General features: G+C 33.9%; 2 protein-coding genes across 3 annotated transcripts; both read left to right on the forward strand.

Annotated features, from left to right (window-relative positions):
- The first annotated feature begins 247 nt into the window (after positions 1–247).
- On the forward strand, positions 248–18,602 carry LOC143912910 (apolipophorins-like). The gene is made up of 60 exons (XM_077432363.1): positions 248–567; positions 2,717–2,743; positions 2,829–3,028; positions 3,116–3,280; positions 3,351–3,500; positions 3,680–3,872; positions 3,960–4,212; positions 4,296–4,461; positions 4,546–4,734; positions 4,820–4,972; positions 5,060–5,207; positions 5,286–5,406; positions 5,691–5,853; positions 5,944–6,147; positions 6,228–6,407; positions 6,483–6,670; positions 6,750–6,861; positions 6,940–7,091; positions 7,187–7,452; positions 7,531–7,818; positions 7,893–8,176; positions 8,269–8,401; positions 8,502–8,665; positions 8,747–8,952; positions 9,032–9,257; positions 9,341–9,495; positions 9,579–9,756; positions 9,840–10,046; positions 10,199–10,383; positions 10,510–10,621; positions 10,753–10,912; positions 10,981–11,156; positions 11,262–11,407; positions 11,555–11,818; positions 11,910–12,051; positions 12,132–12,276; positions 12,385–12,576; positions 12,653–12,903; positions 12,985–13,167; positions 13,251–13,400; positions 13,473–13,641; positions 13,734–13,912; positions 13,985–14,205; positions 14,296–14,597; positions 14,678–14,796; positions 14,876–15,004; positions 15,089–15,232; positions 15,310–15,466; positions 15,550–15,752; positions 15,836–15,964; positions 16,049–16,153; positions 16,261–16,454; positions 16,541–16,775; positions 16,948–17,098; positions 17,197–17,340; positions 17,430–17,548; positions 17,629–17,749; positions 17,830–17,945; positions 18,032–18,223; positions 18,390–18,602. Exons 1-60 carry the CDS (start codon positions 501–503, stop codon positions 18,411–18,413), a joined length of 10,197 nt encoding a protein of 3,398 aa, XP_077288489.1. The 5' UTR covers positions 248–500; the 3' UTR covers positions 18,414–18,602.
- Positions 18,603–28,713: 10,111 nt separating this feature from the next.
- On the forward strand, positions 28,714–114,018 carry LOC143912915 (uncharacterized). 2 transcript variants are annotated; one of them, XR_013260667.1, is made up of 5 exons: positions 28,714–28,963; positions 82,007–82,068; positions 92,311–92,413; positions 111,210–111,315; positions 113,198–114,018. XR_013260667.1 is itself a non-coding variant. In XM_077432371.1 (4 exons), the coding sequence occupies exons 1-4, from the start codon at positions 28,845–28,847 to the stop codon at positions 111,238–111,240; spliced, it is 315 nt and encodes a 104-aa protein (XP_077288497.1). In that variant the 5' UTR covers positions 28,714–28,844; the 3' UTR covers positions 111,241–112,178. The 2 variants fall into 2 exon arrangements, 1 of the variants encoding a protein (XP_077288497.1); XM_077432371.1 differs by lacking the exon at positions 113,198–114,018 and having other exon boundaries at positions 111,210–112,178.
- Positions 114,019–137,408: the final 23,390 nt, after the last annotated feature.

Below are 137,408 nucleotides of genomic sequence, written 5' to 3' on the forward strand. Positions count from 1 at the left end.
GATGGACAAGGCGCTGGTGTCCAGCCCTCTTAATATTGTTATTATTATTTTTATCATGTTATTATTATTGAATGACTGGCCACAGTGACGCGTTAGAGCTCTCTGTAATGTCACGGTGGCTAATATGTTAAAATAAAAAAATATATATAATTTTACTTTAATATTCTATCAATTTTAAGCAAAAAAAAAACTCATAAAATACATATGTATGTATATACATATATTGAATGTCTAGTATAGCTTCTGCACGTTTGATAGTGATTTTCCAAGCTCGTACATGTGTTCGTCTGGCGGTTGAATATGATAATACACAATATAAATAAATTAGTAGAGGTGTCGGCGCACGGGTCCCTCCCACCCACTTGTATATAAAGGCTGTTGGAGGGCCGGCAGACCATTTAGCAGTTGGGAGGTTCGCAAGAGCAGCGACCGCCCCTACAGCACTTGCAGCTCAACCAACTACCAAACCATCAACGGCCTACACGCCGGAGCACCCGAACATGGCCAACAACGGCCATATTGTGTTGCTCTTTTGCGTCTTCCTGCTGGTAGGATCCACTCACGCTGGTAAGTTCCATACTAAAATTATCCAAGTGTATTGCTTCAGTGTGAAAATATTAGTGTTAATTTTACTTTTGGATTTATATATCAAATTCAGAATGATTTTTCGAAGTTGAAAACTTCTTATGTGCTTGGAGCTAAAATTAATAATTTAGTGTACTTACGTACTTTAAACTAAAAGTAGCAGTTGGAATCAATTAATTCAATATGATAATTCTGAATTGTTGAAATATGTTAAAAAGCAGTTAAATTTAGCTTCTTTAGTTTTAAATTGCTGTAATTTAGCCTTACTTTTGAATAATATGTGTACATATATACTACATGGAATTCTTTCAATTTAATGATTTATAATATTAAATGTTATATTATTTTTAATTTTAAAATTATTTTAATTTTAAATAGAAATTATACGATTTAAGGTATGTTCATACCTATCCAGCACGACCCGTATCCTGCAGGTGTCCTGCAAGTATTCTTTGGTACATTATATGGACGTATTCATACTCCATTCGCGCATGCGCATTTACGCATTCATGCGCGTCCATATATAATGTACTAAAGAATACTGTCCGTACTTGCAGGATACTTGCAGGATTCGGGTCGTGCTGGATAGGTATGAACAGACCTTTAATTTATGTAAGAATATCAACTAAATTTACAACGCATTTTAACTTTATATGCATAAATGCATTGTTGCGTTAAAAAACATAATTATCATAATTTTTGTTTTTATTTCGGTAAGCTAGTGATTTATTAAATATTTCAATTTTCACATTGTAAGTTTTATGAAAATTATGTTTTATATAAAAATCTACAAAATCAATAAATGAAAAATTATCTCATTTATGGTTATTACATAACAGTTTTTGAACAATAGTAAATACTTACATATAATTTATCATTATCACAAAATTATAAATTTCTCTTATGCACTCGTGAACTTGAACCAAAGGTTAAAGTCCCACAAAACTCAGAAAGTACTTATCTAATATTCCCCATTCATTGCTTGCAGTGTTTATCAAATAAAATTGCACACATTTTTATATATGTATATCCTTTTTCGATATACTTTTTGAAATTCTCTCGAAGGTATTGAGTTTCCACACTGGATAATGTTTTATTTCTGAAGAAATCATAAATTTCATTTGGAAAATTCAAGTTGTTTTTATTATTATAAATTGTTATCATTTCAACCATCAACATCCAGTGTCCCATGACAGTAGAGTGAGCATCGGTCCTTCGTCAATTGATGCATTTTTATGGCTAACTGCTTGATTGTTAATCTTCGTTCCCCATCAAACAAATTACCATCAACTTCCCGTGCCTTCATGAGCACCGGCTCATGGTTTGACAATAACGGACTTTCAACTATTTATAATAATATTACATAAATATTTCATTTTCTATTTTAAACATTCGATCATTCCTATTTATTATTTTCATCTTAACGGCTGTATTGAAAATGATTAAATTATCACTATATACATATATTAGACAATAAAGAAACACATTTAATAAATAATCTTAATCTCATTGAGAAGCAATATTTAAATTTTTTCTATGCATGAATATAGATAAGTCGCAGTTTCATATCTAATGAATATTTAATTTGTATTGTCTCCAAAATATTTACACTTTGGAGATGATTTATTTCGTTGACTGTTTCATTGGAAGATTATACATATATGTAATACAATATGTTCATATATTTTTTTATTTAAACAAGTGGGACACTCTGTTGTCTTTGTTTCAATTGAACAATTCTACTGATCATAAATAATTGACCAATCTTTCTATTAGTAAATCGGTTTGTTTTTAATCTATATTTAAATTGTATATTTTGATTTTTTAGTCTCGTCTATATGCTTTTTAGCATTTATTTAAATACATTAGTAATAAAAATATTACATATACATAATGTGAAATAGCCGTATACATACATACTTTCAAATTAATCATATCTTGACACGTTGACCCTGGGTATGATATGCATACATATGTACATATGTATGCAAGTAAAATTAATAAGATAAGATGACACTATATTAAACAAATTATTATTTGACTCGTTAATATATACATTATCAGTGCAGTTATCAAAATTTTATTTATAAGTAATACAAATGCTAATATATATTTTTAATCATTCTTTCAGATAAATGTAGCGCTGGTTGCCATGGAAGTAAGTAAATTTTTATCTTTGTTTCGTTAAAATTAATTTTAAAATTAACTTAACGATTTATTTTGTTTTTTATTTATATTTATAGCATCACCGCCCGTTGGAGGATTTTTATTAGGCACAGCTTACACATACTCAATTGAGGGAAACGCAAAGGTGCAATTATCGGGTACCGATCGTCAAGAAACCAGCGTTAAATTGGCAGCTGAGGCTGTAGTATCTGGTCTTGGAAACTGTGCTAATCTTCTAAAAATTACAAATTTGAAAATTACCAGTCCTGATGGCACCGTATGTACATTTTCAAAATTTACAATATGTTTTTACTATTTTCCTACTACGTTCAGAAATATTCTAATTGTTCAAAATGTTTTATAGGTGTATCAAAAGCCCAAAAACGTGGAGAAACCCGTTCGGTTTACTCTGCAAGATGGAGTTCTTGGATCTGACATCTGTGCCGAACAAGGCGATACTTTTGCATCGCTTAACATCAAGAGGGCCATTCTGTCCATGCTACAAACTGCCAACAAATACAACACTGAGGTAAATTCAATCACTATTTTGGTTCAAACCAGTTGATTGGAGTTATATGAACATTTTAAATACTTTATAGGTTGATGTTTTCGGAGTGTGTCCGACATCATTTAAAGTGCGCAAGGATGCTGGTGCTGTGGTGGTGAGCAAATATAGAGATCTCAATTCTTGTGCTCACAGAGAACAAGGAAAGCATGATTTAATCAATACCATCTACAATCCAAATGCCGTAAGTACTATTTCTATCAACTCAATTATTAAAAAAAAAAAAAAAATCACACTACTGTAAATATCGTTATTAACAATATTTTGTTGAACTTCAATAGTTAATAGCCGACAATTTTATCCCAATTACATATTTTTATAATACACTATGTACACGACTTTCAAGTATTGAAACTATTTTAGGAAATCAAATCCACCAATGTTTTGGATTCAAATCTGAGAGTTGAAACTTTCATCAAAAATGGAGTCGTAGAAAAATCTGAAGCTATTGAAGATTACTTGTACATGCCATTTTCTACCGGTTCTTCTGGTGCTAAAGCACAAGTTACAACAAAATTGCAACTGAAAGATAGCAAACACGGTTACAACATTCAAGGTAATATGATGTCTAGTACATATATTTCATATAATATGTACATTTTGTTGATATTAGATTGCTAATTAATTTTTATGTCAATTACAGCCAGTTGTGTGCAGCCTTATACTATCATTTTTGAAAATCCTCACCCCACAAACACCGATTATAGCAACATCAATAACATCCAGTTGGCTTTGAAGACAGCATCTCAATCGTTGGGAAACAAAGTTGGTAGCAAGTCTGCTTCCATATTTGTTGGATTAATAAGGATTCTGAGAACATCCAGCAAGAGCGATATCCAGAGCGTTTACAATCAAATTAAAGGCGGATCATCTGTAAAGGATAACAACCTTACTAGGTAAGAAATAATGTAGAAAAAATAACAATAAATGAGAAAAAAGGACTTTTATATCCATCATAAAACTCTATAATTTTCAATAGGAGGGTATTTTTGGATGCTCTATTCCGAGCTGGAACTGGTGACGCAATTGAAGTATCTATCGATCTACTGAACAGCAAGGAGCTCAATATCTTAGAACAAAGATTAGCTTTAATTTCTTTGGCAACCGTGAGACACGCTACCTCTAGCTCTATCAAAGCTACAATTGTAAGAAAATTAACTACAAACGATTTGAGGATATTCTTATTTTAATATTGAAATGGTATTTAACAAATAAAAAATAATATTTAGAAACTTTTGGACGTTCCGAATCTTCCGGATACTGTGTATTTGGGTGTTGGAGCTCTAGCCGGAGCTTATTGCAGAGATCATACCTGCCACGGAGAAACATCACAAGATGAAAATATTGCTGCATTATCCAACAAGCTAGCAAGCAAACTTGGCAACTGCAAAGCTAATACCAAAAAAGCTGAAAATTCGGTATGTGGCTTTGAAACATAGATCTAGTCTATATGTATAATATATAAATCATGAAATATTCTGTAATATTTTATAAAAATTTCAGATAGTATATGCTCTGAAAGGTATTAAGAACATTCACCATTTGGAAGACTCTATTGTTGCAAAACTAGCATCGTGTGCTTCTGATATATCTGTCAAACCTAGAGTGCGAGTAGCTGCTTTGGAAACCTTCTCTGCTGACCCTTGTATTAAACAAGTAAATAATATTTATATACAAATATGTATGCATTCACGAATACTGATACAAATATTTTATTTATAATTCACACATTTCCAATTTCAGCTGAAAGCTACAGCTTTGGCCATTCTTAAAGACAGACAACAAGATTCTGAAATAAGAATCAAAGCATACTTGGCTTTGTTAGATTGCCCCTGTGCTAGAGTCGCTGGAGAATTGAAAACCTTACTCAACGATGAACCAATATATCAAGGTAAATCTTATTAATTGAATATTTTATGTTTAAATTAAATATTCACGTTTTTAATGTAATATTTACGTTTTTAAACAGTCGGAGCTTTCATTTCATCATCACTTCGAAATATCAGAGCATCTGCAAATCCATCGAGAGCAGCTGCTAAACAACATTTTGGACTTATCTATCCTAAAAAACAATATCCATTTGATGTCAGGTGAGCATTTGCAATTTAATCACTTTATTCAGAGATACGGTAAAATTATTTTAAATATTCCATAATTGTTACCATCATAATTATTGATTTATAATGCAAGTACATATATAGGATTTTCCTGTATATTATCTGACATTGTTTAAAATATTCACATTTATATAATATGTATATTATATAAAAGAGATAAAAAAGTCCATTCAATTGCCAATTACATGCAAATAATAGTCTTATTTATAACGAAACTTTAAATTTTATTAAATTCATGCATTTTATTTTACTTATAGGAGGTACTCCCAGAATTTCGAATTCAGCTATGAATATGACATGCTCGGAATTGGTTCAGTCGTCGATGCAAATGTAATCTATTCGCAAAACTCATTTTTACCACGATCTGGAAATTTAAACTTGACTACTGAATTGTTTGGCAGGAATGTAAATCTAATTGAGGTAAAACTAATTAATATTATGAAATAACGTTTTTATACAAATTCATAATAAAATGTGTACATACAACTGATGTTTATTTCTATTAAATAGTTGGGATATCGCCAAGGTAATCTGGATAGAGTGTTTGAAGAATACTTTGGACCTCAAGGTGAAATTAATACACATACACCTCAAGAAATTTACAAGGGTGTGAAAAAATCTACTTTAAGTATTTTCGATAAAATAAAGCAAAGAATGCAGGGTACAAGAGGTAAACGAAGCGTACTTCAAGCTACCAACGTTTTCGGAAAACAGGTTCGTATATATTTTTAAATTTACTGTCTATCGATTTATGTTTTGATTTTCTATAAAATTTATTTTATTTATTTTTTTAGTTGAAGACTGATATTGAAGGTTATAATGGCAATGTTGATTTGGACATATTTGTAAAGTCGTTTGGTTCTGAAGTACTCTTCTTGTCTTTCGGAGACGAAAAAACAAATTCGATTGAATCTCTCATTGATAGATTCTTTGATTTTGTTGATAGTGGTGTAACTGATGCTAAGCAATTCAATGTAAATATAATTTAAGACATGATATAACATACAATGAAGAAACAATCAGGATGCTTAACATTGTTTTATTTTTAGCATGAAATCCGCAATAACATGTTGTTGATGGACTCCGAGTTAGCTTTCCCCACATCAACAGGTTTCGCTTTGAAATTGAACTCTGAAATTGCTTCCACCAGTAGATTGCAGTTTGACGGAATTGTTGATTTAAGACAAATAATGAATGATCCTAAAAACTCAAAAATTGATTTTACATTTGTACCTAGGTATGTAAATATCATAAAATATATTAAATGAATCTATTATTTATTTCAACAAATTCACTGCATTTTGACTATTTTTCAGCGCTAATGTTGAAGCTACTGGCACCCTCATGATTGACGCTGAAGTCATATCTACTGGACTAAAAGTGACTTCATCCCTTCACACTTCCACTGGAACCCATATTATTGCCAAGGTAAATATTTTCCAGATTTTTTATGATTCTAAACTAAATAATCATTCATATTAACTCTCATAATTATTTTCATTGCAGTTACAAGACAATGGTAAAGGTTTTGACATACAACTTGGTTTACCAGTTGATAAGCAGGAATTGATCACTGCAGATCATGAGATTGTATTCGTTACTAGAGTCAAAGGACATCAAGAAAGTTTGAAAGATATCAAATTTGACACTTCAAACAGGTAAATATATTGTTGAAAGAAGATTTGTATGTTCATATGTATATTGATGGTGTAAAATCAATAAAATTACGATTTTTTTTAAATAATATTTACAGGTATCAGTTTTCTGGTTGCTTTGATCAGCTCGCCAGCGCCACTGGACTGACGTTTTGCAGTGATATTTTCATTCCATGGAACCCATCCAATGATACGAAAACTAACAAAAAGAACATCGACACAATTGCACGTGGACCTCTCAGTGGTCCTGTCAAATTCGCTGTTCGTTTGGAGAAAGAAGACTTGAATGGCTTCCACATTGTTGGAGCGTACAACGACAAAAAAGAATCAGAAAAAGCATTTGATATCACCCTAGAAGCTAAAGGTAATTTTGGTAATATTAAACTATTTTATTAATAGTTGATGAATGTCAGACGTTTCACTCTTTCGAATTGTATTTCAGGTTCCAAAAAGAACCGAAAAGTTTCATTTTCGGTCAATTCTATAAACAAAGAAGAAATCCGTTCCCTTAAATTGGCTTTGACTTCACCTGGTAAGCGAATGGAAGCAGAAGCAACTATGATGAATTCTGAAGTTGAAAAGTCTATCATGGCCAAATTTACTGATAGCGAAGTAGAATATTTGGCTAAACTTGGAGTAGCCATATCTGGAAATTCAGCCAAGCAAATTTACAAACCTTTGCTTCAGTATAAACTCCCAGAAAGTGCAGAACCAGTAATTTCTGCTGAAGGTAAATATCAGAATACATATGTACGTACATATATAAATGCAATATATAAATTCCAATTTAATTATACCACACAGGTTCCATCGTAAAGTCTGTTACTGGAAAAGCTGTCAGGTTGACTTCTAACAATCTTTGCTTGGTTGCTAACGGCAAAAGAATCTCAATCGATGGTTGGTGGCAATCTGAAGGTCAAAACGGTCAAACTGATTTGAAATTTTTATTTGATCAATCCAAAGTCACTGTTGCTGGAAAATATCAAAGTAATGAAAATTCACAGAAGAGCAACTGGGAGGTTCACAACACTTTCAACCCTAATCTTGATTTCAAGCTTGACATTGCATCTGTTTTTAAAGATGGCACGGTAATTTGAAAGATAAACAATTATATTTATTTTTTATTTTATTTATATATAATACATAAGTACATGTACTTAATAATTAAATATGTTTATAGAGAGTATGTGACATCGTTTTGGTTCATGGACCAGCTGAGAAATCTAAAATTAACAAAATCGTTTATCACAGTAGTATCAAAGCCGAAAGTATGGATGATTTAGATCAAATTGATTTCCATTTCAAAAATCAGTGTAAGTTTACATTCTATTTAATAATGTTTCATAAAAAGAGTGAGTTAAGTTTCACTTAAAATTGTACGAATTAGTGCGATAACGTTGACTTCTTTTTTAGTCAATTATCCTCTGTGGCAAATCGAATTTAAAACTGATACTGAAATCAAACCTAAAAAGTTCAAAACTGACAATTCTGCTAAATACGAAACATCATCAGCTGTTTTTGAATTGGACCTCCAAAAAGACATGAAAACTGCAAATGACTTCTATGGAAAATTTGAGGTAAATCAAGTTAACTAGTTAAAAATAAAAATATTTCAAAACTAAAATATAATAAATTTATGATTACATTTATCTTTTCAGACCAAAGTGAACGAAAAGGGAATGGGAGCCGAGCTTAAATTCGAAGTGACTGGAGAAGACAAAGGCAAATTTGTGAGCAAACTCAATTTATATCCAGGTGGAAAGCACGAAGCCTCTGGTACTGTTAATTACCACATGGTCACCGATGACACAAATATTGGATGCACTCTTAAATATAAACACTCGAATAAACCCGAAGAGTTCAAGTTGGTGGATTAAATAACAAAAATATATTTTTTTATCGTTTGAATTTTGATAAAATGATTTATATTTTGTTCATTTCAGATTTGATACAGCTTTGGTGATGAATCCAAAATTATTCCAAACTTATACAAAAATTTCGATTGGATCTACTGATTTTCTAGACGTCTTATTGAAAACAACCAAGGAACCAGTACCATCAGGCAATTTGAGACTTATACTGAAAGACTTTGTTAAAAGTGAAGGACAGTTCAAAGTGAACGATCAAGACAAAAAAGGAAACGGAGTGTTGCTTATCCATTTCCTTAAGGTTAATTTGAGTTTTAGCTTAACTTAATTTGTTAAGTAAAATTCCACGAGCAGTTAAATTTATTACATATATTTTTGTTATAGGCCAACAGAAAAATTAAATTTGATAATAACTTCCTGATTTTTAAGCCTCAATACAATGTAAATGTTGATATTTATTATGATTACGAAAAAGATAATTCCAAGAAAATGACTTTCACCACCATTAATAAATGTCATGACAACACTGTTGACTCTAAGTAAATAAACCAAGAACATTTGTATTTTCAATCAATTATTCAATATAAAAGATATTTTTGAATAATTCTTTTTTTCATTTCAGATCCTCATTTTCATATGAAGATCAGAAAATTGATTTTGCCATCAAAGGTGACATCGCTTTTACAGATGGAGCATTTTTCAGCGGCAAACAAAATTTCCTCAGTACTTTAAGTCATTCCAATGGACAATCAATTTCATGGAAACTTGATAGGCAAATGGACTGTAATGACGATTTCACAGTAAATATAATTTTATATTTTAAAATTATAGTTTGAGAAATTTATAAGAAATTTTTTTTCATGCATCTTTTTCATTTGCACAGATTGGTCAAATCGATTCTCAAATGACTTATATTCCAAATAAAAATAGTAAACCATTCAAATTAAATCAACAAGGAAAAATTACCACCCAAAATAAAATTGATTTTGAAGAGCATTTGACATTTACGAAACCTTCCGGAGAAGACTTACACTTCAAAGCAGCTATTCAACGTAACGAAAAGGACAAAAGGTCTTTGTATGATCACCAGGTACTATTCGTAATTTTATATTTTTTCTAGAGCTATCTTTATTACATATAAATAAATATTTTTTTGTTTATAATTTTAATATTATATGATTTATGGAACGAATGCATATACAGATTTTATAATACATGTATGTATATGTTTAATACTTTTAGATTGAATTGTCAGGAGCTTTGGTACCACACACTATGACCTCATCTGGTTCATTAGATATGAGCGATGATGACAATGATCAAATCATTGATATGAAATACAGGATTAAATCTACTTACGGTCCTAAATGTGCTCTTGATGGTTCTGGAAAATTAAACTTTGACTTCAGAGACGGTGTTGATAATGTGTAAGTATTCATTTTTTTTATGATATATATATATATATATATATATATATATATATATATATATATATATATATATATATATATTCTTATTTATAAACGTCTAAATTTTATAATATTAATCTTTAGATATGAGAATGAAGTTGACGCCACACTTACTTTACCATTTGAAAAATTCCAAAATATCAAGTTTGTTTTGTGTGACAAATATTCGGAACCTAAAGAGAAAACTCATTTGGAAGTAAGTTCATAATTATATCAAAATATTTATAAGTGAATTAATTACAAATTAATAAAACAACAAGCAATAAATATTTTCTCAAAATTTTAATTTTTTAAATTAATATAAAAATTTTCTGATGCTCATTTTAGGGAGAAACTACTCTCACGGCTCATGTCAATGCTGATTCTTATAAATACGATGTAAATTGGTTAATAGGAGACAATATTGGAAAAGGAAAACTTTTTATTCAAGTACCAGGCCACGATAAATTCTTGATTCAAACTAATTTTAAGAAAGAGGACGAAGAAGGTAAACATATTTATTCATTTAAACAATGTTCAGTCAAATATGATTTTAATTTAAATTTCGTTGTTCAGGAAAACCATTGAAATACAACAATGAATTGAGCGCCGAATATGGAGGTAACCAAAAGTTTGCTTATACTGTGGTCGGGCAACACCAACCTAAAGAAAGTGGAAATGTTATCATTAACTTGGAATTACCCTCCAATTTCAAAAACGCTAAGACTGTCAAGTATGATATGAAATATAAGGTACATAATATTTAATGATTTTGTGTTGGTATTAAAATCATAGATTGCTTTAATGATGATTATATTTTCATATTATAAATTAATCTAAAAATGGATAAATTGCAGAGAACTGGCAGCGATTTCATGGCGGCAGATTATATTGTTGATGTAGATGGAAAGAAATATACGCTGAATAGTATTGTTGATATGACAAATCCTAATACACCATTGATTGAATTCAAGGGAACATCACCGACAGCAAAACCATATAGGTAATAGACTTTTTCTATTAATAATTTTTTAACTACATATGTACATCTACATAAAATGAATGATTATTTATTTGTTTATCTATTGTGCAAATCTATAGTTTACAATTTAGAACCACTAGCTTAACTCAAATTGGATTTGTTTCACAGATTCTATGTTAAAGCAGACGCTTTAGACAAAAATGCAGTAAATGCTGATGCTAAAATGGAGAATATTGGAAAATTCAATTTGGACATGCGTATCAATGCTATGTTGCAATCAGCTGATGAATTTAGAGTCAAAGTTGACATAGATTGCGAAACGTTGAATTTGAAGAAGATTCAATTTGAGGCCATCAACGAAGGAGAAAGCAAGGGTGCAAAGAAAATCCGTTTCTCGGCAAAGGAAAATAATAAGGAGGTTTTGTCTGGAAGGTACCACAACTCCAATGATTTTTCAATCACAATTTATTTAAGTGTTTTATCACAATGTTTATATGATACATTGAAACATTTGTTTTATTAGCACAACTTATCAAAATAGACAAGAAGGTGGAAAATTCATCATGGAAGGATCTGGATCGTACAAACTTCGCGATCAACAAAAATCTACTAGCTTCAAATACATTAGAGACAAACTTTCTGAAGGAAACGAGAAAGGAGTTGAGGTATTTAAAAGTTTTTTGAAGGATAAATATCCATTTTGATTTCAATAACAAATGCTTACTGCTTTTTTTATGACTCACAGGTATTCTTTAATGTCGCTTTGGGTGAAAAGAGCACGGTTATTGAGTATAAAAATACCAATCTCGCATATAAATTTTCATCAGCATATTGTGAAGAAAAGAAACAGTGCGCTCACATTGACATCAATAATAAATTAGATACATCAGGTAAAACGATGAATGATTTCTCAATTATTTTTATGAATATATTTATATTTCATAACATTACACTGTCTATTTCCAATCAATTATAATTATTTGTATGTAATTTTTTAGCGGTAGATCGTTTTATGCATAATCTTCAAGTTTCGGTCGATTTGAGAAAATTAGGATTCGTTCCTGAATTTGGTCTCCAAACTGCAACTGATTGGGAGAGGACTCGTCTTCCAACTCACACGTTCGATGTGCATCTTAATTTGGATAAATCAAAATATCATACACAAGCTTATGCCAAGCCTGTTAAAGGAAGTAAGTTTTAAGTGAGAACAGTCGTCAAAATAATGTCCATTTCAATTTTTCTTTAATCATTTTATTATTATTTTAGATTACATGACAGCTTACACTATGACTCTTCCACATCGCATAATATCTTTGGAATCATCAACCACATACTCGGATGTTGATTCCAAAAAACTTCCTTTCCCATTCCAACATGAAATTGCTCTTTATTTGAACAAAAATGTTGACCCACAATCGAAAAGCATGCTGAAAGTTAACGCTGATATTCAACGCACACCTCAGAAATACACCAGTGCCAACGCTGAAATCATATTCTCTAATCCCATTCTTGGAAAGGTAATTAATATAGTATAATTTGACATTTTAAAATTATATCCACTGTACATTCATTTCATTTATCTATTTTAAACATTTTAGAATCTTAAAATTGCTGGAAAATCTACATATGATGTTCCAACCCATGGTGTTACCGGAGATTTAGTCTTGGATATTTTCAAAAAAGAATCTCAGAAAATTGTTGTATCTGGTAAATTTTTGCCAGTTTTTGCAGAGGCAGAAAAGCTTGTTAAGTTCGACAGTGAACTCAAAATTAATGGAAAGGTAGAAAACTTTAAAATGCAAATATTGAAACATATAATCAATAATAAAAAATAGAAATTTCAAATATATTTATTTTATTGAAGGGTCTTGGTTTTGAAGCGGCATTCGTCGATAAAGTTCATATCTCTACCGAAAGCTTTATTGTAGATACAAAAGCGATGATGAATTTGGAAAAACAACAAAAAGAAGCTGCCTTCTCAATAAACTTGAATAAACATCAACAAAAAATACAGGTAAATTATCTACTTAATTATGCATTTTGTTGGTAAAAAATGGAATTACATTGCACATTTTTTTTATTATAGATGAAAGCACCGACAGCTCAAATTTTCACTTTTGAGAGTAATACGAAATGCTCTGAAGAATCGGCCGAATTTGACGGCACCCTGTGCTTCTTCCAACAGCAACCTATTGCTTTCAATCTTCAGGCACGAATTAAGCCTCAAGTCAGTGTGGTGATGTCAACTTCTCAAGGTTAATGCCTCTTGCTACCTCATATGTAAAATTTAAAAATAAACTTTGTATTGCTAATTATATAATATTAATGTTCATTAAAAAATTTGTAGGCAATTCTGGAAAATTGATTGTAAGTGGTGTCATTGACCCTGCGAAAAGATCTGATTTCAAAATAGAAGTAGTTGAAGGTAAGAAACAAAAAAATCTGGCACACGTTGGTTTCAGAGTAGAAAACAAACTCTTGAAATCTGATAGTGGCATCAATCAAGACAATATCAAACAATTCACGGTACGCACTTTATTCAAATATATTAAACAGCTGAAATTACATTCATTTTCATAATATAAAATTATACTACAGACTGCAGTGAACGCCAACATACAAAGCCTACTCAAAAATGTCCAAGAAGTCAACAAGAACATACAGGAACATGCTACCAAAGATATTCAAAAAACAATGAACTTGCTACGGGGTGCTTCCGCCGATCTTCCAGCTATTTCAAATTACATGCAAGAAGAATTCAAAAAAATTAGCAATGAATTAGAAAGTGACAAATCGCTGCAACAATTCATGAAATCAATGTGAGTGGATTTTGGGAAATATGATTGAAGTTTATTTTTTACTGTATGATACTATGATACTATGTTTCTATATTCATTTTGACATTACAGGAATGATATTATCAAAGCAACCCTTACAGCAATCAGTGAATTTATGGAGAAAGCCACTGGTGTGATGCAACAGACATTTAAATTTACATCTGAGACTTTTGATAATATCATGATATTCCTCAACGAGAAAGTAATGCCAGAGCTTACAAACTTTTACAAAAAAATTTCTGCTACTTGTATAAGCGTCCTTCAAAGCGTATTTGATTTAGCAACCCACTACGTTGCATTATTATCTGATTTCATTGAAAAACATTCTGCAGAACTAAAACCATTGCTTGATAGTTTCAATGCCATATTCAATGGTAAGCCATTTTAATGTCAAAGTATTTGTTTTTAAAAGTATGCATCGATGAAATATTAAACATTTATAATTTTTTTGCAGATTTAAATCAAATGTTTGTTACGAGAATGCAAGAAATGAACACTGCTTTGAACGAATTCTATTCAACTATTGTAGAACAAATAAAAAATATGCCAATATTATCTTCTTTGGAAGAGAAGGTAATGACTAGAACTTTAACATGTTTTATTTTATGACACTTTTAACATTAATTTTTATTTATAATTTTAAATATTACAGCTGAAAGAATTAGAAATACCAGAAAAGGTTGCCGAAATTATGAAAGGATGCATTAGCACTCTTGCACCATTGATGCCCACTGAAGAATTGAAAACATGTCTCGACCAGATATCTTCTTACGTAGAAAAGGTACGTTTATAGAAAAATTGAACGCGTTTTATTATATGTCAAAAATTATTTTGTACAAAAATTACAATTTTCCCTTCTCAATAGAAATTGGCAAAGGAGGAGTGCAATGATGTAGAGGAATTAAAAACAATTTTCAAGAGTTGTGTAGCAGCAGCAGATAGCTTAGTAGTTTTCTTTAAATCACAGATTGGAAGTCAAGACTACTCTGTTGATGGATTTGTAACTCCAGTGAGTGCTATTCTGTATGAATTATTTGAAATTATTGAAATAAAATTATTTTCATATTTTTTATTCTTTAATTATAGAATTGGTGGAAATGGTTCAGGACAACAAAACCTGGTACACCATCAGTCAGTGCAATAAACTATCTTGAAAAAGAAAGATTGCCTACTTTTGTAGATTTCGTAAAGAATTTCAGACCAAAAAGCTGGCATCCCATACATCTGCTACCCCCAAATAGACGTAATTTGATTTTTCATTTTCTAAATCTTTCACTTCTCATCATGCTATTTATTAAAACATATTTACAAATCTTTCATTATTAGTGCAAGGTTCAATTGCTGGTGGCCAACACATTTTCACCTTTGATGGCCGTCATATGACATTCCCCGGTAGCTGCAAGTACGTCGTGAGTCAAGATGCCGTAGATGGAAACTTCTCAATCGTAATTACATTGGAAAATGGCAAAGCTAAAGCGATCAACGTTGTTGATAAATCAGGAAACGACGCAGAAGTTACCAGTAAACAAGTAAATAAAGAGTTTCAATTTTTCTCCCCGAAATCCCGAAAAAAATCTATTCATTTAATTATATTTTAATTTTGAATTTGCAGCTGTTGTACAATGGATCACCATACGGATTCCCACTTATAAAAGCTAATATGCTCGCCTTCAGAGATGCCGACACAATTACCATTAAAACTCAATACGGAGCTCGTGTTGAGTGTACTTTCAGCCTTGATGTAAGTCATAACTGTAAATCTTATTGAAATAAATATTTAAAATTTTAGTATACATTGTCACTAATCGAAATTGTTCTCTTTTAGTTGTGCTACTTCGAAGTTTCTGGATTTTACAGTGGTAAACTTCGTGGATTGTTGGGAGATGGAAACAACGAGCCCCATGATGACTTCAGACTACCTAACGGAAAGGTAAAACACCCTTTTTCAATGACAACATTGTTGTTTATAATTTGTATCGTTTTAGTTTGACTTTTTTAAAGATTCGTGTTCACAAATATATTGATTTGATTTGACAGATTTCAAGCTCCGAATCAGAGTTTGGAAATGCATACGCTGTTATACCCGGATGCAGTCCAGTTAAGACTGTTGATCATTCTCATCACCATGGACATGAAGGCGGTCACAGTTCACCTGGAATTTGCAACAAAGTCTTCGCAGAAGATTCAAACTTTGCCTTATGCTATTTTGCTCTCGATGTTGATAACTATAAGTGAGTAGTTTTTCTATGAATTATAATTATATTCTTATTATTACATATGTATGTATATAATTAATATATTTACTATTTTTTTTTAGACAAGCTTGTCAACATGCTACCCAAGGTCTTTCTGAAGAGAAAGCCAAAAAAGAAGGTTGCTTGATAGCTAGAGCTTATGCATTGGCTTGCAACAATATAGCTGTTCCAACTATGTTGCCTGACGAATGTGCTCAATGCGAAGTTGGTGGTGAAACTTATGAAAATGATTTCGAATTTGATACAAAATTACCCCAGAAACAAGCTGATATCGTTTTAGCAGTTGAAACTACAAAAGTAAGATTTATACAAATATGTATACATGGATATATAAAAATATATTATATTATACATACATTCATACTTTTATTATACACATTTTATGTATGAATATATGCATACACACATACATATATGTGATAAGCAAATAATAGATATAATAAATATGCACTTAATTATTTTTTTCTAGGCAAATGAAAAAACTTACAAAGAATTAGTTGTTCCATTAATGTCTCAAATTGTCAATGAATTGAAGAAGAACAAAGTGGATGATGTAAAAGTATATTTGGTTGGATTAACTCCTAGATTGCCATATCCTGTGTATTACGATATCAATAACAGTGAGTAGTCTCAATATACACTATACATTTTATAATTACATAATCCATTTATTATTATAATATGTGAGTATATTAACGGAAAATTTATAACTTTTTAGATAAACTGCAAGGAGCTAAAATCGATTTCAAAAATGAACAACGATCAAAATCCTGGCAGTCCCCAATTACAACTGAAAATGAAGAGGTAGACAGGTTACTCAACAACTTTGCTGTATTACTTCAGCAAGCAGAAGTTGAACTAGGTAAAAAAAGTTTTTGCTTAACTTTTACTAAAATCTAGATTTTGAAAATTGTCTATGATGAAATATAACATAAATGTTGAAAATTTTAGGATTAAATGCTATTCATTTGGCTTATGCAAGACTTGGCAGGCTTCAATTGAGACCTAAAGCTGTAAAAAGCATAATAATGGTACATTCTGAGCCATGCGCAGAAGGTATCTTCCCAGTGGTGAGTTAGATAATTAAACTTTTGATTATTTTTTTTATTTATTTGAATCTATATATAATCATCTATATATGTATGTGCAGGCTCAATTAATTGGATCTACAATTTCTGAACTCGCTCTGACAAATCAAGGTGTGGTGGCTCACTTAATCACACCTTTGACAGATTTGAAGGTAGATAATGTCAAAGCAGATCAAGTTGTCGGTAAGATTAAAAATCAATACAATTGAAATAATCAAATATTATATCGTATAGATTACTAATATAACATTTTTGCATTGCAGGTTTCAGCGAAAATCATGTTTTCGTTTTGGGCGATCAAAAGAGAGGTTTGTCTCATTCTAATCTGAGAGAAGGTGTGGTAGCTGACGACGATGCCTGCATGTCCCACGCCTTGGAGGTAAGATTTTGAATCTGTTTTCAGTTTCTACTTCGTGAAGTAAACTGGAGTTTTAAAAATTAATGAAATAATCAATTCTTCAACAGAGTTTCGGAAACGTGTATTCATCAAAGAACTTTGGCACATGCAACAATAAGAAGAACTATATCAATCTGATGTCTCAAACCATTGTTGATTCACTTGTACAAGTCACAATGGAACGCGAATGCGAATGTTCTGTGAACTTGTTGACCATGAGGCCTAAATTAACCTGTGAAGTGGAAAACCGATCTGATAAGGTAAATTTCTGAAAATTTACTTTTCCTTTCAAGATTTGGGTAAATTGTAAATACATAGTGTAAAAAACTTTCAGTACTTATCATCGTGTGTACTGTATAGTAACACTAATGTGATATATGTATATTTTTTATAATAATACGATTTTTTTTATATTTTTGTTCACAGCGAAAGGCATCATCAAAGAAGTAATTGTATTATTTTTGCAGACATTTTTTAATTAAGGAAAATTTCATGAGGCTGTTTATGTACTTCTTGCATATATACATACATACATACATACCGATAAATATATGTGAATGTGTGCTTGTGTGGATGAATGTGTGCGTATAATGTATGTATGTATGTAAGCACTGTAACCTTATTTTTAGTATTCGAATTTTTTAAATCGATTGAACCAATAAACATCACAAGTGTCTTCCATAAATTTCTTGACAATTATTACACGCCTAAAACTATCGATATTACTCTTTCAATTTAATGATGTAATTGTTTTTTTTTTTATTTTATATATGTATATAACATCTTTATTATATATTAAGTGTAATATTAAAACCACAATCGTATGTTTTATGAGTGTGTTTGTAGTTTGTGCAATTAATTAACTTACAATCTGTTTAAATATACCGATGCACACATAAGTATAATAATGTTTTGTGTGTTGAGAATGGGAGTACATATAAGTATAATATCTATGTACATTCATATTTCACGAGTATTTGAATGAACGTGTGCGTCAAAAGTTGTAGCGAAACTCGGCAATCGACGTTTGTCAATGCAAGTTGCTGTTATTGGGGAAAATAACATTTAAAATGTATATATGTATGTGACATCGCATGTATAATAACTTACATGGCCATATATTGAATATACCAATTACAAAATTAAATCAAGTGTTTCAATTTCTGAATATTTTCTCTGCTATCCAATTATCTTATATAAACCTTACACCTTTGTAAATCAATTGAATGTAGTGCTGCAAACTACATATTTATGTATGTAGATCTGATTCAAAAGTTACTGAAAGGAAGAAACAGTCATAAAAATATATCAAAATTACTATATTTACATAAGATATGCGATATCTCTTTAGAAAAGTAAATATTATATTATGATCCAATTTTATAAATTTGATATTTATTGTATTTAAAAATAAATACATCATGTAGGTTGATTATGGTTTACAAAATGTGTTAATACATGTATTTATTATAGCACACTCGATTTTAAGCGTTGTTGTTTTCCGACAGGTAATTTTATAATGATTCTCCACAGCACTATAGTAGGGACATCAAATTACTGAAAAGAATGATGAAAAAATTAAACATTTAATAAATATTGTTGGAAAATGACAAATCCGGTGAGTGGCGCTCGTAGACCGATGGTTTACTAGCGCAGATCACCTGATCTCTCGTTCGCGCCAAAATGTCCTCTTCCTATGATTGAGCCGTATGCAACGGCCAATGGGATCGTCTCACTCATAGAACAATAGTTTATGTATGTGTGTTGTGCCCCACGGGTATAAATATGGGGCGCTCTCGGTCTGGAAACCATTCCGACCTGGAGCGCCGACGAGAGCACACGAATAAACACCTTCTACAACTCTCCTGCGTCTTTCTCTCCGATTCTGGAAGCCCCCTCTTCACATCCACGCAACAATACTTATTTTAAAAACAATAATTTTTTAAACTTATATAAAGATTTTAAATTTGATCCTTTTAAATTTGATCAGGTTGATTTCGATTTTTTGTCTGACAAAATTTGTTTGAACTTCATATATGTTCTTATATTCGATTCATCATTACAGTTCACTGGTTCTTATGGGACTGGTTCTTTTATGGTTTTCCATTTCCTTTTAAACAGAAAAAATTGAAAGAAAAGCATAATGATTAAAATCAATATTTAATGATATCATAATTACAATAAAAAGTTTGAATTCTCAAATATGCAATCAGCTAATCGATATAATTGAGAAATCGAATAAATATTTCAACTTTCAAATATAATTTGAGCATCGATTTCTAATGTAACTATAATTATGTAAATTATGATCAGCCTATCTAAAACAATATTATTTTTTTTTGGAACTAGCATCCTTTTATAGTTGAAAACATCCTCAAAGTGCAAAATATCGGTTTGTTTTTGCCTCATCAACTTCACAGTGCCTCCTCTTGTGTCGCACTGCTAACAAGACAGAAGTAAAGCCATTTTCAAGCACACTCCAGTGCTCCTAGCAGTACTACGTATGTAGCATAACCTTTGTTGCACCCATTCCCTTGCAGACACACATTTTCATCTGGGGCATTTTATATAAGTTTCAGCATCAATTTGTTTACTAAGGCGAAAACTTCATTAAAAAAACTCCATTAATTAATTATTTTCGCAGTCACGTTGAGCTATTGTTAAAGCGCACGTGCACGTGGAATGAACTGTTGGGTCAAAGTGGTAACCGGTAACGCACTTGTATGTTTAAATCATTCTAATTTTAACTCCCCACTCAATTGTCGAATAAACGTGCACAAATTGTTTTACAATGAGATTTATGAACGTAATAAATCACACGAAAGATTATGAAAACTCAATTAAATAATTACATTAAACTTTCAGCTACTTGAAAGTAAAGCTTATTCCTCGATTGATAAACCGATTTCACCGTTTTTCTATAGGCGATAAATAGTTTTGATGCTATTTGCAATATAATGTAATTTTTCATATTATTTTTTCAAAAAGTAAAAGCGTTAAAGTAACAGCATTGAAATTTGGCTTTGATACATGGGAAATCTCTTCCGTTTACAAAGCAAGCAAAGAATGGATACGTTGAAATAATAAACACTGGCGTTCAAGCTCACCCAGTGAATATTTTAAAAGCGGAGAACGGGTTATTGGCATCTTACTCCTCTGAAGCAATTCCTGGATGAGTTATTGGTTTCCGTTCGGAAAATATAAACGCGCTCCAGAAATAAATCCTGACTTCAGGCCGCGGTGATTGCAGGACGTAAACTCAATATGCAATATTACAAACAAGAGCGGCCGTATGTATACCACGTGTCCCAGAACTGGTCGAGTTCAAAACCAGACACAACGTGGATACATGTTTTTCTACTAAAAACTTTGAATCAATATATGTAGTTTGAATTTGCTACGTACTATGTAGTGCTTCCAATCCCGGAAGGTTACTTCAGCACCGGGATTGCGGTGCTGGGAATTTCCGATCCCGGGATCCCAGTGCTAGCATCGGGATTAAATGTATAAGAAAAAAAAGTTCAATTGCATGTTTTCATATTTCAAAAACGTTCAATTGCATTTTGCAAACTCTCCCGATGTTTCACGCAAAAAATACTCCCATATTGGTGTTCTTATTTTGAGAGTTTGGCTACATTCTTTAAATTTTCAGTTCGAATCCATACATTTCTAAGATTAAATAAAACGCAATCAATAAATTAAAAAAAAACATAACTTTAGATAGATTGTACCATCTAGCAATTATTCATCGAAACAATCCACTGACATAAAATACAAAATACACTGACATACAATACACAGTTTTCTAGATCGTGAAAACGTAATCGGTGATCGATTCTGAGTTCGAATCAGACAAATTATGCATCAAATATCATTGCGGTTGAGTACAATATCTGCGACACAATTATTTTTCACCATCGTAATGGCGGATGACACTTCCACTCATATTGATGACCAAACCGACCAAAATTGCGAAGTATGAAAACGATCGAATAAGAGCCAAAAATTTTCTTGAATAGTGATCGTAAGTGAAAGTAAATCGGGTACAACACTAGTTTTAATGATAATAATGAAAGAATTGATATATTTGTGATTGATAATTGCATACCTTGCAAAATAAATGTACCGAGTTAAAATGTCAAAAAACGTTGACGGTGTAACGTATTTTTCGAACATCGTATAAAGAAAATAGACGACTGGGGCTGGCGTATTCTGCCCCAAAGAAACCTTTACGCAGCCAACTAAAATCGATCTTCTATAGGTGGAAATACGGATCTCTTTTCTCTGCCTCGACTTTCTACACTCAACACAGTACCACTCACAAGTCAGAGAGTAGCAGATAAACTGAAGCTGGCGACTACGGGACCACGGCATATAAGCGATTGCCCCGAACTGAATTACAAACCGGTTCTGCTCACGAAGTGATGAACGATATAAAGAAATTCAAGTTTACTCTTGACGATTATATATTACACCAACAATATGTATACAAAATTTTCTTATGTATGAGAAATGTGGGTGGGGCAGTGCCTAGGTTGCCCTTAAAGAAAAGCCGCACAAAGTTATATGTATATATCGTATTAGTTAGATCATGACATGAAAGGAATTCCCGTGGTCTTCTGCATCATCTTGAGTACCATTCAAATGCTTTCTTTGTGCAACACTGGCTATTTTTTATTGACAATATTTCTCGCCATTATTTTTCTGTTTTTAAGCACTATTTCAAGCATAAAATGTTGCAATGCTGTGTCGTACCCAGACGGAGAGGTGCTAGAAGACCCTGCCCCCCCCCCCCCCCCCCCACAAATAAAAAACAACGGAAGAAATTGAAAATGGAAATTTTCTTATAATAAGAAAATAAAGAAATTTTAAATTATCTTATATATGTATATATACATAAATACAAATGTAATCTGCATATTTATTTTAAAATGTGTATATTATACATTATTTATGTATTATGTAGATATTCAGTAGGGTACATTCCTACCCTTTAGTACAGTGATAACCTTTTGATTTCTCACACCGTTTACTTCGTACATCGGAAAAGTGGTGTATTCATTGGCCTCCCTATTGTGAAAATGTCAAAATTTGTCCTTTATTTCAATTGGTTGACTATAAGGTCACAACCGTTAGCCGTACTATAATAAAGCCATGTTATATTGTCGTTAAAATTTCTTTAAATTTAACAAACATATTAATTAAAAGTGCGCTTGTGATCAATTTGGACTCATGTCATATTTTCTAATAAAATAAATATGCCAGCATATGATCAAAACTTAATAACCCAGTTGCGATAAAGGTAATAAAAAAAATTATTGAGGATCATGGTTTGATAATATGATGCTCAATAATTTTCCTTTGCAAAAATTGCAAAAATTGAAAGTATCCAACAGAAACGCGACAGTTTCGTATGGCAGTACTGCCGATCAATGTTCTGGAAAAGCCGAGCTGCGAATCGATTGTGCTGAAAAGTTTACCCGTAAATCGCCTGTTCGATATTGGAAACTCAATTTCCTATAAGGCGGGATGATATAAATGAGGGTAAGGATCTCAGGTCAGCCCACACACACTGCTAAATTTGCAATTAATACCACAATGTGGTATGGTTACAACGGCCAATCGAATCGAATTTAATTTTTAGCCCTCTCTGTTGATAATGTTTAACGTCCAATGGATTTTCCATACATTCTGAATAACCATTGTAGCATATGATATATGTATGTATGTACATTCAATAAGGGTACCATTTATCGGCCCGGCAAAATAGCCCTATTTCCCGACATTATATGCGAATGCCCATCTCTAAAACATTTCGCCCTGCAAATAAAAATAATGCCCCTTTCTAAATGAACGACAGATTCGGCGTTCGCTCTGCAAATCAAACGTCAAATGGGTTGCCGGTAACAAAAATAAAATTTGACAAAAATTAATACCGACCCTAATAACTTATATTAAATGGAAAAAAGGTGCCAACTCTAACTTAACCTAACCTAACCCTTAAATAAATAAGTGTTGGCTAAATAAAGATATTACGATGTGTGGACCATGAGAAGAGTGGGAATGGACAGTAGCGGGGCGACGCGCTATCTTTCAACTGTAAAAAAAATATAATTTCACTGATAGGGGCTAGTGAAAATGTAATTGGATATGATTTCACTGAAACGTCAAATTTTATTTTTGTTACTGGCAACCCGTTTGACGTTTGATTTGCAGAGCGAACGCCAATTCTGTCGTGCGAGATATTTTAGAGATGTTAGTTTGACATTAAATGTCATTTTAAAATTTGTCGTTTAATTTATTTTACAGCCATGCCAAAAATATTATCCCATTCAATAAATGCTCCACACACGAACAAATGGTAGTCTGTCAAAAAAAGTACAACAAAAACACTCGAAATTAATCAAATAAACATGATTAATAAGTTAGTAAAAAACAAAAATTAATCCAAATGCGATCACCAAATAATAACTAAGAATTCATTGTTCAAATTAGCGAGTTTCAAACTATTATACATACATACATATAAAGTAGGATATTTGTATGCAAATCTACAGTTTTCAATTTGAATCTACCACATTTGTTATGCTATTTCACGGTGATGTAACCTACATAGACTGTTAACATGACATTTGACCTTCATGATATAATCTGAAAAATAATTTTTTCAACTCTCATCCATCATAGCAATGTTGAATAATTCGCCATTGATTTACTAAACTTCATTATGTTGCGCCCAATTCGAGAAATTGTTTAGTTCATGAACGCTACAAGCCGAATGCTTTTTTCGAGAAATTGTCAGTTACATATGTATGTATATACCTATAATATTCCTATAAAAAACCATTAACTGTCACTAACATTTCGGAAAATTAATGTCAAATTTAACTTGCATTAACAATTGTACGAATTGGAAAGTACAGTTTATTATTTAAATTAACATTTATTCGTTCATAGTTTGGATTGCCATAAATGACAAACATCGATATGGAATATCATCATCATCATCATCTACAGACATTCACCATCCACTGGTGGATTAAGGGCTCTCCAACACGCGTCCACTCGTATCTGTTTTGTGCAACTCGTATCCATATCACCCAACACATTTTCCTAATTTTGTCTACCCATCTTCCCTGCAGTCTTATTTTTACCCCTTTGCATTCTCTCGGGTACCGTCCTAGCATTTATTTTGTCCATCTTTCGTCCATTCTTCTAGTCACGTGGCTCATTTTTCTAGTCATTGCCATTGCAATTTCAATATCTATACGGGACATACATATGCATATGTGTTAGATAAATAAAACATGAAAAAAGTATTGGTTAAATAGCGATATAGTGTCCTAGCGAGTGCTGTCAACCTAAAACCATGCAATAATAAAGGACTCTTAATCCCTATTTTACCCAAAAGTATAGAAATCCTCGTGCTGTGTAACTGAAAAAAATTTCAACTATTTTATTTTTATTTTAGTAGTTTTTAATTTCCCGACGATGTCATTACGGGTTTGCCCCTGATCGACATCTATGGTATTAAACTAGTACATATATACATTTCTTTTACAAATTATAAATTTTGAAAGCATATTCAAATTGTGGTGACATACGAATTTTTGCCAATGTGATGGAGGAACCGTTACAACAATGAAATCATATAAATTGGCAAACTCTGATAGGAAACAATCGACTCAGAGTCACATACATATATCCAAGTGACTCTGAACTTCATATATCAAGAAATAGAACGGGAAACATAAATGCATTTTTTTATTACAAGGATCTTCTATATTTCACTTCGTTCATTGGTCTGACAACATATGGATACTATTTATATCCTACATACATTCTTCCGATCGTTTTGAAACTTTGCCATTTTGCGCGGTTTGGTTAACAATAGATATTCAAAGCAATTCCGCCGGTGAAAAATAATCGTAATAGACACGTTTAAAATATGCTACAATTTTGACCATCTTAACGTCTTATGGTAAGTAGCCTAATTTATTTCCCTTTCCGCCACCCTCTCGTTTTGTCAAATTTTAATTGTTTAAACGCCTAGTTCTTTTTCTTTTTCACACGACATCTTATAAAATTTGCATTATTGCCATGTTCAGGGCATATGAACAAAAACGGGGCACATAATAATATGCGATGCGGTGCAAACGATCGACAAGCACCATACAGACTGAACCACAGATTAACGACACGTGTACCTTATGAGTGCGCACTGCTCGCACTTACACTAAGCGAAATCTACCCGAAGTCCCGACATACCTACCCTGTATACGTTCTGTGCTTCTGATACTTTAGTTCCGAATTTTGCCTTATTAAACTCGCCAGAAAGATCCAACTCAATTTTAACAATTGCACCTGTGCACATCGAAAGGTTACTCGTCATCTGATGTGCAATCTATCATTCGTGAAGTCGAGAATTGCGTTTAAAGCAGCCATCCAATTAATTTGTGGTTCAGTCTGTCTGGCGCTTGTCGATCGTTTGCACCAAACCATTGATGTATAATACACATAGATGGGCCCTGACGTGTGATTTTGGTCGGAGATCTTGTCTTCACTAACTGAGGGGTGCGGGGGGTTTAACTAGCGGGGAAGTTGGGAAAAAAAATGGTTTTTTCTCTACGGCGCAGCGGTACCTACCTACCTACTAAGAGAAACTGTGCATGCGCCAAAAGGGAGACCAGTATAAGACGTGAGGGCGGATCTAGTGTATTATACATCAATGCACTAAACCCAATAATATGGGACTGGATAGTGTAATACGGTGACAATCTCGTTATATGGGTTTTTCGGAATTTTTTGGCAACAGAAGATTAAATGGTCATCTCAATGGTTAAAATACAGATTGTTTTTTTTTATATAGTGAAATGTCACTTCAAAAAAATTACATGACGCGTCACTATACATGAATAGAGCAGTGAATTCCTGCATATTTCATGAAAGAATATATTGTATTCGTGAACAAATGAATAATAAAAACTGAATAAAAGCTTCTAATATATCTTATAATTTTCGTACATGCATACATGTATATATGTATGTATACAACTAGAAAAATGTAAATAATATTACAAACTGTATACTTTCGCATAGACAAAATTGTTTTGATATATGTATGTCAGTTGCGAGTGTGGGTGTGCATGTGCGCGCCCCTTTTGAGCCACTCGTGTTTTGGTTGTGTGCGTGCATTTGGATTCGTCGGTGTGAGCGCGCGTACGCGTTTGCGTGTGTAGGTGTGAATGAGTCAGGCTTACGTGCTTTATGGGTACTGAAAAGGGAAAGAGACGGCGATAGTATCATCCGGTAGAGAGAGAGCGAGATGAAAATACGTAACATCGCTATACGCGTTCCTCCAGTTTCAATATTTAAATTTCGAATAGTTTCATAACAATGATCTAAATTACGACCAGTGCCAGCGTTACCAAAGGCTAGTCTGAAAAAATATTGTTTTGTACTGATAACATTCGTAATATGAAAATGTCGTTTTTTTAATTTGTTTAAAATCAATTCTTATTGGATTCTTGTATGTATATTTGTATTATTTGTATGTCGCTTAGAGTTCATTCAGATTTGAAGTGGTTTAAAATGTACACCCTTCTTATGGAAGTTATATGTATTTTATAAAACTTAGTTGTGCTTCGTGAACGCGCATGTGCATTCGGTACTTCTTTCTTAATCCAGCTCCTCTCAAACTTCTTGACGTTTTGTAATATTAATTTCAATTTAACTCTACCAGCCAGTTTGACTTTATATCTAATATAATAATACGGTCATAGTTACTTATTTTTGAAAGAGTAGACATTTATTATTATCTAACAAGATTCCGACAAGAATATTAATGTACAAAAAAAAATCAAACATAATCGATTCAGTCAGAGCCGCCGAGAATTAATTCCGGGCCCTATGACAAACTTAAACATAGATCTTACAGATATATTTTTAATACGCGAAAAGTCTATCAAAACTATTAGAAAAATACATATAAGTTGCTTTTTATTTTTTTTTAAATAATTGAATATGTATGATATAAAAGATACCATTTCACATGGACACAAAGAATGCGCGGATCGTTAAATAGCATTAAATAAATATATATTTGTATGTAGAATAATATAAAATATCAATACTGGTCAGTCTAACGTCCCAACACGGGGCCCCTCGAATAGTCGGGGCCCTGGAACTTTACCCCAACTCCCCCCCCCCCTCTCGTAGGCCCTGAATACAGTGGATGTAGTTATGCCCAATAGAACCAACTAATGCAAATGGTTTTTTGATATATGTAACTAACTATATATTTGTTTGGCATATACAATTAAATTCAAAGTAATTAAAAAAATAGTTATATTTTTATTCATCATTATTGGTTATGTTGGGCAATGCTATGTACGTTAAAGTATAATTAAATGGTATAATAATCTAGAATTTAAAACTTGCAATCGTATGACATTCGAAAAGCGACAAAACAAAAAGGCTAAACGAGGCGACGTGCAATGTGTAATTGCCGCATCAATTTAAATTTGGTCCTAATTGCGCGAACCCCACCCAGACGCGGCGAGTCAAAATAAAATAATAAATGACATATAATACGATAGCGACAAGTTTGTGGGGGTTCCGCACGTGCCACATGTTGAGATTTCAGGTTTGGGGCAATGTATATATATGTTTTTTTTTTTTTTGTTTCCTGCTTCACTTCTTCCCACAAGCATTCACTCGGGTTCGTTCCGCGGGCGGGTGCGCTCGTGCGAACCGGCGCGCCTCTCTCGCAAACAACGCAACAAAGCGACTCGCGAACACGTCGAGTAAACCGAACGAATTTTACTTTAAAATGTTTCGAACTGAACGCGTCGCTGAAACTTTATTATTACTGAAAAAAAAATGATCGCAGAACGGGGGGACTGCATGGCCATGGTCTCGCGCGCTAAGACCACAACTGACAGTTGGGAGGGCGACCGGCTTCCGGTGCGGCCGCCGATTCAACCCTCACCGCAAACAAGGTAAGAACGAATGGTTTCACCTCGTCTTTGTCACTCTGTGTGTGTGTGTATGTGTTTGTGTATATGTGTGTATGTTCTCGGCTGCAGGACTTCCCGAGAACAAAGTGGTCCTTAAAAATAATAAAAAAAAAATGAAAAGAACGAAGGGACGTAAAAAGTTGAAACGTGGGCATCTATTTACACGATCGTCCCTTTTCAAATATTCCCCGTGTATTGTATGTTTGACAATTCATATTGTCGGGGACAAATTTTCAAACGTTCAGTTTGAAAATTTTAGCCCGCATTTCATTTGTTTCTTCCGTAGTATTTAAATATTCGAATGAAACTAAACATGTATGTAATTAATTACCTTACATGAAAATCTTTTAGTCTTAATAAGCCAATTTTGATGAGTCGGGGATTTGGATCTAAGATCCAAAACTCATGCAAACTTCCCAAAAGATTTTTTTATATTTATCAGTGACACTTATTACAGTAACGATACGGAACTGCACACATTAAAATATCAATATAGCAAACTTTTAAGGATGTATTAATAAATATTCATTATAATGAAATTTCGTTGTTTCAGTATTCGACATTCGAGTTTTCCTTTTTTTTATTGTTAAATTAGGACTTATTGTAATACCCAGACTACGACATTGGATCTACTGATTTTAATTATAATATTGGAATTTGTCCATTTTGTAATATGTATATGTAGATGTATCAGATAAGGACGATTTTTCAACTTTTTAAAGCTACTTGAAATTTAAAAAATGATCTATCATCATCATTAGAGATCGGCGTCGAGAATGCTTTTATGCACAAAAAATGGTTCACTATTGCCAGTTTCTATTGCCAACCTTTTTTTGCTCTCTTGCTTTGTAGGACAATAATAATTGACAATAGTTAACTATTTTTTGTGCTTAACTTCTGATCATCACCATCAAAGATCAATTGATTAGAGATCAATCAAATTGACAATATTGAATCATGTTTTGGGCGAAAAGCATCCATCCAACGCCGATCTTTGATCATCATTTACAGCCATCCGCCATCCTCTCACAGACCTCTCCAACACGCTTACATATTTTGTCTTTGTTTTGGGCAACTCACATCCATCTAATCCCACACCTTATTTATTTTTCTAATCTCATCCACCCCTGTGGTATTCCTTGCACCATTTTATATTCTCTCGGGTACCATTCGACCACTTTTTTCGTCCATCTATCGTCTGTTTTCTAAATTGATTGTGAATATTTACGAATTTCGGTGGCTTTTTATTATCTTTTTTTTGTCTAATTCTTTAATCAATCATTATGTATGTACGTTTATAATTGAGTTTGATTAAATTTGAATTTTTTTTCGTTGATGAAATTTGCAAATGGCCGCGTTTTATAAAATGTTTCAAATTGCTTTTTGTGCTATTCGTTGGAAATAATTTTGTATACCTAATTGAAATTCTCATTGTTAGTTAGCTCGCATAGCCCGCAGTGGTAACAAATGATGCAATTTTTATTCTATATTATTATTTTTTATATGAACTTGTATTATCATGGTAAGGATTTGACCTCATCTCCGCGTTGTCTCTCATTATGTCATAGTTTTTTTTGTTTATATTTTGGTTTGGAACATCTGTTACAACTCAAATTACAATACGTATTTTAAAAACCAAACACGCGCATTTTTACGTGCCTATACGTAGGTATGTACGTATGTACTAAGGCTTCCAATCCCAGGATCCCGGGAACTTTGAACACGTCCTAACGAACTGAAACTTAGTAAATCTCTTTTTTACTAGCCTCTTTTCAGCTTGCTTTCGATTTTTTCGTCTGACAATATTTGGGTTCTTATCCACACTCTTTTGTGTCGATGAATAATTACTGGACGTTACAAACTATTTGTAAAAAACGAATCAATGAATCAAAGTGATGTTTTTTTACTTTATTTGATTACATTAAAGGATGTCGTTTATTTACTCTTAGAAATCTAAAAATGGATGCGAACCTAAAATTTAAAGAATGTAGCCAAACTCTCAAAACAAGAACGCCAATATGAGGAGTATTTTTTGCGTGAAACATCGGGAGAGTTTGCAAAATGCAATTGAACGGTTTTGAAATAGGAAAATATGCAATTGAACAATTTTTTCCTTTTTTTGTTATACATTTGATTCCCGGTGCTAGCACCGGGATCCCGGGATTGGAAATTTCTAGCATCGCAATCCCGGTGCTGAAGTAATCTTCCGGGATTGGAAGCACTAGTATGTACGCTTTGGAGAAGACTCGTTTTTTTTTTTTTGTAATTATTTTTATATTCTAAAAATAATGTCTTAAATATGTAGATGTTTTTCCAATGTGATTAGCTGTGAAATTATAATTTCATTAGTACGTTTTATATGCATTGACTTCCTTGAGTATACACTATAATTGCGGTCGTTTCGCTCACACTTTATGGTCAATTCGATTTTTATTCCGCTAAAATACCACATATAAACTTGAAACGGAATCGATTATTTTATTACCAATTTTGATGACTATGATTTTATTTTTATTTTTTTGGCGTTGATAATTTTGAATTATGAACATATTAGATACTATGCGGGTGATATACGAGTGTATAAATTAGCCGAAGGAAATTAATGGCATTTTATGAAGAAAAACTGGGCTTATGTTATTTTTCAGAGGGTCGACAACGGTAGGAATAATGCGCCGGTCATATTTTATTAAACCAGATAAATCAAAAGAAATTTACTTTTTTCCCCATACGCACACCACGTGTGTATATGGTATCACGTGATATCACGTTTATAGAGAGATACGTAATTTATTTCGGGAGAAAAAGGGGGAGGGAGAAATTCGACCCAACGGGAATAAACGAAAATTTATTCGAAATAAAAGACCGATTACTACCGGCTTGACTGTATGGTTTCCAAACATTTTATATTACATATGCGTATTTTTAGTTCTTTAGGATCGCTTTCGTTGAATATATGATATCTGATTCCCCCCCCCCCCCCCTCTCAACCTCCTTCAACCATTTCTATTTTGTGAATAATATACTATGTATGTATATATGTATGTACATACTCGAAAATAGTTTTACAATTTCATTCCCGAAGTAATGCGATTTAATGTATCTTCGATTCGACGGAAGCAATATATAAAGTTTTCTGGGGTTTTCAGGGATTGTAGGACAAATGCATTATCTGTTTGAAGTTGGATCAAAAGCTTTTCAGTACTTCCAACTCATCCGGATGAGAAATCGGTTTGTACTTTTGGTTTGGAAGTACATATGTATTCGAGTATCGGCGAGTCTACTGGAAAGTTCAGCTGAAAGCTACAACAGAAGTTCTAACAGTAAGACAAGAGTTTATTTGAAATGCGATTTTATTTGATCACCACATTGTTCAACCGCGATCAGAAGAGCGTCTGATTAAAGATCCAATAATATCTTAATTAAAAAAACGTATTTAAATTATTTTGAATCAGTATGTACCTACATACACATGTACCTTGTATACGTACTGTCAACTTTGATAGAAATAACAATTTAGTCCGTTCGAATGGAGAAGACGCGGATCCTACTGAGAGACGGAAATGAAAAGTGATAGATAATTTACTAAATAGTCTTTAATAAACATGCAAATATGGTGCAGCTTATGTGACACGCCAGTTCAAAAATAAAGACGTCAAAAATAGGTTTTCACAAAGTGTATCTAATAATCTATCATTGAATTAAAAATATATGTATATGAGATATATTGAGACCCTATAATACAAATTTTATAAGATATATATTTGAAAATTATCGAGTCATAGGCGTTTAAATTTATTAAAATCTGATAAAACGAGTGGGGGGGGGGGGGAAGTCAAATAAACAAGGCTATTGGCAATGGTTGGGTTGTCACCTTGTCTTTTTAAGTCTTAAACGTATTTATTACGATTATATTTCACCATCGAACTAGCGGAAGCAATTGTAATCTCTATCGGCGCAAACCTCGCAAAATGGCAAAGTTTCAAAGCGATCGGAAGAATGTAGGAAGTTTTTCAGACCAATTGGTGGAGTGAAACTAATAGAAGCCTTCTAAAAATGACACAAGATAAATATCTAATATGTACATATATATTCTTATTAAAAAAATAGACCATTAAATCATATATACGTACGCAGTTAATTCAAGTAACTGATTTAGAAAAGACCCCATCCCAAGAGTACGCATGTGTATCGCCACGGAGCAAAATCGATAAATGTAAAAAAATGTAAACAGCTTGCAATCTAATAAAGTGTTCCGAGTTTAGGTAAGGAGCTTCGAAGGGCACCCAATACATATTATATTTAAAGTTTCAAAAATGATTCTTCTGCAGGAAAAAGTTTCTTCTTTCCTCCTTCCTCGACCTTCAGATGGGTGGTGCACGCGCAATTAATTGCCACCCATCCATCTTCATTAACACCAAACTGACAGTTTTAGGTCTACTCTCTTCAATATGTAAAATAAGCGAGCCGGGGGGTAATCTTACCTCTTGTTTATATATAATATAATATAATATAATACATTGAACGCGTACACGGTGGGCTTGGCCGTCACACGTTTCGTGTCAACTTGTTTTTCTTGCGAGATAAGCAATTTTATTCGAAAAAAAAACTGTGCATACTTCACTTTCATATTGTGTATGTATGTATATTATATTTCGTTCATCCAAGGAACTCGATATACCAAGTATGAGCTAGAGTCTTGACTAGAATAATGGATCGGCTATCGTAGTTTGTTATCTTTTTATTGCTGTCATTTCCTTTGCAATATCAAGTTGCCTAGTTAAAAACTCGTATCGCACAATACTCATTCAGTATATTGCACTCGACTGGAAAATGTTGCGCAGTGTGAATTTTTTTTGAGAACAATCCACTTCACTCTTACAATCGCATCTAAAATGCTTTCAATAGTAAGAGAATCCCCTTTTTTTTATTTGTGGTACAGTTAATCATTGATATGCTTCGTGAAGTAGTCACATTCTGGTTCTGTTGAATAGTGGCTAGAAAAAAAAAGAGGAATATTAAAAAAGTGACTACATACATACATATGTATGTATATAATTGGCAGTAAAAAGTAAACTTTGTCTCGCTTTCTGTTGATGAGAGCATCTTATAGTGCTTTTCCGTCTGGTTGACGGACTATTGGCCGACGGACGCTTAGCCGAACGGACATTAGAACGACAGACATTTGGCCGAATGAAATTTTTAATTGTTAAAATTTATCAAAAATATCTAATTTGAATGATAAGTCGAGGCGATTTCTGAATGATGTATCTATTTTTAGTGCGTTTTCCAGTCATTTTGATACAAAATTGGCCGGATTTTCGTTCGGCCAAGCGTCCATTTAACCAAAAGTCCAAAAGTGTGTGTGTGTGTAGATAACGCTATATAATACATACTTAATTTAAAGACGATTTCCAAATTCTTAATTTGCTCAGCGGTAGAGCGTGCGAGCTGTCAGTAGGAGACTCGCGGGTTCGAACCCACCCAGGGTGACATTTTTTCTTCTATTCTTTCTGCATAGAAGAAAAAATGTACATATATGAATATATGTACATTAAAAAATTTAATTCTAATGCACCCGATGTTATTTCATCGAGCCTATTACTTACCTAATTGATAAAATAATAACAAGGCGTAGAAATGAAAAATCGTCATTCCATATATGGAGAAACGATATTGCGCTGCAGAATATTTATACGGACTTATGTATGTAAATCAACACGATTGAATTGGCAATTCGATGTTATACTAAACTGATCATTTTGAAGCCAAGTAGAGCTGGGTACTTTCGTTACTTTCCTATGCGACTCGATGTGTGTATAACAATATGCCAGCCCCCTCTTTCAATTCCATCGTAATTTCAACACTCCCCCTCCTAAACGAATACGTTTCCGAAACACATAAACTTATTAATTCAGTCAACACATTTCCTTGTTGCCAACTTGATTAGTTGTTTTTATTTACGCGTACGACATATCATGCAACTCAACCCTTCTGCAGTGTTGGATTTCCGAAACGCTAATTAAGGGGCTCACTTTACACATCAAAAGAATTGGGTTTCTGGACCAAGTATTATTATTGTATCTTACATTGTTTCTGCCGCATTATTACCTTCCAACGTTTCAAAATCTTGCAAAGTCAACACGTTATTAATGTGCGTTTGGTTTCTTTTTGCATTTCTTTATTTTTAGATACATATAATATGTGGATGCATGTACATATGTATGTATTATGATCAGTTTCTTCTTTTCCATCTTTTCTTTGCCTCCTCCTCTTGTTACTTCACGCCCTGTGCGTTATGAATCGCACAAAATGTAAACCGTTAGTAAGTCGGTGTGTATTTGGTGTAGGCACAGAAATGTACGTGGCATGTGTTTTTTTTAAGGCTTGTTTTAGCTTAAAAACGCTAGCACGCCTAATCAATATAGTCGCGATCTTTGACAAAAATCACCCTCTGGAGTGTTTTTGACATACATGTGTTTTGACAGTGATCGATAACAATGACATTAAGATACGCCCATCACCACGAGCACGTTCCGTGCCACACTTTTGGGTGTGTTCTCATCACGACCGTAGCTAGAATTTTTTTTATGGAAGGGGTTGAAACACGTCGAAAACTTAACTTTTTATAAAAAATATTGAATAGATGTGTAAATTAAATTTTATGTTTTTTTTTTTCTGAATATATTCTTCAACGTGTACCTTTTATTAAATTGTATATGAGAAAAAATCCATTTAATCTAATTCTTTGAAAAAAATCTTATGTTCCCACTTATCTTCATGTTTAACAACAAAATTCGCATTCACAATATGATATTTACGAAAATTAAATTTTCAAAAACCGAAATAACAAATAAATGCCATGTATTATATTATTAAAAAATAAATGCCATTGAAAGCAGAAAGAAGACTGAGTTTTCTTCGGGATTTAAAAAACAATAAAATTTACCGAAAATATAACATTCTTTTTTACATTTTGTTTCGAAAAGTGCCAGAAAATTATATTATTTTTTTGAAAACGATTGGAACATTGATAAACTAAGCCAAATCTCATAAATATAATACTATTTTTTTACTTTAGCCCCCCTCCCTGACTACGTCTTTGGTTCTCACCATTATACTTTCTGTGCTGGAATTTAATCCGTTTATAAAGTTTGGACCACTTTTTTTGTACACCGAAGTGTTTCTCTACATATGACCGATCTGGGGTAGGTAATACAGGTAGTCCTCGACTTACGACGGTTCGCACTTACGACCGAAAAAAAAAATTATTAATTAATTATTTTTTAAAAATTGATTGATAAATCTCAAGCGGATGTGAGTTATGAAAACGGGGAATTCTCTTTCGGAAGAAATGAAACATCGCAGTAGTTTTAAAAATTAAGTTATGACTCATTCCTTTGGGATTCGTCACCAGTCGCAAACTCATACGGTCGTTACCGTTTGTTACATAACTGTTCGTTATTGTTTTAGGATGTTTATTTTCTCAATTTCGTGTTGATTAGTGCTCAAATGTTTATTTATAAGAACATTTATAATGTGTGATAAAGAAACGGGATAATGACTGATAAAGAAACTCTTGTTAAAAAAAAGAGAAAGGTGATAGACTTAGAAATGAAACTTTAAGTGATAAAACAATATGATAGTGGTAAAAAAGTGATGGACTTTAATATATATAATTTGAAATTGTCACATTTAACGGTCTCCACTGTTTTAAAAGATAAAGAAAAAAATCGTAAAGCCGTAAAAGGGTCCTTGTCAATTAAATCTAAAATAATAAATAAAAAAAGACTCGGACCCATTCAACAAATGGAAAAATTACTAGTGATTTGGATGGATGACAAGATTGAAAAGCGAATTCCATTGCGTCTCTTAAAGCTCATTATTTAAAAATTATATTTGCGCAAGGCATTGAAGCAATAGAAGAAGGAAAAACTTTTCAAGAATTTTGGAAAAATTATAATATCCTTCATGCTATAAGAAATATAGATAAGGGATGGACCCTTTAACGGCTTAAGAAGTTACTTCAGCATGTACATATGTACGGAATATAGAAAAAAATCACCAATCGATTTGAACCCGTTTCTCTTTCCATATACGAAAAAGAAAAAAATGACGAGGATATTACTAACCTAATCGTACAATTTAGTGAACGTCTACAATTTGACGTAGATAACGAAGACATCAACCAACTTCTTGAAAATGATTCAGAAGATCTAACTAATGCAGAATTATTAGATCTTGAAACTCAAATGGTTGAAGAAGAGGATATTGATGAAAATGAATCAATCACATCTGCGGAACCGCAGAAAAAAATGTATTGAAAGAAATGGCTGCTGCTTTTAATTTAATTAATCAAGGAATACAAAAGTTTGAAATGATGGACCCAGACAGTGAATGATTTCCAAATGTGAACCACAGGATTCAAGACAATCTCGCATGCTACCATGAAATATATAGAGAAAAAAAACAGGATACTGTTCAAACAAAATTAGACACATTTTTCAAAAAAACTCATACCACTGTATCTCAAACTGAAGACGAAGAAATGGGTTGTACTTATGTGATAAATGATGAGGATGTATAATTTATAATTAATAAGTACGGATGATGTAGATGTTTAATTTTTTTTAAATTTAAATATGAATTAATTTGAATTACCGTATTAATAAAAGTAAGTAAAATCACCGAAAAAAAATATAAATATATTCCTCGACTTACGACCGAGGTTCAGGAACGTATCTCCGTCGTAAGTCGAGGAATACCTGTATACCCATACTGGAGCTCTCCGACACGTTTCCGTATAGCACAATCAATATATTGATGTTCGTTTACGTATCAAACGAGCTTAGCCCACACACTCCACCCACGGACATCCGGTGAACAATTCACCTTTTTTGCTGCACAATAACCTGACTAATTAACTCTCAAACTCGTCGATGCTGAAATACCTCTCAATTCATCTAAGATCAAATTGAAAGTGTGTATGTTGTTGTTGTTGTTTTTCTTTTCAACGCCATTTTAATTGTATTGGTTTTTTTTCGGTATCAATTTTTAACGAGATGAGCCGTACACTTCCCGCTCTCGCTTAATTAGACACAATGATCTTGATTAAGTTCATGATTCCCCCAGCATTGCGAACACCAGACAATTGAACCAAATTAAATTGATAATAAGGAGAGCGAAACGCACCAGACGTAGACGCTTTAGCGTTATTTAGCACACCGCTGCTGACACACCTTCCGAAATAGTGGTTAATTAAAACCCAAATCCAATTTATTACTCAGTATGTATATAATTCCATATCCGTTACAATACAAGTTCTACATATATGTACATGTGTACATACATACATATACATATATTGTATAATGTTAAGGAGTATTTAAATTTTTTTTGTAATATCATATAAATTTTTTTTCAACGCATTCCAAACTCATGCGAAGAAATGAAAGACAATGAAGAACGTCATTTGAATTTAAATGTACTGATGTGAAAATTCCATATGGCTATTGAATTGTTTTTAAACGGTCGCAACATCTAAATAATTCCCGTTCATATGTGCGTTCATAAAATAATCTAAATATGTATGTGCGGAATGCTACTGTCCAAATTTGTTTATTCTTCTCTATAGATATGTTTATTTATTTTTAATGAATCGGCTGGATGCCTTGGATATCTTGACTCGATACTTACATAGTCCTCTCCCGTGTAATTGCTTCACATTTTTAAATGTAGATGAGTCAGACAGACGTCTTGTGTTTGGTCGACCGTCATACATGTACATATAGTATAATATGATGTGTACACTTCTCAATCTTGTCAAACCGATTTATATACATATGCAAACTCAGAGCTGTTCCTATATCTTACGATTTTACCGTATCTTTGTACATCCTCTTAATTATTGCCTAAAATCATAATGGAATGAGTCTTAATCTTGGGAAATTTCATTTAGGGGTTAAATTATCTTTCTTTGCGGTAACATTTCGATGCATTAGCAGTAGATCAACTCAACAAAGGTACATCTCGATTCTGGGATGCGTATTTTTCTTCGTACTGTCAAGTTCAATGAAATGAGGCATAGTAGATTCGTATACATTTTATTTCCTTCGGATATGTCACCTGTGGCTCAATTGAGAAAAAGCGATCAGAAATGGAAGATCAATCACTCTTCGTCATCTCCTTCTTTTGTGTCACTTTGACACACTTTGAAATATTGTAGACATAATATGCTGTAGCGTGGAAGTGTAGAGGGATTTTCGAGATAGAAAAAGGCGCAGCAACGGTGATAGAGGTAGTTTATTGTTGTTGATCCGTCAGCCTGCCGGCTCAGAATAAAGCACGGACCAAAACCGCCCAATGTTTATACCCACCGGGTACTCTCCGCACAGAGAGATCATGGGCCGCGAGACCCTATTGGTTGTTGTATCTGGCTCGTTTATACGCCGAGGTATTTTTGGCGCGAACGCGTGATCAGGTGATCAGCGATAAGTAAACCAGTGGTCGACGAGCACCAATCACCTAATGTCTACGTTACAATACTTTATGCATTATCTATTAACATACATATGAATTGATAAATTAAACTAGAGGACCGTCTTCACAGAAGGAATATTATCTGACAGGTGTATCAGTGATTTGCCAGGACCAAAACGATGCTTGCTGATGTATCAGCGACTTTCCGCAGAGCAAGTCGCTTTCAAACATGGCACTAACGTCTCACCGGTATCTATCGCTGTCATCCCCCTGTCATAAAGGTAGAACCGCGATTTTGAAAAGCTCGAATTTCCAATTTTAAGCCGTAGAACGAATCTTCCTCTGGTTCTCTCCACGCCCAACACCCAAGAAGAATCGCTCCAGATTTTAAAGCATACACAACTCAAAGCAGTCACTATTGAGTATTGATCCAGCGTCCGATAATTCCCACATGCTTTTCGACCGCTCTTTTTTCCAGTCGATGTAGAATGCAACCAAAACCACAACTCTTCTTCACCAGACGAATGCGACGTTGCATAACATTCGACCTGATCTTCGAACGCACTACGGCCTTTGTAACACCTCTGCGAAGAGGCACAACGGACCGAGACAGTTATTGTCAACCACCAGTGCAGTATTGATGTATTTGCGCGTCCATCATCATTCACCAGCTCTACGCTATATACGGAGTTTGCGGTTGCGGGCTGTCAATTACATTCGAGTCACACACAAGGACAATCGCCGTTAAATCCGCGGACGCACGTGTTCGTACGTACGTACGTTTGCAATCGATCTCCAAACGGGTGGCCATTTTGAAAAATGGTGGCTGTCGTAGCAGTTTTTGTTGAGTCTGTAAACAACAGGGATTTTGTCGTGGAGTTGATCGCCCATTGTCTTGATCCTTGGTCGCCAATGGTCTGTAAATTCATTGTTTTTATTTCTTATGATCTGTTGTATTGTATTTATATATTTCTTCCTTCCATTCTGTGTAATAACGAAACAATCGAATTGCATACATTGGGGTATATTACACTATCAATATTATCACACGACTTACGCCTATCGAGATCTGTGTTGATTTGTTATTATCGTGATTATCCGCGATACTAGAAGCACGATCAGTATTGATAGTGTGATACCCCTCATTGACTGGTTTCTGAGATGCAGGTTTAAGGTGCAGATACACAGAAGGGCGAAATCACACAGGGAAGAACGGCACATCGTGTGGTTGACTCCCCGCTTTGGGAGTTCTCCTACATTTCTTCAAATATGGGATACACCGTTATCGATCACTGTCAAGCAAGGATAAATACAAGGGTAAAATTTTACCGAAAACACTCCAGGGGGTGATTTTGGGGACGGTGTGTGCTGGGCGTGCAAGGAATGCCACATTTTTCACTGATTGAAATGTTCAAATTGGAAAATGTTGCCATAAAAATGGTGCTTCTATATTTGCATACATGTGTTTGTATTTGCTGTGGAAGGCATTTCCTTCGATGTATCTGCTCTAAATCGTACCGTTCCAAAAGCAACATTGGAAAAATTTACGTTGGTTAATTCACTAATACGACCTTCGAAAGCGAATAGCGTTTGTTTTTGGGAACCTTCGATTCTGGTGCATTATGGATATAGTTCGAGTTGAATCGTTGCATGTGTTGCGCGACGCATTATGACCGTCCTAATACACATATTCATCGTGAATCCTATGTGTATTTTTGTGACAAATCTTGTATGTATGTATGTACGAGATGGCGTCGGCATACATAATTCAGGAGGCTGGAAAAATTACAATTTTACATTTGAACTGAAAGGCGACAATTGTAATTCAAATTTGAGCCTTCGGAGCGGCGTTAGCAGGCGAGCGCAACAAGTCGACGGAACGCGCTAGAATTCATAGAATTTATATTGTACTCTCGGGTCGTAAATATTGAAAATTTCGAAGGCATGTAGTGTTGTTTTTAAATATAAATGTTTAAAATAGTTCTCGGCGTGGTCACATAGGTTAGATATTATATATTCTTTGGAATTGTTCTTATCGTACATCGCGTGTTGAAAATGTGCCGCATCTACATTGTATGCACGTGTAAGAATTAGAAACAATGTTTTTTTTTATTTAAAGTTACAAATTTTTAAATTGAAAAAACTATGTACATATATGCAAAATGAAATAAATCTATGTCAACATGAAACAGTTTTTTCAGGCAGTGTAGCGAGTAAACAGTCTTTATTAATGTTTTGCGCGACTTGGCGCAAGGTCGTTATAGGGTTGGTTTCATTTTCATTTGTGTTTCATTTTCAATTCATTTGTTTCATTAAGATTTAGGACGTAGACACTTGGGTTTGTGATTTCCCGGTACACGGGACGGAGTTCGGGATCCCGGAACATGATATAAATATGTATTTTTTCAATTTTATCTATTTTTAATTAATTAAATATAAAGTTCATTTACTTACAAAATATTTAAAAAAAAAGTAAAAAACATATCTGAAAAATAAATTATTTATAAAGGTAAATTTATTTGAAATGGCTCCTTAAGAATACTAAAATATTTAAATAATATTCCGAAAGCCTATTCCTAGATTTGGCACAAATATTTAATGCAATGTATGTAATTAACTATTTTACTTTCGGTTGAAGTTGGTTTTATAGTTAACTGTCTGAACCCGGCATGCGCTGCAATGCCACAATAACGCATGCAATTCCCGTGCCTGTTGCCGTTCCCGTTTCTCGATGTGTTTCGATAAGTGAATGTTTCAGTTTCAAATTAATATTTAATAATCAAATTAAATTACAGTGATGATAATTTGTCGGAAAAACGCAGGCGGCGAACACATTTGAAATTATTCAATTGGTTGTTTATTTTACCCTAACAACTCAGGTGGAGACGCGAAAACATTTGAAATTATTGCGTTGCAATGCCACTAATTCCCGTTCCTGTTTTTGGGTGATTTTTTTATAGAAACCATCGCGGACATTTTTCATTTTTCCCGGGATTCGAGTTACATTTACATTTTTCCCGGGATTCGAGATGAGAATTTCCGGGACATAAAAAATTCCGTTAATTCTAGGGAATTTCTGCCCCATTAAAACCCTAGCAGACACACAGAAAGTCGCGGCACGCGTTTTCGTTTTTTAGATAGTTTTGCACATGTTAAAAACTGCTAGCACGGATTATCTATGCCAGGGCACCCATGCTTAAATCTTTGTATTGACATATATTTAACAGTGATCGATAACGACGATTCTCCTATTTAAAAAAATGTAGGTGAAAATTGTCGAAAAAAAACAACACATAGATTTTTCACCACGGGAGGCCAAGAACGTGCCCGTGTCATTTGATTCATTGTGTTTTCGTCTTAATTTTTGCCTGTTTGCCTTAGTTCTGTGGTGTCATTACGAGATTGCAAACCAAGACAACACCTATAGCCAACTGTAAATACGTACTATATATATTTAACATTTAATTAAAATATTGGTGACAAATGAGGGTAGGTGGCCAATTTGGCAGGATCCGCTTAAACAGTAAAATCAGATAAATTGGCAAACTCTGAAAGGAAACGATCGACCTGGAGTCACATACATCCAAAGTCTGGCTAGTAACACTGGATCAGGGTTCGAACCCGTGACCCCTCAGTTGCAAGCATTATACGCTTTCCACTTAGCTATGTTTCTGGTTATATGTACATACATACATACCCGATTATTGAAATAGAAACTTGAATCTCGTCTAAATATTACATCCATGCATTCAGATCTAAAACGGATTATTTTGTTTTCATTTTATCCAAACTTTCTCGAAACGATCAAAGTCTGATTTCGCCTTATAAATAATTTCTATCGTCGTGTTATGTTCTGTTGATCATTCCATTCCTACACTTGGAATTGATGATGGAAACAGACGCCTTGGAGATTTCAACGCTTCGGCTATGTTTAGGTCTCCCATGTTTGAATGTTTATAAATTGGGTATGTTTACGTTTCGAATTATGGACTAAAGCAAACGCTATGCTCCATTTTTTATATACATACATATGTATGCATGCATGAACATACATACACCAACATGGCCGCTAATGGGAACTTTGAATTCAAAACCGGTAACATTGAACAAGAAGCTCATTAAAAAAAAATAGTATCCTTCCCTAATGAAATTTCATCTACACATATACATACATACATATGTATATACTAAATACGAATGCGAGATAATTCAGTCACATCCTCCCGGTTCATTAAAATTTTACCACGAACAAATTATCAATCTACACTGTATTCTGGATATATTGCGGATGTCGCTAACTTCTATCGACCCACTTCAAACGGCGCTATTTCCTTTATACAAGATATAATTATATATCGTATATTTACTTGGTACATGTCGTTGAAGACTAAGGTGCTTTAAATCGTGCGATTTGTCCGGGATCACGATTTGAATAATTCATTTTGGTATTACGGCGATTTTGTGAATATCAGTTTAAACAATTAAACACGTTTTAAGTTCGATATCGTCATTTTGGTAATAATAAGAATTCGCAATCGCAAATTACGGTTAAGGGATGAATAGAAGGCAATGATTAATTGATAAGCGGTATTGAGTTGTATTGAAAATTAGTTCTCCCTCCCCTCCTTATCCTTGTGTTTCAGGTTATAATCAATTACCTCTATATTTCTGAGTCTACAATGTGTATACAGTGTCAGTCACGCTATCGCATGCTGTCAACATTAGCGTGGAAGTCAAGGTTTCTTGTTCTTGCCAAGCCCAGATCGAAATTTATAAACGTCAATGCGTCAAAAGTTAACAATCGTATATAATATATGCGGTTTTTGAGCTAAATCTATTTGAAGATGATATGAAATATTTATTGTAAAACTTATCTTACTTGGCAGACTAAATTAGAGCGATGTTTAACTTACATACATACATAAAAAGAGTGTAAAAATATTATTTTAGCGTCTTTACTTTTTCTTTTAACAATTTTCGAACAAATGTTTACTCTTAGCACTTGCTATTGGGAAGAGTAAATGTAAAAGCACGGAATCGCTTGGGTTAAAAAGTACTTAATTAAAATAAAATCATGTTTATTTTTTGACTACTTCACATCGGACTCAAATGTGATGTATATATGTATACGAGTATATTTAAGTTATATACAACTTTAAATCAATTGAGATTGATCTTATCGAAACAGAAAAATTTACGTCTCCAAAATCTCTTAGTAAAGCAATGGGAATCCACGTGAGAAAACTTTAATAACCAGCAAACATAGCTCAGTGGTTAGCTTATGTGTTAGCTTATAATGTCTTAATATGCTTTCATTGTTGAAACGGTTCCAAATAAATACATAGGCAACCTATCCTTACTTGTCACCATTATTTGAATATATGTAATTTCAAATTTATAATAATAATGTTTTAAATTTATATAATGTACATATGTATGTACAAATTTGACCATAGGCATCGCCATGGGGCAAAAACCGGTATAATAAAATATAAATTAAAAAAAGTGACACGATGAAATGGTTTCGTGACAAAAATTATTACTTATACACATTTTTTTTTAAATTTTTTATCATTTTACCTAGATATATAACGATACATGGAGTTTCGCTGAAGCGTGTGTATCTTTTTTTGTACATTTTTCTAATATCATTATTATTTTTAAATTTGGTGAACATGTCTCATGTAGGTCGTATTCTTTTTGTTTAATCAACGTTTATAAATATGTAGTTGACTTTTTTTAACGATTACTATAATTTGATTAAAGTCTGGACTACTTCAGATACAATCATCTGCACGCAACGCAAAAATGCAACGGTATTTTTCGCCGTTATTGATGTTTTCACGTATGATTGAAGTTAAGCTGTCGCTATATCTAAAATAGATATTTATAAAAAAAAACTAAATCGGACTCATACTTCCAGCCGATCCATATGATGATTGCAATAAATAACGCATACATATATGCAGTATGTAATACACTCTTGTCTCTGTGACGTATTCTAATCTGACAGTTGTAAAAGTCTAACATCGCGACAGCGGCGAGTAAGCTTTGTCACGCAATTTATAGATTAAAATCATACTTCTGTAACATTTTCCGACGCGAATATGATAATTTTCCTCAAGTCGGCTGTTAAAATGTTTAACGTTTGTGTCGTTCGTAATTTTCCACTGTGTCAGCCGAATTGAGAGATTTCCTTCGATTGAATTTTCCACTTTTAGTACTGGAATGCACATCCGTCATCCTCACAAGGTCGTCCTTGCGAATAATGCGAACAGAACGGCCCCTCCCCAATTACTAAGAGGGGTTAGTTATGGGGGGGTGGTAGTGGTTGGGGATGGTTTTGGCACCAGATCACTTGGCGCCACACTTACGACGCCTACGCTATTTTCGCATTCGGCCGACGACTGGCTCCTTTCATCTTCGAAAACCGTCTACTATCGATTCGCGGAATGATTTTCGTGGATTTTTCCTTTTTCGTTCCCGCTTTTCGAATGTTTGCTCTGGCGAGCGCAATTCGACGCTCTTCGATCTCTGTCCACAAACATGAGAAGATCACATAGTTCATATATTTTCATATTATTATTCTCTTACGTATGTGTATGTATGTACGTATCTATGTATATCCCTGGCCCGATTTTCCCAGCATCGAAATAATATGCGACTCCATATATTATCACTTTATGACATGCTCGCGTATCGACGATGGATAATCGGCAAATAGCGCACAATTTCGCAATAGTCAAATGCGCATGCGCGCTGTGGAAAATTCACACTGACTTACATATATACATATGTTACAGTCGAAGTGTATTTTCAGTTGTAATATATTATATTTTGACCATTTCGAATATAATTCGCCATATTAATCAACTTACGTGAGTTAGACGGAATATATTCCAACTAGTCAAAATATATTACAACTGAAAATACATTTCAACTATCAACTTATTACGTGGGTTAGACGGAATATATTTCAACTAATCAAAATATATTACAACTGGAAGATACACTTCAACTGTAACATATATGTAAATATTTATATATTATATTTCAAAGCACGTTGGTGTAAAAAGTCAGTAGTTACTCTTCGACTATATTATAATACATTTCATTATTATTTTGCTTAACGGAACTAACTCGTACAAGTTATTTTGATGCCCGTATGTTAATAAACGACTACTATTACCTAAATTACTCATGTGGGTTGTGTCCCAAAAGAAAAACCAATTGTGCAATGTTCAATTGTAGCTCCATTAAAGTTTTTGCTGTCAAATTTGGGACAAACACCAAATCCAAATCTATGAAATATTGTGTGAAATTTTGATTTGAGAAATGTGAAAAGTAGAACAGTATTGCATTGTGAGCTGTATTGCCAAATAGTCCCGAGACAGTAGCTATTATGACACGGGGGTATGCGGTGCATGCAAACACTTGGGGTCGGCCCTCTGGGAGGATCTCGAAATATCAATGTGACGATGTCTATAAACCAGTTTCTAGATTTGTTACTATCGAAATACAATTACATGAATTATTTTGTCTATGAATATGATATTTTTTGTAATTTTTAATGTGCATTCTATACTTTGCTAATTACTGTTACTAGTATAGAATGCACATTTAATAAGTTCAGTCGAAAAATCCAGACTTATTTAACTTGAAGAAGCTTAGAAAATGCCTTTGTAAGATGTGATTGCAGAATTTTCAAATTTAAATGCAAGGAAGGACATATTAAATTTCCATGTTCATTTATTAAATAAAAAATAGGGGAGCATTTTTGGTAACTTTTGCATGCGGGCAAAATTTTTCTAGTTACGCAACTAACTCTAGACTACTTAGTTTAAGCTTAATATTTTGTAGGCTTTGCACTGATTTTAAAATCCAACTTTGGAAACATTTTTGTATCATTCAATTTTTAATCATTTCCCTGCTTCAGACTAATACGCATTTTACACATGGATAAAAAATGAAGTTCTTCTCCAATTTCTGGCGATACATTTCTGATTGAAATAGCAGTGGCGTGCGGTGAAAATATTCCTGTTTTTGCCGCACAGCCTATGAGCAGCCAACGGTATGACGTCACCTAGTCCCCTTGTGTCCTGCTTGCGCGCACGTAACTAAGGCTGTGCGACAAAACAGGAAGAATTTCACGGCACGCCACTGCTACATACATACATATATGTATTAGCTTGAACTTAAAATCCACTTCTCTGTAAAATTGTATATCCATGTACAGATATGTACATTTCAACGTTGATTCTTCATTTGAGGTGTACGCTCGAGGCATACGACCATTTTTTCTGTAAAATTGCAATTACACTTACTCATTTGCACTTTCAACCACACTCGGCTAACGCAATTCTGGTTTACATTGCTCGTACGTTGGTTCATGATGTTTATTATAATTCGACATTGCATCATCTCGCACAAAATTACCCTAACAATTTTTCCACGAGTTTGAAAGGTCAGTTTTTTTGTTCCCAAAAATTTGTACTGAACTGTTGTGCAACACACTGCTCTAAGGCACTTTCATACAAAAGGATCAATATGAACGTTCACTCGCATGACTTTTTTCGTTCTTTCAAAATAAAAAATTGTATATTTTATACGGTGGCAGTCTTCACCTGGACTGGTATCGCTCACTCAGCAAAATTACAACACAATCTACCCACAAGCAGCCGAATTGCTTTCAATCCAATCTACCGGTCCACATTGCTCTGATCCATCTCGTTTGTGGACGGCCACGCTCTCTCTCGCACCTCTCCCGTTTCTTCTGTTGCTCTCTCCCCGTGTATCCAACAAGTGCCCGGCTCTGGAATGGGGTAACTACCCTTTCCAGCGGGAACCTACATACACGTGCACAAGTATACGACCGTATCAGGTCGGACTTACCCTTGCTTTGCGCCCGCGTTGAATCTTGACCCCCCTCCCAGCATCGGCGAGATTTAATACGACCCAACTTTTTATGCCCATAAATATTTTATAAGATGCGACCTGAAAGTGTTATCGGAGACGCATTTATTTAAATGTATAATGATCCGCGACCCAGACGTGCAGCGATTGTGCAATAGCGCATGTGGTAGGTACAACATACATAAGTAGACGAAGCTTTCTGTGAACGAGGGCTTTTCTGTGAAAATCTAGGAACTTAGATTCGTCTGAGTGTTTATTCGTCCTGAATAATTGAATTCCCCTTTTTATACAGTTGTTTTGTGAAATTGTGAGCACTCTTCACTATTGTTTAGCTCAGAACTCGTGGCTAGTTGAGCGTGATTTTTTTTAATTTCCTCCTTTTCTTTCTAAAATAAAAGTGTTTAATCTAGATCGGTGGTTTTCAAAGTTCGAACGGACGTTAACCTCTAATAAATCTACTGTATCTATAGGGGCCGCTGAAAAGATCGGATTTAACCCATTGATTTTCATTGAAATTTTGACCCTTTCATTAACAACTAGCGGAAGTATTCGGCTCCGTTTGGGGTAAAATTTTTATAATAAAACTTTATAATTATAATACATTGAAAGTTATTTGGTATTACAATGAATTGGATGGATGAAAAGTGTTATATAATACTTCCGTAGGTACAATCAATTCTCCTATAATAATACGCTGAAAGATGTAAGGAAAAAAATAAAATTAAGAAATAAATGAAAATATAAAAGGGCGTTATATCCTTTCATGCTTTCATAGAATTTCATTAATTTTTGGGGAACATATTTTGTATGGAAAAGTCTTTGTATTTCTGCATCCGTCGACTGGAATGGCGATTGACGTGTGAGATCTAGCCTCTTTGATTATATAAGACTGTTTGTCTTAAACGGAATTGGATTATTTCATTTCATTGTTGAAACGGTTCCTCACTAAATTGTCAAAACCATTCAACCATTCTACCTACTAACTGTCACCACTATTTAAATATGATTTCAAATTTACAATATAGAAATTTATATATTTACAAGTTTAATACGATATATGTCGCTTAGAGGCATATATCCTAGGATTTACGTAGGAAGGAAAAATATAAAATTTTAAATGAAACTGAAAAATAATACAAGACATTAAATTTGCATATAAGATGGTTGCGCTTGCGTCAAAATGAGTCTACTTATTTTAACCCGAGAGGAGCCAGACAGCTCCTTCGTCAGTTAATTGTATCTTGTGTATCAAATTATATAGATAATTCATTAAATTGTATGTTCATTTATGTATGTAAATAATTTGAATTTAAATTACAAACCTTTAAATCAATAGTCAATACTGTGGCTGGAACTGTGACAATAACAAGTTCATTTTTTATTCAACAGCATTACATAAGAGTAAAATTCTATTTCCGATTGTCTGATTTTATCTTGCCATTCGTGTTATTGGGAATTCGTGTTATTGAAATCATATAATCATATAATCAATCAATCAATCAATCAATCAATCAATCATATAATATAGCCAGCAGCATAGCTCGGACGTTAAGCTTCTGCTTACCGTCAAGAAGGTGCCGGGTTCTATCCCTGAATGAAAATGAATTTTTCAGAGTATGCTGTTGGTCAGACCTGGATTTGTGACTCCAGGTTGATCGTTTCCTATCAGAGTTTGCCAATTTTCTCTGATTTCATTGTTGAAACGGTTCCCGGAAAAAAAAAATTGGCTAAAAATCCTTCCTACCTACTATGTCACCACTATTTGAAATTTGATGGATGTACAATAAAAATTTATGTACAATTCATAGATGTCTCGTTAATTTGCGAGTTTTTTCAGTGTCTCGCAATTCAACGACTTATAATAAAAAAATGCTGCATTTGTATTTGTAATTGGCCAGGAAGGCGCATTGGGATTTACCTGTAAGGCCTTCCTGGTATATATGTAAAATAAAATAAAAAATAAAATAAAATATAATATGTACATATGTACATTTTATATGATTTCAAATATTTTCAAAAAAAGGTCAATTCTTTACTACGAGCGTATTCTTAATTGGTACATTTATTTACCTTTATACGTAACAGAGTCGTAATTTGCTTCACGGTTTGATTTTCATGTGGGCGTAGGTCGTGTGCAATACAATAATGCAGTGCATTCACTCGCGACCAGACCCAACGCTATTCAGCTGGACGTTTCGTTCCCATTGTTCGGCCAGCTCTCTCAGAGTAATTTATATATAAGGAGATCAGTTTTATCTGCGATCGAGTTGAAAGGAGGAGAAAAAGCCGGTCGTATTGCATCCGACTTGCATCAGGGTGAACGGTTTTCAGCGGTGGCCACCGACCGTGCGGGTGTGTATGTAGGCCAACGGGGACAATCGATACCGAGCATCAAGGGGTTTCCACCTCTTTTTGCCGCCCTCTTCCGCCCACTCCCCCCCCCCCATCTCCCACCCACCCATTTCCACTCGCATTTCTGCTTCGAGTCCTGCTGTGCTTCTCCACCTCCGGTCGCACCCCCATCCCCGTGGCCTCAAACCGCCGCTGGGTTCAATCTGCTCCTCTTCTCTAGCCCGCCCTAGGTCCTCTCTTTCCCTCGGGGTGATCTCATCACGTGTTGCTCCAGCGGGAGTTGCATAAGACCTTTCTCCGTGCTAGCGGGGTGAATCCCATGACCAGGACCAGCAACAGTCTGGATGCACCATATGGTTGTAACGTATGCAATGTTACGTATTTGTATGAACATAAATATGTATGTATATATATTTCATTTTATAGACCGGGTCGATTTGCATCGTGTGATAGTTGCATACTCTCGTCTGGTGATTTATTGCAGGAAATGTGACTGCAAATTGAAGTAAAATTGGTTTTAAAAAAGCGCAGTGAATCATTCATATGTCGGGAAAAATATGATTGAATTGAATGAATTGAGAATACTTTTTATTTATATTTGGAGAGAATTTGAACTATCTTGAGATGTATAACATTTTAAGGCGAGTCGATCTGTGAGGTACCATTGTTGGTGTTTCTAAAACTAAATTTAATAAAATGTTAGTGAGTTGATGACAAACTGGTATGCTAAGTTTTTTCCTAAAACGTGTCGTTATTTTCAACAATTATAATTAACAAAAAGTAATAAGTTTAAAAATATTATATTACAAAATTGCACTTTCCTTTTCTTCTTTTATATACATACATAAATGGATATTTTATTTATTTTTTACTTTACTTCGAATATTTTACAAAAATTCTGTTTGACTTAGTACACAAATTGCTATCACTTCAATCCAATGTGTCCAGAATCTGGGAACAGTAGAATAAACGTATTACTGGCCACCAGTAAAAACAGTTTTCAAAAATTGTTAAACGCAAAACATATTTAATGTTTTGCGAGATATTTCTCGAAATGAAGAAAAGTGGATTTACGACACTTTCAATTTCAATGGCTCATATGTACACATAAGAAATTTATTTGATGAAATTTATTTGATGATATTTATAAAGATTTTATTGATACTCTCAGTTTTTTTTTAATTAAGCCCTTTATCAATGTTATAATCGACTTCAAGCGTCTTCATTGTGACGAAATATATTCTACAATATGCTGTGTAAAAAAAAGTATATCGAGGAAATTTTCCGATATATCGGAAAATAGTATCAGATAATATGTACATAAGTATTTAGATGTTTTCCATTTTAAACCACAAATTAAATTCTTCGTTTAATATATGTACATATAACCAGAAGCAGAGATCAATAATGAGCGTGTAATGCTTTTAATCGTGTGGTCACGGGTTCAATCCCTGGCTGTGCTGCTGACTAGAGTTTATCAGATTATCTGATAAACTCTAGTCAGCAGTTTCTATCAGAGTTTGCCAATTTATCTGATTTATATACACATGTATGTAAATAAAATATTTACGTGTGTAATATGTATGTATGTATGTATCATACTTACAAATACGATATATATAATATATTTACATATACTAGAGGCAGAAATCTAGCTTTTTTATAGTAAGAGTTCACATAATCTTCAATAATAAAAATAAAATTCGAAGAAATATGTACTGGTACATAAAAAATCGAGTATGAAAATACATGTGTTTTTACATCGGAAGCCGATAAGAATTTTCCAGAATTCTTTTTCCGCTTCGGGCTATTTGGATTTACTTGCGTACGTAAATACATACATACATGTATGTATATACATAATGTGCCATACATATGTATATACGAGCATTTACTATTATTTACATGTCGTTTTCATTCACGTTATTCAGTATTATTATTAAAAATCCGCTGTTCGATTTATGGCACTAGACACGCATCATAATAAGTTTTTTTTGTGTATGTGTCGTTCATCCAGTCACGTTCTGCGGAACATTTATAACGCGAAGAAATTGTAGCCTGTCAAACTAGCTTTAGCTTTACGTAGGTCATTAAGTTCGGTTGTGCACAAATAATAATAAATTAATGCTATTTATCAATCAGATGTGTGCATCGCACTGGCGAAATTTTCGATTAATTTTTTTCTGCTCGTGAATAGCTTTCTAAACACTTCAATGTGCAAGTGATTACGTTTGATATCGAAACTATGTACATATGTGTATTTCATGGGGTGGCTGCAAGCTACAATTAATCGCGCACCATTGTTTTAAAAGTGAATCTAAAAGATCGATTTTATAAAAGTCTAGCTTTGTATCGAATATGAACTTATGTATGTAATTAAGTTCCAAATTCCGGTTTGAAGAATGTATGTATGATTATGAGTACGTACCTACATAAATCTATCGCTGCTGATAAGATCTGGATGTTCATAAAAAACACGATTGATCATCTTCTGTCATAGTTTACCGATTATATCTCATTATTATTGTCGAGACAGTTCCTTATCCGACTAAAATCATCCGTTCTCATTTTTCATTATTTCCGTTCTCATTTTCCATTATTTCCGTTCTAGAAGTGGTAAAAGTGTTTAACACGGTGAAGTCTACTACATCTGTTTTTTTTTAAATATATATATTCATGTGGCTGTGCTTAAAACACGTCTGCTGGCGTGCACGCTTCGCGCCCCTCTGTTATCGTCGGTCATATCTCTACCAGAGCACGCGCCGTGTCTTATGCTGTCTCGCTCGCTCTGCCGTTTATTTCGCAAAGCTCCATGATAATTACGAAAGTGGTCTAAGTCAAGAAAAAACATTTTTTTAAATCAATTATAGGGCTGGGCCCCAGCGACTTGTCCGTACAAGCGTATTAGACTTCTCCCTTCCTCTATTATGGCACCAGAGAAATTATTTTTAATATGCTATTTATATCCACCATGGTTTATATTTAATATGCTATTTATATCCACCATGGTTTATATTTAATATGCTATTTATATCCACCATAATATGCTATTTATATCCACCAGGCATGGTTCTATGTTGTTGATTAATCTAAAATTCAAAAATCAAAAATCAAAAAAATAGAACCAAGCCTATGGTGGATATCCATAGCATATTAAATAATAATTTGTCTAGTGCCACAATTGAGGAAGGGAGAAGTCTAATACGTTTGTATGGACAAGGCGCTGGGGTCCAGCTCTCTTAAACAATAAAATCGACTACAAAAATTTTTTTTCCTGGCTTAGACCACTCACAATCATGGGCACATATGCGAAACGCGCTTTTATTTCAAGTATAAAATAGTATTATTATGTATATCCGTCACGAACGGACGGACAAACGGCTTAGCTTTTTATATCTACATATGTACATGTATGTAAGTAACTTATGAGCCGTCATATTTGAAAGTGGCATGTCCAATTTTCTTAATTTCGAGAAATATTTCGCACAACATAAATTTTTTGCGCTTAACAATATTTAAAAAGCTTTTTCAGTAACAATATTTAAATCGCCGCATTGCCGCATCCAATTAAAATAAGTGATAGCAATTTATGAACTAAGTCAAACAAAAATAGTGTTTTTTGAACTGAAAATTTGACAGCTATAACAAGTATAATTTTTACTTTCTTCTAAAACAAATGGGAAATCTATCGGATGTTAATTTCATTCAAAACTTGTTTCTGTACACGATTTATCAAGTAGATTTGAAATTTAGCGCACATACACAAGTTATTACGCATTAGTTCCTAACTTTATTATTCGCTTTTTTTCATCATCATATGAAAAACGCTAAAAATTTTGTAAATATTTGAATTTAATTGTACTACGTCATGTTTTGAATATAAGAATATAGCTTCCGTACATGCGCAAAAAGCTGATGCAACGAAACATATTGTAGAGAAATAGCACGCGGGCGTTGTCCTTTCAATTGACTTTTTAACTAGCACACCCACAATACGGTGCACGTGTACACGGGGCGAGTAACTGGCACCTACACGTGTGCGTATTTTGAAATCCAACATCATCATACCAAATACACGTATTCGAGTCGTATTTTATCGAAATTTTCTCTTGTAGGTTATGATTTATGTGTACGCGCGCCGTTTTAGCGCCAGTGTTGCCAACAGCATATGTACATAGGTGCGTTATCTGCTTCGGACACACTCACTATGATTTATGTAAGATGGCGGCCACACCAACCCCCCCCCCTCCCCTCCAACCCCAATCGGAATGCACGAGAGCAACAGAGGCAGCCGGGGGGGGGATGAAACGAGGGAGGGCAACGGATCGATAGGGCAACTTGTTGCGCGCAGACTAACACCACCACCTCATCCCCTATTCGGATACCTACCCCATGCTCCCTCCCCCCCCAACTCCCACTACAGCGCCGTCTCTCGATGTGCGTCCGCACGAACGACGTTCGGTCGGATTATGTAAAAGGATTCGAAATTTAATGCGATTCTGTTTCAATTATTCGAGATGTACGCGAAGAGGAAGGGGGGGGGGGTTGGGGTAGCAGGACGCGCAACAGCACTGTTTCGGCCAAAGCCGAGTGATGAAAATGCGCGCGCAACAACTACACCTTCATTGACAGTTTTAGGTTAACTAACGACCCGGTTTAACGCGTCACCTTGGCGACACTGTGTGCGTGGGTTACAGCGTTACGCGATTCGTAACCTGTGCTCGACCATGCGTGAGATTCGCATCCACTCACTTATGCGTGAATATTGTTTATGAATGAAACTGTGCCGATCAGAGCTACCAACTGTTTCCATATTGGATGAAATTTTTCGCTTTTGCACTCGAGTACATTTACTTTCTACTAAGTTGAATGCAAAAAACTTGACCACTTCGGAGATTTCATGAGAGGCCCGAAGTTTTGTACCTGTTGCAGACTATTCATTGTAAAGGGAAAAATTGAGGGCCGTCTCAGAGTGGGTTATAAATGCCTGTCTTGGTTACAGAACATCAAAAACTGAACATACATACATATGTATGTAATCTCAGTGGAAGGATATTTTACGCTGAAAAAATCTGGAAAGAATTCCAACAGTTTGTCTAAAAATTGAAAGAGGCTGACGTCAGAATTGGGCTTGCTATAAAAAGTCTTTCTAAACATTTTTTCTTCTAAATTGCAGTAATTTTAATCTATTATTCTATCAACCACGTAGATCCTATTTTTAAAAGGTTTTATTATATTATATTTCAATATGGAGGTAGGTATTCCAAACTCAACTTTGTGTGAAATATTTAAAAACGATAACTGTTAAAATAAAATTGAAAAATCGGGTTTTAAACTAATAGAAATGATTGTGCATTGTAAATAAATTGTTCTACTTTCGTACTAAAAATGTAATTTTGGATTTACGAGGTTTACAAGTTAATGTAACGGTGTGCTTAATCTCTCGCAATTAACACAATTAGCTTTTATTATAATTATAATTCCTTTCATAAATACAATGTAATAGAAAGTTTTATGTATTCCATATTGATGTTTAGATGTTTGGGATTATTAATTTTAATTTTAATTGATATTTTATACAAAAAAGTCTTTAGTTCTTGAGACGACTACACTTTTGAAATAACAATAAAATCAATTTTTTCTCATAAAAACGGCCATTCGAATAATGTTCATTTTTTTAATATAATACATTCTTTATACCTAGTTAATGATTGAATTCACTGCAATACTAGGAATACTTTAATACTAGCTTTATTGCTATTACAATGACTGTTCGACGTCAATTATTCGGCAGAGGCAGTACCGCTATTGCTGATTTATATATACAATATAATTGGACTGTATTGAGCTTCAAATGCTATTTTATGGATTCTAGTCTTATAATATGCTATAATATTTTATTAACATTTCGATTTAACGGACCACTCTTCTCTCTTCTTCCTAAAAGTATAAAACCGACGTTTTACCGTAACTAACTTACTTTTTCATTGATTTAAGTGGAGATTGAAATATAATTACGATGATCTATAAATTTTCCAACTGAGCAGTACCTAGGTAACAATTTTTTGTTGGTACTTACGATAGTACACTTTTTCAATATGAAAGTACACGGTAAGTACTAAAACCAATTGACATTATTATCAAACCGCTACACTGATGATTAGATTGCGAACATGTCGATGCTAAAACCAAAGTCAATCAATAACCAAAACCAGCATTTTCATACATTTAATAGGTATGTACATATATAGATGTAGTTGTAGAAACGAAGCCTCAATTTTTTCAACGCAATCTAGCAAAAACGGTAGATGCTGTTCCTTTTTCCGACCGCTTACTTCGTGATGCTTTGAGACGCAAAAACAATATTCAATGTCTGAAGTGTACAGATGGTTTTCTCATATGTATTGACCTGGAATGTCTCATGTTTTACACTTTGTCTGTAACGTGCACGCAATATAAAATCCAATACTGAAAAATGTCCTGCGCTTCTGCCGCCCCTTGTTATTGACCGCCTACGGCCGCACTCATATTACGTTATCTATAATACTTATATATTATATGTACATAGTGGAACGGTTGCGACACTGAAATAGTGAGACTAATGTGTTTTATCAAGTGTGTGTAATTATTTTAAGTAATACTGTTTTGTTAATTAAACTAAAATCTTTATTCAAAATTTTTGACATATGGCCATTCACATTGGAATATTGTCCTAGTGTACGTCTGCAGATAATCAGGGGAATTCCAGTTAATATTATTTGTGTAAATTCGTATCGAGAATAAAACCAGACGGTTTCTGATAATTTTTATCAAATATTTCAAAGCAATACGTCGGTCTGTGGGTAATGATTTTCAACTTTACCGTTGACGAGCATTTTGGGTAATGACCGGTTTGAATGAAAATAATAATAAAAAATGTTAGTTATTGAATGTGTTTTTTTTTTATGATTAGTATGAGTGAAATACCTACGTAAAATTTTATTTATAAATGTTAGCAATTGTTACGAAATTTCTAATAAATTTTCTATATTGCAATATTTCTTATTTACTTTCAGAACTGCACGTGCGAAAACTTCATAAGTGCCTCAAAGTAAAATATCCGGGGTATCCTGCAATACATGTGAGTTGAAATATATATTTTAAACGTGTACAAACAGGAATGCTTTCCCAGAATCGCAACTGGTATAATATTAACTTCTATAATAGTCAGACTGCGAAAAATGCGAAATTTGACGGTGGAAAATTACATCAATTTCCGGATAGCTCCAATCCAAACAAAAAAAAATTACGTATTTCACATTATTAATGTATGTATGAATGTCTTCGAAATTTTGCCAAGTACTACTTATTGTGTAAATAAACTGAAAGTTGCTCAAAATTGTATGCTGAATATCAAACCTGATTAAATACGTTTTGAACACTACCTTTGTTGTAATAGCTAGACTGATATCCTTTATAGGAGATAACATTAGCGCAACTGGCGCCCCCGCAGGTCAAAAATTTGGCCTTGCATCATATGAGGCCTTCAAAGGATGCGAAAAATGTTCTTATATGACTCACAACTTTATCTCTTATCGCAATCTTTAAACCTTCCGGTCCATTCATACTTAATCTCAGTTCAAACTTACGAGTCAACGGTCGGTTTTTTTTACTGTGACTTGGCAGAATACGTTTCCGTTTTGATTCATCATATTTTATAGTATTCTTTGAATCTTTTTTAAACTCTATATGTTTGATTAAATTTTTCTGTAATGTTTTGAATTTATCGTCTAATAATTTGGAGTCTTGAGTTATAGAACTGCCACTGTACTATTTCATTATTGGATATTGTGCGCCAAAGGCTCGTAAAGTAGATCGTGGTTACAAAACTTCCACCAGTGGTATGGTATGGTTAAAGCATAACGTCCTCATCCACGAGATTGCTTGATAAAAGCATTTCAAATGAAAAGCATTTTACAGTGCATCAAAGTTTCTGAGAAGAGTACATATTTCAGTACCATTTTCACATTGATTTCTAGACAGAATAGGAAAAAATAAATGGGTTTATATACTGTTGTATTAATTTTATTTGGAATCTTCTTAACGATTAAGTTTGACAAGTCAAGGTCTGGATTTACATATTATATTAATATCCACAACTTGCCAGTTAGCTATTACGGAATTTCAACTTGGATTTGAACCTTGTATCTTTCAGTTAGTACACACTCGCACTATCGATCGAGCTATTGCTGTGGGAAGACAAATCATGCTAAGAATGATCTCATACTAATTACCAAGAAAAATATTCATAGCACCAACTCGCATATCATACTGACCAAATTCATTTATGTAGTAGTTTCATCCGATTTCTGTACTAAAGAATTTTGAACTAAAAAAACTTCTAACCATTTTTTCCAGTTATTCATTCATGTATGTAACATCCCATTGATAGCATCGCCAGGATCGTCTGCTTTTATTTATTTATTTACATATTAGCCACAGTGACATTACAGAATACTCTTAACGCGTCACTGTGACCAGACATATGTATAAGCATAATACAAATACTATACATAAGAAAATTAGCGAGACATCTATTTTATAGATAATAAAATTTGGAATAATATTAAAATAGTGGTAACATAGTGGGTAGGATGGTTTTGCCAATTTGATGGGAGGATTCAAAAATGAAATCAGATAAATTGACAAAATCTTATTGAAACGACCGACAAATATTCAAGTCTGACCAGCAGTATTAAAGATTATACTCGGAATAAATTATTTTCAATTGAGGTCAGCTCACGGGATCGAACCCGGCGACCACTCGGTGCTTAGTATCAATGCGACCACCGAGCCATGCTGCTGTCTTGAGTTGTATGTGGTGGTATCTGGACATCTTTCAAGCTTTTATTTTTAAAGACGAGCCCCATCCATATTGGAATTCAAACTAATAAAATAACATTCAGTTGAAATTGTTGGTACATCCAATCGTTTATCAGTCATTCAGCACTATTGCTTCAACATGATATAAACGTGTATTGGCTATCGACCATTGAAATTTATCGAAGAGGGCACTTCTCCAATGGTATACAGCTATCTTCTTGAATACAAAGCAACACTTGACAGCTTGGATAGTGTCATTTGAGAGCCGCTGACCGGCCTTAGTTAGGATATACGGATTTGTTCGCAAACAGAGTAGATACCGTCGCGAAACGTTGCACACAATGGTCTCGGCCAATTGTCATTTGTGTGTGTGTGTTTATTGTACGTATTGCATTGTGCATACGACAAACCATGGCCGGCTCTCGAGGTTTATGTAACCGAGTGTTCCGAGAATGTCGTGGTAACTAGCAAGCCCTCTCGAGCATTGTTGCCACTCGCAGAATGCTCGCAGCCCATCCCTTCCAGAGGCTGGAAAATGTGCACGGAAAATTCATCCGAACAACGAGTGCACTTGTGGAGAGCTCACACGCACTGCCACTACTACCACTAGGTACTAAGGCTAGGCATAATTTAAGTTGTGTACGTATGTATGTATTCGTCATGCTTGTTTTGTACTAAATTGTGTGTGGACATAGCTCTAATGTGAGTCGATTGTTCTCGTACTGTAACTTCATTGTCGTCGTGACTCATAACGGGTCAATTACATACAACGTTATCGTTAGCATTGTAGCCGCTGGTAGTTAAACTTGAAAGTTCTCCAGTACTTGCGTATCAGTTGCTCTGTGTTATGTCTAGCTGCTGATTTAGATTACAACTCGTGATTCGTAAGTAAACCAATTGGATGTTATTAATGAGTTGTTGACTTTTACTGACGACTGTGATCTCTTTGAAATTTAACCGTATTGAATGTTTCAAGTGATTGAAGTTGATCATACATTGAGGAACTGCGAATTTAACATACATACCTTATGTACCTTCAAAGATATATTGCTTTCGGATTTCGTCGTGTTTTTATGACAGACGATGAAGAATTAATTATGTATGATTTTGTCTTATCAGTTCAATAATGAACAACAAAGTTTGTAATTAATATTATAAACCACTTATGTAATTCTAAAAGAAATATTATTATTTTTAGGTCCGTTTTTTTCGGAATTCATACATATTCTAGCATGAGGATTATTCAAAAACTGGAATCATCAAAAATGATCGTATATTTTCATTTACCGTTCTGTTTTATTGACAGATTTTTTTTGGCAAATTTTTATCTACTTGATATTTTTAAAATTGTATTGAAGTGTCTAAGGGTGAAAGGACACAGCACGGAACGTGGCACGTGAACAAAAGTTCTACTTCCGGTTGTCGGATTTTGTTCAAATTAAGGGGAGGTACCATTTCCGGTCAACTTAAAAATTCGAAAAAAATTTACATCGTTTCGATAAGAATTTCAGTAACCAATAGTTTCAGTTCGATAGGACTAACGGTGTTCAAAAAATCCCCAAAATACAAACACACACACACACTTTTTTATAGATCATGAAAACGAGATCAGTGATCGATTCTGAGTTGGAATCAGTCGAAATCTCGAGTTCGAATTTTCGCATGATCACAAAACTTCATCTATTGTTACTACGTACATACATATGTATGTAGATAGATAAAGTAAAAATGAAATACAATCCAACCACAAATCTATGCAGTCTATAATTTTATGAAGGTTTTTTTATTAAAAAAATCTTAAATTTACATTGAGGGTATTATATCTACAAAATGGAATATTGTATCTTCGAAATCCCCCCCCCCCCAATGAAAATTCCCAGAATTATTAATCTCTCAGGGCCCTGTTTTGTTCTCGATGGCCTATTCTAATACTGTTACTATATTGATCATTTAATAGGTTGATTGTACGATATTTAATGAATTCCTGGAATAACGCACAAAACAGATAGGTCGAATCCATACTCTTCATAATGAGCATCAGACCTTCTTAGATAAGGCGCCATTAAGTGCATATAAATTACGTCAGCAATTTCAACCTCCATACAAAATTCGAGTCTTAAGTCAGATTTTACGTTTATTACGCGTTGAGCTAAAATTGATGTAGTTTCAAGTTCACATGTCATTTGTAATTAAATCCAAGTCTTTACACACCTTTTGTCTCGAAAGTCCATACTATCAGTTCTAATCCTCTCTAGTGAATGATGGTCACAAGTAAGTCGAGACATATATATTAGCATTAGCCAGTGTTTAGGTCAGCGCGGATATTGCTAGTTTCCGAACAAGGTCATGGTATACTGTAGTGTGCAGAGAACTAGAGCACTCCACCGAAATCAATAAAAACTCGTGCTAAAAAATGAGATCAAATTCGCCAAAATTGTGTATAGAGCATTCTATTTAGGGAATGATGAACGTTTTTAGAGCGTTCGCAAATTCATCCTCCAAGTTTTCGAGTGTACTTTTGAGTCTCGTAGTTTATTCGAATTTAAGACATAAATGGGGATTAAGCAAGCGAACATTTCAAGCAAAATCCGCGCTCCGTTTACGAGATAATAAATTGGGCTTTGTAAAGACGAATCAAAATAAATGATTAAATCACTCAGCGCCAATACAATGGCGCCTAAACAATAAAGGGAAATCGTCGCGAGCACATATATGTACATATATATTTTCTTTATTTCAAACGGTTCAGAATAATCACCGGTATTTGTTGTTTTATTTTTTGGTTAAGTCGTTTGTGATTCTCTCAAGATTAATCTCTGCCATAGATAGGTCGTGTCTAGCATATTTTATAAAGTTAAATAAATAAATTCTTACACGACGTGTAAACAAATTCGAATGTGGACTTTTTATAAAATTGTCTAATTCTTTTATGCCTGGTGTAGGTAAACAAATTTGGAACATTATTTATTAGTTTTTTAATAACGATCAACTATATATATATATATATATATATATATATATATATATATATATATATATATATATATATGAGTTCGGTCTTTCGTGTCATGTGAGGAGGACGTGCTTCTGCGTTCCTCCCGCTATTACTCGCTTAAACCCGGCTATTGCACGAAATTTAACTTAACCATCTAATCACTTATTTTACTAATTGCATCCTAGTATAATTTAAGTGTAAAAATAAACAGCAAATCGGTCGTAAAAAGCGGTTTTATATCAGTTATTTCGAAAAATTTTGTGCTAATTTTTGTGTCAAATCGGTGTCAAACGAGATACATCTCCCTACCTGAATACAAAAAAAGGGTCCTTCGCCAGCCAAGTCGGTCCCACAGAAGCAATAAATCTTCCACATAATTGCTTCCAGCCAAAAATCTTTAACGAACTTTACTTAATAGAATAATAGCAAACAGAAACGGTGTTTCCCAACTGTCTATCAGTTCTTTTTCATATTTAAATTATATTAAAGTAATTCGTGTAATTTTATATACTTTACTAAAGTTATTATTAAAATATTAAATTGCAAACCGCACTCACATATATAAATCCGTTGTCTCCAAAGAGGCGTCTCACGATAAAGATCTGTAAAAAAGTAGTATAACAATTGCTAATCTATTATTATCATAACTAACTACTTTCACTTACAAAGTAACCCTGTTAAATGGCATGTAATAACTCATAAGTGATCCAAGTGATACCTAGGATGACTATATGTCAAAGCTGACCACAGAGAAGAGTTTATGGCGGTAAGAACTCACTCCTTGAATGGAAATCTCTCTCAAGTACCGCCTTTTTCTCAACACATCTTGGATAAATGCGAGAAAAATAATATCCAAACCTCCAACAAGGTAAGAGTGACGATGGATGATAGCTTAGCTAATAGAAACCTGTATTTAGCCACGTACAATGTAAGAACGTTATCGAGTGAAGGAAGTGTGCTTGCATTAGAGAATGAACTAGAAAGTATCAAATGGGATTTAGTAGGACTTAGCGAAGTAAGACGAAAACAGGAAAACCAAATAATCCTAAAAAGTGGTAACTGTCTCTACTGGAGAGGGCTACCAAATGGTAGAATAGGAGGAGTAGGGTTTCTTATCAATAAGAGAATAGAAAGAAATATTATAGAAATAAACGACATATCGGAACGTATATGCTATGTAGTATTAAGAATCTCGAGCAGGTACACTTGTCAAATCTTCCAAGTGTACGCCCCCACATCTAGCCACCCAGACGAGGAAATAGAAGACTTCTACGAAAAACTACAGGGCGCATACGATAATAGCCGCCACCACTTTAAAATAATCATGGGCGACTTTAACGCAAAAATAGGACAAAAGGCAAACACAGAAAGAGCAGTAGGCAATTTTGGTACCGGCCAAAGAAACGATAGAGGCGATCGCCTCATAGAATTCGCAGAACACAACAGGCTCTTCATCACTAATTCATTTTTCAGGAAAAACACCAACAATAAGTGGACTTGGGAGAGTCCTAAAGGAGACAGAAACGAGATCGATTTCATCCTAACAAATGCCCTGCACTCCGTTAAAGACGTTAGTGTTTTAAGTAAAGTAGATATAGGCAGCGATCACAGATTAGTCCGTGCCAAGATGGCCATTAATATAAATTGCGAACGTAGGAAATTAATAAAAGGATGCAGTAACTCTCCAGATTTCGCTCAACTAAGGTCTAGGAAAAAGGAATTCGAACTCGAACTTGGAAATCGATACGGGAAATTAAACCCAGAAGCAGACATCGAGGAATTGAACACTGTAATTAGTTCGGTTCTAACCTCAACAGGTAAGAAATTAGGTGGTTTCAGGAAACAGATTAAATTAAGCAAAATTTCAGCGGAAACAAAAAACCTAATTAAGCATAAAAGGAATTTAGATAGGGATAATAATAAGCAAGAATACAATCTAGTAAATAAGGAAATTAAGAAGAGAATAGTCAGGGATGTCAGGGATTTTAACAGCAAGCTAATAGAAAATACCATTAAGAATAACCGTAGCCTGAAAAAGTGCAAACAGGATCTTTTCTTAGGCAAAAACCAAATGATCGCAATCAGATCAGAGAGCGGAGTAATAATTAGGAATAGAGAAGAAATCATAGACAGAGTTTACACGTTCTATGCAAAACTATACGAGAACGACAACGGCCAATTCCCCACTCTGGAATCGACACACGGCCAAAGGGTTCCTGCAGTATTGCCTAGCGAAGTAGAGGCCGCGCTAAAAACTGCAAAGAATGGTAAAACCCCAGGGGAAGATAATATTCCCATCGACTTACTAAAATGTGGCGGCCCCCCCCTAATTAATATCTTAGCTAGGCTTTTCAGCAAATGCATCCAGAACCAAGCTATACCAGAAGGATGGAATAACGCAACTATCATTTTAATACACAAAAAAGGCGACAAAAGCGATATCAAGAACTACCGACCCATTAGTCTACTTTCAGCGGTCTACAAGCTCTTCACGAAGGTTATTACAGAAAGGCTGAAGAATATCCTCGACGAGAACCAACCTATAGAGCAGGCAGGGTTTAGGGCAAATTTCAGCACAATGGACCACCTCCAAGTAGTTGGCGAACTAATCGAGCGCGCCAACGAATATCAACGGCCACTGTGCCTAGGTTTCGTCGATTATGAGAAAGCCTTCGATACAGTTAGTCATAATGCAGTACTTAACGCTCTAAAAACACAGGGAGTGCCGGAACCCTATGTGGGACTGTTAGCTACAATATATAAGAATGCCACAGCTTCAGTTAAAATTTTTTCAGGTACAGATAGATTTAGCATAGGAAAAGGAGTAAGACAAGGAGATACAATCTCGCCCAAGTTATTCAATGCGGTGCTTGAGGGAGTTTTCAGGAAATTGGATTGGGATACAGCCGGAGTAAGCATCAATGGTCGCTTTTTGAGTCACCTTCGGTTCGCAGACGATATAGTTTTAGTAGCTCGCGATTCAGCTGACCTACTTATCAGACTAACACAGCTGGACAGGGAAAGTAGAAAAGTAGGATTAAATATTAACGTAGATAAGACTAAACTAATGTTCAATAGTTATTGCATGCCTGATAGCATCCCCTTAGATGACAAACCAGTAGAAGTAGTAAATAATTATTTATATTTAGGTCAAATAATTGACATGTCTGGTAGTAAAAATGAAGAGATAAAGAGACGTATGAAATTGGGGTGGAGTGCATTTGGACGGATGAATGCTGTTTTTAAATCAAAAATGCCACTCTGCCTGAAGAAAAGGATCTTTGATCAATGCGTTTTGCCAGTGATGACGTATGGATGTGAAACTTGGACACTGAACGCCAAGATGCAAAATAAAATCCAATGCACTCAAAGAAGTATGGAACGCTGTATGCTTGGCATAACGAGGAAAGACAGGAAGCGGAACACGTGGGTGAGAAATATGACAAGGGTAGTGGACATAGTGGATAGAGTGAAGAGATTGAAATGGCAATGGGCGGGTCACGTAGCTAGGAGGATGGACGAAAGGTGGACAAAAGAAGTGCTTGAATGGTACCCGAGAGAAGGCAAAAGAGTAAAAGGAAGACCGCAAGGAAGATGGGTGAACGAAATTAGGAAAATGTGCGGAATGAGATGGATGAGTGTTGCGCAAAACAGAGACGAGTGGAAGCGTGTTGGAGAGGCCTTCATCCAGCAGTGGATGGCGAATGGCTGTAAATGATGATGATGATGATATATATATATATATATATATATATATATATATACTCTATCTACATATATATATATATATATATATATATATATATATATATATATATATATATATATATATATATATATATATATATATATATATAAATATTCGGTCTCCGTGACGAACCAGAATGTTAAATTACAGAAAACAGAAATATCGGAAGGCAAAGATCGAAAATCGAAAGATCTTCCGAAAGCCTGTTCCTCTTGTTCCTGTTGTATCCTGCTCGCGCAAATTAAGTGAGTATGTACCGTTTACCATGCACCCTTTTTTTTGATCTTTCGACTTAAGATCTTTCGATTTTCGATCTTTACCTTCCGATATTTCTGTTTTCTGTAATTTAACATTCTGGTTCGTCACGTAGACCCATAAATATTACATATTATACTATCACAAATGTGACTCAGTAATTTCTTCGAGATATCATTATCCGTTTTATTTTCTGTTTTTTATTTATATTTTACCGATGTCATAACAGGCTATTCCTGAGTGTTACCTATGGTATTAAACTTGTACATATGTATGTATATAAACTTAAAGATTTAAAATTTGAAATTATAAAAAAAATAGTGGTCACATAGTGGGTAGAATGGTTTTTGGCAATTTTATGATAAACCGTTTCAACAATTAAATCGGATAGAACTATCGAATTGAAGTCACAAATATCCAAGCTTGACCAGAAGCACTGCAGAAATACTCTGAATAAATTATTTTCTATCTAGGTCAACCTCCCGGTGGGAACCTGGGAACCTCCCGGTGTTATCCGTTATTGACCGTTGATTAAGACAACCAGCGAGCTATACTGCTGACTAAAAATCTACTACATATTATGATAAAAGCAGGCAGTTCATAAGCCAGCATTATAGTCGCGTTAATGCCAATCATCAAGAGGTTCCCCTTGGTTGACCTCGATTGAAAAGAATTTATTCCAAGTAACCCTGTAGTACTGCTGGTCAGACTTGGATATTTGTGACACCAAATCGATTGTTTCTCATTAGAATTTGCCAATTTATCTGATTTGTTAATTTAGACGGTTCCTCGTCAAAAATCATCATGATTTCAAATTAATAATCTGTAAATTTATATATGTATAAGTTTAGTACAATGATGTTGCTCAGGGGCAACCCGTAACGGCATCATGGAAAAATATAAAATTTATATATACTGTCTGTAAAGAAGTTTTGCTTCAAAAATGTTGTTGTCACACAGTTTATAAAAAATAAAATTAAAAAATTAAAGCTTCATGGGACCTCTCAGAAATTTCGGATTTAACGTTTGTGGGAGAATTTTTCACATTTTCCAATTTTGCAGACTAAAATTTGTTATATTTCATCGGAGTACAAAATGCAATGGGAAAACGTGATGGGCACGTGGTTCGTTTTTAGACCAAAACGTGACTCGGACATAATACGAACGTGACCGTCAGAATGCCAACGGGATCTGGTGCCAAATGGTAGCCAAAACTCCATGGGAACCATTCCAGGTTATCTATGTCTATAATTAAAATCGCGTGTGCGAATTGTAGCGACTGAGTTGTTCAATCCTTCCTTTGTTTCATCCCTATTGTTTATTAATTTCAATTGAGCGTTTGTGTGATGTGTCTGCGTGTTTGCACATTTAATTTCGCGTTCTCTTTTCTCCCCCTTTTAGCGCAACGATAAAATGGCCGTTATTTTAATTTGGTTTCTACGGAAATATTCCGGTAATTCCTGAATTATGCTAAATTTATGGTAATGGTCGGGGCCTGTAATGCGAAAAAAATTCTCGGGGATGTGAAGGAAACGGCGAATCGGGCGCTAGATCAAATTTACTCGCGCAACAATTGCAAAACCTCTTATAGGCGAGATGTACGAAATTAACGTTACAAGTAGCTCCCCATCCATCGGTGATTCCTATTTTTAGAATATTTAATTATGTTGGCTTTTTGTGTCTATAGAAACGGTCAATTAATTTGTAACCTGATTGCAAGACGGTAGGTATGTGGGGAGGTATCGATTCCAATACAAATTATTCTCATTTTATTTTGTATACGTACATATTTTAGGGTTGCCAACTCGGAAGTAAAAAAGAGGATATTTCTCAAAAATATTTAATTGTATTAAAAAATCACAATAAAGCCTCGAATTTGTTAAAAATTTAACACGAGATCGCTTAGAACAGTGTTCGCCAACATTTCGGACCTCACGGAGCATTATAAATCCATAATTTTAAATCCCGCGGACCACTTATCATACATTTATAAAATTATCATCAGGAAACTTCAATTTTATTTTTATGAAATACTTGAAAATTGGGCCCTCCTTCCATAATTTTTTTTGAATATTAATAAATTTGGCCCATATGATATCACTTGTACTTATGTAAGTAATTTTTATTAAAATACGTTTTCTAATCATTAGCGGTTCGTGACTTAGAATCATGAAAGTATTTTGGATATTTTAAAGTAAATATCATATATGTATGAAAATTCGAAACGGCTAAAAAATATTAATAAAAATAAGCGAGTTTATTTTATATTAATTCTGATTTATAAAAATTATGGTCAGACGATAAAACTGCATTTAGCGCCGCAGACGAATTTATTTTTTACTAATTTTTGAAATCTCATTTCCACTTTACCATTCGAAAAAATTATCTACCGAGTAGTTTTGTTTTATAAATTAGTGTACCATTAATTATATTTATACATTTTATAAATGTTTATTTTATTATAAAAAAAAGTTAAAAAAACTGTAAATGCTTATTTAATCGTTACATAATATGTATTTAAAAGTTGGCTAAAAGAGAAAATTTTGAACATATTTGACTATAGAACAAAATAATTTTGTCAAAAAAGAGGATACGTTCTCTTGAAAATAGACTTTTCGGAAACCAGAATGTATGTACATATGTATGTACTTACTTAATTTAATATATGATTTAAAATGAAGGATTTTTTTTAATTCAATAAATAGCCAATTTATAGGTACATACATACATAGCTAATATACAAAAGCGGAATAAATGTAAATATTCTTGAAACTTGCGGGTCGCCTATGGGCAAAATACTACTGAAATTAATATCGAACTTTGTTGAATGTACAATAAGATGTGACGGTCTTATAATATTGACCACAAGGGCCATATTGTTTAATCGTGCGGCGCTTTAGCTTAACTAGTTGACCTTTGGTTATGTTATTCAAGAAATTGTCCTACTTTCGTTTCGTTAGTAGACTGATATTGAAACTGATCTGATTTTGCCACGCATTCTCAAACCTCTCATCATCACACTCCCAGGAATCTGGACACGAATCATTTAATTTTTCATTGGAATCACTTATGAATATTTACCATGATAAGTGTCGAATGGCATCTTATACTTTTTTAGAGGCAAATTTGCACCGTCAGCGATGCGTAATCGACATTTTTGCCATGCAAATTCCAAAATGCATAATTTTATTCACCGGTTCTCTGGGTATCGCTTTGTTCTCGGGCAGCGCACATCACACCGGCAGGTCAGACAGTGCGAATTCGATTCGACTAACGATGTTGTAAAAGTCATCCTCGCGAACTTAATCAACGAATTTGTATGCAAACCGTCAAAGTGAAGATCTTTCATTACCACGCGCTTCAATACCACCCATCCACACAGGTTGTTTGGGTTTGATCTGGCCTGTCCGTTCGAGAGGGCTTGGTTCTACTAACGACTACCCTCTTACAGATCAGTGACCGCCACCCATCCCCCCGTGGACCTCCCTTCTCATCCCCCTTTCCATCCTCGCCGATAAAAGGGGAAATTGAAATTTAGCTAACAATTTTGATAACGTTTCCGCACCGAGATGAAATCGGTTCGATTCGATGAGAAGCATTCGCTTTGAAAAGATGTTCAAAAGAATCCCAAAGTCGTCAAAATATTCTTAAATTGTATAAAAATGTGAATATTTACTTAGACGATCTTAAGATCTGTTCCATCACAGTGAATTTTAATGGTATATATACATATGTATGTGTATGGATTTCGTATTAAAAATTACGAAAATATTGCATTTAGATACTTGACATACTCATTAATAATTAATATGTTAATATATTTAATCATTCTTATTTTAATTATATTCACATGATGTAAATGTATACAAATTCGATTTTTCCCTAATTTTTCTGTCTACATATGTATGTACATATATACATAATATAATATCGGTACATACATGAAGAATCTCTGAAGATAGTGTATCTTTTTTGTACATTTTGACTGCGAGAAGACAAAAAATCTGTAAAAATTGCGCATTTTTAGAAACGCCCATATCTCATAAACGAGAAAAGAAACATCGTCATATTCGAATTCAGTGGGTCAAATTTAGTATAGATTGATTGCTGATTAGTCTCCACTCCGGTAAGTAAAAAACGTGATTTTTTTTGTTGCTCAGTGTAACAATTTGTACGCACGTCACAACCAGGGCTGTGGAGTCGGAGTCGTGGAGTGAGAGCATTTCAAGCGGAGTCGTAGAAAAACCAACCTACTCTTTTATTATTATTTTTAATTAATATTATTACTGTATGCGTAAACTAGAATCTTTAATTTTATTGAAGTTAATCAACTTTATAAAGAATTTAATAAATATTTTGATGTTTTCTGGCTAAAACCTCCGTCTCATAATTTTTTTTTATTAAATTGATTTGTTTGTGTAAGAAATTCATACCCGTATGTATACTAAGAATGTGCTTACTTTTTATTTATACCTATTTTATTATTCAATAAATTGGGTTACATGTCAATTTTTAGTGATTTTTTTTAATTACTTTGATTTTTTTATATTTTGAAAATCACTATTACTCTTCTTACTTTTTACTACTAATAATATTATACGTTGGCAAGAGGAGTCCATCTTACTAAAATCGTTCAAGTTAGTGTCGGAGTCGGTAAATTTTGACAGTGCGCAGTTTTTTTTAAAGGGAAATGCTTACTTTAATCGTTTGCAGTTTTTCTAGATATAATGGCAAATGTTTGAATTATTGTAACGGTCTCTTCCTTGTAGAATTTGCTGATTCATATCATATGTAAAGTTTCGCCATGTAAAACGATCAATGTGTATTCTTTCTGATTGTATAGCAACTGGAATACGAAGCTCGACAAGATACTTGAAATGCCGTTGGCTTAGAATTTCTTTAATATTTATAGTCCGGCTGGATAGATAAAAGTCAATTTGATATATGGATGTGGTTTACGCCGTTGAAATGTATAACATTTCGTTTCGTTCCAAAGTTCTGTAAATGAATTCCATGCGAGTAACGAACCTTCCAGTTTTCTTACATTTTCTAATAGACTGTAGACACGGACTAATAGTTTCTCAAAATTCTTTTCACCCTATCGTTAGCACGCTCCAATAGTCAAAATTAACAGAATTTGTCTAATACTCGATTTGCACGCTTTATTTCGACTTTGTTCAAACTTTCCTACTTAATCGATATATTCCATATTCAATTTACTACTATAATCCAATAAAATTAATCTATTTTATTTCCTTTCGTGGAATTTTTATCACAAAAGTACTAGCTGGCGCAAAAATAATAGTTTTTTCCCAAACGGGATGTACATTGTACATAAATATATTGTATTTCTTCAAGGAAAAGGGTTATCACCATCGCTCGGATATCTAGCGTGAATTGTATGAAAATGCAAACAAAGAACGATAAGAACATTCTGATTTTATTATATCCACCGTAGTTACCGAGATACGATCGGCTTACAGTTACTATTATATTATACATTAGCAAATATCCAAAAATAAATATACCCATCGTAACGAGAGGACACGCAATATAAAGCACGATCTTGAATAATGTCCAACAGTTCAATTTTTCAACTCATTCATTCCTTACACATATGTATGTATAAAAAAAAAAGATTCTTTTAACAAAGTAAAAATGATTATTTGCGAAAAATATTCTACATGATGTGTTGCTGTCAATTACACTGTACAACAAAAAAAATACCAGAGCGGAGACTAGCCAATCTTTACTAAGTTTGACCCACTGAATTCGAATATGATATTGATTTTTGTTGGTGGGCGATCGAGATATGAACGTTTAAAAAAATCCAAGATTTTTACAGTTTTTTGGCTTTTGCGGTCTTTAACTCAAAATTTAGGATTGTTACGCTCAAACTGAGTATTGTAATCAATAGTCAGATATTTTTCCTATTAATTGTTATATTTCATTTCTTTAAAATACTTCTAATTAATTGTCTAGCGAATTTTAAAAGTCAAAAATATATTTTTTTTTTTACGGATTTTTTTTCCGTGCTATTTTTCATTTATTTGGCAAATTTTTTATTTCACCACGTTTATAAGGATTGGTTTTCTATCTCAATATTTTTTTTTTATCTAAACGTACTAACTAAAGCGGTAATTGCAATTTAAATGCGATTAAATGAAATTTAAATTTAAATGAAATTGAGCCAGCAGCGTGGCTCGGTCGTTAAGCTTCTGCTTAACACTGAGAGGCCCCGAGTTCGATCCCTTGAGCTGACCTCGATTGAAAAGAATTTTTCTGAGTATATCTGTAATGCTGCTGGTCAGACCAGGATTTGTGACTCCTGGTTGATCGTTTCCTATCAGAGTATGCCAATTTTCTCTGATTTCATTGTTGAAACGATTCCCGATTAAAAATTGGCTAAAAATCCTTCCTACCCACTATGTCACCACTATTTGAGTATGATTAATGTAAATATTACAATAAAAAAAAATGTATGTACAATTCATAGATGTCTCGTTAATTGTCGAGTTTAAGTCAGTGTCTCGTAATTTAGCGACTTATATAATAAAAAATGCTGTATTGTTTGTAATTTGGCCAGGAAGGCGCATTGGGGTTTACCTGTAATGCCTTCCTGGTATGAAATAAAATAAAAATAAAATAAAATAATTAAAAATAAATGCTTTCGTTGTATATATGGTTGTATCGCGTAATATGTTAGGTGCAAGCGAGATGGCATGTAGTCAGACCGCTGTACTCTGTGAGGTGGATTATTTTCAACTAATTTTATTAAAAAAAAATAACTAGGTACATACATTATGTAAGATTCAAAAAATCATTTCTCCAAATATTTGAATAACGGTTTCAATATACATTTAAAAAATGAAAAATTAAATATTATTAAAAATCAAATATAAAAATTAAATAAAAAAAAAGTATTGTGTTATTAAATATTATTATAAAAAAAATATTAAAAATTAAATATTATTGTGGATAAAAAAAAATTGCATGAAATCTGTCAGTGAGTTCTCCCCGCGATAAAAAGCCACTGCGATGAAATGTCCGCACACGCATACAAAGGTCTGTATGTAGTTGGTAGCGTAGAGGAGCACGAAGAGGAGGCATATCTCCGATGTACACTGTACAGGCTATTTCTAATGATACTTTGGAAATCTTTATGTAGGTCAAAATGTTGGTTGTTTTGACTTGGAATTTTTCTTTTGTTCATTGTTTTAATTTTTCTCATATACATTTGAATTACATACATAGTACATATGTAGTTAAGTAGCTGCGGGTTTTTACCTATCTATTTAGGTATGTAAATATTTTATGACGCGTTTTAGCCCCGGATACACGCTATTTATTTGTTCATTTATAATAAACGATATAAATTTTACTTAATTTGTTCGTGGATATTTTATGTGCGCTATAAATATTTTATCACGCGTACGTGAGCCACTTATGATGTACATATATGAGAGTATCCTTGTCAAAAATTCAATATATTGTTTGCTGACGACACGTACTTGCGTACCTAAATTTTTTTAATATTGTGGATGACGTTTCAAAACGTATTCACGATCGATGAAATTGTTTATATATAATATAATATTTATGATGGGAATTTCGGCGCTACTGTGGTGACGTCTTCTCAAAATTATATACTCATGTTTCGTTATATATTATATCTGTATGTATGTACGTATTTACATACCTAATAGTATTATATTATATTTGTTAGGAACTATTAATGTAATTATAAAACTATGTACATATATTATATATCTGTATTAATAGTTATTTAAGGTTTTATTTTCGTGAAAAATTTCGACTTTTTGCAAGCCTATTATTAGCTTCACTCTGTTATGTAGTTCTGTGACATTCCTGCCCGTCAAAAATTGTGATTTAGATTTGAACCACTTCCACCCTTCGGGTCACTGATATCTTACCGAAATACGAGGGGGTTAACTGACATTGAAGTAAGCTAATGTCTCCGACATGAAGCTAGAGGAATTTAATAATTAACGAACTCGTTAAAAATTACATCGGAATTTTACGTCAGATGGAAGCGATGAAAGCTAGCTATCCAAACGCTGGTTTCTACCACCCCTTCGTAACTCAGAAGTTAAAACTTGTTCAGTGGTAACAGTAACTTTTTTCACTCCCGTTTATTGTCATCTCATATACTATTAATATTATAAGCTTTTTAATATTAAGATTATACTTTCTCACATACGTTTTTATTTCACTAATAGTTTAGTTACATATTCCAAATTCACCATATCAAACATTACTATTTGCCGTGCTGTGAAATTGTCTTGGGATACGTTAATAACCACCGTTGCCGTTCAGAGCTTCAAAGTGCAACGTTCCCGTTGCCCTTCGGAGCTTCTTATAGAACAAATAAATAAAAATCGAATAATGAATTTATTATTAGCAACAATTCAAAATATAAAACTCTTGGGTCTAAAGTAAGAGATAAATGCATGATGAATGGGATGTTGTAAAAAAGAAGCTGTTCTAAGGCTCAGTTGCTGATAACAGTTTTAAGGTGCAGACACATAATCGTACGCGACACGTGTTTTTTTTTTGTATATACACATTTTTGCCGTTGTTATTTTCCCAAAACACCCATATTTGAAGAAAGTTGTCGAAATAATAAGATCGTACGAATTAAAAATGACTCGAAAAAACGGCCTTCCCAGCTGGAACCACGCGCACGTGCATGCCGAATGATCCAATGTGTTTGCGCCTTTATGTTCCTCAAAGCTGCGATAGGAAAATTTTGTCGGATTTTATTTGAAATCATTACATTATCAGGGCAAGAAAAGTTATATTTTATGTTTTAGAAGAATTTTGTCAAACGTTAGATATTCGTTAGACGTTAGATAAATAAATTAGGAATGATATTCGTTTGTATTTGATTTTAAATATTAATAAATTTCTTTTACGTATGTATGTATATCGTGTCTACATGTACATACGTATATACATATGTATATCCAACAATATCTTAAGTAAGGTTTGATTAAATTGCCGATTTAATCTAAATCAACCGCGTCATAAATTCAGCGTAGAAATAGTCACTCATTCAATGCATCTGTTGAAACGCATCTTCAGCCAATTGCAAATCGTGTCATTACGAGGCGTCGACGTGCAAATAACATTCACGTACTTCGCAAAAATGCCAAAAATAACAAACGGTCCAAATATGCTAATCGTTGTGTACACGCGTTCATTTGCGTACTGTCGATTTGCATATTTCCTTCACTTCACTCGCTTTTGTCGAAATTTGGCATGTGCTGAAAAAAAATTGTACCTCAGCCGATGATGTGAGCGAGATGAACGCAACACGTTATCTTTTCAACGAAATGCTGATATTCTCAATTTCTCGCTTTCGACAGTGTCGCACTCTTCTCTACATCATAGGAAACTTTTCGGTACACCAAAGCATTACACGCGAAGTGCGTTGTAAACGAATATTTGTGTGTGGGTTTTTTTCCTATTCACTTCTTTTTTTTTGCCCTTCTTCCCCATCTTGTTATTGATTTTACATTACGAACGTTTTATCCGTCGCCTTATTATCGGATAAACGGAACATTCCGTCGTTCCGGTTCAATTTCTCCGCTTTGAAGTTCAGCTCGGTTCGGTTGAAGAAATATGCGACTGTATCGTTATCATAATTAAATGCAGGACAGAATAAATACCTAGTGAGTGTGTGTATGTCTGCTTTTAAATGAACACGATAAAAACCTTAGTTCTACTTCTATTATGGTTACGGGATGTACGTCACGTTTCTATTGTTCTTATGTTCCAGTGTAATACCATCACATTAAAACAAACGTTTGAAACCACTAGATAACACATTAATTCAGCTTAAAAATACAAAGTGATTAAGTGTAAACGTACTACTATGTATCTTGAGTATTCATTAGAATTGAATCAAAATATATGTACATACATACGTACCCTATTTCAGTAGAGTGAATCGTACTTAATAAAAGGTAATGTAAACATATTATAATACATTTAAAAAGTTTTTCTATTTTTTTTTCTATCAGTCCTTATAGCAAGCTATGCATACAAATTACCTTCATAGGGGTATAAACAGACAGCTGTCGAAGCGATGCATAATTTGTTTTTAAATAGCTGCTTTCCGCAACCACCAAACCAACCAGCGGCGTGGCTCGGTGGTTGTGTTAATACTAAGCGCCGAGAGGTTGCAGGGTTCGATCCCGTCAGCTATTCTCGATAGTATAATCTTAATGCTGCTGGTCAGTCTTGGATATTTGTGACTTCATGTCGATCGTTTCCAATAGGAGTTTGCCAATTTATCTGAATTGGAAATTGTTCAAGCGGTTCCTCCCATCAAATTGGCAAAATCCATCCTACCCACTATTTGAATATAATTTCAAATATGTATTTTCTGTATTATAAATATGTCTCGCTAATTTTTATATATAGTACTTACAGTGACGCGTTAAAGTATTATGTCACTGTAGCAAAATATGTAAAGTAAATAAAATAAAATATCTCTACATGATATTTTACAACCGTATTGACAAGGAGATGACAATGATGGATATCTGTGAGACATATGTATTTGCATGGTATACGTGTATACTGATGGACTCGGATAGTTTCCTTATCTGATGATAATTCGCCCCTAACGTCCATCTCTATATGTTTGTGCCTTAAGGGCGACCTGCGAGTGACTTTTTTTCCCAAGCGTAGTTGATATAATAGTTGCGTGGTGTCTGTTGGTCACTCAACTTCTTAGTTATGGCTATTTCTTATATAATATATTGGTGCTGGCTGTAGATAAAAGTCATTCCATATAATGTATTATGTTTATTTGATATTTTACTTTATCTATTGTACTATTAAATAACTGTATTTTTGATTGTATAATTTTTATCTCTTCTCTGTTTTATTTTCGACAATTTTAACGCATTGAGGATTCCCGTAATGCCACAATGATCCAAACTTAAATAAATAAATTTACAAATATATACATATACCAGGAAGGCCTAACAGGTAAACCACAATCTGCTTTCCCGACCAATTACAAAATTGATAAATATTTTATAAAGTAATTTTGCAGACCATTATACAGAATTATAGAGTAATTTTGCGGAGCATTATTACATTTTGCTGGAACTTGTTCAATGAAATCAAATAATTTGGCAAAGTCTGATACGATCGACATATATTCAAGGTCTGGCCAACAACACTGGGCCAGGGAGTTATGTTGCTTATAGCTTATTTACACTGAGCTATGTTGCTTATAGCTTATATACATATATGTAACTTATAGCTCTGGAAACTGGTGAGTTGTCCGGTGTGGCATGCTCCATACAACTGCCCGCATTTGATCTGGTCATGCAACTAAGTTACCCACCAAGTTGCTCGGAAATCGCCTGGTGTCAGTCACTCATCGAAAAAATATATGTTATGTCTTTTAAGTGAAAACAGGTTATAATTTCCAATTTGTTTTAATGTTTTTTGTTATATTGTTGTTACGGAAACTGTTAAATTTGTATCTGTTCTAGTTGAATACTTTATTATGATATTCTGGGAAATATAATTACACAATAAAATTTTCACATTTAATGATTCGACGTTTAATATCATTATCAAAGTAATTCAATATCCAAAGAAATTAAAATCGCAACAAAAATATGCAAACAATTCAATTAAATTTTATTGTAAACTGAAATTTAATCAACTGTGAAATTATACGCTTTCAAATATAAAAATATATCTATACATAGCTCTAATAGAAAGCTGAAATTTGCATTAAACAATCGCTTCCAGTTGTGCGGTTTCGTTCGAAACATACTAAAGTGGTAAAACTATAGCAATGCATGTAAAATCATAAACAAAAATTAAATCACCATCAAGCAGAAATACGTATGCATGTACATACATATGTATATATGTATTATACATACATAGAAAGTCACATGTAATTTGTAATTTTTAGTCTCGATAATTATAATCGGTGTGTAGCGTCGAATTTCTACCCCTAAATTGTGTCATCATGTCTCTTTCCGAATTTGAAAATGTACTGGTTAGCGGAAGGGGGGGGGGGGATGATTTTGCCGCGGAATATTTATAGAATAATTATACGGTCGGCTCGAATAACACATCGCCATTACAGATAGGAAACACCCTGTGTGTTCTACATACATACATACATATACATATAGAAGTATGTTTACATCATCATATTCGATAAATGGGAAGGGTGTGTAAACGTGATGTTTGTCGACCTCGACTCGAACGAAAATAGCAGCGGATAAAATTATCGCGTATTGTATTATACGGTATGTATTATGTATAGTGTGTGCATTATGTATGTATGCATGTACATACTTGGTTTGAATACATGGGATTGCGTGTCGCGTATCTGGCGCATGGGATAACCCTCAATTTTGGGGGAGGTGCGGGTTAATCACCCCTGTATGTTGAAAGGTGAGCGTCTTTAGAATGTACATATGTATGTATATACAGATAAACTTGATGAAAAATTTCACTTCGTACTCTATTTGTTGATAATTTGATATCTTTGTTTAATGTATTCTTCTTTCTCAGTAAGAAAGTTTTGTGCAACGAGTACTTTCCTTTCCGTCCTTCCACGTTTGCGGCTCCAAATTCCGACTAGAATTAATAATGTAGCTAATCTGAAATAGCTCTTCAGGACTCTAATCATGTTATCTACCTGTCCCTGCATACGACCAGCATCACTACGCTGTTGTAACACAGATGGTAAATAAAAAATTGAGAAATTTAGTTACACTAAAGTGGAGTCGAGTTTAATTTGGTATTTTACTTCTCGTATATACATAATAATTACGATATAATTAATTTTTCTTCTTTTTTTGTCCCCTTTATCTAAGATTGGTTTCAACTAGGTTCTTTCAAGTAAATCTGTGTCGTGTAAGTATAGGGGTCTCAAATCTGTGTATTTCAATATTTCAATTCGATGTATGTACATATGTACCAGATTAGGATTCTGTTAATGTTTTAAAAATATTTTGTTGTTTCTAAAATCTAATCTTAATGTTTACTATTCGAGTATTTGTGATGTGCTGTGAAAATCTCCCTGTTTTTGTCGCACAGACTTACTTACGTTAGCGCGAGCAGGACACAAGGGGACTCGATCTAGTCCCCTTGAATTCTGCTCGCATACAGCTGGGCTACAAAAACGGAGAATTTCACGACACGCCACTGTTTCTGACTCCTGATTTCACTCGTGTCTTGGTCTTCTTGAAGTTAGCAACTCCTGGGTCCTTTTTAAGGTGCAGGCACACAAAGTGGTACGCAGTACGTTAAAAAAAAGACATGCTTAGTCTGTACCATCGCGATCTTTCCCTGTAATTTTTTCGGTGATATTTTATCCTTTTATGTATTGTCATTTGAAATGTAGGAGAAAATTGTCGAAATAATAACATCGTACGAATTAGCAATTATATGAAGACATGCCTTTCACAGCTGGAGTCTGCCTAGGTGTGCCACACTTTTGAACGTGATCTTACCATTAAGGTCGTTTAAAAACAATCCTCTTCAAGCGATTTCTTTAAAAATTGCTTTGATTCATCTTCATTGGCCGACTTTTTTTTTTGAAAGATACTTAATCTTTTAAATTATAACCATTTTGGCCAAACTGTTGACCGCTATTTTATCTAAACTAGATTTTTTTCCTTAGAATTTTTTGAATTATCACTTTAGAATTATTTTTGAATTAACACATATTTGTAATATATTCCACCTCAATCTGATGACAACTTGCTCGTTTTTACCTGCTCTACATCCTTCTGCCTTAAATCGTAGTATTTATTCAGGTGGACACAACTGTCTTCCTTTGTCAACAAGGCTTCAGAATATTTATCCTTGAAGTAATTCATCCTTCTGTAATTCCACACTCTTAACTATTTTTGGATGCTAAAATGATACTGTCACCATTTCACCTGGCACTCGCGGCTGATTATGAGCCCTAAGGCAGATCGGGCTAAGTTGTCCCGAATTTATTCCCCCAAATTCGAATTCTTATACAAAATACGCCGCACCAATTACTCTGAACCTTTGTCTTGTGTAGACCAGCTGCTTGGTGTGTTTTTGAGCACATGCCATGCGCACGCGCATTGCCCTGGAGAAGAGCAGCAAATCAGAATGCGCCAATCACGCGTGCCAGAGGGGAACAGAGTACGCCATTGTTCGCAGCTGTTGCGGTGCGCGTGCGCCAGACCGTGTTTCCTGCTGCTTTGCCTGTTGCTGCTGCTGCTGCTGCTACGCCTTCTCCTTTTCCTCCTTATACTCGAGGGAGAATGCTCTATTTTTGGGATTGTTTTCCCTTAATGGCTCTGCCTTACGAGGGGAACGATCTCTACTTGAGAAAAAGGTTCCCCCCCCCTCAATTTGGATCGATCAGTATCTTGGATATTGTATTTACGCTAATGACTATTAGCAGGGCCGCCGAGAGGAATCCTGGGCCCTGGAAAAATAATTCCATACTCTATGACAATCCAAAAAAATAAATATCATAGATATATTTTTAATATGCGAAAAATCTATCAGAACTATTAGAAAAATAACTATATGTTAAATGCTATTTTTTTAAATAGTCGAATAAGAAAGTATGATATAACAGGTACGATTTCACATGGACACAAAGAATGCGCGGATTAATGCCCCCTCTTGGCGACTATTAATTGTAACTGTTGCCGGCGTTTTATGACTATGGAGTCCTCTTTGACATAATTCGACCAGATAAGAGTCATACGATTTGAAGTATTTCTGTGGTGCTGCTTGTCAGATTTGAATATTTGTGACAGCCTAGTTGATCGTTTTCCATAGAGTTTGACAATTTATCTGATTTAATTGTTGAAACAATCCGTCAGAAATTGGTTCATACCTACCCTTTATCGTCACCACTCTCTGAATATGACTTAAAATTTCTACATATATGCACATCCATATGTAATGTAATGTTGTAAATACCTCCCAAGATGGTTTCTGAATCTCCCGATACACATTATGTAGTTTTGTAGATCTTTTAACATGACATAATTAATTAGTTCAGCACATTGAGATTCTGCCTCTTCTTCTTTTTCTCTTCTCGTCACACGCCTAAAGAATTGCACCTGGCGATAGTACATACTAGGTTTGTGAAGTTCATAACGAAAAAAAAGCATTTTGAAGTCTCAGGTCTTTTCCATTTTTTTTTTTTGATGAGCAGTTGCGTCAAAACATCACCGGTATCACTGGTGAAGGTTTTACAAAAAACACCTGGTGAGCTTATTGAATGGTCGGATGTAAAATTTTGTAAAAAAAAAGCTATCTGTGTAAAAGATCACCGCCAGTGGCGTCCAATGTAAATATTTTATTTCATATACGACATGACTGATTTATTTTTGTCTTTTTATTTTAATTTCAGATATGTCGAGCAAGACTGGCTGGCACATTCTACGTCAAACTTCTGGCACACTTCAAAATCGAGTGAGTGCATATTTTACTAGTTGACCTATTTTCAACCGAACCCTCATCCGTCGATATAAAGACGGTCCCATTCAGAACGAGAGAAAAGGGGGGGGGGGAGGTCACCTCCCGGGGGTGTGAGGAAGGGGTTAGCAGAGGCAAAACGTCATAACCCAGAGCAAACTCCCCCGAATCTGGCGTGTCAATCTTGAAGACTAACGCGGATCATTAAGTCACGTTGACAAACAACCTAGGTGCAAACTCTTAACCCTTTCTCCGCCACCGTGAGTTATCGCCTGGTGTCAGGGCAAACCAAATTAAATTCCTCGACTGGATGAAAACGGGCGCAACGACTCTACGTGACCGTTGAACCATACGCTTACCTTTCCGCTTTTGGCTCTCGCACACCTTTTGCTTTTTGTCGTCAAGCTGCCTGCCGCTGATGCTGGGATAAATTGAAATCTAACATGGTGTGATGATATTTCGGTAATTTAATAATAATAATACTGTTAGTCATTGCTCATTTGCAGATTGTGCAATAAAAAGTCTAGACCTCGTCTGCTCCGCTCGTTTAGATGACGCAATACAGTGTTATAATCAAACGTACCCCGTCTCTTGCACGAGTTCATTATTATATCATACACGATGCATGTGGCATATTTCTGCGTAGCATCAGTAGTAGTGTAAGATTTTCGTTTGTGGATGCAGTTAGATTACGCGTCAGCATATGTGTCGTTTAAGTTTCTTTTTCTTTTTTGGTCATATCGATTGTTTGATTGATTGTAAATATTTGACACGATTCTCAAGATATAATAGCAGATCTGTAAATGCTTGTTCGATCTACCGTCGATCTATCATTATATCTTGAGACATAATGATAGATCTTTCAAGAATTTTTCTTCGCAATTTGCAATCTAAGTGATTGGGTAATGCTGAGATCACATCATCCGATTTTCCGTTCCGATTCGGTAGATTTAGAGCAGTGATGTACAACCTTTTTTACAGATGGGCCAATTTATTTATTTTACCTATGTAATTATTTGGGAGTCGCTGTGAGCAAAAGTGTTCAAAAATAATGATATTCAGATAGAGCCGGATTTGGATAAAGAAAGACTTTTCAAGAAAGAAGGCATTTGTGATGTCCCTCCTAGCCTAGGAAAACCAATATTTCTGGAACTTTATATAGAGAGGGGGGGGGGATTTATTCTAGAATTTTTAAAACACAATATTCTCCCTTTTTGATGTGTTTTGTCAATCTTTTTTTTTTTTGATAACTCTTAATGTTCATATTATTTACATGTCAAAATCTATTTAAATACTTTTTGGTTGCACCGCAAATTAATTTTTTTAAAGAAAATAATTTTTTTGATAAAAAATAATATTTTTGATAATAAAATTCTAATATTTTATAGATTTCAATGTAGGATAACCAGCAAGTAATAATCGTTATTGAATTCTGACATACATATTAAGAATTTTGATATTTTTCATATTCCATGAAACACTTGGTGATGAAGTACATATAACATTTTGGACCGCAACAGATTAGATCACTGATTTGGAGTGATATTCTAAGATCGGCGTTGGGACGACGCTTTGGCACAAAAAATGGATCTCTATCGTCAATTTCTTAGAAAAATCATTGCTTTTTTGCAATCTTTCTTTAAACACTAATAGAGCAGTATATTTGTATTTGACAAGCACCCAGCCAACGCCGGAGATATTATAGCACTAATTGAATATTACGCCAATGTATGTTTGTCAATGTTTCTATATATCTCAAAACTGTTCCATTTAGATCCATTAAATCAAATGGCGCGCCAAGCTTCTGGACTAATTAATCAATACCGCAATGCTAGTGATGCCAAAATTTTTGATAGTCCAAGATTAGATCTGGATTCCAACGCATTTATTCAAGTGAAGTATATTTCTTCCAATCACTTTTGGGTCGCTCCATCGGTTTTTTAACGTACCGGAATACTACTAGAGAAAAATGTAATTACCAATCGATATGGTAATTTCCTTTCAAATTGTTCAATTCAAATTCTGTATTTGCAATTTGATATGGGTACCCAATTTGTATTGTGTCATACATGACTAATCTTTTCCCCTATCATTGTCGTTCTCTATATCAATAGTACTGCTGCTTGATTTATCAGAAATCGCTTTATTAGGCATATTATATTAAAACCGTGCTTTCACATCGGGCGTTTTGTTGAATACGGAAGAATTTTGATTACAATTGCATACTGCTTGTTTCATTTTCTCCACCTTTTGTTCTTTTGATGCAACAATTCCTCGTTTAAGAGAGGACCTTCGTCAAAGTACGTGTCCTGCAGGATGATGGCGTTTACACATAACTTCTTGTCCAGAATGGACGTCGTCCAGACGACTAATCATCCTGACGAAGGTCAACGGTTTCTGCGTTCCGAAAGACTTGGCAATTGTTTAAGAGCCGAGACCCATTCTCCTTCGATTCGTTCATCCACTACGTTGCTTTGGAACGACCCAAGTTCCGAAAAGAAATGAAGAAAAAACACAGCTCATAATGATGTCCCTCGGGAGTTAACTTTTCGTCTCGTTCGTTATTGAATTATGAAGAATGGTGCTTTTCACCCCTTGCTTGAATTTTTCTGTATCGTTTTCTATATATTGACGTATTCTTCGATCGAGTTGGTTCAATTTAGAACTTGTACATTCTTGCACGTCGAGTTTGACTCAACAATGACTGTTTTACATCGAAAAAATTCACGGAAATCCACTCAATATTTGCACAGGCGGATCTCTGCGTACGTCTACGCACGCTTACCGACTTTCTGTTACCATGGTAAAATAATATAGCAAAGAAAAAAAAAACTATTCCAGAATTTGGGAGACTAGCCAAAATAAAGAGGCGCATATATATTCATCAAATACTAGTTCGGGTTCATCGCGATTGGCAGAAATAACAGCAGAAAAAAAGCAGTTATTTCTCGTACCAGACGTAAAATGCGGACATAAATCGAAGTATTCCGATATTTTTTCCGGAATTTTTGCGTCAGATGTCGTTGTTGCCATGCATGTATTGGACTTGTGAAAATTTAGAGAAAAGCCGGAAAATAAACGATGGAAGCACAAAATATGGGTTTTTTTATATGGGAGAAAAATCATTACGAAAAGGGATGGATGCGGGGGGTGAGAGAAGGGGGACACTTACAAAATCCACTCTAGAAGGCCGAGCACGCAGTTTTATTTCGAGCATTGTAATATAAGCCCTAAATTAAGCCGTTTTATGGTTGTTTTACGGGTTTCGTTATCGCAGTCACACGTCGTACTAATGTTAATGAAGTTTGGCTTTTAACTACAGAAAAATCGGTCATTTATGTGTGTGTGTGTGGTTATCTTCTTAATTCTTGTCGAATTCTACTGTGATATTTATTGTGCCAATTCAGCTAATCCCATTTTTTATTCGTTTTAATCCATGTCTACTCGATAAGTCGTCATGTTTGATTCGTTTTGAGCGAGTGCTCCTTTTTTTTTACTGCCGCACCAAAATATCAAGGGATAAAAATACTGTTTCGGAATTATTATGTTGAACACTTTTGGGGTGGAATATATTTAACAGAACACGTAGGACCTACACCGGAACTCAAGTGACCTTTCAGATATTTTTGCTTTATTTTTTTTGGGACTTGAACTATAATATAAATTTAATATAAAATATGATGAGGAAATGAAAAATGTTTTTTTTTTTATATTTGCGGTGTTGCCAGCGATACTGTTCTTGTAAAGGGTGTTTTTTTTTAGAGGTATAGAAATTAAAATGAAATAAAACACATACAAGTCGCGATAATGGCCATGGCTCTATTGGAAGATAATGTTATGCCATTAGTGTTTTAAGTATGATATTGAGTATATGGCCGGTTCGAATAAAGCGCAATCTGGAAGTCCAATTTTCGAGCCGTATATCGACAATAACGCGGCTGAGGTTTCCAAGTCGTCCATCGTCTCTGGTTTATCGGCGTATGCTAGGGACTTCACATATGTATCTCCATAGAAAATAATCCAAAGGCGTTAAATCACACAATCTTGGAGGCAAATTCCCGATCGTAAAGTGTAGGTTTTGTGAACTGAAACACGATTTTCGAAATACATTTGCACAATTTTCAAGCGTTGTTCTGGCGTAAGTGACATTGTTCATGGTGAAATGGCAAACCAAATTGAGCACAAATCAGCTATCAGCTGTCAAAATGGCTGTGGCTGGAAAAAGTGTTAAGATAATTAGAAAAAAACACCTTTATAATATAACATGTATGTATATGTACATGGAATAGCCAGAATTGTTTATTGGACTCCGGTTTTGATTTTTTATACATTAGTGTTGTGCCCGTCGATATTTATCCATGGGTGGTTTTGGAAAGAAATGAATAGGTGAACCATGCTCCAGGCTATTGTCGCTAGCAGTGTCAGCATACACAGCCCTTCACATTACCCCTGCGCATCGTCCCCTCGTTCCAACTCTACGCTGCCACCTCATTCCATCCCCGCACACTCGCTCGGCCGTCCACGTACAAACCAGCATGTGTATGAGTTTTCAATAGTGGTCCCAGCGTGATCTTTTGCATTAAATGAGCATGTGTATGTGTGTTCTTGTCTGATAAACTTTTTAGTTGTATTTTTTTTTAATCTCCATGCAAAAAAAAATTTTACTTTACCAAAAAAAAAAAAAATTGTATATATGTACATATATTATATTCGAACATTTAATTATATTTTGAAATGTTAATTTTCGGATTCCATATCCCGGAAATAACGATATTTTATTATTTTAAAAATGGTGGGCAAATCTAATGGCCTTCAGCTGAAAAATTTTTCACAGCAATGAAATTGAGCTACACATATTAAACATAAATAATTTTTCTGTTGTAATAAATAAAGGCGAGAGAAGTATTTACAATGTAAACATTCGTTTCAATCAAAAAATGGTGAAGTAATATCAAAAGATCAAAAATTCGTATTTCAAAATAGCAAGGAATTTTTTAGTATTCATGTAAAATTTTTCACATTCCTTTTTAACTTGCGTACAAATTTTCTTTCTACGTAGATAAATTGTAATGAAATATTTATTCGTTATCTTATGATGAATTTTGTAATAATTTTGATATGTTTATTGAGAACTGAATTTTATTCGAATCGCGTGCAGTTTGGAAAACTTTGCTTCAGGTCAACCTAAATTTAGCTCAGATCGGAACTTTGACTTAAAGGGGAGTTGACTGTGTTTTATTTTTTTAATGCTGAGTTTTGCACCGGTTTCTTCCAGGCCCAGGAGCTCTCTGGGTTCCCTCTCGTCTCGGCCATCTGGTTAGCGTCATAAAGCGGTTTAAAATTGGACTGTGGCAACACGCGGCCAGAAATAGGGTTCGGTTTACACGACTGTATCCTGGCAACACTCGCGCTCGATCGAACCAAATTTTAATTTCGAATCGATCAAAAGCCATTTTGGCGCCGGAACCCCAGAACTTTCCACGACCGAATTCGATGGACCGTTGCATCCGAGCGTCCGTTTGCGATTGTTATCATTCGGATTGATATTTTTACCACATGGCAAGGTTGTTGTTCCCACGTCGGTCGACGACTCCTATGAGCGATGCTAGACAAAAAAATAAATAGGCATTAATTTTGATTGCACGATCCTTGTGCTTTGTGCCTCGTTTTTATTCGAAACAAGGTCAATACTGTATTTCGTTCGTGAAATAAATCCAATACCACGATCCATTCCACTTTTTTTTCGACGGTAATAATCTACTTTGTCCAGAAGTTTTCGAAGTTTACACAGAGACCTCGCCTGAATCAACAAAACTTTTTTGTGCATCCCATCCCTTTCACTTACCCTCTACTCTGAACAAATAAACTCCCTTACTAAGTGAAAAGACAGGTAAGGCGGAAAATAGATATTTAACTGGAATCAATCTGTTCTGTATAAAAAAAATTAACACGTGTTTTTAGCCCATACCAGTTCGGAAACACCTTTTATCTCACTGTTTTCTTGTATAGCATATTCTAACGGATTTTTTTTTGTAATGAACATATAAGTGAAATTGTTAACAGATTCGAATACATTTATCCTAAGGGAAGATATTTTTTCTAAAAATTATGAAAATTATTAAATCTTTAATGAAATTTGTACATACATACATACATATTCGAAAATAAAATTTGTTCGGCACTGGTTGTAATAAAAAGTTCAGTTTTAACTACATATCTTAATTACATTAAAAGCTATGAATATATTAATTTAACATCTATGTACATATTTTGAATTACACGGTATAGTAAAGTTTTATGTTATAACAACGTTCCTTACATTTTCATAGATATGTACATACATACATATTTCTAGTTTATCCTTTATTATGTTTGTTCTAAACACGATTACGCATATCTTATCTATGACATTATAATTTCATGAAAATAATATTTTATTTGATCTAAATTTACATAACTAAAGCCGACCATAATTACGATGTAAAAATATGCGAATTCTTTATATAATCTAACAAAACATAAGATTCGGTTTTTTTAACGAATTTTGATTTATTAATAATCAATGCTTAACGTTTTTTCAACCGAATAAAAATCATTTAATATTTTTAAGTTGAAAAAAGTATAGGACGCTTTTCAATTCAACACTCGAAACTTCTTCAAACTGATCATTTTTGAAGATTGCATTTTTTAAATTATGAAATTCCATTGTAAATTTGGTTCTAAACGATTTCACTTTAGATTAAATCTATATTTTAAATTTTCTCGTAATTAATTGGCATCTTCTGATCTTCACATCCCACGTGGGACCTTCACCTTTGCGGTGTGTGTCTCTTCATTTTTCACGTCTCGTCACAGATTCTGACCACGCTTTTTCTGATTTATTTCTTAACAACGTTTCGATAATCCGGAATAACGATTTTGATTACGCAGAATGACGCAGCATCAGCAAAAAATTAGCAGGATTCGAATGAATAAAGATACTTTTGATGCGAAGATTAAAATTCAACTGGCATTTCATCCACACATTCAACAATGAATTTTCATTCGTCGGCAGCGCAGTTACTAACTGTAAATTGTGTATATTTAGAGTTTTCGCATATACTGGGAATTAATTGCATTATAATTTGCAATGATTGTACGGCAAATGATGACATGCTTGCGTAGCACAGTCATCATTCCCTATGGCACGTGAATACAAAACGGACACAGACAGGCCTTGTCACAATTGTCATAGTCACTGTGGCACAGTGAATCGATCGATCTGCACGTTTTTTTCTTGTATCGTCTGATAAAAAATATACATACACACATACATATATCGACGAGGAATCTTTCGCAGATAAGCTCACTTTATTATATTTGGTATGTACATATATCATCTCCGTGTTCGGCTTTTAAAATTTGATATTCCTTATCACGCGTGTCGTAATTTTATGTTTCGGTACTGCTATTTTTATGCTTCATTTATTACTAAATATTGTCTGTGCGAGACAGCGCTGGCTAATGACGTAACAAAGTGTATTATTATCAGTACTGTAATTCTTTGTACACTGATGAGTTATCCAATTAAATGTCGCTCTCTATTAGAACGAGTTGCTGTGGCCGTCTCTACAATTCATTGTTGTAAAATAATATTACGTGTGTTTTTTTGTAAAAATGTCATTTTTTCGACTATTTAAATGAATATGTACATATGTAGTTTGATTAAAAAATACACAGTTAGATGAGAATGAGAAGCCTCGATATATGTATGTACATATTTATATGTAAAATATATTGAGAACATATAACATATATCGATTAAGAGATTATTAATCAGTATCGTCCACTATTGGATGAAGGTTTTTTCAACTCCATTCGTATCACAGTGGGTGTCTCATCAATTTGGTTACACAATTTTTTTTTTACATCCATTTGGTTAAACAAAGTCAATTATTGGTGTACATAAGTTTATTATTTTACCTTCTTTGATCCATTTTTCATCTATTGATTCCTAAGAATAAAAAAAAAACCTTGTTCATGTGACATTCAAGAACTTTCTTATATAATTTGAACTGAAAGTTAAAAACGGGCGAACGCCGATTCTGTCGTGCTAGCTATTTTAGAGATGTTGATTTGACATTAAATGTCGTTTTGACATTTGTCGTGTAATTTATTTTACAGCCGTGCGAAAAATATTATCCCCTTTTTTATATACATTTTTTTAATTAACTTGATTGTGTGGTCGAATTAGTGAGGCTCGACTCATTTTAATGTTTAATGCATTAATCGACGGGTGTAGATTTAACACTTTAAATATAAAACCTATATTTTTTCATCAAATTTATTTTTTCATTTAAATTTCCGCCCTTTTTTTAACCGTTCAGCTCACCTGCGTTTATACCAATTTTTTATCCAATTTTATTCCGTAATTAAATTTTTAATATATTTTCGAATTATCGCAATAATTTAACAAAATCTTTTCTGTATATTTTTCATCTGAAATTGAAATGAATATTCTAATACGTTTTCGGCCTTCAATGCTTATAAAAATATGTATATGTACGTATTGCATTATTCTAGTATTATTATGTTGTTAGTTTTAACTCTATAATCATTGATTGTTCCTTGAATGATCAATTTAGCTAAAACTATTACTCAGCACACACACACACACACACATATTGAATAATTGTTTCATCGTTATCGTATATACATACATGTATATACAACGTTATTTTATTTGGGATGTATTTAAGTTAAATGGTAATGACAGCTGTCTCCCACAGCATACAACATTGTTGCATTCGCGAAGGTCCCTTTATTGAATTTGATCAATAAGGTCGATTATATTACATAGTAAGTACGTATGCTTACAGCATGAAAAATACACGTATACATATTATATGTATATGATTCAAATATTGCAGTCTACCTGTATAATAGAATGAAGAAATATCTCTCGCATAAAACTGTCAAACGATCTTGAGTGCACGTTGACGTCTTATAGTGGGACGACTAAATCATTCAGTCAAAATGGCGAAACAGTGTCATAATTTTTATATTATTTTATTGATTTATGGAAGTTCTTTCGTGACTGTACCTGCCTACATATACATGCATATGTACGATTACGTATTTATTATAAAAAATATTTATATACATTATGTACTATTTAAGTTCGCAGTCTCTATCATGGTACTACGAATTTCGCCGGTGAAAATCATTGAACATTTTCTTGGAATCTGTTTATGGAAAAATCTGTCCATCATATTTTTTTAATTAAAAAAGTATTTTACTTATATTTCATTTTTGCCAAAAATTAGTTTAGAATGTTCCTATCTTTGTCATCAAAATAGTCATTGTTGTAAGATTCTTCGTCACATGTGTTGTACTTAAATGCTTCCAAAATACTGAAATACTTTGAAATTATTCAAGATTAGTATCTTGAATAATTTCAGATAATCTTTTTTTTTTAATATCTTTTATTATTTTGATGCAAAATTTAATGTCCATCGTTAACCAATCCGCGTAAAATGATCGATCGATCGATAGAACGATCGGAATACTGTAGGAAAAGATACTGAATCGTTTGCGAAGGAAACCTTAGAAGACCCTTGTAAAAACATCAATCTCCCAAAATTTGCGTTGGCAAACATTTTTGAAATTATTTGATATTTGATATACACCAGCAGTCACATAAAACGGAACGCTTGTGAATTTTGCGACATGCGTGTTTGTTCTAATCATCACTTCGTTATTTGTAACTTTATCTTAGTTATTTCTTCTGCATATTGGTAAAAAAACGTAATTCTTCTTTCAAGAAAGTCACAGCAACAAACTTAATTTAAGGGATATCATGACACGCCTCAGACATTACCGAGTCACCTTTGTTATGACAATTTTTTATACATTCTTGACACCCGACATATTGGTTTTCAAAGCAATTAAATAATACACACACCGACGTTTGTAATTACAATTTCACTTATCTGTGCGTACATTTGTATGTACTGATAAAATTTAATTTTGCAATATTGAACTTGTTCAAACGTGTTTAATTCACGTTTTCCTGCCGCTTGTTACTCATATGTAACGTTTGCCAATCGTCACATATGCAACTATTATGGCATTTGTGTACAGTGGCGTCGAATAGCTAAACGAGTCAATAACCCCTGCATCCTACGATAATAGTTGATTTTATTTCATTTAATATATGAATTTAAGAAATTAAATTTTGTTTTTATTGTATATTTTCAGACATAAGACCCTTCGCATTGCTTATCTGGAAAATAGTCCGTAATTGCCTCAGGTGTAACTTTGTCAAGTCGAAAAATATAATATCGTTATCAGCAAATAACAGGTGAGCATTCATTGATATTTTATTTTATATAAACTGTATTTTATGTATATTGAATTTCTTGATTCATTACAGTCTCATTTCCATTCCTTTGTGATAATTTTGATCAAAATTTTCAAAGGGATATTCCCGGACTCTCCTTGTGTACAAATTTTTATTTTTAATTTATTAATTGCTTACTTTATACCATATCTATATACATATTTTTAAAGTTTCTACGACATATGCGTACTAAAAATTTAAATACATAATTATTAATTCATTGGACAAGAAACTATTATATGTACATACATATATCGAAAAATATAATTTTCCTCGCTATGCTAGAATGTCAGATTAATTAGAGCAGTCATTGACATTTCTGTCATTTGACCTTTAAAAGTAATATATGTGTAAGACGGTGACAAAGATTACTAATATTTTAAAACTGTTTGTGCAAAGGTTGAGTGGTTTATTATTAAAGTTAGCTGCATAGTAGTCAGCAGCAGTTATTGCCGGGTTCTATCTCGTGGTTGACTTTGATAGAAAATAATTTATTCCGAGTATTATCTGTAGTGTTGCAGGTCAGACTTAGATATTGTGACTCCAAGTCGATCGTTTCCTATCGGAGTTTGCCAATTTAACTGATTTCGTTGTTGAAACGGTTCCTCACCAAATTGGCAAATCCATCCTACCTACTATTTGAATATTATTTCAAAATTTGTAATTTATAATATGTACATACAAGTTTAATATCATAGATGTCGCTCAGGGGCAACCCGATAATGGCATCATGGGAAAATATAAAATTGGGTCCATCGGCTATGCTGAATTTCCCAAAGTATTAATAAATAAATAATTTAGAATCTATCATTGTTGTTATTACGACTACCTGCAAATTCCAAGTTCTCATTTCAGCAATGTAGCAAAAGTGCAATGCCAGAAATATTTTTTACCCAAGAGCTGCGACTCCTAAACCACTGGCTTAGTCTACCTTTCTATCACTTTCTAGTACATATGTACATATTGAGCACTCACCTTTGCTTTTAGCATCTTCGTATATTTCACCCCGCTATCCATAGAAAGTTGGTTTTATCAAAGCATATATTTTTTATTTTTTCGTTATCGCTGTTGTTTCGCGTCTTTAACCCTACCGAAGCGTGATCAGCCGGTATATATTTTCCATCCCGACCATGGGGGTCCTATCGACCCTTTCAAAGTGATTTGTTTTTTCTTTCTATTTTTTTCCTTTTCTTTTTTCGTTTCTGTCATAGTATTATATATACGAAACACTATCGTCGTTTTCCCGACAATATCGTGACCGTACCGTTTTCGGGGTGTGTCCGTATTGACCAAGGGTGAGTGGTCCGGACACACCCTAGCTCGCCCCATCACGTTGCCCGGCTCGATTATTTGTAGGAAGCCATTATTGTGTTTTTAATTACTCAAAATGGATTACGACAGCGTTTCAGACAGTCACGTACTACACACGTACATATACCATACCAATATATAATACTTATTATTGAGTTTCTTCCTCGGGGCCCTTTGTTGTTTGCTATCACCTTCGCCTGGGGGTTGCCTTGGATGCGATGACACTTTCGTGCTGCGGAAACACCTGGCTAGTTCATTACTATTTCAACTTCTCATTCTTTAATGTATATTATTACAGTCTTCCTCCTATCTTGTTCCGATGGAGACAATTGTGAACTAGTACTATTAACTACATACATAAATATATAGGAAAATACTAGTGTCGCGTCGATAGTTATCCTTTTAATCAAATGATATCAAACATGACAAATTTAAATATTTACAACTTAATTCGATAATAAGCATGAGAATCGTCCTTTTTTTCTCACATTTTTTTTTAATATAATAGTTGTCACCAAATTTACTACTTTTTATAGATATCTATTAGTAATGAGCTCTTGTAAAAAGTTTCATTTTTCTTCTTAATAAGTGAAACTGATGACATATATTTTATAAACGGCTTAGAATGAAAGCTACAAGTGACAATACCTTCTTCTACCAATTGATTTGTCTTCTTCTTCATATTTATTTTATTTTTACATACATCATATGTGAAAGGACAGAAATTAACCCAAGGCGGGCACGTATGGTTAGATTAGTTTCTATACATAAAAACCGACAACTTTTCAAACATTAGTTTAACAAAGCAGTACATAGAATTACAAATTGAGACATCAATGAACAATCAAACAATTTTTGACACACCGCAAATTTGGGAAAAATATATTATGTAGGTAGCATTTATAAGATTCAACTAAATCGAAATACTAATAACTCGAATTTTCGAGAAACTGGGGGGGAGGATACCGATTTATTGGATCCGTCACAAAAAATAAGCTAGAAAAATCGGAAAATTCTAACAGGAGACGGTAGTAAACACTAGTCCTCGCCAGCAGCGCGTTTGACCGGGATTTGAACCCACGACCAATTTTCTGGCATGCAATAACTCTACCAGCGCTCTACGTCTTCAGATGGAGTTTGCTTTGCCAGACAAGAATGCAAACTAAATGTAAATGAAAACTACTTTTGATTATTTCTAATTCTAGGACTTGCATGAAATTTGGTCTAATCTGAAAAAACGAAAACCATTCAGTTGACTTTCAACTAAATAATCGCAATTTTTATCATATGAACTATATGTACGTACACAGGTATGATATCAAAGCCGTATTATGGCTTTTTTTAAGAAGATGTATCTTGTCTTCTTTTATTTATTTTCTACCTTTTCCAATTCTAGATCAAAATTTCCATTTACTGCTAAAATGTGTTCGCTTCATGTCGTCGTTTCTTAAGACGCAAACATCTATTAGGTCATTACTTCCATATTGAGACTACGTCAAACTATTATACGCCATAATTTGTATGGCGTTTCGGATGTGTCGGCTATTTTCCAATTTTCACGTTAAAATTAAAAAAAAAAACAAACAGCACAAAGTTGGACACGCGCGTGCGTGCCTGTCCGTGATTAATTATCTTCATTAATTTTGAAGTTGGACTTATTCGGTGTGTTCAGATGATTTCGCTCCATTACAGGTGGGCACACACGGGGAAAGTCCCGTGCCTAATTTAGAAGTCATAAATCGCGCTCTTCATAATTACCACGGCACATACTTACATACACAGAGGCGCACATTCGATCCGACCTGCGTGTGGAACTTGGGGGCAAAAATGGGTTATAAGATCTAAATTTATTTGTACACCAGCATCAGTAGCAGTAGTGGTATACATACATATATATTCCCAAGAAATGGGAATGACGCACCCGCCGATTTCATGCCGATCGCTCTTCGAACGCTTCGAACGTCCATTCTGTGCGGTCACATTTATTACGGATCTCCTTTTCTAGTCTGCGAATTTCGCAGATCACATCTGAAAAAGACGAAGGTGGTTCGCGTGCTCGATCGCGTGTTTCCTATTTTTGAACTTTGGTAAACTATTTCTCATGCAAAAACAGGCGTATCCTTTGTTGGAAACGCCGCTGTTCGAATTCTTGCTGCGTGACTAAGCTGGAAAAGTTTCGCTCTATTATTGTATGTTGTGTAGTATGTGCATAGTTTAACTCTTAACCAAGGGGTGGTAGCTTCCTTCGTTATATTAGGCATAATAATAATGTCTGTTTTCTTGTGTGTGTGTGTCAATCAACGGTGACTCCGACTACAGTGGCGTCACTTGGCAAATTAATGCCCTTAGGCACAGTTCAAATTGCCATGTTTAATTTTATAAAGGTATGATACGATCAATTAAATTATAACCACTGAAATGAAGTGGGAAATACACGTGCTAGTTACTTCAATTTCTCATACTGGAAAACTACTAGTGCAAGAGCATGCAAGATTATGTCGAAAGCTTGTGTATTTGAGGACAGCTTTTGATTCAGTAACGTGGTTTTTTTTTTATTGTTTGTATGTAATTTTCTAGTTTTGGATAGTGCTTATGTTTATTCGTACTTTAATTCTACTAGACCTGATTCAAGTTGAAATAATTCGATGATTTTAAGGGTTTTCAATTCTATTGTAATTATAGATAAAATTTTCATGACATTATATAAGTCAGGTGGACTACTAAAGCACAGCTCAAGCCGGCAATTGCACGTAAACAGCAATACGAAAAATATTTTATATTACAATCAATATGGACACGTTCATATGTTCCGTATTGTGTACGTGACGTCTTCGAAACAGCAGCACCCGACACGGATCTATTCATATTATACTAATATATATAGACTATTCATGTCACGGAAACGTATCAAGCAGAATCGGTTCTCTTTGTGCAAACATTCACGTATGATGTGACGCCATACTGGTGAGTGCACCCGTACTAATGAAAGTGTTGCTATGTGCATATTAACGTTTCCGGAAACGACATATTGCGACAATATTGACTTGACGATACGATGTAAGCAATATTGCGCCGCTTAGTCGCCGTCTGTAATCTAATATATAATTTCGAAAGAGACTTTGTATGTATGTCTGTTTGTTTGGTTCGTCAAATGCATGACGTTCAATTTAATAAATATTCAAATAAATTTAAATGAGATAAAACTATTCAAATAAATTAATAAAATGTTTACTATTAGATTGGCCATGTTTAAGCTGTTTATATTACAAATACCAAGCGAAGCTGGGTAAAAACACTAGTGTATTATATTATATACTAGTTGTTTTACCCGGCTTCGCTCAATATTTGTAATATAAACAGCTTAACTATTCATTTATTTTTTTATTCAATTTATTTGAATCGAAAAAAATATAATAATCAACCAATTGAATTATCGTCATAGAAACTTTGTTTTGTTTACGAAGTTCCCAACCAAAGATAATTACATACATATATGTATACATACTTATGTACATACAAAGTCTCTTTCGAAATTATATATTAGATGTAAGCCGATTTTGTCTTGCAATCGTCCAAAACAAGCATAAACGTTCCAAAAACAAGTGGTGCTGTTTTTGGAACGTTTATGCTTGTTTTGGACGAGTGCAAGACAAAATCGGTCTTTTTCGTACAGTGTAGAGCAGTGCTGGATAATATAAACGGACCTGAACTCGTATGAATATGACTTTTTTGACATGTAATTGTGACTTCTTTTTTTTTCAATTCAATTAATCATGTACACATGTCTTAGATCGCTCCAATGCGACGAGAGTACAATATAGATGAAGAAACACATACAATTAAATGTTAATATATGTAATACATAATTATTATATATTTTACATTATACATGACATCTATGGTCAAACATTGCAAGCATTTTTATATAATACGATCGATAAGCATTTATACAATACGAATTTTTTATACGCTAATCATCCACAGAAACATCAATGTAGAAATTTTTTGCAGCATTTTTTATACAAACCGGTGAACTTTCAGACGCTGAATAACTCAAGATTTGCGAGAGAAATGGGGACGGAATGCCAATTTAGCAGAAACCATTTCAATGAAAAATTGGCTAGGAAACTCGGGTAGGAAACGATCTACCTGGAGTCACAAACTAAGGTATGGCCAGCAGCAACCAGTGGGACTCGAACCCGTAACTACTATGTTCAAAGCATTACATGCTAACCACTAGTCTATGCTACTGGTTAAATATTCTTCGTATATATAAATCTCCTTCTCAAAAAATTTACTTGACATGATAATATAGCAAAACTTCAAAAATCTTCGACACTCTTCGAATCGAACTGAGAATTTTACAACAATTTGACATCGTACTTTTGAGGCACTTCTTTCTAAAAAATTATTTTTAGATTTTTTTTATATAACTGATGCATATCGTCAAAGCTGCCACCCCCTTATAACTCGGCGCCCCTCAAAACGTGCCGCCCCAAGGCATCGTCTCACTTTACCGCCTCCACGCGACGTCACTGATTTCGAGACCCGCTTGTCTCTTCAATTTCGTACCCTCGCAAGTCCCTCCATTGTCTTTTGGACAAAGACGTCGTTTTTCGAATCGCACAAATCCCACGGATCTGACGCGTTCAGCGTTTGACACGAACAAAGTCCCCGGAATCGCCCATTTGTCGTATTCTCGGATAGTTATGCACGCTCTGCTGTGTTTACATTCCCTTCGATATTTACCATTATGATAAAATGTAATACAGGGTATTTCTTCCTCGACGCTTTTCATCTCACTCTCTCACGTTGAGGATTATGGCCAATGAGCGAAACACGTATGTTGAATGTTCAGCTCATATTGTCAGTATTGAGATTGAACTTCTTATCGTGGTGTTGTTTCAGCAATGCAAACATCTAAGCGAATTATCGGTTACGGTTGCACTGCTATTTAATATTCCTGGGATCGGCTGTGGTTAGCGTTGTTCTGAGCCGACTGGTTTTGCATTGGTTTATTTTATTAGTCATTCCTAAACAGAAAGATGTTCTGATGCTGTAAGTTGCACTATAAAATGAGTTGTGTAATTTCAGTAGAGCTATGTATGTATTTATGAAAGGAAAGGTTTGATTGCTCTTTCTCCCCAAAAGTGTATTCTACTTAACGAAATGTTTAAGTACTCGCATAAAATATACAATTTCAAACTAATTAGATTAGAAAAAAATTATATTATGATAAAACTGAGTATTTTATGAGCTTTTGCTCGCAACATGCTACTGACATTAAGATTTTTTTTAGTGTTGTTTAAATCTACATATGTCGTTTTCAATATTGTATGAGTCTTTATTGATTTCAAATTCGTTCCATCTAATATTATTTTGTCTTTTCTTTCGGTTTTTACCCTTTTAGCAACTTGATTTACTCTGAGCATCAAAAAAAAAAAAATCACGTTTTTTACTTACCGGAGCTGAGACTAATCAATTAATTAATTTTCTTTTTTTGAATGATTTTTTTGAAAAATAATCCAAAGTATCAATATTTGTATCAAATCTTCTCCGGACGGTAATAAGAGTCTAAATATAAGTCTCATTTTCTTTAATTATGTATATGTACATGAAATATATAAAATTATGACATCCATTTATTTGCCTGTTTATCTATTGTTTGCGTTCTTTTCCAAGAGATCAAATAATAAATTACACTTATTCAATGAATTCCTAATTTTGAATCACATTGATTTATACCTTCCAAAAACCACCCAACCTTTGAAAATCATTTCAATAGTTAAATATAAAAATACACTGTTTAATTTTCAATGACAAATATATTTGACGCCGAAACGAACTTATTTAGCTTATTCATGTCGATGACTTAACACTTGCATGTGTATCTACATACACATTTTCATTTATTTATACATCTCAATGTACATATTTACATTGATCGATGATGAAGCCACTTAGTAATTAGCACCGTTTATACAAGAAATGGGTCATACAGATGACTAAAACGAATTCCAAACAATCTCCAAATCCAAATTAAACACAAATCACTCATCGATCATCTTCGACTCGTCGTCGAGTGTATTTAAAATTTACGCATAAATCGTCCTCTCGGCTTAACTAGCGCGTCACGCGATGTCGCGTGATGATACAATTAATTATCGATCTTCTTCAGTACGGTAGCCCGACCGCGACCGATCCTGTCACACGTCCAAAATAAAAATAAGAATAATAATGGGAAAAAAATAATCACGGCGCACCACTTGCGTTTTTAATTAGTCACAAATTTTGATTAATGACGGTGCGCGCGGGCGTGAACGTGTTGAAAAGCGAAATTCATCAATTATCCGCGGGATGCCATTTTCAACGAAAATAAAACCGCGAAGATGAATGATTGGAATCCTTGATTAATACCGACTATCGGTTCGGTTTCACCGCGATTTTTTTTCCAACCGTCACGCGATATCTTCCCACTTTCCCTTTCCCCCGAAAGCAGGGCTTTCAGTCTTTTCGACCTCTGGATTTCAACGAGATACTTATGCCACCCTCGTCGGTTTTTTTTTTGTTGATTACCCTTATTTTTCGACTTTTGTGCGTTTTTTTCCCTATACTTATCACTTCCGGTGGGATTTATCTTTGGCTTTTCTCAGTTCAGCGGTTCCTCATTACTTCCTGATTTGCCGACGTCAATCATTATCCATAAAGTATACTTGTAGTTTCTGTTTCGTAGATACGTAACATGGTAGAGATGCACTTCATTATATCTTAATATATAATTTCGGAAGAGACTTTGTATGTATGTAAGGTTCAAAGGTTTGTTGGGAGCATCGAAAACAAATCAAAATTTCTATGACGACGACGTTGATATCGTCGAATATTATTTTTTTCGATTCAAATAAATTTAATAAAAAAACAAATGAATGTTTACTATTAGATTGTTTTGCCATGTTTAAGCTGTTTATATTACAAATACCGAGCGAAGCCGGGTAAAACCACTAGTTACATCTAAAAACAATTCAAAAGAAATGCATAAATTTTCCTTAAAACAAGAAATGTTTTGTTTGTTATCACCTTTACTTATGATTATTCAGGATTAATATCAAATTTAGTCCTAAATATTAATCAATTAAAATTTTGCCAATTCTGTTGTATACATTTTGTAATGTCCTGACAATAAGAGACAAGTCCGGATTTGTTCAAACCTTTCCGAACGTGTCGAGATAATAGTAACGCAGTTAAATTTCTCATTTTACTTCCCATGATGCCGTTTTCGGGTTGCCCCTGGGCATCTATGACATCAAAGACATCTATGATCTTATAATTTTACATATATAATTTTTTTGAATCATATTCGAATAGTGGTGACAGCGGGTAGGATTTTTTTTTGCCAATTTGACGAGGAACCGTTTCAACAATGAAATCAGATAAATTGGCACACTTTTATAGGATAGTTGGATCGACTCGGAGTCACAAATATCCAAGTCTGACCAGCAGCACTACAGATAATACTCAGAATTATTTTCAACCCAAGGGATCGAACCCGGCAACCTCTCGGTGGTTAGCATGAACGCAACCACCAATCTATACTGCTGTCTCAATATACATATCAATGAATTGGAATTAAATCACCACTTTATCTCTTTCTTGTCTATACTCAATTATTTTATAAATATTATAATCAAATGAATAAATTAGAGTACACAATAACATTTAAATATAAGCGATTTTTTACCAGTATAGGTCGTCACAATAAGCCACAGTGTCGATTTAAGGTATATGCACGTATGTACATATGAGTCGTTATATTTGAAAGTGACAAAAATCCACTTTTCTTCATTTCGAGAAATATCTCGCAAAACATTAAATATGATGTTTTTCGTTTAACAATATTTAAAAAATACTGGTGGCCTTTATTATGTTCATTCCGCTTTTCCGAGATTCTGGACATATCGAACTGAAATAAGCGATTAAAACGTGTGAATTACGTGAACAGAAATAGTGATTTTTGGAGCTGAAAATTGGACTTTCAAGTATGACGGCTCTTATATGAAAATAAATTAATAAATAGATTGATATGCATATAAAATAATATCTTAACTGTTCTGCGAATGCAAGATTTTATTGTTATTTTAAATGCTAAATGTTTTTGTTGATTAATCAAAACGAATTAATAAGTATTTCACGCTTCGCTGATGCATGATAGTGTGGTAAAATAATTATAAGTTTCCTGAAAACGGCGTTTACTTTGTTTACGAGCCGTAAATAACTTTTACGTTTAAACACACATTTGAAAGTTATTCGTGCCAATATTTTATATTGTAAAATGGAAAGTTTTTATTTTGTTTAAACGTCTGTTTAAATCCTCCAGTTTTCTCTACCTTTCGGTTTCATCGGTTCTTTATCGCTTTAGTTCGAACCGCTATCGATTCGTATTCCGTATTCACATACACTACACACGATTAAGGAGAAACTTTATCTTCACAAAAAAATAAAATAGATACATATACGAGCCTCGCACGTAAAAGCGGAATAATGTTTCGAAGTATACTTAGGCACATAGAGTCAGTATACATGTATTAAATGTGAGTTATAATCATAGGTGTCACATATTTCAGGTTTGGTAAAGTGAAAAATAGACGTTTCGGGCGTGCTTTTAAAACGGCACTTTTCCCATTATTATTATTCGATAAGTGAAAAAGATAGTGGCACAGTGGCACGCCACTGTGCGTCACGATCGATTCAATGGCGTAGTAGTCGGTTGCAGTTCGCGTTGTTTCAAAACGAAATCGAAGTTTGGGCGTAGGCAGTTTGTAGATTTTCGGGTTCGTTATCTACAAACGACGTATCTACTACGCCTTTGACGTTTAGACGGCGGCTCTTAAACTGTGGGTTTTCCCCTAAAAAAAAACCAAGGATTACGTGCATATTACACATTGAGCTCTAGTCAGACATTGACCATTTCATTCGAAGTTTATATTGGAATAACTCCAATTTTCAACATTAAGTTTTACACTTATATATTTCATTATTTGTTTAAAAATATTTTTTTCCCATGGTAATTACTAAGTGGAAAAATGTCAATGGATATCGAATAAAATCCTTCCTTTCTCTTTGGGTACTTTCCTTTATCGGATCGAAATGGCACAGGTGCAACTGGCACACGTCGAGTAGAATAATTGTCACAACAACTAATAGCAAGCTAATCTAAGTTAATACTAATTGCCGGTAGCCCTATAGTTAAACATGATTATTACAAGTTTAGACAGGGAGTGGCCATAGATAGCACTATGAATATTGTCCACTAAGTATTTAAAAGCATTTAAAAATCACTATCAATAGAAAAAACATGGGACTATTGATTCCTATAATCACTCTCGACACAGCAATAATAGATTTTGAATTAAGAACTGCAAAAGCCAAAAATCTGTAGAAATTGGCCATTTTTTTTAAACGGCCATATCTCTTAAACGACAGCAAGCTAACAAAAATCATTGTCATATTCGAAATTAGTGGGTCAATTAGTAAAGATTGATTAGTCTGCACTCAGGTATTTTTTTAATTGCTCATTATGTATAATGAAATCTGTCCTCTGTATTGGGTCAAAGTTATGTAAGAATTACTCGTAAATAATAGTAATAAACGAACCTATTGTTAATCTCAGGGATTACAACAAGATGTCTATATCCTTCAGGTATAAACAAAGATTACCTAAAAACAATTTTCTTTAGATCGTAAACTCATAGAGTTTATAGTTCAAAATATATAAAAAAATATAAACAAATTATATACAAACACTTGTATGAAATATGTTATGAACATTTATTAGAATTGTAAATAGGTTTTCGAGCTTTTTTCCTATTATCTTGTACATTGACATTAAAATCAGATAATGTTACAAATTTTAACAAGAAAAGTAATTTGTGAAATAGATAATGATCACTGGATCAGAAGCTATTAGAATAGACCTGAGATGTATTCTAGTTATAATATATTTATGAACAATAAAAATCAATTAATTATTTGATATTTCCAAACCAAGTGTGACATTTCCATTAATCTTGACTTTTTTTTATTGAAAGGTCAATTTCATATATAATCATTTTGCAATTTCTTTTTGCCATTATTTTTTTATGAACTTTCAAATATTTATTTCATTACATACTTGTTATATATACATACATATATACATTTCATTTAAAAAATAAAAGTCGAAATTCGCGGAAGAATGCTATTAACTCGAGCCTTTGTTGAATGTTGATGTAAGGATTAAAAGAGTTGAGTGAGGTTAATTACTAAATATTATTTGAAATTCGTATGTCATATACTCGTTGATATTTTCCTAAGGGATTATTCGGCATTAAATTCTTTATCGCTCGAAGTTTGGGAAGCGTCCACTCGGTTAACCATTCTCATCGAACAGTACTACGGGGCGCGGTCAATTTAATTTTCTTTTCACGCTATCGTGCGGATTCACGACCTTCATTTTATCCTAATTGATACGCTTAGCTAACCCAATCTCGTCATCATTACTCCCATTTATTTTCATTCCACTCTTACACACACACACTCTTATTTATAGAAAACTGGAAACTTAATTTGGACGCGTATCATTCGTGGCGGCGATTAATCACACCCCGACCATCGATCAAACTGTAAAAGCATTACGCATCCACGAATCTGAAGCTTAAATTTAAAATTGGAACAAAAGAAAAATTACATAATATTCTCTTTTGGGTACATAATATATACATAAGCCCCGTTTTCAACTCACATACACATTTCATCCTCAAGAAATGTAAACGTGGGATTGGAGTAATAAAATTATACTAATATTAATTCGTCGCTTTCATTACAAAGTCATCGATGTTGAATTTAGATAATTGTAACCAATTTCGTTTTGTAATAATTGCCATTGAATTAATTTCATATTAGTCGTTTCGCGATTAAAGCCATATATATACCTGTCTACCACCATTTGCCACATGGTACTAATTTGTCATTGTTTAATTAAATTTTCGCCTGTATATATTTTATTAACAAATATATGTGCATGTACTTATATATCGGTTTATTTCATCGGAAACAATTATTTTTAATTAAATGGATCGTATTACGCGAGCTACTCATGTAACAGGGCTGTCGTCGTTCGTCACAGGCGCTGTTATTTCAATTTGCACGAATATTATTAATTCGCATCTATTCTATTATTCCATGACTTTTATTTTATTTATATTATATCGGCAATGTGTGGAATCGAAGTGTTGCATAAAATGTCTAGAGAATGTATTAGATTGTTTTATAAATACAAAACAACATTTGTTATTGAAAGTCATATTGTGTGAATCATGCTTTAAATATTTTTAGCGACAATAATTTTTGATTCACTTTTCATTTTTATATTCTAGTTGGCATTTATTTTGTCTTCAACAATAAATATTTTAACCAAATTTTAGCACTATCAAATTTTTTAGACACAATCTACATACTATGTGGATACATTGCTAAAACTCACATTTATTGAAAGAACGTGTGCTGCAGACGATTTTTTTTATATAGTATGTAGTATTCTACACTACTTAAATTAAATGTTCATGCTATCGGACTATTTATTTATTTATTTAAGAATACATGGGAAATGTGGAGTCAATGAGTCAAGGACCCAATAAGCCTATGGACCCAAGAGGTTTGTCAAAATTCAATACGGGAAAATACAATTTAAAAAATGAAGAATATACTGAAGAACTACAAAAACCCGCTAATTTTAATGAAATCATAAAGTTAAATTTTAAAAATTTTTAGGTTACTAAAAGTTACCAATTCAATAGATATACTATTCCAAATATTAACCACTCTATTTGAAAAAGAAGGGTCTCTACTTATTTCGAAGTAAATATCTTTTTACTAACCTCTTATTTTATAGGCTGAGATGAGCATTTCTTTTAAACGTAAGAAAGTTGATCATAAGACAATATCAATTGTTTTTTTATCATTTTATAGACTTCAATTAGATCACCTCTCATTCTTCTCGTGTCCAAAGTGAAAATATTCAGTCATTTTGTAAAAAAATTAAGAGCACTGAACATTTCTAAAATCAATAGAAGTCTAAAATATGTGTATTTGATACATATTTGAAGTGTATGATCCTCGCAAGAAGATTATCCACACGATTATTATTCACACTACTTAGGTAGTATGTATTGCTCACATAAGTCCACATACAGAAAACCACAGGTAACAATAGTGTAGAATTTGAATATAAATATATACAAATATAAATTTCACAAATCCGATAAAGTGGGTAAAATGGACAAAATTTATTATAAGTACTTTTAAATTAATATTTTCATATTGGACAAATTCGATTGCGATTATAGAATACAAATGACATTATATGTATACAGGGCCGCTGAGAGGTAGGGGAAGTTGGGGTTAGGGGAAGAGAGATCCCGTGTTGGGACGTTCGACTGATCGATATTGATATTTTATATTATTCTACATAAAAATACATATATTTCTTTAATGCTAAATGTTTATCATTTTTCGATCCGCGCATTCTTTGTGTCCATGTGAAATCGTACATATGTATATCATACTTTCTTATTCGATTATTTCGAAAAATATATATGTAGGTATTTTTTTAATAGTTCTAAAAATACATCTATAAGATTTTTTTTGGCTTTTCATAGGGTATGGAATCATTTTTCCAGGGCCCGGGATTCCTCTCGGCGGCCCTGTACATATGTATGTATATAAGGTTTATATCTTATATTTTTATACATATTATGCATATAAGGTTTTAACCATCGGTCGCATAATAAATATCGCCAACGGGGAAAATCAAGAAAATTCATTGTATCAGTTTTGTATGGTTATACTATACATATATAGGTATTATATTTTACGTTTATGGACTATCTCTATTTACTCGGCAACGCTGTAACAATCGAAGCTGGATCTTATGACTTATTTGACGACCTGGTCATATTCTATCAACACATACATTCACACATATACTCATATCCAGGGATAGTAAGCGTGAGGTAAACGTAAAAAAAATACCAATCGGATGAAAATTCACTCTGCAGTCAGTGTATATCGAGCAAAGTATGTATGTTGGGAAAATTTCGCGAATCGTGCAAAACAATAAATTCGAATTCGCTCCCGGTTTCTTTTTTTCTTGTATACGCATAGCCATAGGAAACCATCAATTTTCTGTGCGATTTTATATAGCAGAGTGATTGATCGCCTGGCGTCTAGTATACAAATTGATAGTTTTATAGCGTTTTATCTGTGAAGGATAACACGCTAAAGCCGTTCATTCCCCTCCTCTCAGTAAATTGGTCTAAATTTTTACACATTCGCCGGTTCCGGTATGCGTGACTGCTAAAATGGCATTTAGCACACTCGGTATTTTTTTATATAATTACACAAACCTTTTCATTTTTTTTACAATACTATTCATTTTTTTATTACTAGGAACAAATTTATGCATGTCGATATTAGCACTGTTGATTCTTAAAATATGAAGATCTCTTAGCGTGTGTCACAAATAGTAGCGTTTGACGTCATGCAAACTGTTCTATGTACAATGTCCGTTTATATCTATTATTCAGCACTGCGCGTTAGCAGCTTGGCACAACACTGCACGGAAAAGACTACTTCTATTCATACTATATAGCAACGTCCATTTTCGGCACGTTCATACTTGTATTGGACGATTCCAAGACAAAATCGGCCTACATATACATACATAACAGAGCGCTACGATACAGCGCAATATTGCTTAATATTAATATGTGCATGGCAGCACTTTCATTATTTCGGGTACACTAGATATTTCCACAGTGGCCATAGAAAACCGGTTCTACTTGATATATTGCGGTGACGTGTGCTGCTGTATAATATGAATAGATCGTGTTGGTTACTGCTGTTACGAATACGCCAAATACATATTACGGAACATATGATTGTGTCCACATGGAACGTACTAAAGAATATTTTTCGTACGCTGTATACGCGCAGTTGCCGGCTTGAGCTGTACTGGTATAAACGAACCTTTAGACGTGTGTGGTCGCCTTAATAGATTCTCCATAAGGGATTGTAATAGATCGGCTGTTATAATTTCCATCGGTAACTGTAGGTCGTCAAATTGAATGGGATACACCTATTTCCGCGTAATTGGCACATTATGGTGTGTACGTGCTTTAAACATGTGGATATAATTGACCATAAAAAAGCTTTATTGGTTTCTTTTCATATGACTTTTTAAATTTCGTTTATTTAAAAAATTGTTTATATTATTTTTCATGTAAATCAAAGGTTTTTCAAAAAGAGAAAAAAAACTTTGTTGGTTTTCATCTATATACATACATATGTACATCGTATATTCTAGAAGAATTTATCTCGGAACGCTACACAAAATTAAAACATCTTATATTAGTTATACCAGACTTCAAACGTTCCCTTTTCACAGTTTATCATAGCAAGATTATTATATATGTACAATAGGTATTTCAGAAATTACACATTCGTTTCTGTAAGAGATGGAAAAGTTTGGATTTAATAATATGCACAAGTTAGTTTTATAATGGTTATACAAAATCGCCTGAGGAAAACGATATTCGATCACTATGTTTTGGCAGTAATGATGTGAAACTTGAACATTGAACGCCAAAATGCTACACTAAGTCCAATGCACGCAAATAAGTATTGCTCGCTGCATGCTCGGCATAATGAGGAAAGACGGGAAACGGAATACGTGGTTGAGAAGTAGGACAAGGGTAGTAGACATAGTAGATAGAGCAAAGGGATTGAAATGGTAATGGGCGGCCATGTGCTAGAATTGTATAAAGGAAGATAGGTAGACGAAATTCGGAAAATATATGGGGTGAGATGGATGAAAGTTGCGCAAAACAGAGACAAGTGGAAGCGGGTTGGAGAGGCCTTCATCCAGCAGTGGATGGTGAATGGCTGTAGATGATGATAATGATATAAAACCAATCAAACTAGGATCCAATATATGTACTATGAAGTTTATGAGATTTTTTTCGGAACTGTCCTATTGGTATTCCCAGATCAAGTTCTACACCCCTGCCAGTTCACACTCATATACCCAAGTTCAGTTTATTAAATGCGTTCACTACTATTTTTAGGCTTATGTAATGACTCATTGTCTGCTCTGTAAAGTGCCGGGTCAATCCCGTGCCTATCCAGTAGCGGCACGTGGATATCATTTAAATAATTGATAAACGCATCATTGCGTCTATAACTGGAGGCACACGTTCGCCGATGCTTTTTTCGTCGGCACAGTAATTGTAATACAAATAAACTATAAGGCTTTTGTGCAAGAGCTTCGACTCTTGACGAAACTACGTATGTATGTATACGTCTCGAAAACTCGGACAAAGTTGGACGAGTCCCAAGCGCCTTATACCCGAAATCCTCGAGGATGAATTGGTTCTAACGCGGTACTTATCCCACGTGTGAAATAAAACTACCCTTATCTGCCAAAACAAGAAGGATTTTTTTTTAAATAATGATTTTTTGATTTTGAATATTGCTGCTTTGCTTATCGTGCGACGAAATATACATATGTAGTAGGTATTTCGTACGTTTAAGTATCACTTCAGTATATGTATGTATGTACTCATTACCTTCTATTCTAGTAGGTGCCAATTTTTGTATGGAACCATCTCAACAACTCCTACTCTAGTCGCTATCATTATCGCTGAAGATGTGTTGAAGCAAGCATTTTTGTCTACTTTCCTCTGTATATGTACATACATATATACCGACGTCCTTAAAGCAACATAAAGTACATTCATATATGTATGTACATAGGTTGATAGAATTTGACCAGGTTGAAAGGTTCCCGGGTTCAAGCCTTGGATTGACCTCGATTGAATAAAAATTATTCAAAGTATTTCAGATCGTTTCGTATTAGAGTTTGCCAATTTATCTAATTTAATTGTTGAAACGGTTCCTAATCAAATTTGCAAAACCATCCTACCTACTATTTGTCACCATTATTTGAATATGATTTAAAATTTGTATGCATATGTATATACAAGTTTATTAGTGTACCGTGGACGTGTAGAGGGGTTTCCGAAATCGGAAAGACGCTGCAGAAGGGGTAGAGGTAGTTTATTGTTCTTGATCCGTCGGCCTGCCAGCTCTGAATGAAGCACGGACCAAAACCACCGAAATTGTATACCCATCGGGTGCTCTCCGCACAGATAGATCATTGGCCGATGGGTCGCGAGACCTTATTGGTACATAAATATATACGGCTTTTTGGCGCGAACGTGAGATAAGGTGATCAGTGATAGTAAACCAGTGTTGACGGTCGCCAATCACCTAATCTCTACGTTTGTAGAGATGTATATATTTTCATTTCTGCAAAACATCATAAGTTAGGGCATACTTAATTCTACGTTTACAGTATTCATTCAAAGCTTACTCTCAATCCGACGTGTGTCGTGATTTGTAGAGTCCCCCAAAAGTCCTACTTTTGGGGATTTGAACTCTACCATTCTTCCGACTGAGCTATCACTGTCGAGGGCTCGCTACACCTCTCCAAAGTCGATGAGTGTATATTTTTTTATTATCTAAAATGTGGTACGATTTGAAAATGGTTCGTGTTGCGACCCAGGAAACTCGGGCGCGCCCAACAGGAAATGGACGGTCAATCAAAAGCGCCTCTCCCCTTACTCACCCGGTCTAGTCGGGGATAAAAGCGTAAACAACCGACGCTATCCGCTCGAAACAAAAGAGTTGAAATTTGCGTGTCATCTTGAGTTTTCATGGTTCAGCGATTCGCGTGCCGCTTGCGCGTACACTGCCAACGAAAATCTCATAAATACAAAGCGAGTGCCCTGAATTGATCGAGGTCGTACGAATCTCTGAATCTATCCATCTTTCCAAAGTCACTTGTATTTTTACTCATGAATAGTGTAAACACTACAAAATTATAACTCCTCCAGCATACTCTTGGGTCTTTTCCCATATTAATGTACAATATAATAGTTGAGTTTCCACTGTTATTCGTCCATAATAATAAAATACGAAAGAGACGGAAGTATATACATAGTGAAACGAGTAAAGATATTAAAAATGCGATAGTGCCTACAATGGAGTTGAGACTAGAGATGGGCAAGGCAAGATACTCGAATAGTAAGTATTACCCATGAGACTAGACAGAAAAGTCGGGCTGGTAAAGTAAGAAAAATGTGCGTGTAGCCCAAAATAAGGAAAAGTAGGAGCGTTCATCATTGGGGGTAGCACTTTTAGCCAACAAGTCCTTTTTGTATTTTTCCTCCTCTTATTATCTCAGTTGAATACATTGATCTTATGTCACATCCTTTCCATGTACATACATATATCATGCATGCGTTCGTTTGCAACCATTTTTTATTGTATTATTAATGATGTGACACTTTTGCAGATACAAGTTGGTCATCACTGTCTACGTTTAGCCCTTTGTTGTCTCCGGGGGTGCCTACCAATCGAGGGACTCAATTTTCCTTTCCAGTAGTCTTAGAAAAAGCGAGGTATGTTTCCGAACCAACACCTATTAGATAATACTGGCTGTATACATCTATATATATGTATCTCGGTCTACTCACAATTTTTATGCAAGTTTAATAATGTCAACGGTAAACGTTTTCCGCTCATTTCCTGCCGTCAATCTTCTGTAAAAATAGCGTCACTTTATTGTAAAGAAAGGCTCGTAACTAACGAGTTCGTATGGAAACGTTCGCTTATCTCTCGAACGTATTAAATTTCCTCTATACTTTTAGTCGTAGTCGTTTCTTATGACGTCCTTTTTATATAAGTTGTTATTTGTATGAGGGTTTTAATAAAAAATGTTGTTGAAATGTTTAACAACTTCTTTCCCCTCTTCTGTCGCAGTTTCGTTTAGATTGAATGGAAAAAATAACAATGCGTTCGCAACGCGACGGCGTATAATTGATAAATTAATTGCTGAAACCTACAAAATGCTCTCGTCGGAATGAAACCGCAAAACTTAATCGAAAATTTGATCAAAGTGTGAAAACCAAATGAAAAAAATGTTTTTTAAAACTTGAAGGCGTTTCAACACTGTTCAAAGAAGAATATGTACATTCCCTTGAGTTTTTTATATGTACATATGTATCTATAGAAACGTGCAAACTCTTTATTGTTATTTCAGGTATTCATATATTTTTTGTTTAAGGAAAAGAAGGAAGGAAAGGTAAAGTTTCTTGCGAATTACTTTAACTGCTTTTTTATTTTGATCGGCACGTGATATTAGGGAGACCAAACCTTAAATAATGGAAACGGAGTACACGTTTTCCACGTGACGGTACTTTTTATTTATTTAACTGAATTTTTTTTTATTTCACTGTTTTCACGTTTTAAATTTCGATCAAAGATCTTTTTTTTTAATTATTTACCTCTATTACTTTATGTACATATGTATATTGTACATACACAAATGATGTATGTACATACATCATTTGTGCCATGACAAGAATTACCCGTATGTACTAAACATTCTTCAAACTACGATAATATAGAATACAATAGGGCCAAACTGGACAATTATTGCTTTATATTTGTCAATTAATTGTTTATTGTACTTAATTCAACGTTAATATTAGATGTCCATTGACTTGGAACCAATGATAACAGTCAATATATCGTTTCCTTAAAAATAAATTTTACTTTCCATGAACTCTACTTAAAAAATAGTGCATATGTTAAGGGGCTCGTTGATTATTCCACACAAAGCGATCTCGCACTGATCACTAAAATATCGATCACGGAACATCTGGCACCCGGAAACTCCATCCATCGAGAGTTAAGCATACGACCTACATATCATACTAACGAGAACTCGAGTTCCAGATATTCCATATTCGCGATTTTTGTGGCAAAGATTGTCGTGTGCGCGATCGCAATGTATGAAATAATCTTTTTTTTTGTGCGATTTCCCTAATGACTATCCATACTCTACTCATGACTTCCACTTTTGACGACTGGCATAAAAATTGCACACGATTTAGAATTGAAATATTACCCATTACATTTTTTTTTTCGTAGAAATCGCGATGACTGAACAATAAATTAAATTTATTTTCTAACTTTAATACATTTACAATATAATATAATCAAATAAGTCTAGCCCTGTTAGCTTATAACACAATTACATACGATCCGAGGTTATCCGTTCATTACAATATGTACGTTTCTGCAATACGAACCCCAAATTAATCCAAATATAGACCACATTTGCACAATCAGTGAAGCTCGTTCAACTCCAATCCAATTATTTGCCAAGACCACTCTCAAAATAGATACTGTTATAGTCACCCTAAATTAAATAATATATTTTTTCCTATCAGACGTAAGAACATTGACGATTTATCTCAAAGCATTTTCCTCTTACAGCACCATTCTCGGAATACCAGTTCAGGTCATCCCCGTCGGACGATCGTCATTCTCCAATATGTCAAAATCGAATAACTGGGTCATGTTACTGATTCGTCAGGGTTCGTCCATGCATGTGTGTTCGTGGCAGACGGTCGTCGCGCCAGTGTTTGCCTTCCATTACTGGCACCGGCTTGTTTGCCGCCCCCTTTCCACCCAACCACACATCAGACCACCCTAGACTGGTCCCATCGCTCATCGTCGCAATTTTCAAGCCATCTCCGACTATTTTCGTGTCCCAAACCCCCGGAGACCCGTATGTTTTCCGACCCCTTCGAGCAGCACGCTTAAACGTCTTGAATTTCAGTATTGTATAGGTTTGTCGATTGGTATGTCCGTTATTATTATAATGATTATAAGCTGTTTATTGTAAACATGATTGTTTTGATTTGTTAGAATATTGTATTACGCACGTGTGTATGCGAAGACCACACCTGTTTGTTACTACTTAGCGATCGCGTGCGAATGTGTCTTGTCAATTATTGTTAATTACTAGTTGTAATGTATATTGTATTTTTTTTTTTACATCTATACAGTGTGATTCTAATAAAAATGTCGACATCGTTAATGCTAAATAGTGAATCGTAACAAAAATAAAAGGTTATGTGAAGATTGTAGCTTTTATGTCAGCGCTAATGAAATAAGTTTAAATAAAAACACCCAAACCTATGCGACATTAAAAAACATAAGTAGTTTGCTTTTAATTTACATTCATTCATACAAAAAATAACGGAAAATTTATGTATTTTTAGACAAATAATACTAGTTTTATATTTTGATTTAAAAAAGCAAAATAAAAACAAAACGCAAACAAACAACAATTGATTTTTTAAATAGTTTTGCGAATATAAAAAAATTGGCTACGTTTCTCCCTATCTTCAGTAATATTTTAAGACAGGGATAGATATTTTATTTATTCATAAAAAAATGATGTCACCGTGACATAACAGGTTTCCCCTAATCGTCATTGTGGTTATTTACTTATAAAATAAAAATCTAATAAAAATAATAATAATAGAAAGAAAATAAAATATTTAAAAGAAACGGCATAAACAATTGAAAACTAAATTGCATATAAAATACATATGTACATACATCAAAAGAAATATATATAAAACAAAAAAATAATAAAAATCATATCATGTACTATACTGGTGTATTGGTTTCATATTTACCAGCAGCATAGTGGTGAGCATGTAATGCTTTCAAACTGAGTGGTCACGGGTTCAATCCCTACTCGGTACTACTGGCCAGTATGTGACTCCAGGTCGATCGTTTTCTATCAGAGTTCGCCAATTTATCTGATTTTCATTGAAACTCGGATAAACATATCGGCAACCTTGACTTATTTCTCGAAAATTTCGAGTTCTTCAGCATCGTGAAATTCTGCGATTTATAAAAAAAATGCAAATTTATCAAAAATTGTCAAATTTATCTATAGATGTCTATGATGATGTGTAAAAATTAAGGTGCATTTGGGTTTACCTGTTTGGCTTCCCGGTATACATATATATGTGTAAAATAAAACAAAACTGAAATGCACTCGGCATCTTATGGCGACTTTACACCATGAATTCGTCAAGTATTTAAGTTCTTTGATCTAATCTTATCTTTCAGTGTTTTCAAGACTTTTTCCTTTAGCCATATATGTACAATAAATTGAGTATTGAGAACTAGGCCACTATTTCCGATTGTCCCAATCAATTATACTTTTTTTTTTGTATTTACCTAGTTTTGCTTTTAACTTAATAAATCATATGATGTTATATTACCTGACAACATTGTACGCATTGTAAGTGCCATTTTAATGACGATTCTATCGTATACATATGTATATTGTGTGATTCTACCGTTATCATTCCGATCACGTATACGGTTTTTGTATTTCAAAAAATAAAATTCATCGCTTCGAATCGCTAGTGAGTGTTGAATTTTGTGGCATGAATATCGCATTCGAAACGTTATTTCATTTTCAATTTTATTGTTCTGGATCCCCGAACTCGAACCGTGTGAACGTAACTCACGCATTGATCCATGAGAAATGAAAGTGACGTCGTAAACCGCCGGTCTACGGACGATTCGAAATAAGTTCATCGTTAAAATTTATTCTACGTTCAAAGAATATCGAAATAGAACACCCCGAGATCAAACACGTCTATATTATTCATATTATGTATATATCGGCATCGGATTGGCATCTTCGAACCTAACCAGAGATACTTCAATTTGATAACCCAAATCATAATACACATTCAGATTGTTTTTCATATATGTTTCTAATTATCTCTAGAAAAAATGCTCGGCAACTTATATTTTATATTGTACAGTATATAAAGCATTTTATTTGTAGTAATAAATTTTCATTACAGACGATAGGAAGGATATTGCAATCGCTATCGTCCATATAAATAAATATATAAATTTTACTTTTATTTTATTTTATACATGTACAATATATGTATGTATACCAGGAAGGCCTAACATATAAACCCCAATGCGCCTTCCTGGCCAATTATAAACATCGATAAACAATTTATAGAGCAATTTCCCACATGGGTTTTGGACGTGACAGTTCCGTTTTTTGTGTTCGTCCCGTCGTATTCGTAAAATTGTTTAATTTGTCCCGTTATATCCTTGTTTTTCCAAATCAATTTGTTTCCCAAAAACATTTATAATATTATTATATAAACAAATATTTACATTTAATATATTCATTTAAATATTTTGTTACTTTTCTCTGAAAAAAAATCGCTTTGTGCTTATTATTTTTATCATGATTTTTTTTAAATAACTATAATAGAATATTATATTATAATTTTTTTATCTTGTTTCATTTTCTTTTAAAGAAATGCGCGTTCCAGTAAAAATTATATTACTAATAAAAGAAGAAATGAAAATGAAAGAAATCTAAATTTTCCGTTGCACATAATTTTTGCAATTAAAAGAAACTGAGAATATCTTTTTGGAAAATCTTAGTTGCACTTTTTGTTAATTTAACACTTTTCAGAAAAAAATCGGCTGCGGAGAATGAACATCAAATATTACATTATTTTTTTACCTTGTTTCCATCTTCCTTGTACACAGGATTATTAATGGTTATCTGAGGGAAAATTATAAATATTTTGGTCTAATCTAATGTATTTTACATATTTTTAAAAATAGTCCACCCACCCCCCTCTGAGTATAAATCTCATAAATGAGATAATGCAAGAATAGCCAGAAAGTATTTAATTATTCAAAGCTCGTCCCTATGGTGTGCACCTATTATTAGAATTAATCCCAAACTAGGCTCATCTCGCTATTTATTCTTGTAATAATAAATTTTCCACTCTATTTTATAGACATAATTAGTTTTTATTTAATCTCTATTAAATTTAAATAGAACATCTTCCCACCGATCCTGTCCACCCCTGCTCTTCACTCTCGAATGGTTTTTATCTGGAAAATTATAATGGAAATAGAAAGGTTGTAAAACGTACCCACGTGTCTGTAAGTCGTTTGTGTCTTTAGAACTAAATGCCACGTTCCTCGTTGGCAATTGTCGCTCGGCAAGTTGCTGGTTATTTTTTATGGTGGTTTATGGGTGCAGCGTCATTTTCTCCACTAATTTAGAAAATCGTAAAGAATTTACTCCCTCCCCACTCTCCACACGTTTTATTATCCACTCTTTGTTGTTTCTCCAACGACACCCTTTCTCGCCACCCTCGCCTATCCTCATCCCACCCCTTAGCGTCGAGCTCTTCCCGTCAATCGCTCAATATCAAACTGACGATGGAGGTAGGATGAAGCATGGGGTATTGGGTGAGTGGGGGGGGGGAGAGAGTAGACTTCCCACAAAACCCACCCTGGTCAAACACCAATTTATTTGTGCGAAGAAAATATAAACACGCCATTGGGAATATAACCTTTTCAAAATGAATATTCCCCGCTTTTTCCATCCCCATCCTCTCGTCTCTAACCCCCCCACATCCTATTACACCTCTTCCTCTCGCATTTCTTTTTATGTATTCTCACAATGAAGGAAAGTGGCTCGCTTGATAATATCCATCAATCCGTCGTTGGCATGACTCGACATTTACACTCTACACTAGCGTTTAAGCCTCCGTTCTAATTTATATATTATACATATCTGTGCTAAATATAATAAATACATAAATGTGTATTATAAACTTTCTTAAAATATCTTATTTTACATATTTTCGTTAACATCGATCCGTATGACAAATATAGTGCGTTTGGTATTACACTTGTACATATAATATATAGATTTGAAATCATATTTAAATAGTGGTATGATGGTTTTGGCAATTTGATGAGGAACCGTTTCAACAATGAAATCAGATAAATTAGCAAACTTTGATAGGAAATGATCAACATGGAGTCACAAATGTCCAAGTCTGACCAGCAGCACTGCAGAAATACTTCTGAATAAATTATTATCAATTGAGATCAACCTTGGGCTTGAATCCGGGAACTTCTCGTTGGTTAGCATTAATGCAACCACCGAGCTACATATGCTTGCTTCTTTTTCGTTATTGGGTACCACTTCTATCACTTATATTATCTTTTTCGTCCATCTTCTATTCATTCTTGTATACGTGCAATTCACCTCACCTTTTCTCTCTCTTTATACTTCTTGGAAACATTTTAACAGACATTGTGCTGATTTTTCCTAGAAATATATCTACGCTCATTAAAATCCGCGAAATATGTAAATGATTCGTCCAATTTTCTCCAACGAAAATATATCATGTAAGTAGAATAAGTCCATTAACGCTTAAAAAATGGTCTTGAAACCTGTAATACTCTCAAAGTAGGCGTTTTACATTTACATAGATCCGCAAGATTAAAAAAAATAGTATAAAATCGCAATATTTTTCGGTAAGTATCAACGTCAAGCTTGCGTTATCTTAAAACAATGAAAATGGATTTATTTCATTTTCGCAAATAAAAGCCCATTTATCAGCTCACATATTGAATATTCAGGCTTTACTGCCAATTTAATCTTAACGTGTTTACACTTTTCGACGTGTTTGAGGGGAAAAGGTCACAATTTGGGCTCTAACTAAATGTGTATCGATTGTACTTTCTCCCTTATCGTAACGATCGTTTCTTGTGCAATCCGTATTTTTACAACCTTCAAAAGTAATTTTCCGCCTTGAGGGATAGTAAAAGAACCCCATCAAGGTGTGCATTAACCTTTTATCGTCCAAGCTTGCACGTTTACCCCTCATTCAGTCTTTGAAAAAAAAAACACTCCGTATATCCAAATTCACAAGTGAAAAATATGCAATTTATGAAATGTATAAAAGTATATTTTTGACACTTATGAATTTATTTGGGTGTGAAAGTTATTATCGTGTTTATGCTTTTATTTATTTTTTCATTCCATTAGTGGAAAGCGGTATCTAAAATCGAATTCAAAAGAAAAATAACGTACGAAAATGACACAATAAGATTGAGATAAACGTGATTTAGGAAATGAAGGGGAGTTTTTCAATACACTAGAAATATAAAGCATTAATTCGGTTGTGATAGAGCAGCCTTTGATTAAATTTTAGCTTAAAGTTGATTAAATAAAAATTATAAAAAGTAACGAAGATTGAACCCATTTTTTACAATCGTCTCTTTTTCAATTTTAATACATAGTGAAGCTTTTTAAATTGACAATTAAGTAAAAAAATCAGTTCTAGAAAGCATTCTCATCCATGAAAGATTCCACCGTGTTATTTTACTGATTTGAGAAATTCTAAAATTTCTGCAAATAATATCTGTATTCTGAGGAATTTGATTTCCCTTATTTTTTGATTAATTGCATTTTCAAGCTTATACTAATAACTAGAGCTCGGATAACCAAGGTGCCGTTTATTGTTCAAATGTTGTAAATGCATTGTTAAAGGTTTGCCGAACCTTTTTTACAAAGCATTTACAAAAATTGAACAATAAGCGGCACCTTGGCTATCCGTACTCTACTAATAACATGTACTGTTAACGTCGTTGAAGGAACAACATAAAGGGTCCAAAACTGCGTATCAACCGGTATTAAGGTATTTAAATAGATATCGACTATCAAGATATGTAAAATATTAGATTTTTCATTAGAGATGTTCACAATGGCGATCCTGATTCGTGATAAATACAACGGCAAGAAAAAAAGTTTGGCACGTGCAATAAAAACGGTAGCACTCTTAATCTATGCCATCGCGGTCCTTGGCAAAACTCACCCCCTGAAGTGTTTTCAGGGATATTTAACCCCATTTTTTTTAGAAATAATAATAATAATTTTTATTCCAGACGATATGGATAATAGTGAAATCCCTATCCTCCACATAAACAATGTATACATAATAGAAATTAAAATAAATATGATAATAATAATAAATAATTAATTAACAATCAATAAAATGTAGAAGAAAATTAAATCGAAATTATAATATCGTATGAATTAAAACTGACATGAAGAAACGCCTATCATAGCTGGAGTCTACATAGACGTGCTGTGCCGTACTTTAGCTTGCATTCTTAATATAATACCGATAAACACGAAATGTAATGGATTCAACCCAAATAAGATACTTATCATGAATTTGTTTTTTATACAATGTAAAAACATATTGGTATAAAATGGTAATTGTAAGCAACACATTAGCAATTAATTAACCATTGTAACAATATATTGCTATTTACATATGTACTATTACACTGTTAATTTTCATAAGCTTGCTTTCACATTAAAAAATAAATTCATGAAATTATTCACATATACTGAATCAGCTACATATTTACGTTTTGCAATTCTAAATTGTGATAATTCTCACGCAACGTAATATGTACTTGCATAGATATAATATATGCGGATCGTTTAATCCTGTATTAAAAAAAAGGTTGAGCTCCCCTGCGCCGGGGATTATACGTACGACCGAAGCGTTGTATGTATATTTACCGTCAAACTTAATTATAACCCGTAGCGGTCAGGGCTGGTTTATGATTTCGGGAAATGGTGGCCGTTTTCCGGACTAGCTCTCGTGCCGGCGCTTGCCCACCCATGTCGTAAACATCCCGCCAAACTTACGACCCCTGGACCGTAATGTCCTTCCAATTACGCCGAATTATTATGTGACACGTGCGACCCCCGCCTGGACCGGAGACGGGTAGGTGGGGTGGGTGGGAAATGATAACGCTCGGAAACATCCCAGACCCCCAACGTGCACTGGGCTTAGGTTTAGACGGACCCACACGCTATAATCTGCTTTGTTTAATAATCGGATTAACGTCCGATAAGATCTGCTAACGACCCGGTTGATCTGTCTCTAACTTCTATCTTTGTTATATTGAAATCCTCCCCCCCCCCCCGCCCCCGCCCCTGCTCACTATCAATTTTATTATAAAACAACACAATATGAAGTCCTTAATTATAATTACATTTTTAGTGTTCTTCTGAATCGTTGAGTCTAGAGTCATATGCGTTTTGATATTTCAACTGGTGGTTTTGGAAAGGAATTGATAGATGAACCACACCCGAGGCTATTGTCGCTAGCGGTTTTAGCATGCACAACTTTTGCGTTCAATTCGCATAGACCCATCATTCCTTCCTCGCACGTCTCTCTAGAATGTAAAGACTACTTACATAGTAGATTTTCGACACTCATTTAATGTCAATTGCCAAATAAAACTAATACAAATGTACAAACATACATATATGAAAGCTTAATACAAATACTACTAATCGTGTCTTCTAAGAAACGATGAAAAAAATTGAAACGAATCGCTTTTGGGTGCATTTAATTGGATTTTTATTAATCACTTCTATTAATTTATTTATTTATTAAAATCAGAAACATACAGTATAACAATATTTTCTCAAAATACATATTTCGTGTCTACATATTTATTTATCCATTATCCATTAACCCCGACCATAGGTGTCTTTTTTTTAAATTCGCTAGATAATCAATTATAAGTATTTTAAAATATTGAAAACTTACAATCAATGGGAAATAAATCTTACTATTGAATCCAATACTCACTTTTGGTATGACAGTACTAGATTTTGAGTTAAAGATGGCAAAAGCCAAGAAATTGTAAAAATTGTGCATTTTTCAAAACGCCCATATCTCATTACCAAAAATATGATTGTCATATTCGGATTCAGGGATCAAATTTAGTAAAGATTGATTAGTCTCCGCTCCGCTAATTTTTTTGCTGCTCGGTGAAATCAATACAGGTTTGATAAAATTAATGAATTGCATCTTTAAATATTTCCACGTTAATATTTTTAGCAAAGTTCAATATTACAACATAAAGGACAAAAGGGCAATTTTGGAATATAAATTAAGGACAGAGCAGTGAAATAAAGGACTATTCTCTTAAATGAAGGACGTATAGTCAGCATCGAGCAAAAAAAACTAAAGAGTTGATTGCAATGCGCCTCAATATTGCTGCTGCATCACTCAATTCAACCAGGAAGCTCGACTGTCACGACATTACATCGTCATTGTCATCGTTCAGTCTTGCAAATATTCAATTGATGACAGCCAAACTGCACTCAGCATACCGCCTTGCAAAAATATTGAGATTATCGATGCGAATTAACAATTTACCAGCGGTGTGGGCTAGTGGTTAGCATATCGAGCAGAGTGGTCATGGGTTAGAGTCCTACTAAAGTCCCACTGCTGGCCAGACCTTAGTTTGTGACTCCAGATCGATCGTTTCTTATCAGAGTTTGCCAATTTTCCGGATTTTCATTGAAACAGTTCCTATAAAATTAGCATCTCCTTTCCTATCTCTCTTGCTAGTCTCAAGTTAATCAGTGTCTTGAGGTTCGCCAATTTGATTATAAAATCCTGCAAAAATTTCTCCATAGATGTCACTGTAGATTTTTGTATGTATTCGCATTGTATAAAATGATTTTATAATATACTAGTTGTTTCACCCGGCTCAGTATTTGTAATATAAACAGCTTAAACATGGCGAATCTAATAGTAAAATATTTATTTGTTTTTTTTATTAAATACAAACTTTGATTTGTTTTCGATGTTACCAACCAACATTACATACATACATACTTACAAAGTCTCTTTCGAAATTATATATTAGATATTAATTATATTGTATATGTTTAAAGTACACTCGTCGCTTTGGAGCGATCTGTAAAAGCGAGTGTTCATGTTCTATGAATTAAAAAATAAAGATTTTATTCAAGCTATTGAATAAACCTTTCACTAATACTTATTTTTACTACGATACTTATTTAAAATTGAAAATCTTTCATATTAATTTTAATTTTTACTTGCCTATTAATGCCGTCAAACTTTTTCCATCTACATATATGTAGGCTATCCAAACTCTACCTTTTAGTCTAGGTAGGCCATTAAATTTCCATAATTAAAAGTGGCATTACCCGCACCTGTTGCAGTGGCTGTTTAAAATTTCACGCCGCAAGGCTTGAGTCGCGGCGACTGTGCGTTAATTTGCTTTATTAGCAATTTTGCTCGATTTAAAATCATACAATTCTTTCGGGTTAGCGACGCGACGTCTCTGAAATACGTTTATTGTAAAAGGATTTTCTTGTACAAATGCGAAGTAAGTCGGACCATTGCGTGCCGAGCATTATGCTAAGCGGAGTGAACGTTCGCTCGCTCAAAAAGCCAACTTCTATCTAAATTTGGAAGTGCTTTTTATTGTTATGAGTGTATTTATATACGTGTGTCTTGTTTTCAATGAGATTTTTATGTGTATACTCCACCATTGTGCCGAATTTGCTTATGTGAACGCCAGAAAAAAAAGTGTATACTCAAACGAGGAATGGCCACATTCTATTGTGGCTCCTAATCCAATGATGAATTTCCATCGCCTATGAATCGTTTGAATCGCTTGTTTTGAATGTACATACATATGTACATGTATGAACGTATATATATATATATATATATATATATATATATATATATATATATATATATATATATATATATATATATATATATATATATATCTCTTTTTTACATTCCCATTGCTGGAGTACTAAATAATACATGAAACATTCCATGTTATTAATAGAGGTAGGATAGTCACAGTGCTATCCATTGTTCCATTGTTGTAAATTTAAAAAAGGTTCAGCAAACCTTAAACAATGCATTTACAACCTTTGAACAATACGCGGCGCCTTCTGGGTCCGGTGAGTAGTCATTAAGATCTTTTCCATCTTAAATGCTTCAATTTTAATAAAAAAATAAATATCTTATACATACATACATATATGTATGTATAGTATACATAAAACCGAAACGGCATCTGTAGTTCGTTTCTGATTGGCTTTTGTCAAATTCGTTTCTGATAGGCTGGATTTCCAAATACATTTCTGATTGGTCGGTCGTTAAATAATATAATTTTTTTTTTGATTCAAATAAATTAAATAAAAAAACAGATGAAGATTTTTTTCATGATTCGACGGTATTCTCTGCCTGCATTTCAAGTTACTTCTATTATATCCGTGCTAAAACGGAAGAGATCGTCAAAAGTGGAACCGAGCGAAGCCGGGTAGTATTTAATAAAAGTGAACGTTGATTTATAAATTCTCAAAATCTTTCTATAATATTATTCATTAGTGAAATTGTTTGGAAACGCTGAAACATCCCAAAAAGACTTACACGCACTCGACGGCTATATTTTGAACACCTGTCCATTATTAAATATATAAAAACCTTTTTTGATTCTAAAAAAAACCTACATAAATCTCAAAAACAGAATTTATCAATTTGGTTACTTTTGGCTTGAGTCAGATACGGATGTGGGTCAAGGTTTAGTTTTCTGTCTAATTTAATGATCCAGGTGAACATCGATACATTTTTTCATTATAAAAACGTTCCAAAACTGTTTTATACATACAATATACCGTACGCAATAAATATTTTTTTGTAAAATAGGATTTTATCCAGTGGCGGCTCGTCCATATGGGCTGCGGGCTGCAGCCTCCCTGTATGGTACCTATACATATTCTTGCTATTTTTGTTTTCATTCGGTCACCTGTATGGTCAACGAGCCACTACAGCCTGATTCATCTCTGCAAACCCCCCCCCCCACTTTTAATTTTCTAGATCCACCACTGGTTATATCCACCCAATAAAACCTCTTTTCGTAATCATAAGATTTCAGAAGACGATGTATAATATTGAATTCATACATATGTAATTCACTGGGTACTACATTTATACTAATACAGTCCTTAAAAGCTTCAGACCTATAAGTGCAACGGTAGGGATTTCATCCCAGTAGAGAGGTCGTGGGTCTCGGCCAAATATGCTGCTGGCGAGATCTTGTGGTTGTTAAAAAAACACATATCGCCGTCTCTTGTTAGAATTTTTCTAGCTTAATCGTTGTGACGGATCCAATAAATCGGTATCCTCTTCAATTTCTCGCAAATTCGAGTTATTTAGCATCTGAAATTTGTTGAATCTTATAAATGCTACCTACACATAATGTATTTCTCGCAAATTTGATGTGTATCAAAAAAATTGTTGATTGTCCATAGATGTAAATTTTTTCAAACATACGGTTTGTGTTTGAAAAAATTTAAGTAGTTATGTAAAAAAATAATCTAACTACATGTGTCGCCTTGTAGTAGTAATTCCAGTAATGGCACATATTATGTATGTTTGTAATAAAAATAAAGTAATTTTTTAAGATTCATAGGGAAGTAAGTTTAGGCCAAATGTGAAACGAAATGCTTTAGCTTAGTAAGCGACGTCTATCGGTTGTTTTTGAAACTTCTACAACTTGATCTTCGCCTCTGACGTTGCGATGCTCATTCGCGTGTTGTGGGGTGCAGGGGATGTACGCACGCATAATCTCTATTTTTTTTCTAGACTTTTCTATATTTCACTTCGCTAACGATTCAATCATTCCTACAGTCTTCCGATCGTTTTGAAAATTTGCCATTTTGCGCGGCTTGGTCAAGGATGGAAATTTAAATCGATTCTGATATTTCGATGGTGAAAAATAAACGTAATAGACACGTTTTGGTCATCCTGACGTTCTCATTATCTCTCATATATATTTTTACTTCACCAATTTACATCTTCAACTGAAAAGCTAACACTTTTATCGAGCGTAGCCTTCCGCATATTCATTTTTTATTTAAATATGTAGTCAATGATCAAATCTATCAACTCATCCGCTTCATTGTTTTGAAACATCCCAAAAGAAAGGTGCAAAATTTTACAGCATAGTCGGCATCACAGGCTAACCTCTCGTACCCACCCTAATTCATCCTCACAATTTCATCCGACCCCCGTAAAAAAGCGAAACTGGTATGTTATCTCGCGTCTTCTTGCGTTAGTGCTCATTAGGCGACACGTTGGCGCTTCCGTCGAGCTTTTTAAATGGGGCGCAGCTAGGCACAGGGGCGCCGAACCATTATTACACACCAAACGAGTGCCAGTAATGGCGTCCGTCTGTCCGTCCTCACCCTCTCCACCCCCATTACGGAAATAGAAAGCTTTCAGGTGTCGGGGCCCAGCTAGCGGCTCGTTACGGCCAATCTGTCAATATTGACAAACGTCGACATTAATGATCCATTACGATGCACGGGCCTGGCCGGTTGGTTCGAAATAGACGAAGCGCCGAGGTCGCGACCCCTGACTGTTGCGGAAAATGGCGACCGGTGCTAAACCCCGCCTCGATTTCCACCCGCTGGGTTATTGGACTCGCCAGGTGAGTCCCTTTGCACTAATTAGCTACGGTGGTGCATCCTGGCCGGTGCAAAACACGCCTAATGTCGGATAATTGGGTTGCTCGTTCAACTGTTGTTTGTGGTTGTTTGACGATTAGTTATTCATTACAGCAGAATCAAGCTGAATCAAACTGGGGCTCAGGTGAAAGGTCTATAGGTTGACCCGGTACAATTAAGATGATCTCAATTTGTAAAAGGTTTTAAATAGTAGCACAAGGAACTGGAGGAACTTGATAAAAGCGTTGGTACTACGGCCTAATCTTAAGAAGAACAGTTAGTGCCAAATCCAGTTTCCACTCGGTTCAATCCAACTAGAATGACTTGCATACAAACAACTAGTGCTTCCAATCCCGGAAGGTTTCGTCAGCACCGGGATTGCGGTGCTGGGAAATTTCGATCCCGGGATCCCGGTGCTAGCACCAGGTATCCGGTGTATAAGGAAAAAAAAGTTCAATTGCACATACATTTCAAAAAAAAGTTCAATTACACATACATTTAAAATCTTATTACAATAGAAATAATATAGAATACTGTGTACTATATGAAAAAAATATATAATACACAGTATTCGTTTATTTATTTTTATTATACAGATCTGAATTTAATTTTTATTTTTTATTTTAAAATAAGTTCGAAGTTAGCTTAAACGAAACAATCCATCTAATATAAAAACTCCAATTAAATTAACTTTATGTAAAAAAAATATCATACCAACGAATTTTATTCAATAATAAATTTTAATATAGTTTATATTTAATATACTTTGTATATATCGAAGAACTGGAAATATAAATATTATAATAAAATGTACTTACATCAAAATAGATAATCTTAGTACGATCAACAGAAACAACAGCGTCTTAGACTCTTAGCACAACACACACACCGCGTAACGAGATGTAAACACTTGAAAATCCCCTGTATGACTGAGAAAATCATATTCGATCCCAAATAACACAGGTCTCATAAAAATAAAAAAAAATGTCAATATGCTTCGAATATCATTGCAGTTGAGGACAAAATCTGCATTACAATTCAGGCCGTGCGTAATATTTCGAGGAAACGGCGAGCTGGGGTGAGACGCTTCAGTGCAAAAAATGTATTATGACTGTTATTGTTCGGTGTATAATGTTGTTACACGATTTTTCCATATTATTTTTGTAAAATAATATTTTTAAAGAAATTTCTGCCAGCACCGTAATCCCGGTATTCAGACTAGTTTCAGCACCGGGATTCACGGTACCAGAAAACACCGGGATCCCGGGATTGGAAGCCTTACAAACAATACATGTAACTGACAATTTGTTTAAAATAGGCAAAAAATTAAATTGTCAGTATTTTAATCAATTTCTATTTTATTAACAAAATGGTCTGAATTATATTATTAAATGTCAGTATAAATAACAAACGGACAGTACAAAAAAAATTAAAATCTCAAGTATGTAGGTACATTCGCCAGAACAAATAACAACGCCTGTTCGATGGTCTATCAAGATCGTATCAGAATGTGTCTTATCAGGATGTTGATAGTGTTGATACCAACCAAAAAGTAACACTGGCCTTTCATGCATAGCTATGCATAGGCAGAGTGTTTAGAAACTCACCGTGTAACTATGTATGACCTTTTGCCTTTATATGAAATAAACACCGTTTGATCTAGCCCGCGTATTGAATACAGAATCCTTCGCATCCTGATACTAAATGTTGTTTATCGCTTATTTTTGAGCGGTAAAATTCAAAAGGAATCCAGCAACACATACACTTGATTAATTTTGAACCATCATATCTTCCAAATTCTAATATAAATGCTAGTACATGGTTTGGGTCTTATTTAAGAAAAAAACTATATATATTGTGTACATATATTTAATGTTTATGGTACTTTTGACTTGGGCAACACGAATGTTGACAGAGTTAACAATATGCAACCTGGGAGTAAGACCTGTGAAAGTTCCAAAAATGATCATAACCCTGACGAAACACGCTAATTTTATCCACACACGTATATACATATATATATAAAGTAAAAACATCCAAATTCATCCCGACGAGTGTCAATTCCAAGAGATCCCAATTAGCTTGGCGTCGATGAAATTAATGGATGGACGTTTCCAACACCACACATTTGCCATCCCTCGACACTATAATTTCGCCATCTGCAATGTGACCGTGTAATTTGTCATTCGAATGCGAAGCTCCGTCATTTTTTTGGGGTAATTGGCGCGAAAATTCGACAACCCCCACCCCAAAGATAAAAATATGGACGCGGCGAGTGTGTACAAATATGTACGTAAGGATATAAAAGAGTACACGTGTTCGAGGAGGGTACATTCGTATACGACACGTATCACCTGTTGATTCAGACAGCTCGATCTGATAACGACACATGTATGTATTATATATACGTATGTACATATATATGTAGATATATAGGGGTGTTGATACTGTATTATTATTATGTAGGTATTTGTCGAATAAATTATGTACTGGCTGATTTTTCTTTCATCGTCTCGCACGTCCCTGGGGCCGCTCATGAATTACTAATTGCGTGGAGAATACTTCAAAAGCTCCAAAATGATAATAATAATAATCAACTCTGCTTTCCTCTAATTAAAAAAAAGCAAATGAGGACTATATAGATTCAACAGGAAAAAATTCCCACTTCCGTCTTACTAATTTTTCCCCATTCATTTTTATTTTAGTCGTGGTATTACGTTTAAGTACAAAGTCGGTGTGGTTCAAAGGAAAAGGATTTCGACGAAAATATATGTCATACGTATGTTCAAAATTTATTGTCTGAATGTGGTCGTATGCAATGCAAGTAATGAATTAGATAAGGTTAGCAATGGAAGTTTTTTTTTACATGTGTACATATTATGCTCAGAAAACGCTTTGGTCCTAAACTTTTGACCGTTACTGTATATGTTACAGTTGAAGTGTATCTTCTAGATATAATGTAATATATGACTAGTTGGAGTACATATTCCAACTAACCTGATACCAACTACCGCTATAGTTGAATTGTATTTTCAGCTGTAATATATTTTGACTAGTTGGAATATATTCCACCTAACCCACGTAAGTTGGTTCATATGGCGAATTACATTCCAAGTGGTCTAAATATATTACAACTGAACATAAGTTGATGGAGAGGTTAGGTTTTCGTGAAAACATCATTTGATCAGTAAATTGTGTTGCAAAGTCACATTTTCATTACTATTCATTACTCGTTACCTTTATTCGCAATACCAGGTATCAAAATTAAAGTACACCATTTAATTTTCAATGTTTCAAAATATTTTTTTTCTATACACATATGTATGTTTTATGTTACAGTTGAAGTGTATCTTCCAGTTGAAATATATTTTGACTAGTTGGAATATATTCTATCTAACCTGGTACCAACTACCGTTTATTTTCAGTTGTAATATATTTTGACTAGTTGGAATATATTCCGTCTAACCCACGTAAATTGATTCATATGGCGAATTCATATGATTCCAACTGGTCAGAATATATTACAAATTAAAATACAGTTCAACTATAAATTGGTGCCAGGTAAGATTTTCGTGAAAACGTCACTCGACTAGTAAATTGAGTTGGAAAGTCACATTTTTTTGTGACTTGATTCGTAAAGTCACATTCGTAAAAGCATCTTAGCTGTTAAAACTCAACTGCTAAATTACAACTGGCGCACTTTGTTGTGTATTTGCGCTTGTAGGGATTAATTTTCTAGTTGAACTGTATTCGAATATGAATGACCTAAATCGTCAATTGGAATATATTACACCTGGAAATACACTTCGACTGTAACATACATACATATATAACAGGAAGATCTAGCAGGCAAACCCAACGCGCTTTTCCTGGCCAATTACGAACATTGATAAACAACAGTATCATAGAGATATCTATGGAAAAATTCGATAGACTAATATTTCTAGGAATACATACATACATTTGTATGAAGAGAGTGGATAGCATATGTAGGTATCATAATTAACAAATTAAAGATGGTTTTTCGCTTAACGTACGTACCTCGTAAATCAAGGGATGGGTTTATTTTGAGCAAAATCGAATTTTTCAATAACTTATATTATATTTTCATAGAATGTAGATCACTTTTATGATTTAATATATGTACATATGTAGTTTCACAAGCTGTATCCAACTCACGTACAACCACAAGTATGGACAGCATAATGAATGACAAAATTGTATTCTATTATATATTGTTACAAAGTATTGGACTTATCCAATTGAGTTCTAAATTAATACATTTTTCCAGCTAATACACATAGACGATAACAATTCGTCGTTAATCATTCGCTATCCGTACAAATCCGTGCTTTAGATATAAACGCACCGTTAATCTCAATCCAATACTGACGACTCGCTAATATAGATAGGGGGTGGGTGGGTGGGTGGTTGGTTCTAGAAGTAAAAAAAAAATCAGACGAAACACAGATAAAGTCGACGACTGTACCCCAGCTATCGAGGTTTACGGTCGCGAATCAGGGGCGCGTTTTTATTTTCCCGGCGGAAAACTGAGCATGATTTTCCAATTTGTCTAAGTGGACAGGTCTCGTGTTTCCACGCCGGTCGGATTTGGCTATCAATTTTCCGTGCGAGTAAATTGGGGGGAAACGAAATAATAATATTATTATGTAAATGCCACCAGACACACGGAATACAGTGGTCTTTATGCGCGACAGCTATGTATAGTGTGTGTGTGTGTCTTAATGTTGGAGAAAAATTGGGGGAGGGGTGTAGAGGATTTTCCTCTGGAGTTATTCCTTTGTCGTTTTAAGAGCCGCTTTATTCTTGTATATATTATATGATAGTACGTGTCGAATGAATGGGGGACGGGGGAAAAAAGATTGACGAAACCTGCGCCCACCTCATCAGGGAATTCGGTTATGAATATTTCGCCTTTTTGAAGGGTTTTCCTTTTTATTCATTTCGAAGAAAATGAAAGGGATTTTTCTTTTACCTTTATTTTAATTCAATTTCATAATATGTCAAATTTTTAGATGCGCATATGAATTGATTTTGGTTACGCAAAATGAATCCAACCTTGGTGCAATCGATTATGTTTATGCTCTACTTTTTCTTCACATTTAATTAATATTTTATCGATAGTAAATATTATACAATCGGTTTGAACGCTTTGTTCAATCGGTCCGTGAATAATTCGACTTCTTTATTAATCATCAATAAACTTCATACACATACATACATACATTAATTTATTGTTTGATATATTTACTGCCAATATTATCGTAAAAGACGTATTATATGTGTTAAGATTGAAAACAAATGTATTTTTAAAATCTTTTCTTAACTTTCGTTTTTTTTTTTTGTATTGTTTTTTATCTTTTGTTGTTTTTTTTATGTAATATAATGTGTATGAATTTTTCGGTCGTAGCAACCATTAATGTCACTTATGTATGATTCAATTTGAAAAATCAAATACACGTATAACAAGGCTTCAATCTATTTTGACCATATACTACGAATATGAGATTTGGAGTTGGAAATAGAATTAATCTTTAATATAAACATTGTAAAATCATATTTCTCATCTAACTTTCCATTATTACAATTCGGAATAGTATTTGCAAATTAGTCAAAAATCGAGTTAAAAAATTAAATACATACATATATGTACATATATACATATCTATAAACTTATTTTCCTTCGTTTTGAATATCCATACGATTACATACGTAATCGGTAGTATAGCTCGGCGGTTACGTCAATGGTAACTACCGAGAAGTTCCCAGGTTCAAGCCCTGGGTTGACCTCGTTTGATATGAATTTATTCCGAGTGTTTCTGCAGTGCTGCTGGTCAGACTTAGATATTTGTGACAACAAGTCCATCGTTTCCTATCAGATTTTGCTATTTTATAATATTTCCTTGTTGAAACGGTTCCTCGTCAAATTGACAAAACCATCTTGCCTACTATCTGTCACCACTATTTGAATATGATTTCAAATTTAGATTTGTACAAGTTTAATACCATATGTGTCGCTCAGGGGAAACCCGTAATGGCATAATGGTAAAATATAAATTTAAAAAAATTGTTCGTATACATTTGGGAAAACATTTCTACAAATTACTGGTTGGTTTGGTGAGCAATCCTCAAATTCTTGCAAAATTGAACTTCAATGTTCCTAGTCAACTCGGGTACATTATATGCTTTTGTTCTATTCTCCTGTGGCACGTACCAATTTTACGACTTCGTCACCTGGTGCAGGGGCATCAAGCTTCTCAACCAGATTTCTATTTACTTAGATTTGTTTAATCTGAAATATGCTAATCTATTTGAGGGATTATTCAATTTGAGATCGTAAACGTGTTCTAATATTGTATTTGTTTTTTAAAATCTTTCATTTTTACATACCTCTTATACATTTCCCTTACGATTACAATTCAGAAAAAATTTTGCCTCTTATCCGATCGTTTTCATACTTTGCCATATTGCTCATTTTGGTCATCGATATAAGTAAATGGATCCTCCGCCATTACGATGGTGCAAAAATATCGCGATAGACGCGTTTGAAACTTCTCTCACGAAAATGTGCTTGACGTTTATCCAGCGTTTGTTTAGACTGTTCTCACTTTTCGCCATGTCAGATTTCAATTGTTTATACGCCTATTACATTTTCTTTTTTCACTCTTTATTTTTTATGTCTATTATTGTTTTACTTTTGCATTCATACTCAGTTTATCGTTTTGTTTTTGTTTGGCTATACTGACGACTTTGAGCTATTCTGTAATGTCATTAATAAATAATACACATTCCATAATATATTTATATATAATAATATAATTTATAATTCATAATATATAATTCATGGAACGTGTAATAATTAATACACATTTCATAAATTGAAATTACCATAAAATTTAATTTTATATTTTTCATTGAAGTTTTTTTTCATTTGTTTCCAGGAAGTTTCTGGTGGATTTTGTTTCAACATATCTTTCCAGCTGAACAGCTTTCAACAACCTTGTATGTATAAATAGTTTTTAAACCTTTATCGCTACTAAAATGTGTACATTTTTATATTTCAGAAGATCAAAGAAGACTGCCGAAGAACATATTGAACCTTCACCAAACATCAGTATCTGAACTTTCACAAGTTTGGTTATTATTAAACAGTATCCACTTGCAAATGAAGCATTTTCCACTAACAAGACGGCAACTTCTAAAAAAAAAACGAGAGCATTTTCATACGAGTAAAACAAATCGCTTTGGCATGATATAAACTACCATATAGCAAGTGTGAAAAATTCGCACACACGTCCTACACAGATAGATATAAAAGGTGGAGCTGCTAGCATTACACCGCTTTGTCACCCTGTCCCATAGTGTCGGTGTCAAATTCGTCGAGAGAGAGGACCTGATCAATTTATCTTTCGGTGACGAGCGATTTTGAACCGACCTGACCCTATCTAATAAGGCGAAGATCGAATACGAGCCGACCACCATCCAATTTCCGATGTCCACTTCCGTTTTGGGATTGTAAACCAGCTTATATATGCAGAGACTTACTGACAAGTTATATATGTACATAATTACTTACTGCAACTCGAAGGTATGAACACTCATGGGCCTGAAGTTATGCTCCTACCTGTGCATTTAAATATAGGTGAGCAAACTTTCAGGTGTGTAAGTGTCATCCGATTCAACAGTACATATGTAATTCTGATTGGAAAGAATTTATAGAAGAAACCTAACCAATGATTTTATAAAAAAATATGTTTATATTAATTTTTATTTGTTTTATAAATAATCAATAGTGATAGACCCGATAAAAATTTCATCGGGTGTATTATTCATAAGTAAAAATTATCTATCTATGTACCTACATATAAACAATATAAAAATTATTTATTAATTAAATTAATTTTCAGTAGATGGCGCCAAATGCTCGTGGCACTATTTTCCAAGAGAAAATATTGATAGCAAACAAATATATAAAGGTTTTTACTTGATTTTATCACCCAAAACATCTAACTATTGAATTCAGTACTCACTTTTACCATAACAATACAACATTTTATATTAAATTAACCAGCAGCGTGGTCTAGTGGTGAATTTTGAATTATTTCGTACTTGATGTTACGAGTTCGATTCCCCGCTAAGTCTCGCTGTTGGCCAGACCTTGATTTGTCTAGGTCGATCGTTTCTTATCAGAATTTGCCAATTTTTCTGATTTTCATTGAAACGATTCCTGTAAAATTGGCGTTTCCTTCCCAATTTTCTGTTGCGAACCTTTATGTAGTTATTGTTATATCTTAGGTTTCGCCATATTGCTCACCATAGATGTCTCTGTGGTTTTTTATCGAATATAAAATTCGTATTGTTACATGAAAGTTATTCATCGTTATTTATCGTATTAATACGATGTTTGTAATATATGTATACTGACCATAGATGTCAGATATTATTTATATTTACATGTATCTATGTAATAATTATGTGGACCAGGAAGGCGCATTTGGGGTTTACCTGTTAAGCCTTCCTGGTATATTTGTAAAATAAAAATAATAAATACATTAGCTATATATTAGACTAGTGGTGCTACCCGGCTTCTCTCGGTTCCATTTCTGACGATCTTTTCCGTTTTAGCACGGAAATAATACAAGTAACTTGAAATAGAAATGCAGTCGAACTTAAATTTATTTGAACCAAAATCAATGATATTATTTAACAACCGACCAATCACAAACGTCTTTGACCAATTCAGCCAATCAGAAACGACAAAATTTTGATGATTTACCGGTAAACTGGTATACCAGTATTGCAATATCTAATAGCCATAGCATTTATACAAGTCAATATGCTGCCACTTGTTGCTTGTGTTTGAGATTTTATATTACTTACTTACTTGCTTACTTACTTACTTCCTTCTTAACACTTCAAAGAACCCTCATGTGGAATGTTTCAGCTCTTTGTACAATACAACACTCAAACAAACTAATCTGGGTCAAATCTTACACAGCTATTCATTGTGATGCTGTATTGTGTATTTCCGAAGACGTAACATATTTAGAGATCAAATTGTATTGTAATATATTATATGGACAAAGCCTGCATAAATATTAGCTATTCAACACTATATGTACTAAAATTTGTAACATGTCAAAATATGATACACAAGTTCATCGACCCAAATTTTCTCAAACGTATAATTTTTTTTTTTTTAGTTTTTATATATTTTTATAACCTCGCTCGCACAGCCATGTGCGGAATAGCATGGCATCATCATTGCTAAAAATATTTGTACGAAAATCGGATTACGCACGTTGCGAAATACTCGAAAACGACGGAAATCATCATCGATGACTTGTCTCCTCGATCTCATTAATTAGAATAGCGACACACTGGGCGGATATGGCGAAACAAATCGTTAGTCATCCAGTGAATCGTGATTGCTTATCGGAATTGTTATGATTTCACTTCCTACCGCAAGTTTGCATACTGCGTTTGTACAATTCGGTGTTGTAGAGATTTATTTGCAATAAAAAAATATTTAATGCAGTTGTTCAGTATCATTAGCATGATCGATTGAAAATTCCCTTTGGCCGGGTGTTGGTTTCCAGTCGATCAATCATCATCAGCGCATCCCTCACTCCCCCCCCCCCCCCTCCTCCCGTATCCACCCCTTTCCACCATCGCCGTGTATATATTTAAATTGTGGGGTTTTTATGTTTATTCGGTGGTTTGAGGTACTAATTTAGCAGCCGTTTCTCCGATAAATTTCTCCGGATCAGTCTCGTGGGTAACGTTAGCCATCGGAGATCGCAGATCGGAGGCTATGTGGGTCAAACTGGAAGGTTACATTGCCCAAGAACCGACTTTTAAAATCAAGAACACGGTTGTTGCTCAACTCGATGGCAGTGCTCGCCAATTTTGTCGACTTTTCGCACTGATCGAATCGCATATTCCTTTAAAAGCTGTTTTGTTTCCATATGTTGCCACTTCAGTGTTTTTAAAGGAACTTCCTGGAAAAGATGCTCTAATGGTTACTAAAGATACTTCACGAAGTTGAGTAATGGGTGCAATTAATATTCAGAGATAAGTTTTATAATCTACTTTTAGAATAGTGACTGCACTATGACTAAAATGTGTTATCTCACACGCTTATTATCCTTGAGAAGCAATTTTAAGAAAACTGATTTATATATGTACGTAAGTATGTGGCTTTGGGTGCAATGCTGTTGATTTTCAAAAAAAAGAGTTGAAATTTAATCATAATCATGGGTATGTATGTATAGGTATATGTATTCTCCTTAATAATAGCATTTTACCATCGTAAATTGTAAAGTAAATGAGATAATGTACCAAAGAATGACCGTTTTGGGAAAATGTATTTTTTTTTTAAATTAATTACATTATTTCAGGTTTCAAGCTTAGTTTAAAATATAATATTAAACTTCTTAAATCATCTTTATTATCTTATCAAAATTTATGTATTAAAATATACGTGAAACGAATATTGGTAAGTAACATATGTATGCTACGGTACAAGTGTTTACTCCAATTCGTTCATTATAATATACACTAGTATATTTATATACAAACTATTGATTTTAGTATAAGTGCTAACAGTCAAAAGCTATATTCAAGAAGATTCACCCGCTGTCGCATGACACCATTATTTTAGCTGTCAAAACCTTTGGAATGTCAAAACGCCAAGTATTTATAAGAGAAATCCTGTGGATACCACAGTATAACGCTGCTATAATTCCCATTTCGGTTAACATTGACGATGTTGCAACCCAGGGTAAGCATAACGATTGAGAAATTTAACTTATCAAGGTTTGGGCATGAACAAACTAGTTCTTTTGTGTACACTAGAACTGCCCAGATTGACTCGTGTATGAACAAACTAGTATGTTCATGAACACACGAAATGTGCACTCGAACTGTTAACATGTACATGAAATAAAAAGTATGTTTAAGAATGATCATCTACAGCCATTCACCATCCACTGCTGGATGAATGCCTCTCCAACACGCTTCCACTCGTCTCTGTTTTACACAGCTCTCATCCATTTCACCCCACACATTTTCATAATTTCATCTACCCGTCTTCCCTGCGGTATTCCTTTTACTCTTTTGCATTCTTTCGGGTACCATTCTAGCACTTCTTTTGTCCACCTTTCGTCCATTCTTCTAGCCACGTGGGCCGCCCATTGCCATTTCAATCTCTTCACTCTATCCACTATATCCACTACCCTTGTCGTACTTCTCACCCACGTATTCCACGTTTCCTGTATTTCCTAGTTATGCCAAGCATACAACGTTCCATACTTCTAAGAATAGTAATATTTAAATATTTAATCTACCGAACGAAGTATGAAAGTATGAAACATCGTACGCTCAGATTTATTGAGGAAAGACAGGAAGCGAAACTAGTTGAAT

This window comes from Arctopsyche grandis, chromosome 6, assembly GCF_051622035.1.
Source record: "Arctopsyche grandis isolate Sample6627 chromosome 6, ASM5162203v2, whole genome shotgun sequence".
Lineage (NCBI taxonomy): Eukaryota > Metazoa > Arthropoda > Insecta > Trichoptera > Hydropsychidae > Arctopsyche > Arctopsyche grandis.

Excerpts from the sequence above, each read along its gene's own strand:
- LOC143912915 (XM_077432371.1), top strand. The coding sequence starts at position 28,845 with ATGATCGCAGAACGGGGGGACTGCATGGCCATGGTCTCGCGCGCTAAG. Across the intron at positions 28,964-82,006 it reads CAACCCTCACCGCAAACAAG|ATATGTCGAGCAAGACTGGC; the intron begins GTAAGAACGAAT and ends TTTTAATTTCAG. Across the intron at positions 92,414-111,209 it reads TCGTTATCAGCAAATAACAG|ATACAAGTTGGTCATCACTG; the intron begins GTGAGCATTCAT and ends ACACTTTTGCAG.
- LOC143912910 (XM_077432363.1), top strand. The coding sequence starts at position 501 with ATGGCCAACAACGGCCATATTGTGTTGCTCTTTTGCGTCTTCCTGCTG. Across the intron at positions 12,052-12,131 it reads GAAACGAGAAAGGAGTTGAG|GTATTCTTTAATGTCGCTTT; the intron begins GTATTTAAAAGT and ends TATGACTCACAG. Across the intron at positions 14,598-14,677 it reads TTTCAATGCCATATTCAATG|ATTTAAATCAAATGTTTGTT; the intron begins GTAAGCCATTTT and ends ATTTTTTTGCAG.